This window comes from Myotis nattereri (genome assembly GCF_964212035.1).
Source record: "Myotis nattereri genome assembly, chromosome: 6".
Lineage (NCBI taxonomy): Eukaryota > Metazoa > Chordata > Mammalia > Chiroptera > Vespertilionidae > Myotis > Myotis nattereri.
Window position 1 is genome coordinate 42790494 of NC_138081.1, and position 144179 is coordinate 42934672.

At 37.9% G+C, this 144179-nt stretch overlaps 1 protein-coding gene and 1 pseudogene across 2 annotated transcripts; one reads left to right on the forward strand and one right to left on the reverse strand.

Annotated features, from left to right (window-relative positions):
• Positions 1-20989: 20989 nt before the first annotated feature.
• Positions 20990-106597, reverse strand: IBTK (inhibitor of Bruton tyrosine kinase). The gene is made up of 29 exons (XM_081095090.1): positions 106414-106597; positions 92358-93039; positions 88697-88793; positions 86971-87095; positions 85251-85361; positions 83267-83437; positions 80017-80134; positions 79748-79928; positions 77946-78069; positions 73857-74034; positions 70563-70740; positions 68201-68800; positions 67012-67098; positions 65307-65389; positions 65189-65226; positions 64652-64748; positions 58896-58997; positions 56359-56476; positions 53482-53542; positions 52543-52664; positions 50751-50863; positions 45813-45961; positions 44148-44311; positions 42049-42141; positions 41345-41488; positions 34644-34793; positions 23673-23744; positions 23129-23261; positions 20990-22243 (listed from the first exon to the last, which is right to left on the reverse strand). Exons 2-29 carry the CDS (start codon positions 92676-92678, stop codon positions 22112-22114), a joined length of 4062 nt encoding a protein of 1353 aa, XP_080951216.1. The 5' UTR covers positions 92679-93039; positions 106414-106597; the 3' UTR covers positions 20990-22111.
• A 19896-nt stretch (positions 106598-126493) lies between these two features.
• On the forward strand, positions 126494-126907 carry LOC308520832 (nuclear envelope phosphatase-regulatory subunit 1-like; annotated as a pseudogene). Its single transcript has one exon. The product of its transcript is annotated as a nuclear envelope phosphatase-regulatory subunit 1-like (transcript).
• Positions 126908-144179: the final 17272 nt, after the last annotated feature.

Consider the following 144179-nt stretch of genomic DNA (forward strand, 5'->3'; position numbering starts at 1 on the left):
AGAGACCACAGCTGGTGAACAAACTTGACTGGCAAACAGGTGCTCCGAGCCCCAAAGAAAATGATGTAAATGTCACTGGCTTATAATAAATATTTTAGATCAAAGTTTTAAATTTCCCTTTTACAAAACCCGTCTTCAGAATCCAGTTGCCTAATGGCATAGCATCTTAAACTGATTGCAAAAGGAATGCCACTCCCCAGCGCCCCCCTCCACCCGTTTATGCACAGTAAAACTTTCAAAAATGCATAAAGCACCCCTTTTAGAGTTTGTAGACAAATTTCCCGTAAAGAGTTCTGCAGCTTCGGGAACGTGAAGGTCATTTTCTAGGAGCCTAAGGAAGAAAGTGTCCGCCCTGCTGAGAAATGACGACACGCACTCTATCTTGCGCTTTCCCCGCTCCTGGCAGATGAGGCTCCTGCTACTCAACTGAGGACACAGAACAGAGGCTCCTTCTCCGACTTCTGATCGCAAAGCCACACTTTTGTCTGCACTGCTGCTCTCTCTGCTCTCCTGTGAGAAGGCAGAAGAGGTCCTGCCCCTGTGAGGCTCTCTTCTTGTTCTCTGGAACCTTCACAGGGACATCACTTCTGCCCTTGTCTTCTCCCTTCCACCCTCTATTTGTTCTTTTTCTCTGGAGGGTCCCATCATCATGTAGACGTGCTCAGGTTTCCATTCTCAAGAAACACGTGACAAGAGCAATTAAGCTCTTCTAAGAACCCTCTATTCCCGACTCACTGCTCCCTGCTTCACAGCAAAACTTCTTAAATGGGTATCTATTCACTGTCTCTACTCCTCAGCCCAGTGATGGCGAACCTTCTGAGCTCGGCGTGTCATCATTTTGAAAAACCCTCACTTAATTCTGGTGCCGTGTCACATATAGAAATTTTTTGATATTTGCAACCATAGTAAAACAAAGACTTATATTTTTGATATTTATTTTATATATTTAAATGCCATTTAACAAAGAAAAATCAACCAAAAAATGAGTTCGCGTGTCACCTCTGACACGCGTGTCATAGGTTCGCCATCACTGGCCTAGGTCCTTCTCCCCTTCAGTCTGCTCTATTAATCTCCCACCCTACCCTCCACTGACGGCTCTTGCCGGGGTCACTGACAAGCTGTGTGCTGCCGTTTCCAAGGGTCCTGTCTCTGCCCTCCTGTGACCCAGACTCCCAGGAACTCTCCGAGAGGTGACCAGGCCCTCATTCTTCAAGCATTTCCTCTTTGGGGTCAGCGGCTCCACACTTCCCTCCTCTGTCTGTGCCTGTCAGTTTCTTCTTTCTCTCTTCTGCTCCTCTTCCTTGATCCAGTGGCTAATGTTAGATGCCTCAGAATTCAATGTTCCTTCTCTATATTTTCTCCTGGGATTAAATATTATTTATGTGCTAATGACTCAGGAGTCGCCAGTGAGGATTCGTACTGCAAATAACGAAAAATCAAACTCAGTCTTAAGTAATAAAGATGGCTTTTTGGCTTACATGACTGCAGTCCAAAACAAGAAACATTGACTTAGAGTAGCTTTCTCAGTGCTCTTGGACAGGAAATATTCTTTCTTAGGAGACCAGAAAATGAGACTCTACATGGCCCACTGATCCACATTTCTCCCAGATCTCCTTCTGATTCAGTTCCTTTGAGTAGGGGAATACCATGGACAGGGTGGCTAAAATCTAAGTTACCTGAACCAGTAACAATGATGTGGGTGAGGAAGGGTTGCCCTGATTGAGATAAAGCAATCAAGGTCCATATCGGGTTTTAGGTGAGGAGTCAACTCCCTTCAGATAATGTGGGTGACACACAGTGGTTGTGGGAAAGAAAGAATGGTGGGAAATACCCAGATATAATGTCCAAAATTGCGCTTTATTTCTTCTCTAAGCCCCAGACTTAAATATTCAGCTACCTATATGACATCTTGTGACATGATCAAACTAGCATTCTTTTTTTTTAAAAGTAGAATTTCACTTTATTTTAGTCTTCTTAACCCCCTCCCTCTCATTGTATGAATTTGGAACATGAATGAGCTGGGGGATGGCCATACCAATCAAGGCTACCAAATCTCTTCACGCTCTGCCCAAAGGCACAAAATATGAGGAAAATTATACCCACTATGTTCAAATCTGTGACCTTTGCTAATTCTGCCACACAAAGGATATATCTTTTCTTAATTGATATTAAGTGATTAATATTAAGTAGATGTTGAGAGTTCTTTCACAAGGTTTATATATCAAATCACCATGATGTACACATTAAATATCTTACAATTTTATAGATCTATTATGTCTCAAAAAGCTAAAAAAATAAAAATTGAAAAACTAAAAATTAAAAAGAAAATCAACATTCCAATGCAATGTAAATTAGTGAAGGATTTCAAAACTTTACTATCATGAAGTCTCTGGTGATCTTCAAACTAGCATTCTTGACTATCTTTTATGCCAATCTGTCCTCCACCAAATTCAATTTCTTCTCCAGTATTCCCTTATCAGTAAATGGAACCACTATCACTTTGCTAAAGACCAAAATTGAGAGATTACCAATCACTTCTTACTTTTCCTTATCCCACAATCTAATCTGTCAGCAAGTCTTACTGATTCTACCTCCCAATTATATGTTGAAGCTATTCATCTCTCTGTGTCCTTCCATTGTCACTTCTCAGGTTCAAGCCATCATTATCTCTTATCTAAACTAAGGATCTCCCTGACTTATGATGGGAATATTTTATGATAAACCCATCATAAACTGAAAAAAATTGTAAATTGAAAATGCATTAAATACACCTAACCTACAAAACATCATAGCTTAGCCTAAACTACCTTAAAAGTGCTCGGAACACTTATGTTAACCTATAGTTGGGCAAAGTCCCCTCACTAATATTGCCCAGCATCACTAGATAGTATCATACCACTTATGACTAGCCTGAGAAATGACTAAAATTTTAAATTCTAAGTATGGTTTCCACTGAATGCATATTTTTCTTGTACCATGGCAAAGTTGAGAAATTATAACTTGAATCAGCATAAATCAGGGGCCATCCCTACTGTCATTCTGATTCCTTTCTTGCCCTTTCATAATCCATTCTACATAGCCTCCAGAGCGGTCTTTTTAAAACATCAGAGCATTGCCCTTTTTTAAAACCCTTCACTGACTTTTCAACGTATTTAGATGAAAACCTAAGCTCCTTATGTGGTGGCCCTACAATACCTGGCTCATGCCCACCTCTCCATCAGTATCTATCTCATACCATTTCCCTTATTCTCCACATTCCAGACACAGGCCTTTCTTCACACCCTAGTCAGCTTGGATCTCCTTTCACTGTTGAACTCTTAGATGCTAATGGCCTATTCTTTTACCATAACTTCTTGTCCTTCGAGTCCCCACTTTGTTACTTCAGTCACTCCATATTGTGTTTTCTCAGCCCCTGAATCTCTCCTGATCCACATGTACATCAGTCGCTCCACCCAAGTTCCTTCCTATCCAACCAAGACAATAGGACATCATCACATACAATGGTCAGCATATCAAAGCACACATTCTGAGATAAAACCAGATGTGCAAGAGACTTCTAGAAGCTAATTAATCCATTTCCTCTCCTCCAGCTATGCTGAACTTAGGGCAATTACATTAGGATTTGTGTCTCATATTCTTCATCCTTCATGTACTAGTACCTCTGTGACTTTCCTGTGCAAAATGTCCATATTCTACATCTTGAACCTCTATTCTGAAGGGACCGCTGAGTCTCTCCTGCTCTGCAATGCACTGATCGGAGAACAGGAAGAGATATGGTTAACTCTATTAGGTTATGTTTGTTTGAGCTACAAGGCTAAGGTTGGTTCTGATATAGGTGTGGAGCTTGAATGTGTCCGTTTTTGTTGCTTTCTGTGGTAATTGGTGTCCTTGAAAAAGTTGGCAAATAACTGGGTTTGGGTGTGTGCTTCTATCATGTAGACTCTTCTTTCTTTGTGTCTTAGGAAGAATTTAAGGCTGAGTAGCTTTTTTAACTAAAATCGGAATTTGTGGATGTATAAACATTAACAATGAATCAAAAAGATGATGGCCTATAAAGTGATGAATAGACTTTTATGTAATTTTTCTCAAAAAGTACACATCAAAAATCATGTAATTATTAAATTCAGCTTTAACTAAGTAGAGAACAAATATCTTCAAATTATTTTGACTCAAATAATAGAAACATGAATATGTGAATGGAATTAATAAAGAGCAAGAGCTGAACCCTGGGTAGTTTTGTGGAGCTAGGTTAATTTGTAAAGCTGATTGCAAGTGGTTAAATTTCTTCAGAAAACATTCTTGGGGTCAGAGCATTTCCGTTAGTATTGACAAGAGAAATGGAGCCACAGGGTATACGGCAGGAAGGGGGACAGACATTATTCTTAGGGAAAGTGAGGTCCAACCAGGCAGCTCAGAAAAAGCTCACGAGGAGGCGTGCACCCAGAGGTGGGGACACGTACACGAGACTGGTTGGCATTCAATGGAGGTGATTGGAGCGCACAGGCAGGAGTTTGAATGTCATGCTGGAGGTCGCTGAGACGTCCTCGAGCACATGCGACCCGTTACATATGACCCTACCGGACACTTCCATTCTCTTTTCCAGACCCCACCTCCATGAGCAGTTAATTTGTATTGCACAACCCAGTCTTGTGGCTTAGACAGAAACACTTCGTTTCTTAGAAATTACCAAAAATATTTATAGCTTGACTAAGCTAATTTAAACCACACAGCACCCGCATGCCATGCCTCATGCTCTCTGGGCTGCAGCTGTGGGCAGGCTGCCCGCCTCTGAGCCAGCGGCGGCTCGTGCTCCGCTCGTGAGGACCCCTGCATAGGTCACACACGACCTCCCTGCTCACTGGGTCGCTGTCCAGTGTGGATGCGACCGTTTCCTGCCGTGTTTCCTTCCGAACCTGAACTCTCCGGGCATCCGCGCCTTGAGCAAGATCCTGAGCCCATCTCAGAGTTGGGGTATTTCGTATCCAGATCCAATCAAATGTTTTACAAATCGCTTCCTAATCCAGGAAAAGCTGACTCTTCCCCTTAGGTAAACCTAAAATGTATCCTGAAAAACAACAAACAAAAGCAAATTAAATGAAACAGTTGGGAAAGGATTTCCTTTGTTCTGCCAAGAAGAGTCCATATTTGCCCCAGGGTCGCAGCCAGGCCCTGAGGAAGGCAGCCGCCCGCCCGGGGCAGCTGAGCCAGGCCCGGCCCTCTGAGTCGGCTCCTAGTGCTTCAGGGGAGCGGTCACTGTTACCAGCTTCTTTGATATCAGAGATGCACCAGGTCTCCAGAGAATATGACGTTGATCAACTCTAGGTAAACTGGACAGACACCTATTTTTCTGTTTAAAGTAGCAGTGCTTCCTCTGGAAACATCGTTCTGTCTTAAATTGGAAAGCACATGCAAAGAGAAATAATTTTTTTCTCCAAAATGTACGTGAAGAAAAGGAAAATGGAGGAGAGGACAGGAAAGGAGCTGCTAAGAAATGAAGAGAGACCACCAGCTGCATTTGTTCTAAAAACTTTTTCTTTTTCAATCTTCACCCAAGGATATTTTTCCATTGATTTTTAGGGAAAGTGGAAGACAGAGGGAAAGAGAGAGAAATATTGATGTGAGAGAAACACATCGATTGGTTGCCTCCTGCACATGCCCTGACCAGGGCCCGGGTCAGGGAGGAGCCTGCAACCAAGGTACCGTGCCCTCGACCAGACCCTTTGGTCCACAGGCTGACGCTCTACCCACTGAGCCAAACCTGCTAGGGTTCTGGAAACTTCTCTAGGCCGACACTGATTTCATTCTGCATTGGATACACATCTGCCTCCTGATAAAAGCTGGCAGCAAAGTCACAAACTCTGGTATTGTCATCACCACAAAGCCATGCCCGGGAGAGGCCTGGCAGCTTCACCCCCGGAGGGCCGCTGCTTTATTTTCCTCTTATTGTTTATACATTAAGCTCTGGGGAAGCCAGCATGGAGTTCCTACCAAGCAAGGGTTGTGATTCATGAAACCCATGAGGAAGGGCCCTCCCCACAAGTGAGCCCCACGGCTGAGACTGGGCGGCAAGCAGCCTGAAACCAGTCACACAACGTAGAATGGCACGAAAGATGATTCACCAGGTCCCAGGAGAGTACGTGAGCCTGACTGGCTGGCGCACCCAGGGAAACTGAGTCCCAAAGGGCAGAGCTGACGGGCCTGCCTCCCACCTGCGTCCCTGGCCCTGGGGCTGAGGAGCTGGAGGTGGAGATGCTGTGAGGGAGGAGCTGGCCGAGGGAGCGCTCCTTTTGGGCTGGTAGCACTGCAGTGGCTGCTTGTTTTCAGTTAGGATCTTTGTGGCCAACGGATACATCTGCTCAAAATGCTCTCCAGGGTGTGATGTGAAATGATTTATCCAGAAGGCTGCACAGCTGACATCCGATAAAACATTTGGAATCAGTTTAGACGTGCGTTACCTAGAAGCAGCATTCCCTCCCCACTGCTGGGTTTAAGCCGTTCCTGCCGTTTCAGGCGCGCTGCGGAAATCTGTTTCTCAAAGGCTGTTTCTGTCCTGGAAAGAGCATGTGCCCCTCTTTCCCCAGCCGTGGATTTGAGGTGTATGAATTACCCGTTCCTCCACCTCCCTCTGTGTGAGCACACACGCAGACGCACACACACTCCTATCTCTTTTAAGAAAAACATTTCAGAACAGAAGAAGGAGTTCATGGAGGTGATAACGATGAGCTTCCCAGGCCAGGGAAGCAGAGGGAGGGTGCCTGCCAGTAGCTCACAAGCAGCGGCTGCCTGACTCCTGCAAAAGCCGCAGAGGGATCATCGGGTCCCTCAGCCGCCCTTTAGAACAGAGACAGAAACAGTGAGATTGTAAATGTCCCCACAGAACCCCCGCGTTACTGGGTCCCAGAGAACCAGAGGCTTACCCTGCCGCTCACCATGCCGGGGTGTGAACAAGCTGACGTGCCCGACAGCTAAAACCTAACAGGAAACAGTCAACACACACACACGTAGTTCAATTCAGTCTATACTATTCTATGCTTGGACATTAAAGTAAGAAACTTATTTTAAAACTAGAGGCCCGGTGCACAAAATGCATGCATGGGAGGAGGGGATGCTCATCCTGGCCTGCACCCTCTCGCAATCCAGGACCGCCAGCTCCTAACCACTCATCTGCCTGCCTGCCTCATCGCCCCTAACCACTCTGCCTGCCTGCCTGATCGCCCCTAACCACTCTGCCTGCCTGCCTGATCGCCCCTAACCGCCTCTGCCTCTGCCCCCACCACTGCAGCTTTGTCCAGAAGGACGTCTGCAATGACGTCTGGAGGGTGGTTTGGATGTCCAATCTAATTAGCATATTACGCTTTTATTATTATAGATGTTTCTTAATGCAATTTAAAAGCAAAATCAGTATGTGGATGTTAATATCCTTATCTCAACTATAGATTTCAAAACAATTTCAAGAAAGAACCAAGTTTAAGCAGAACCCAGGAAGAGTTCCAGGGGCTCAGGGGCCCTGCTCACAGCGCTGGTGATTATAACCCACAGTCACAAGGACACCACATCTTTCACTTTGCCCACCTGGCTTGGTTTTGGATTGTGACGATGCTACTACTTACCTGAGTTTTCACCTCGCCTGGGATTACTGAGCCAGAGAATTGGAGGCTACAGCAAGGGGGCCAGGAAAGATGCCTAGGACGCTATCCAATTTGTAGCCGTGCTCATAAATGCCTCCGAGTGCAAGATAGGGTCGGCAAGCCTTGTTTTGTCCGAGTCACCTCCTCCCCAAAATGTGGCTCAGCGGGAGCATCTGACTCTGTACAGGCTTCTGTGGCCCTTTCTTAAGGTGAGCAGACAGGCAGGACCCCAGAGCCGGGAAAAGCCTCTGGCTGTCTATGCCCAAGGCAGCAGACCTTCTGAATACTTACCACCTTGGAGAGTCCAAACTACGTGGGTTGCTTGGTCCCTTGAGTTTCCAGGGTTTTCTATCAAGGCCTTTTGCCAAAACCATGCGTTGTGAGATTACTGGGCTCTACCAGTGAATGTAGCTAGAAGTCTCCCCTTGGCATTGTCGGGGATTGGCATTAAGCCACTGGGGAAGAAAGTGGTTCTTTGTGGGAAGTCCTAACATCCCACATCATACAGCATGTCAGTGGTCAGAGCATCTTCTTCTTAAGCCACATCATCGATGCTTTAGGCCTCAGTTAGCACCAGGAAAACCACCTGCAGTCCTCAGGACCCCGGGAGAGCTTTAGCCCGCCTGGGTTCTACCGTGTGGCTCACCCTTGGAAGTATTGCTGAAACACCTGTCCTCTCACTCAGTGTGGGACTTGCCACGGGGGTGGGGGTGGGGGTGGTGGGGGTTGTGTTCTGAAAAGCCAAGCTATCATTGGCAGCCTAGTGTATGTCAGTATATCCTGGTGAATGCAAATTGCTGTTGTGTAGCACTTACCGTATTACTTTGTGAACTCCCTGCATGACACATGGATTGCAAGGTCATCTATAGAATGTAACTGCCTCTAGTGACAGGGATGATGTCCTACACTGGCTCTGTCCTACAAATGGGACTGTTGATTGTCAACATATCCTGGGTGCGCCCTGCCCGGTTTGGCTCAGTGGATAGAGTGTTGGCTCGTGGACTGAAGGGTCACAAGTTCAATTTTGGTCAAGGGCATGTACCTCAGTTGCAGATACCATCCCCCTCCCCCCCAAATCAATGGAAAAAAATGTCCTCAGGTGAGGATCAGCAACAACAAACAAAAACACAAAAACATACTCCGGTTGCAATTGGTAGTCACTGGCTAAAGTAAAATTACCTGGTGGGAGGTATCGTAATGAAGGCCAGCCCACTCCCTGCTGGGTTACTGAAATTTTCACTCAGTGCTCAGGAAAAAGTTTGATTGATTCCCTGTTGATGTGCAGAATGCACACAGAATGCAAGTTTTCTCTTTGATTAGAGCATGCAGTGATTATGGAGCCTGGCACTATATACTCCGTTATGCAAGTCTTTTTTGAAAGCATCCCAAGATGCTTCATAGGCAAAAGTCATGAAGCCAAGATTCAGAGTCAGATATAAACCTAGACACGACACGGAGCCATATTCCTTTTCTAATAAGAAATATCTGCAGATCTCTCCTATGGTGATCGGAAGTAGTTTGGGTTCCGATGAGGGCAGTGAATAATACTGGCTGTCCCCTGGGGGGTCTAGGGCTCCTGGTCAAGGCTGGGCTGTGCCTTCTACAGAGGAATCGGGGGAACTTAATAGCTTTGATGGCAGCCTACTGAGATAGGAATAGGTGTACATCAGGCTCTTATTGGGAGGCTGTAGCACTAGTCATGGACGCGTGTGGTGTGCGGTGAGCTGACTGCAGTTCAACCCAACCACCGGGTTCAGCATCTTCGCACTCACTTCCACTCCGTGCGCCCCCTGCCGGGCTCCTGCTGCCATTGCTTCCTGCCATCAGGCAGCACTTGCTCAGTCTGCTAAACTAAACTGAGTCATCTTCCTGTTAAATTAGTGCTTAAACCTTCTGAGTTGAAACCCCGGCCTTTATAGCCATTACTGTCATTGCTCAACGATAACCATTGTGATGTTTGGTAGCACTTGGAATCATGTTCTAATGGGAAAATCTGTAGGAAATAAATGCCAGATTTAAAAGTTATAAGGGCAACTGAGCAAGTGCATGTGTCACTAAAACTATTATTCACAGTGGCTTCGGGTTTATTATTCCAAGTGTTCTGTCTAATGAAGAGCACACATTTAAATGCTCCTGCGCTAACCCAGGACTTGGAAGCACTGTTTGGATTTGGTAACCAATGGAAACAGGCCTCTCCTCACTGTGGAACTGACTACTGAATAGATTTTTAAACGTGCTCTGTGTAAAGCCAGGCATTCGGAGTATCTCCAGAACTCAAGCCCGGTCCTAAGGGAGCACTGGAGTGTGTGCCAGGGCCTGGCCTTTCTAACGTTCAGATGGGGGCTGAGCACAACCGTCTGTGGACACGGGAGCATGGAGTTGGGGCCCCTGCAGGGCCATGGAGTTAGTTCCACACAAAACATTCTCCTCCACGACGGGATGGGAAGGCAGGGACTCGGAATATGACAACCAGCATTTACTCACATGACCACTCACAATGAATGGGAACTCAGAACTCAGCCTGTGGCCTAGTCCAGTACCTGGGGGGCTGGGATGGAGTGGAAGAGAAGCTAACTTGCCTTTGACCATCTTGGAAAGGGAACAAGAGAGCTACTTGGTCAGGGGAATGTTTAAGCCCAAATCTGTCAATGTATTGACATAGCTTTGTTGGGGGATTGCATTGGGATTATTTTGAAAGTTCTTTTTTGTTCAAAGAAAAAAGCAAGGACAGTGTCCATAAAGCACATTGACTTTGGTCACCACAGGTGGCTTGATTCCTTCTAAGTACAACCTTAACAATTCTTGGTAAATCAGTATTTCAGTTCTATAGAAAGAAGTATAGTACTTTACAGTCACTTCCTAATGGAAATGCAACGGTAAGGGAAAGGAGGTAAACTTGGGGATTCCTCAGGAAGGTGCCTGTTTCTCCTTGTCCATCGACCTTGCTCAAATTCCACCACCTGATTCTCCAGCCCCTCACCCCAAAACCCTCTGTGAGCTTGTCTGTCCCGCTCCCAGGGCCCTTTGGCCAGGCTCTGCCTTTACCTGCCTCTGAATCCCACACGTAGGGTTGGTGATGTCCCACTGCCAGGAGGGACCCATGGACTTGAGTCCCGCTGCCACCAAACCCTCCCGTCTGCCTAACCCCCAGGTTGCTCATTTCTTCAAGTTGGCCTTGTCAGGATTGGGTCTTTGCCCAGCTTTCCCTTTAATTTTTGCCAGTTAATTGCCCTGTCCAGTAGACTCTTCCCCCTCAAAGACAGGCCGCTACATCCTGAGCGTGAGTTACTAGAGAGGGAGCCCTGAAGTTGGCACCCCGCCCCACGTCCTCTCATCCAAACGTGGGCAGATCACCTGGGACCGTGGCTCCCTTTGCTGGCTCAGGAGCTCGGGTTCTGCCTGTGCCCCTCTCCTCACTGAGCTGGAGGACTGTGGCCATCCCACGTGCACTTTTCTTTAAGTTTTGTATTTTAAAGTTATAGACTCATAGATGCACGAGTCCCAGGAGCCTTCAATCAATTTCCACAAATGGTGATGTCAAAAGCATAGCTGTCGTAGATCACAATTACAGGACACTCTATGCAGGGGTCCTCAAACTACGGCCCGCAGGCCACATGCAAATACAAATATTGTATTTGTTCCCTTTTTTTTTTTTTTTTACTTCAAAATAAGATGTGCAGTGTGCATAGGAATTTGTTCATAGTTTTTTTTTAAACTATAGTCTGGCCCTCCAACAGCCTGAGGGACAGTGAACTGGCCCCGTTTAAAAAGTTTGAGGACCCCTGCTCTATAGTGATATAGCACTGTCAACACCAGGAAATCGACTTTAGTATATTATGGTTAACTAGACCACAGACCTTACACAGTTTCACCACTTTTTAAACCTCCGTTCGTTTGTGTATGGTGTGCACAGAGTTCTTGGCATTCTCACACCGTGTGTAAATTTGTGTGTTAAGCTCCACAATCAAGATACAGGACTGTGCCATCACCACCGCTGAAGAGCTTCATGCTCCGTGTCCGAGCCGCCTCTCCCAACCACACCCTCCGCACCCAGCGCAGTCTGCTCGCCATCTCGATACTCGTGTCATTTTCAGAATGTTATACAAATTAAGTCATACAGTACGCAGTCTTTTCATTAAGCATAATACCCTTGAGGCCAACCCAGCTTGTTGCTTGCATCAGTGGTGCTTCCTTTTATTGACGAGCAGAATTCCACTGTCCCATGTGCCAGGTGTTCGGCCGAATGAGGATGGGAGGGACTATTGCGGCGCCTGGGAGACAGCCCCGCAGTCCTCCGGCGCAGTGAGTCAGCGGTGGCTCCGACAGAACCGTTCTCCCTGAGCGCAGGACAGTGGGGGTGAACTTGAGTTTTCATGTCTCTCAGATAAATGCCCGAGAGTGCCGTTGCTGGGTGATATGGTAAAAGCATGTTTAGTTTTACGTGAAACTTGCCAAACTATTTTGCAGAGTGGCTGTACATTTCACGTTCCCACATTCATTTTAGCTGCTCTAGTTGGTGTAAAATGATACCTCACTGTGGTTTTAATCAGTATTTTTCTAATGATTTATGATGTGCTTATTTGCCATCCATACCTCCTCTATGGTGAAATATCAGTTAATATATTTTGCCCATTATATATATAAAATGTTCTTTATAGTCTGTAGCTTGTCTTTCATTCTGTTAGCAGGGTTTTTCATAGTAAATCTATTGATTTCTTTTATGGATTTTGTTGTCATGTCTAAGAACTTTGCAGTATACAAACTAAGCACGTACTTATATGTGTTGGAATCTGCATAAAGAACTGAAAGGACACTGAGCTAATTAAAGCGTGGGGAACTGTGGGACCAGGAGGATGTGGGCAGGGTAGGAGGTATGCCTTTTCATCTTTTCATATTAAGTTGTTAACTATGTGAATAGTTAATTTAAAAAATAGAGCATGGGCTTTGAGTCAGATCAGAGTTTCAATACAGGCTCCATAGATTGGTTGTTAGAGTTTGAAAAAGTTATTTATTACTTCAGTTTCCTCATCCGTAAAATTAAATGTAAAAATAGACAAAATACCCCAGGACTTTTAATGAAGATTAAATGAGATGATGTATGTGAAAATACTCAATTTAAGAAATAATGAATCAATTATAGGATTGAATTAAAATCATGAACCAAAGCAAAATTTATTTTAATATAAAACAGCTTAAATATTTCCTATTGCTTCACAGTTTTTGGTGACATACTGTTCAGTTTTTCTCAGCTTGTGACATTCTGCTGGGGAGCTATAATGGCTGCATTTGTGATCTCTGCTCCAATAAATGCTGTTGTGATAAGCATTTCTACTGCTTATAATAAGCTATGTTCTTTACACCAACTAACAATCTCTAAAATTATCATTAGCTAGGAATTATTGGTCTTTTTATTTTGTTTTGTTAATTCTTGCCCAAGGGTATTTTTCCATTGATTTTTGGAGAGAGTGGAAAGGAGAGGGAGAGACAGAAACATTGATGTGAGAGAGAGACATCGACTGGTTTCTTCCAGCACGGCCCCAAACAGGACCAGAGATGGAGCCTGCCCTCGACAGGAATCAAAGTCAGGATCCTTCAGTTCCTGGGCCAATGCTCTATCCACTGAGCCAAACTGGCTAGGGCAGGAATTATTAGTCTTAATGTTTAGGTGAGAACCGAGGGCTAAGAGAGGTAAAATGACTTGATAGTTTGTCTAATTCTAGAGCTGTTATATCTAACTTTGTTGTCAGTGTGATCCAGAATATTCTCCATGGACCCCAGTCCCTAGGAATATTACTTAAAAAAAAAATTATTGGTCAAATAAATTTAACATACATTTTTAAAAAGCATATTGTAAAGCCCTTCTTCAGAGTTTGCAATGTATAGTAGCAAATCAAATGTTCTGAGAAGTCCTGTAGTCTTTAACCCAGCATTTTCCAAATTAACCATGGGCTTTTTACACATACTAGAACATCTATCAGCCCCGCTCAGAACTGGCATTCCTTAGAAAACATTTTGGGAACCTTGTACTCAGCATATGTTCTGCCCTGTTTGAAAATGCTTGATATTTCTGTACTATCTAATCCTAATACGAGTGATGCCAAAGTGCTTCAGTTTCACAAGAACTGTACAAATAATGTAATGGCATGATAGTAATAATCCTATGGCAAACTTGGTGAAATTATACATCCTGCATATGCCTTTGGTTTCTAAAGATAACCCTAAAGGAGTAGCAAGTTTATATCAACAACTCTGAGAGCAAATGATAAACATAAATCTTCTTCCCAATAAGCCTGGTGTCCCTCTTAAATGCTGCACTATTAGCATGTTTAAGATAAAAATGTAAGTTTATTGGAGAAACTCTATTTAATCAAAAAAATGTTAACATACAACCAAAGAATACATCTATTTTTTTTATCTGAGTCACTATCTTTAATTCAAGTACTTATTAAAGGCTCTCTTCTTATAGGCTCTTAGAAACTACTATTTTATATTATTTTCTGCCACTTAGCTCAAATGTCAGGAGGAACTACACTTTCTATTCCCTGTCCCGGAGTTCTACCCTCTTATATAGTAACTATTTAAACAAATTCTTGGTGAGGAGTGTGATGTTGATGGTAACGGTCTTAGATACATCATTATGGGCATACATCTAACATGAAATCATACTAAATGCCTCTTTTTCTAAAAGTTTTCCTTTTGTAATGTTGGCAAAATGACTCTAATACACTCTTTAATAGTAACAGCATCAGAGCAACGCGCCAGCCCAGGCTGGCCACTGTTATGTTGCTCTTAGAAGGTAAAGGAAAATTATCTTTTCATTCCAGATTGCTGTTTTTTCTTTTTTTCCATTCTGCTGGGACTAAAAATAAAAGGAATATTAGAGTTATAAAACTCGAATGTTTTGCTGTTTTTGTTGATAAGTGCAATCAGTAATTTGTTTCAAAATTATTTTAAAATCTTTAAATGACTTAAGTCAGTGACATACATAACAAAAAGCAGTTTAAAGATACAATAGTAATAAATTCATTGTCCCTAAAAACTAATTTAAATTAAAATGAAAATAAGTTTTATTTCCTCTACATGTTACGCAAGAAATGAAGAATTGAGAGTTACAATAACTAATACAATACCTTGATTATTTTTAATAGAACCATCTGTGATTTTCCCCTATAGAATACTTTACAAGGGTCTAAACTAAGACATCTAATAGTGTCAGGCATAAACTGTCATGAATTAAACTTAAGATACTTTGATTTTCTTCTTATTGTTTTCCATGAGGGTGGATATTGCTTCCTCTTTGTCCTAAGCTTCTAAAAGTATACAAAAGACACTTTTATAATATTCCAGAGCATATTGTTTCCCAGAACTTTAAGCCTGGGTCATTAGAGTAAACTAAACTCTGCAATGGAGCAAAATTTAGCTTGATTAGAAGTTCATGACTTAACAAAACAACCCAACTTTATTTTGCCTCTGACTTTTAAGCTTGACTCACAATAAGATGAAACAAAGAAAAATAAATTGATAAACGCATTTTGTGAAACTGTTTAAATGTTTATCCACCTAGCAACTTCAAATGTCTTCATATAGAACACAAAACTGTTACCTTTTCAGTTCTTAAGCTAACAATTGTGATACAATTCACAACTTAATATTCTAAACTAATGCCATCTGTTGCTATGAATCTGAAAGATAGTGCCTCATTTGGAGACTTTCATTACATTAAAACCAGGCAATTTGGACTTGTGAACTCCCAGTAACCCATAAAAAAGCTCTAATTTCTAATTTGGGAATTAGAAATTAGAATTCACATGCTCTTAAAATGCAAGCCTCAAAATAGTGATTCCTGAGGCTCAAAATTAAAACCAATTTAAAAAATGTTTAATAGAAATCAACCCCAAGCATTCATAAAATTTAACGTATTTTGTTAACTTCCTGCTTTGTTTTTATGTTCTTTACTGACTGATGGTCCATACAGGAGGACCCAGCAATTAATATGTTCATTAGAAAAGGGTTTATTCAAATGCTTATCTACTGCTATAACTGTATGGTATATATTGGTAATATCAGAACACACAATTTACTTGTCTCTTCATATCATAGATAATTATAGGAATCAAAAGTTTACTTTTATTTTAACAAGTCTAAAAAGTACTTATTTTCAGGGCTATGAAACAAAAGTTTATATAAATAATTTAAATGCTCATAACACTCCACCAGATTTTGCCTTAAAAAATCTGACAGTTGACTGGCTATCATCAACAAATCAACAAACGACAAGTGCTGGAGAGGATGTGGAGAAAAAGGAACACTTGTGCACTGCTGGTGGGAATGCAGACTGGTGCAGCCACTGTGGAAGACAGTATGGAGTTTCCTTAAAAAACTGAAAATGGAACTCCCATTTGACCTTGTGATCCCACTCCTAGGAATATATCCCAAGAAACCAGAAACACCAATCAGAAAGGATATATGCACCCCTATGTTCATAGCAGCACAATTCACCATAGCTAAGATCTGGAAACAGCCTAAGTGCCCATCAGTAGATGAATGGATTAGAAAACTGTGGTACATCTACACGATGGAATACTACGCTGCTCTAAAAAGGAAGGAACTCTTACCATTTGCAACGTCATGGATGGAACTGGAGAGCATTATGCTAAGTGAAATAAGCCAGTCAATGAAGGAAAAATACCACATGATCTCACTCATTCATGGATAATAGAGACCATTATAAACTTTTTAACAATAATAGAAACAGAGGCAGAGCTGCCTCAAACAGATTGTCAAACTGCAGCGGGAAGGCCGGGGAGGGTTGGGGGGCAGGAGGTAGGGGGGTAAGAGATCAACTAAAGGACTTGTATGCATGCATATAAGCATAACCAGTGGACATAAGACATTGGGGGATAGGGGAGGCTAGGGGTCTGTCTAGGGCGGGGGGGATAAAATGGACACATATGTAATACCCTTTGTAATACTTTAAGCAATAAAAAAAAAAATCTGACAGTTATAGTAGAGCGGTGATGGCGAACCTATGACACGCGTGTCAGAGATGACACGCGAACTCATTTTTTGGTTGATTTTTCTGTTAAATGACATTTAAATATATAAAATAAATATCAAAAATATAAGTATTTGTTTTACTATGGTTGCAAATATCAAAAAATTTCTATATGTGACACGGCACCAGAGTTAAGTTAGGGTTTTTCAAAATGCTGACAAGCCCAGCTCAAAAGGTTCGCCATCACTGGTCTAGAGTGAAGATAGAGACTTTATTCTTATACATTTTCTTAAACTGGGTCCGATTTTATGAAGGAAACCCGGCTTAATAATTGGAGTTTTCATGTGTTAACCAAGTTCAGGGTACTTATTTTATACTGTCTCAAATTTTATTATTAAACACAAGCTAAATCAATATACTAAGCAAAAATTATGTTTAGTTATCTCTTCTATAAAGCCATCTATCTACTTAATAAATTTTTGAGCTTATAGTTAATTTTAGTTTTTAAATTACTATAAAAGTAATACACTTGTAGAGCTTAGAAGTTAAAACTGCAAATGAAAGTGAAAACAGGCAGAAAAAAAGAAAACAGTAAAGATCAAGATCGAAACCAATGGAAAAGAAAGCAGGGAAACAAAATTGATAAGCTCAAGGGGAAGGGAGAGAAAACAGATTACCAAAATCAAAAGTGAAAGTGGGGACCTCAATACTTACCTCACAGAAATTAAAAGGATTAGATAAAAACACTATGAACAGCCCTAACTGGTTTGGCTCAGTGGATAGAGCGTCAGCCCGTGGACTCAAGGGTCCCAGGTTTGATTCCAGTCAAGGGCATGTACCTTGGTTGCGGGCACATCCCCAGTAGAGAGTGTGCAGGAGGCAGCTGATCGATGTTTCTCTCTCATTGATGTTTCTAACTCTCTATCCCTCTCCCTTCTTCTCTATAAAAATCAATAAAATATATTTAAAGAAAACACTATGAACAACTTTATGCCAACAAAATAGACAATTTAGATAAATTAAAAAAATTCCTAGAAATTACTGAAACTCGATAGACCTGTAATATGTAAAGAAATATGAATAAATTGAATAATTAAAAATTGTTCCATAAAGAAAAGCCCATATAGGTGTCAGATGGATACTAGACTTATAGAGTGATCACTTCATAAAGTTATATAACTTATTACTATGTTGTACACTGCAACATATAATATTGTATGTCTATTGTAATTGGGGGGAAAAATCCATACCCAGACTGCTTCACTGGTTAATTCTATCAAACATTTAAGTAAGAAATAATACCAATCATTTATAAACACTTCTAGAAAAGAGAGATTGTAATATTTCTCAACTCATTCTATGAGGTCATTATTAAGCTGATTCCAAAGCCAGGAAAAGACAGCAAAAGAAAACCACAGACCAATATCCCTCATGAATTATAGTAAAAACCCTTAATGAAATAGTAAGTAGTAAATCAAATCAAGCCCCTCTTTCTGCAGTGCTTGTTAAGGGTCCATTTCTTGACCTATTGGTAAAATACTGAGTGGATATTTTTGTCTTGGCCACTTATGGTTCAAGATTTTTAGATTTAAATACATACATGCAAGAAATAAAAGAATGACTAGTCCATGCCTTAAAAATATAACTAATTTAGTAAAAGATAAATAGAAAAAATAAAAATGGCAGAATATGACAAGTACCCTAAAAGGTATAAAGTGTTAAGAGGAAATAACCTAACTGACCTATATATATAACTGTTTTTATTTTATTTTTGAGGGCACATAAGAAGAAAAAGACAAGAAAAACTTTATATAAAGGGAATATAGTTTGGGTTGCCTTAATCATGAATAGGTAAAATAAAGAAAAATTTAGGTAGAGATTTGCATGAACAAAGCTTGAAGTGTATTTAAAGGGAGAAACATAAGGTCAGGTTTGACTCTACCACTACATGTATAGATTTAAAAAAAAAAAAAAAAAGCACTTGAAGGCCAAGCTGAAGATATGAACTTACTTAAAGTGTAGAGAAGTAATTTAAATTTTCAGAGCAGGTTGAGAATGCAATGGTTCTCAACCACTTTCTCAACCTTTCACGTGTTGGTGAGATCAAAACTATTTTCATAACATGTTATTTGCCGTTTCAGTTTTTCAAGTTTCCAGATGCTACAGGACATGTAATATCATAAGACAGTGAATGCAGAGGCAGATATGAGAATCTAAGAGTCCTCTATTAAACCAGGCAATAAAACCTAAACCTAAAGTAATGAGTTATATATTTTTACATATAAAAATATAATCTCATTCTTCTTATTGTTTTGTAAAATAGTTTCATTAAAATGTTATTTACATTAACATACGGTTTATGATTTTTATATGAATTAAATTTTTTTAAAGTTCTCATTTTGTTTTTATTTGAGAGGGAGGAGAAATATCAATGATGAGAGAATCATTGATCAGCTGCCTCCTACATGCCCCCTATGGGGATCGAGCCCACAACCCGGGCATGTGCCCTGACCTGGAATCGAACCATGACCTCCTGATTCATAGGGTGAAGCTCAAACACTGAGCCACGCCAGCTGGGTAAAGTTTGTTCTAATTTTGAATACATTAAATTTGGAAAGATGTTACCCATATATATAAAGGTTACTTGGGATCCTCAATAATTTTAATCCATATAAAAGGGTCCTGAAACCAAACAGTTTGAGAACTTCTGAAAATGATCAAGGACTTTAAGCATAGTAGTAATAAAAATGAAATGGTAAAGATTAAATAAAAGATAACTCAAAGAACTGATATAATATTAGGGGCAAAATGGGAAAGGACACAAAGAATAAAAGTTCAGCCTGAATGATTTAGGAGAATAACAGATTAAGAGATAAGGAAATTAAAAAGAATTATGTTTTGACATATAAAATGTCAGCCAAGCCAAGTAGAGACATAGATGAAAATGAAATATATAAAGGCTGAGATACAGCTGATGATCATATGTGTAGGAAAGACCAGGCTGTTTTGGTTTCTTGGATCACTTGTCTCCAATTCCTTGTTGGAGGATTCTTGTTGTTTCTTCTGAAAATAATCGCTTATACCACAAATTCTAGAAGCTTCTGGGTTACATTATTTTTAACAAGTGCTTTTAAAAATATTTTCTTAGTGGCAGTATGGTGTAGTTGTAGGAGAACCAGACAAAAGACAGAAAACCTCATTATCGTTACTCACTTTCTCTGGAGTTCACATTGTTCAATTTATAAAATAAAGGGGAATGTGCAAAGATAATCTGTAAGGCTTCTTCAGATCTAAAATTTTATGAAACAGCTATCAACCCCTTATCATGAACACAGACATATCCCCCAGCCTCCAAGAGCTGCGGAACCAAGCCAGATATGACCCAGCAATACCTTTCTCAATTAACTGCATCTGTTATTGCTCCTATGTAAACTAAGACTATTGTTAAATTTATTGTAAAAGCCACCACTTTAGAATTTGAAGAGAAGGCCTGGATCTTCTATTCTGTCAACAAATTTGACTTTATCTGACTGGTAGACTTCTTGATTTTGCAAATTTTAAGCATATCCTGCTCTGACACCTACTTCCTTCCCCTAACCCCCCTACCTACCCTACCCCATTCCAGGCTAAATAGTTTCATGATTGTTTTGCTTAATCTTAAGAAAACCAATCCTGTCCATTCCACTGATCCTTTAAGTTGCCATTTGCTAGAATTTCTTTAATTCTATTATGTCTTTCTTGAAGTCATGGGATTAAAGATGAACTAATAATTGCAGGCTGAATGTCATTGTTAGGGAAAGAACACATCAGTTTCCTGGGCCTTTTGGTGCTATCTTCATGGAACTGCTTATGAATTATAGTTTCTAGCAGTGCTTATCTTTCATTTTATCAGCAAAATAACTCTTCTTTCAATGAAATTTAATAGGATACCCTACAGTATAACACAAGCCATAAAATGCAACTGCTGACTGGGGTTTGTTGAGGCCTAAAGCCCCACAGATTGGATCAGCCCTTGTCCCTCCTTCAGATCTCATCCAACAAAGGCCCTTTAGGTGGTGCCCAGGCAGCATGAAGCACACATAGAAATCCATAGCATTGTTATGTATTAAAGATGTCAATGCACATGTGAGAATCAAAGTTGCAAATACATTACTCAGAAGGCCTCTTTACTGCAACGTCAATAAAACATCTCAATTTACTCAAACACATAAAACTTTTTCACAGGTGCATTTTAGGGAAACTGCCCTTTTTTAAGAAGTCATGTAATGGATACAGCATTCACTTAAAACAAATACTGACTATAATAACTAGTAATTCCTCCTATAATAGATGACAACATAGTACAAAATATCAAACACACATTAGCAGCGATCAAGATTAATTTTTATTGCACATTTGCTTACAAGTTTGCTTCTTTCAGATAGAGCTCAATTTTTTAATTAGTTTCAGCAATTCTTCCATCATCTGAATTACAGCAGTGAATTTCTTGCATGTTCCCCTAGGCTCATGTCCCAGAAAATAGAACATTAGCCTTCCCTATCTGTCTAGATACTGGAGCATAGACAACATTTCCTAAAATTGTAACCACTCAAAAACAAACAGCATACTGTAAAGAAAACAATGCGTATGTCTTCATATAATCCAGGCTCAGAGAATTTCTGATAACATAATATTATAAACCCATCTTCTTCTAAATTATTTAATTCTTTTAATGTATAATTAAGCACTGATTTCAGAAAATTTTAACACTTTGGAAAACTGATTCTCTCACAATTAAGCTTTTATAAGGTCTCCCCTCCCACTAAGAAACAACCCCAATGACTCCAAATCTCATTAAGGAACTATTATCTTAGATTAAGCTGTTAGTAGTGTTCCTATTTCCTTTCCACCGTACTCCATAGTTTAATGCAAATGGAGAATATGCTATCCAAGCTGAATAATATGGCATCTGAGCAGATCAAACTTTAAACAGACCAGAATGTTCATAGCTTAATGAACAAAAAAAACACAAGAATGGCAAATTACTATGGTAAACACAAAATTTTGGCCATTAATGGAGCAAAAAAGTAATGGCTAAATACTCCTACTTTAAGATAATCAACATTATAGAAAAAAAGAAGTGACAACAGCTATTTGGCAAAAATCTTCTAAATTATCCCAAGTTTTCAAATGGGAAGTTATTTTTAATCACTCAGATTTTACATTTCAATCACTCACGCTTTCCTTTTTAGACCTATTCAGAAGAAACTATTCTATTTAAACTTAATCTAGTTTTTCCTCTGACACACTTTTAAAGAAAATTACTAAAATCTCGAGTCTAAGGAATTTTTTAATCACTCAAATATAAGCTTAAACTGCAGTATAGACATGAGATCTTTCTTACTCTATCTAGAATGATCTTGTTACCAAATTTGTGAAAACTCTTTTCCACAGCTTTTTTGTATGACAATCGCAATTTATGAAAAATGCATCTCAATTCCACAGCAAACTAGCATCCATGCTTATTCCACATAGGTACTGCCAGTGGTCCCTGCGGTGTCCTTTCAACAATGACAAACTCATCAGGGTTGCCAAGTGCCTCATAGAAAACCAATAAATCTTGTATTGCATGCTCCTCAATCTGAAAGGAGGGAAGAAGAAAAAAGAGAGACTTGTTTTACTCCTTTAATTGCCAACTGAGGAGGAGGATGTTAGCGTTCCATTTTCCTTCTGTGGAACTACCACTGTCTATACATACAACATAGTGGAATTAAAATTAGGCATCCTACTATCCCCTTGGCAAGGAGAAGCCTCGAGGCCTCAGCTAGGATAATTAGATACACACCTTTTCTTGAATTTTAATGTTGAGTAGAAGAAAAAAGAAACTGAAAATAGTTGTTAAAATCCATTCATTGTGAGATAATTTACAGGTCTTTGAACTTTTGCTTCTCAGATCTCTAGGGCAACTGCGGGTCTTTGTTTCCAAGCCTGGCTCTTTGGTCTTTCAGCTTAAGTCTATGGAATCTTAATATCCCGCAAATAAATTTTCTTTTCCTTAAGTAAGCCAGAATTGGTGTGTGTTGCTTCAAGAATTCAATGATTCTCAGTGAACTTCCAAGGCAGGTGTAATATGCTAGATAATGCCAAATTCTCTACAGGTCACTCTTAAAACAGTCCAAAGAATCACCAGTGCTAAAAATGTTAGCATTATCAAAATTTATTAGTTCTAAATTAGTAATCCTGAATATGTCAATACTTAAATTGCTGAATCTCAGTTTACTTTTATATTGCACTAGAGGCCCAGTGCACGAATTCTTTCATGGTGGGGGCCGACTGGCCCTGTCCCTGGTCGAACTCCGGGTTGAGGGGACAATTTGCATATTAGCCTTTTATTATATAGGATTTGCATTTTAATCTATAAACATATGCACCTACACAAAGCAAAAAAAAATAATTTCTTGAGATCTAAGGATAAAATGTAATGTAGAACTTCCCTAAATTAAACACATTTAGGCATATTCTTTACCTGAATCAAAGCCAAGGGTTTTTCTCGACTTCTGGTAAGTGCTGCTTCCTGTTGTAGTTCCTCTTCTACAATAGATGCAAAAGTGACTGGGGCTACCACAGGAGGAGCAGTCAGTGAAGAAGATAACCAGGGACTGAAAGAATAATAATAATAATGAGTTTTCATTCATCTTCCCGAAGTTCTGCACACAGTACCTCCTTTGAAATACTCTAACAGTGTTACATTTTTTCCCCAGTGACCTACAACATAAGGGACCTGGGAACTTTTGCATTCAGTTAACAGAATGATGAGGTGAGAAACAGAAAGGAAAAGAACTAATATTTTATTTGGTTTAGTGCTGTAGAGAAAACTTTGGAAAACTTCAAAAAGTGGGATGGGGCAGAAGCAATTTAACAACAGAAAGGTAATTCAAACTGTGTAGCACAGCGTACTCAGAAAATACATTCTATTCAATATCATACTATCCCCAATATCCTAATATTCTCTTTCAGTGCTAAGCAATGGCCTATCCTTGGAGGTCCCAAAGCTAATCAATTAACCTCACTTGTGATTCTCTAGAAGGGGTGCATCTGAAACGTGGCTGCCTTCTGGTCCTGGGGTGCCATGAGTAGAGCATCTGCAAAATGAATGCCAAACAGAAGATTAAAACTTCTAGTAACATTAGTAACACTGCTTATTAACAGGATTCCAATGGGAGAATGTAATCCCAAACCAGGGACAGATTAATGTGTGCAGTTAGACTTACCTTTATTTTTTTTTATTTTTTTAAATATAGTTTATTGATTTTTTACAGAGAGGAAGGGAGAGGGATAGAGAGTTAGAAACATCGATGAGAAAGAAACACTGAGCAGTTGCCTCCTGCACACTCCCCACTGGGGATGTGCCCGAAACCAAGGTACATGCCCTTGACCGGATTCGAACCTGGGACCCTTGAGTCCGCAGGCCGACGCTCTATCCACTGAGCCAAACCAGTTAGGGCTAGACTTACCTTTAAATTATAAGCAAAAAAAAAAAATCTATATGTACTTATAAAATCTTATATATAATACACCATAAGGGAAGATATTCATGGAGCCATTTATTGTAATCAAACATACATTAAGAAATGAAAGACAACTTTGTGAAGAATGTTTTACATTAATATTTTGACTAAAAAGTGATAAATTTGCACTAAGTTCCAAACATCGTTTAGTAATAATGTTGATGAGATACAGTAGGCACTTAACTCATATTTTTATCAATTAGCCTAGGTTGAAATTAGTTTCATTATACCTCTTTTCTCTTAAAGTTGAAGAACCTATCAATGACATTAAAAGAGCACTTACTTGTATATAAAAACAAGATAATTAGCATCTAAATTTTGTGAGCAACTAAAATATAGTAAATACTTTGACAAGCTAGGGACTATAGATAGGAAAGAAATATAAGATATGATCTCTACTTTCATGAAGAAACAACATATAAAATGACATATAATACAACAGAAAAGAATTTAAGACAGTGTCTCACAAACTGAGGTGTAGAGACCATAAGGACCTATATCAAAAAGATTTGGTTATTTGAGAGGGTCCCGAGCAGAAAGGGGTGTGGGATGAGGAGAATAGGAAGCATTTCTGTACGGGGGAAAATTAACAAAGGTACCACAGAGATGGGCCTAACTGTGGAATTTTAGAGTGAGAAAGGTACCTAGAGATTATCTAGATTAATCAAGTGCTCTCTTTCAGCAATGACCAAACATAGACCTAGACGGGTTTAACAACAAAGTCTGAGAGTGAGCAAACAGGGCCTGAAATATTAACTTCCTGATTCATTTATGTACATCTACTAGGTGTGTGGCAGCACTGTAGTGCTGAAAATCAAGTTGATTAAAACTCAGAACTTTGGTAGGGAAATTTTAAAATGTATTAAGCAGTGATAAAACATGAGAATATTATAATTGATATCTATACCAATATGTGCAAAAAAAACTATGGATTCACAGCTGAAATTAATAGGGAAGAGGACATATGCTGTTGGCTTCACTGAGGAAATGGCATTAAAACTGAGGAGAGTGACAAAGGTTTTGGTCATACAAATACATGGACAGGTAAAAGATTGTGGTGGCTTTAAGTAAAAGTAAGCTGTTCTCTTCAATAGAAGAGTATGGAAGAGATTAAAAGGGAAATAAAGTTACAATGAAACAGAGGAGCCAGAATGCAAAATGCACTGAAAGCTAGACTGTTTAGACCTTATGTGTGGGCAAAGCTACTGAGAGTATTTCCGTATACTTATTTAATCTTTGCAATACTCTGGGAAGAAAGCATGTATTATTTCCCTTATACTAATGAGGAAACTAAGACTCAGAGCATTATGTATTTTGCCTGATTCACAAATTGGGTAAGTGGCAGAGACCAAACTCAAACCCAGGCCTTTTTCAGAGTACGGTATGTTCCGTTATCACAAAGCTATCGTTATTTCTAGTATTCCCCTTAGTCTAGAATACATTCCACGACAAATGTCTTCTCATTCTTTAAGGACTGCCTCAAATATCACCTCCTCTCTGCTCCTACAACAAAATTACTCTTATACAGCTTCACATGCTGTATTATTATTGTTTATAATTCTGTTTTACTATTAGACAAGTCTCTCAAGGTATAGGACTGTGTCTCACTCATCTTTGTATCTCAATGTCTAGAAGAACACCTGGAACATAGCTGTTTATGAAAAAGTAATTACAGAATAAATTACTGAGGCAGAAAGCCAAAAGATTTTAAGAACGTGATAAAAGCAGAGGGCCTAGCCTGTGATCTCAGTGATTGAGCGTTGACCTATGAACTAGAAGGTCATGGTTGGATTCTCAGTCAAGGCACATACCCAGGCTCAATCCCCGGTAGGGGGCGTGCAGAAGGCAGCCAATCGATGATTCTCTCTCATCATTGATATTTCTCTTCCTCTGAAATCAATAAATATATACACATATGTATATATACATACATGTACATATATGTATGTAAACATACATGTACACACATGTGTATATACATAAATATACAAATACTTAAATGTATATTTAAAACCAGAGGGTTTTGTGTGTGTGTGTGTGTGTGTGTGTGTGTATTAAAGTTCTTTATTCCTTTGGATTACTGTAACTTTTTTCTTTCAGATGTAGGTGATGAAGTACAAATAGGTATAGTCACAGGTTAGTTTTAATGAAGTTCTATGATTTGCTATCTACTGGATACCTAACCTATGATATCCAAAGTCTCCAGGATGAAATAAAAAAACAGGAGGGGAAAAAAGCCAAAAATATGATCTAGAAAGCTGCTGGGATAAACATATGAGATGATGAAAATCTAGATTAAAATGGCTGTAAAATAAATTTTAAAATTCGACATTCTGATGGAATAGATAACTACCTTAGAGACTAAATGCAAATTCCCTTAAGTTCTGTGAAAGGACCTACAAGTCAGTCTAAAGCTGGAGATAACAGGCCTAACATAGTGACATAATGGTGATCAAAAATCATCTTGGTGTCCAGAGATCAGCTAAAAGGTTTTGAAACTTTCAAAGAAATGGAAAAAATAATAATGTGGAACCAATTATTATTTAATTGTTAAAAAGCAGCAGCTACAAGCTCTCTTAGAAAATGGTATGTCACTGGCTAACAGAATTGAATATTTGGACTAAAGTATCTTATGTAGGCCTTGTTAAATCAAAGTTAAGCAATCAGAGCTTAAGTATAACAATTATCTATGAAACATTTTGTAATTTACAAAGTCCTGTCATATACATTAGTAAGTCTTATAATAAACCTACAGGATAGGCATTACTATTTTTATTTCATATATGATGAAGCTGAGGTTCAGGAAAGTTCACAAAGGCCTATTGTAAGCATTAGACTAAAACTCAAATCTGTTTCATTCCCAGAATTCTTTCTAATAATTTTTCAGTGGATAATCTCATTAATTATAAAATTATCCAAACAACTTGAAGTCTATCAACATTTCATCTTTTAAAAAATATACATATTTTTTATTGATTTCAGAGAAGGAGAGAGACAGAAACATCAATAATGAGAGAGAAGTATTGATCCATTGATTGGCTGCCTCCTGTATGCCCCCTCCTGGGGGTTGAGCCTGTAACCTGGGCATGTGCCCTGACCAGAAATCAAACCTTGACTTTCTGGTTCATAGGTCCACACTCAAACACTGAGCCATGGTGACCAGGAAACATTTCATCTTAGAATGAAGTGAAATTGTTAAAAATAAAAAAATAGAGATATGATTAAGCAAGTATAAAAAAATTCTAAAATTTCAGATAATATAGCATTATTAAGCTTAAGGTATTTGCAACACATTGTTCCAATAAACAATGTGTATAAACTTTAGTCTTCTGAAGAGAAAAACAACTTTCCAGAAAAATCTTTCAAATATTTGTTCAAACTTAAGACCATTAATCTTGCTGAATTTAGACTTTAAGAGAAAACCAAATTACTTCTTGCTCACACAGTTGACTTTTTAAAAAAGAATTTTGTACTAGCTTAACTACAAATAAGATTAGAGCTGATATAACAATTCTTGTCTCGTAAGTAGTTTTTCTTACTAATTAAAAACACAAGATCACATGTTCTGCTCAGAATTACACAAGGAGGTATTTAAGTGAAAGGAAAATGAAAGAAAACATTTTAAAATGAAAAAGAACACATAAGTAATAATAAACAAATAGAAATTGCATAAATCTCTCTTTACTACATTTTTACACCCCCAAATAACATTGCCATTCTTGGATTTCACTGGCCTTGAGGTGGGGAGGGGAGGAATCACATTTTTAACAATTAAAACAAGAACGTGTGATAGGTAGAATTTCTTGAGATAAATCCCCTAATCTCTGCCCCTAACCTCACCCCCCGGGGCCCAATTCCCTCAAGGACTATAAGGATTCCCATCTTCTTGCTTTAATTCCCACCATTTCCTCTATTTACACTGTCCCTTCTCTCTTCTTTTAAAAATTCCATTTTATGTTCAAAAACTTGGGCAATGAAATGTATTAACATTTTTTCTATTATTATATGGCCATAAAGATAATGATCAAATATTTGGGATTGAATACATGAAAGTATTTATGAAATAATACAACTGTGGCCCAGTCATTTTTTTCCTTCTCTGAACCACTCATCTGGCACTTAGTCAGATATTGCTCTATGACTTCTTTAATACTATTAAACTGTATGGTAATTCCATTCTCGTTCTGTCATTTAACTTCTGTGTGTGCATATTTAGACTTACTGAATACATTTCAAACACATTTAAGGCTAGGCCCATGTATTATAATTTTACATATATCCAAGAGGCCAGCAGAATTTTGTCCATATATCAGGTGCCCCATAATTCAGTGAATTAATAAGTATTTTACTTTGTTATGGTTTATCATTTCCTTTTAAAAAACTCACTTATGATTACATTATGACCTATGGTGAAATTAAAATTGAAAACTCAAGCTGTTTTCTTTCCCAGTGATCAGATGATAACACATTGCTATTTAAAACACCAACTTCCACTTCTACCCAACGTATGGATGGCATAATACTATCATATACTCCTGTCACTAAAATTTCCAAAATAGTACAATAGCACATAACACCATTCACAATTAAGAGCCCTGATGTTATAGCACACTCTAGTGATCAACTATGGAACCACATGTCCTTAAAATTGTAGAGTTCCATAAAAATAAAATTATGTATCCCTGCCCTGGCTGATGTGTCTCGGTTGAGCGTTGTCCCATACACCAAAAGGTTGCAGATTCAGTTCCAAGTCAGAGCACAAATCCAGGTTCAGTCCCCAATTGGGGTACATACAGGAGGCAACCAATGGATTTTTGACATTCCTCTCTCTCTAAAATCAATCGAAGCACATTTTTAAAACATTTATTTATCCAACGAAAATAATAAATTTTAATGTATAGTTATATTTAAAAAATGAATGTAATACTTCATACATCTAAGGAATACAATATCACTTGCTATATTACAAATGTTACTTGAAGCAGAGCTATAATTTTATTTCATTTATTTATCCTGTCATTCAAAAAATACTCACTGAGCACCTACTAATGCTAGGGAACATTCTGAATATTGGTGATGAGCAAAGAGATCAATCTTCCTTGCTGTCACTGAACTATGGAGTTGAATATACAGACATTAAATACTTATAGCAGAAAACATTAAAGAATCCTACTAATAAAAAGTGTAACTGAGAAGTGTGATGAGTGAGAAGTGCACTGAGGACATACATAACAGGAACCTAACCCAAAAAGGGAAGTCAGACTTTTCCAAACAATATGACTGAATAGAGACTGAAAGAAAGTCAGAGTCGACTAGTTAAGAAGTAGGTAGGTAGAGAGAAGGAAATGGCCCGGCCTACATGGCTCAGTGGTTGAGCGTCGACCTATGAAACAATAGGTGATGGTTCGATTCCCAGTCAGGGCACATGCTAGGGTTGTGGGCTTGATGATCCTGTGTGGGGTATGTAGGAGGCAGCCCATCAATGATTCTCTCTCATCATTGATGTTTCTCTCTCCTTCTCCCTTCCTCTCTGAAATAAATAAAAATATATTTAAAAAAAAAAAAAGAATTGGCATTTGAGAAACTAAGAAAAGGCCAAGATGGCTAGAATACAGAGATCACATTAAAAGATAAAGCTAAAGAGGTTGGCAGGAGCCAGACTAGGTAGGCCTTGAAGACCATGTAAGAATTCTAGCTTTTATTCTAAGAGAACTCAAATCTGCATTTTAAAGAGAACCTACTGGCTCAATATATTGAAGGAAAGGAAGAAAGGCTATGCAGGACCAGTTAGGAGGCCTACTCAGGTGACCAGGTGAAAGATCACAAGTCTGAATGGGGGTGATAACAGTAGAGATAAAGTTTAGTATATGGATTTGAGAAATATTTAAGAGATAAAAATGGCATGTCCCGGTGACACACTGGACATTGGTGAGGAAGATGGATATGTCAAATGCCATTTATCAAGGAAGAAAAATAGGCTGTTTAATGTCTTCGCTATATATTTGTTTGATTTTGGTTTTATGAGAGAGGTATGAGGAAAATATTAAGTTTGGATTTGAACATACAGTTTAAGGTGTTTCTGAACATCCAAATGGGACAGAGATATCAAGAAGGCAGTTGGATAACTAAGTCTGAAGCTCAGATGATGGATGTGGGCAAGCAATATAAACGTTGAGTAGCTGATAACTGAGCATAATCTCATGAAATAGATGGTATAGAAAGAATAGCCTATATAATAAAAGCCTAATATGCTAAGTGTCCAACAGTTCGACCAGTTGCTATGACACGCACTGACCACCAGAGGGGACAGACACTCCGATTGCAGGTTAGCTTGCTGCTGGGGTCTGGCCGATGGGGACTGGGCGAGATGAGCCGCACATGCCCTGGAGCCTTCCCATGGTCCCTCCCCGGCCCTGATTGTGCACCAGTGGGTTCCCTCAGCCCAGCCTGCGCCCTCTTGCAATCTGGACCCCTTGGGGGTCCATGCACCGGGCCTCTAGTAAAGTGATATGAGAAAATGACCTGTAATTGAACTTCAAGTACAATGAGTCACATAAAAGTCTATGTGGTTAGCAACATGGAGGTCACTGATAAACTTAGCCTGAACTGTTTGTTTAGTAATGGGACTGGAAGCCAGAATATACTATGAAGTGAGTGGGAGCTGACAGCTCTTTGGAGAAATCTGGCTGTGAAAGGAGTAGGGGATTGGTAATGATAGGATAAGTGCCAGAAGAAAGTGTGGGGGTTGAGCGAGGGACTGATTACTTTACCCAGACCACATGAGAGTCCTGAGCATATTCAAAACCAGATGGGAAGAACCTACTTAAAGGGAAAAGGCTGAATATCCACAAGAAAAGAGAGGCTTAATTCATAGTTTAAGGATTTTGAAGTGTAAAGGGGTTAAGATACAAGCAAAGGTATAAGTATTAGCCTTAGATGGAAAGGATAACTCTACCTCAAAACAAAAAAGGAGGGTAAGATGAATATAAATAGAAGCAGATTTGTGTGTCTCACAGTAGGAAAATAAAGACGTTGCATTTCTGTCTATTTGAAAACACAGTCTACAGGATATCAGTCATTATATATCTTACAAAACCAATGATATTCTTAAGTTTTTCTTATACAAAAAATACTATATATTATATTCAGAGGATAATAACCAAATTTAAAAAAAATTTTCTAATTAAAAAAAATTGTCTGGAATAGATGTACTTAATGAGATATTTTTAAATGACTATTTTTTAAATTTTCTATTACAGTTTACAGTCAATATTATTTTGTATTAGTTTCAGATATATAGTATAGTGGTTAGAAAATCATGTACTTTACAGAGTGGTCCCCCTGCTGGCCCAGTATATAGTTATTATAACACTAGTGGCCTGGTGCACAAAATTCATGCACATTAAAAGGGAATTAGGGGAAATATTTTAATATTGCTATTTGCCCTTTCTCTATAATAGAAGTGTCAGAGATGAAGGAAAATTAGTAAAATGTATATGAAAATCTTCCTCCTGTCAGAGTCTGGGGCATGCCACAGGACCCAGAGTCAAATCCCCGCCCACCGGCGTGCACCTCAAAATTGCATGAGACCCAGACCCGGCTGGCTCCACCCCCATCAAGCCCCGCTGGGTGAGGGGCACAGCCTCAGGACCCCGACACACCCTCAGGTGGCCCGGCACCAGGGCGGAGGGGGGCATGGCCTGAGGTCCCCCATCAAGTCCCACTGGGCAGGGTGCACAGCCTCAGGTCCCCGGCCCGGCGCCACACAGCCTCAGGTCCCTGCTGATTGCTCATTATGGCTCATTACAGGATCCCCACCTCCGCTGTGGGCGCAGCCATCTTGTGATGGTGTGATGGAGTGAGGATCAATTTGCCGATTACCTCTTTATTATATAGGATTAACTATATTGCCTATACTGTAATTTACATCTCTGATTATTCTGTAACTACCAATTTGTACTCCATAATCCCTTCACCTTTTTCATGCAGCACCTCAACCCTGCCCTCTGTCAACAGTCTGTTCTATGTATCTAAGTCTACTTGTTTTGTTCTTAGATTCATATATAAGTGAAATAATATGGTATTTTTCTGTCTGTCTGATTTCACTCTTTTTTATGGCCAAGTAGCATTTCATTGTTTACATGTACCATTGCTTTATTATCCACTTATCTATTGATGGTACTTGGGTTGCTTCTATAGTTTGGCTATTATAAATAACATTGAAATGAGCATAGGGTTGTATATATTCTTTCAAATTAGTGTTTCTTGGATATATTCCCAGAAGTGGAATTGATGGATCATAAGGCAATTCCATTTATTTTTTGAGGAACCTCCACACTGTTTTTCATAGTGGCTGCACCAATCTGCATTCCCATCAACAGTGCACTAGGGATCCCTTTTCTCCACATTCTTGCCAACACTTCTTTGTTGATTTACACATGACAGCTATTCTGACAGGTGTGAGGTGTTATCTCATTGTGGTTTTGATTTGCATTTTTCTGATGATTAGTTATATTGAGCATCATTTTATGTCTATTGGCCATCTGCATGTTTCCTTTGGAGAAATGTCTATTCAGGTCTTCTGCCCACTTTTTAATAGGGTTGTTTTTCTGGTGTTATCTGAGTTTTTTATACATTTTGGATAATAACACCTTATTAGATGTATTATTGGAAAATATCTTCTCCCACTCAATATGTTGCCTTTTCGTTTTGTTGATGGTTTCCCTTGCTGTGCAAAACCTTTTTAGTCTGATGTAGTCCCATTTGTTTTTCTTTTTTTTCCCTTGCCCAAGAAGATATGTCAGAAAAAATGTTGCTAAGAGAAATGTCAGAAATTTTACTGCCTATAATTTCTTCTAGTTTTATGGTTTCAGATTTTACATTTAAGTCTTTAATCCATTTTGACTTTATTCTTGTACTAAGGCCTGGTGCACGAAATTCGTGCACTCGGGGGGTGGGTGGAGTCCTTCAGCCCGGTGTGTGCCCTCTTACAGTCTGGAAGCCCAGGGGGAGCAGGCCTAAGCCATCAGCAGTTAGACATCCTTAGCGCTGCTGCGGAGGCAGGAGAGGCTCCCGCCACCGCCACTGCACTTGCCAGCCATGAGCCTGGTTTCTGGCTAAGTGGCGCTCCCACTGTGGGAGCGCACTGACCACCAGGGGGCAGCTCCTGCGTTGAGTGTTTGCCCCCTGGTGGTCAGTGCGCATCACAGCGACCGGTAGTTCCGCTGTTCGGTTGCATATTAGCCTTTTATTATATAGGATATAGGATAGAGTGTAAGAAGATGGTTTAGTTTCACTTTTGTGCATGTATGTTTCCAATATTCCCAACACCATTTACTGAATAAACTGTCTTTTACCCCATTGAATGTTCTTCCTTCATCGTAGATTAATTGACTGTATAGGCCTGGGTTCATTTCTGGGTTCTCTATTCAGTTCCATTGATCTATGTGTCTGTTTTAATACCAGCACCATACTTTTTTTATTACTATAGTATTATAGTACAGTTTGATATCAAATAGTGTAATATCTCCCACTTTGTTCTTTTAAGATTTCTTTTGGGGTCTTTTGTGTTTTCATACAAATTTTTGAATTATTTGTTCCTGTTCTGTAAAATACACCCTTGGTATTTTGATAGGAGTTGTGTTGATTCTATAGATTGCTTTGGGTAGTATGAACATTTTAATGATATTATCTTATTTGATTTCTTTCTTGAATGTCTTAAAATTTTCTGAGGACAGGTCTATTTTAAAACATTTATAATCATATATGTAACAGATACAAAATACCTGTGTATGTGTACAAGTGGCACTCAAATGTAGTTAGGCAAACATTTAAGAGATTACATGTATGCATTTAAAATTTGAAACATCTTTTAAAAGCATACAGGACTTAAAAAAAAACAGGATCAAAAATAGCTAGCTAGACAAAAAAACTGGAAACACCCAAATGTCCAGCAATAGATGCAGACTGTTTTCCATCAATAAAATGAAATACTACTCAGCAATAAAATGTAATGAACCATTAATACACATAGCAACTTGAATGAATCTCAAAATAGATGCTGAGTAAAAAATGATTTTTTAAAAACGTACATACTGAAAGAATCCATCGACACAAAACTCCAGAACATACAAGCTAGTCTATATTGACAGAAGAGGTTAGTAATTGCATGGGAGGGAGGAAGGGATTACCAAGGGAATGAAAAAATTTATGGGAATGAGTTATATTCACTGTCGTCAGTGTGGTTGGTGATAATGGTTTAATGGGTGTATTCGCATGCCAAAACTTCCAATTATATAGTACTTTAAATATATACAGTTTATTATTAACCAATTATACCAAAATAAAGCTTCAAAAAATAGACCTGTTAATTCCAAATGTATAAAAATCTGCGTCTTAAATATTTAAAGATTATTTCAGAACATAAAACTACCATAGAAGATTTTAAGGAAGAAAAATGTGTAAGTTTATTACCTTGCAACTTTTGGAGCCTGGGGATTTTCAATTCCTTTAAAACAAACTTTTTTGAAACGATCTCCTGCACTATGCCCAGTTATAGATTTTTTTTCTTCTACTAAAAAATCCTGGAATGATTTGGATGAAAATGAATGTAGAGAAGATCCCCTATAAAAGACAACAGAGGTTATATTAAAATATTCACTTTTTAAAAAGCTCATTGCTTAAAAGCACAGGTGAGAATATAGACCAAAAATTTTATAGTTGTATACATTAAAGTTTTTAATGCAATGTTGGAATTTTTTGCTATTAACTGTGGTGAACTAATCAAAATTATGTGATAAGAATGAATAAGTGATATTAATAACAGCTATTACAACTATATCTCAGGTAACAACAAAAACTCACTAAATTAAATAATTAAGCTCAGCAGAGGAAACATTACTTCTGCTAAATAATCCTGATAGTTTTATTTCTTGATCTGAATTGCTAATTGCACATGATTGTTCAGTTTGTGAAACCTCATCAACCCATACACTTCTAAGTGTATATATGTTTCAATAAAAAGTCATTTAAAATATAAACCTAAGTTTACATGGACAGAATAGAGGAAATAAAATGTAAGTTGATCTAAAACATAAAATAAATTACACCCAACATAGGTGTAATACTTTGAGTATTAGTTAATCAAAAAAACAGGCAAAACATTAAAAATTACCTACACAGATTATTTTAGCTTCTAAAGATTTCATATTTATGGTATCAGAATCTTTTATCAACCAATCAGTGTTTTACTTTACAGTCAAGAATGTAAAAAGGATTTACAGGGTGGCAGTCAAGATTAGGCACACAGGCTCTGTTGCTAGACTTGAGTTCAAATCTTGGCTCTGTCATACACCAGCTTTGACCTTAGGAGGTTACTTAACCTCTAGATCAGAGGTTCTCAACCTGTGGGTCGCGACCCCTTTGAGGGTAGAACGACCCTTTCACAGGCGTCGCCTAAGACCATCGGAAAACACATATATAATCACATATTGTTTACAGTAGCAAAATTACAGTCATGAAGTAGCAACGAAAATATTTTTATGGTTGGGGGTCACCACAACATGAGGAACTGTATTAAAGGGTCGTGGCATTAGGAAGGTTGAGAACCACTGCTCTAGATGCTTCAGTTTCCTCATCAATAACATAGTTATACTAATACCATCTCCATCATAACAGTTCTGAGGATCAACTATTAATTTATGTATTTTAAACAGTATCTGACTCAGAGGAATGCTATATAAATCCTCTACTATCCATAATTTTCACATTTAACAAAACTTATTTTTATTTAAGAGAAAAAGAAAATGAAAACACAGAAGTTCTGACATGAATAAATATAATCAGTTTATAGGCTACGTATCTCTTTCTTTCCTTAAGTCTGACTTGGAAAAAATTAATTCAAAAAGAAACTTTAGTTATTATTTTGTACACTAGAACTGCACTGTACCCTTAGCGTGATTTTCAGAACCTATAACATTAGAAAGTCAAAATTATGAACAATAATAATGTAAACAATTTCCTAGTCTAATTTTAATTTTTCCCCATTTTTATTTATTCAGAAAACAAAATGACCATGTTAAGCGAACAAAATGCTAACCAGATAATTCCCCAAAAAGTTAAATTCATACTTTTAAGATACCATAAAATCCACATCCAGATTAAGTTCATAAACTACAGGGTAGGGCAAAAAGTAGGTTTATGGTTGTTTATATGGAAAATACTACTACAAGAATAACTGTCATGTACTCACAACTATAAACCTACTATTGCCCTACTCTGTATCTGGGGTACCCCATAAAAAACAAGGCCTTCTAAATATCTGTATCTTGTTTGAATAACTCATTTGTACCTGCATCATCTCATTTAATCCTTACAATAACAATCGTGACAGAGAAGTATTTTTCATCACCACAATAAGTACAACCAAAGTTCAGTGATCTCAACAATCGTAAAATCACCAGAGATAAGGCAGAACTGGGAGCGAAATACAATTCTTAATGACAATAAAACTCATACTTTGTCATCTAGACTACCACTCCCTTCAATAAGAAATCAAGACAACATTCCTTATTAAGTGCCAAAGATGGCAGGAAAATAATGATGATTCACACTTTGCTTTATTAACATACGAGGTAAACATCCATAACAAAATTTACTCAATAAAGATTGAATGACCACAAACTGCTTCACATAAGATTTTTTTTAAAAAGTCATCAAAAATTCACTACGTTAAGGAAATCAGTTAATCATGTGACCATATTACAAATTAAGTTACTATTTGTTTATATAATATTGATGGTGCTATGTTAAATGTTCCATATATTACCTCCTGTGAAATCTTCACAGTACCCTTGTGAAATAGAAACTATTTTTAGCTCTATTTATGAACAAGAAAAGTAAGACAGAGGAAGGTTAAATAACTGATATAAGTTCACAATGCTACCAAGTAATAGATCTACCAATAAAGTCAGGCAAGGCTCACTCCAGAACCCCAGTCTAATCACTATACTCTACTGCTGTATCCACATTTAAGTCATTTATCCTAAATAAAATCTTAGCTCATTATGACAGAAATTTTCTCTATAGATGTGTATCAGCAACATGGCCTACTAAAAATACTTCAAAAGAAATTTACCTGACTTTGACTTTAAAATTTCCCCAAAATATGTATATACACAGAACATTAAAAAAAGTATATATACACAAAAGAACCACTCCCCATTTCTTTACCAATTCCTTTCTCCTCCCAAAAGCACACATACCTGAAGGTTTCTACTGGTAAACAGGGTAACTATGGTGTAAAGTACTGTATCATTAGTCATTTGGGAACATGCTGGCAAACACTCTTGCCAGAAAATCTGCTGAATATCTCCTATAAGCAATTCACGTCTCTAAACACAGAAACTTCACAATGATGTGTATAAAAAGCATAAGTTGTCAGATTCACCCTAGAGGTAATTCAGGGACTTCTAGATGTGGTGATCTGTACCCTAAAAGCTTTTTTTTTTTAAGTTAGTTATAACATCTCCTTAAGAGTAAATATAGGTAACAGTATTTACAAAAGAAGAAACTTACAAATTCATTAAACATGCACAGTAGTTACCTATAAAATGTCTTACGCAGGTTTTTTCAAATGAGTTCTATTATTCTTTCCACTGATCATGCCATACTTTAAAAGAGTGTCTGATTTCCTATGATTTTACTTTCCTAACTCATAGGCTAGGAACTTCACAGAGAAGCATTTGTAGATATTTGTATCCACTCAAAAATTTAATCAAGATTTGTTTCTCAGCTAAAGCAGCCCTAAAAATTTTGCTTTAATGAACAAAATTCCTAGCTCTAAAAAGTTAAATAACTGAAATTAGTCTATTATAACTTATAGGCTAGCTCTAAACGGGATTTGGAAGAATTTATAGTCAGAAATCAAGCCAGGCCACAAAGACTTCTTCCACTGAAGATTTATTTCTCCAAGTAAAACACTGGATAATGCAAACTGGCCAACTCCCATATATACTTGGTGTTTTCACATTAGATTTAAAATTCAATTGGCTAGAACTTCATTCTAGTGCAAGAACCAGTTACTTTTCATACTTACTGTCACATCTAACTGCAAACAGCAGGAGTACAACTATATGCTGGGAGTCATCGACTAGGTGAATGAATGTTTGAACAAACTAGTAAAACTCCTTATTACAACCAGAGGCAGATGCAGAAGGCTAACTTGTGATTTGCTAATGAATTGTACATTAACCTTAATATTAAAGTAACCAGAGTATAAAAAATCTTCTAAAAAAATAAAATCGCATTAGATAATCCATCAGGAGGATGTTCCTTAGAGAAGTATTGTTAAAAATGGATGATAAATCACTACAGTAATGAATATATTCTATAAATACAATCTATAAATCAGATAAAAGTGCTAATTTCAGATTAATTTTCTACTTTTTAAAAGCAGAGCAGTTTAAATTCTAACAACTTTATTTAGACCAACATTTACAAGGAATATTGTCAGGAAAACAGATCTACTCCATTTTTAATTTCTTCAAGCATATACTACATGTATTTACACTAAATGTATATCTGATTAAAAATCAAGTGATATACTAAAACTTGTAGCACTCTAAGAATTCGAGAAAATTAACCTAATGATAATTATTTCCATTTATAATAAATATAATTCAAACTGCAGGAATACCAATCAATCATTTTATATAAATGCGTTCTTAAAATTTCTAACAAATGTTTTCTCATCTGTGCCATTAACTTCGGATAAAATTTCCATAACCAACAATAAATTATATGTATGTATCCTTACTTTATATATATATTGTTTATACATATATATTGACATATATCTTACATATATATTTTTTATTAAGTTACCTCACTCAGCCCACTGTTATAGAGTATAAATAAAAGCAGTACATAACTTCAAAAGAATTTATGAGAAATGAACTTTTTAAGATCCTTCAGATACCAAAACTATGGTTGCAAGAAATCATAAAAAGGGCATAAATTTTATGGCAATTCAGATACTTCTCACTTTGAATTCAGAACTAAATTATCTATAATTGGTTAGATAAATTTTCTTGGTACCCTAAAACCCATTATTCATTTGTTTGTATTTAAATGTTCCAATCACATTTTCCTCAAATAAATGTATAAACATTGCTTACATATCATAGTCACCAAATTAATTTTTAAGGAAAAATAATCTCATTACATTTGGGCCAAATTATTTGGCATATTTCTTCCCATGTTTTTAGAATTTTCTTTAATATGCCATAATAAATTTCTTTTGAAACTTAGTCTCTTCAACATGGGAGTCTGACCTCATGTTGCTAATAATTACTGGGGAAATTTTTTCCTAAATTTAAAATCAAACTCTGAAGTTTCAGATAAATGACTACTTTAATCCTTTTCCCTGAAATCCCATATACAGTGAACAGGTATGTCAGAAAGGCAAAAAGAATAAAGCAGTAAGACAATAGTAAACTAAAACTAGTACTAGTTTTGGAGGATGGAAAAAAGCTAGAAGGATCACTGATGTAGTAAAAATAAAGGAAACCTAATTGCCATCAAGTGGTGATACAGTATAAAAACCCAAAACCTTGAAAAGGCTCACACATTGGACTCACTTATGTATCAAATCCTAAAGTAGGTAGGTATGAGGACGTAAACAAGAAAAATAGTTCAGTTTACTTGTGGAATGGTAGGGAATATCAGATATTTTCCCTATTCTCCCTGTTCAGAAGACTGCACCTGCTTTATCCTGGTAGCTAGAAATTAAGTTAAATGTGATTTTATGTTATCTTTAGACTTCCCTTAACTGTCATTCTGGGAATTTCCCTTGTTTGTATTTGCTGTGTACCTTCTACCTGCAAGGCACTGTTCTTGGTTTTGGTGGTTAGGCAATGTATAAGACTGATTTGGTCACTGCCTCTGTAGGGTTTATGGGGTAGCAGTTAAAACATGTGTTTTCCGTAATCAAGAGTATGAAGAAGACAAAAAAAAGAGTTCTCTAGATACTGAATATGTTATGATTTGAGAGAATTAAACCCATTCTCTAAAGTTTTACATGCTCTTTTCTTTTTTACTTGGGCTTTCTTTTTCTGGGATCATGCTTTAGATTTACTAGAGGCTATAAGACATTGATTTAGGCCCATTGGTGGCATTCCAAATAAAGAGTTGTCTCCCTCAAAATAATTTACACTTTAATTGGGAAAAATATTTCCTCTCACAAACAAAAAATATGGCTTTAAAGGCAGTGAAGGAATTTCCCCAAAACAAGGTAGCCTCCAAGATCCTTTTCAATGCTTGTGAGAAACAGGGTTCTGATTTCCTTCTTGCCCTTCACACTACCCATACTTTTCTTCATCGTGATTGACAATCAATTCTAATCAGTTACAAAGAAAAGAGAGGGGAGCAGAAAGTACAACCTCATTTTACACATCTCAAAATTGCTATCTAACCTTCTGGAAGATTATTCCTATTAATGCTGCCATTTGGGGTAAATTCTAATGGAGAAAACTTATTCAATGTTACATAGTTATGTAAATGGACCTGCTTAGAAATAATGACAAGTTTTGATTATATAATAAAGATATTCATTATGCACACAGAAGGACAAAGAAATTAAGGTGGTAAAAAAAGTTTGCTCTAATCAAATTTTTCTATAATATACAGGTGTTGGCAAAAGTAGATTTACAGCTGTTCATATGGAAAAAGACAGGCAGGTTCTGATTATTAAAATAGCTTTATTAATTCAAAAGAATGTCACAAAGCACTTAGGTATAATCTCATACGTGCTAAAATAAATAATTTAAAAATACAAGAATAAAATCTGTTTTGCATACTCACAACTGTAAACCTCCTTTTAACCACCCCTGTATATTATTTCTTATAAAAAATGAAAAAAATCAGAATGCTCCTTTAAAATGCTTTTGCAATAAACACTAGTTAAAATACAAAAAAACTTTTGAAAACTATGATGTACTGTCAAAACAAACCAAAAAAACACACACTTGTCTTTATTTCCCAAGGAACAGTTTTTAACTAAAAACAAAGAGGAAAGTGAAATATTTAAAAAGATGGGGAAATAAGACCTAGAAGCCAAGAACTACTTTAAAAGCTAATAATGCACAAATCTGTGATTATTAAAAATTAGACCATACCATGCATGTGCTGGTTTTGAGGTTTTTGAAGGAGCAGTTAAAGCTGTTTCTGTGCTATTCACTCCTGAATTATTTTCTTTGGTAGTCATTGCAATCATTTTTCGTTGTTTCTGAGAAAGTTTGACTCCAGGAGAAATCACTTTGCTAGAAATTAAGTTAAATTAATTAGTTTCACTACCTCTGAGAAAGTTTAATTCCGTAAGAAATAATTTTGCTACAAATTAAATTAAACCGATTAACATTAATTTCTGCTTAACAAAGGTAATAGGTAATTATATTGCTTTCTCTTTATCTGATGTGGTTTTACTACTACTGGATCAAAATGACCACAAGAATCAACAATGACAATATCAGTTTATATTATTAATGATCAAGTAATACCTACATATGAGCTTTCCACTTACTAATACACACACTTGCATTAGAACTAGTCCACAATGATCGTTTTAAGGGCAAGTTTCTGGCATTTAATACTGTATTTCACAAAAGTTGGACTATTAACCCAAATAAATCTTTAGCACATATTTAAGAAATATGTATTGGAGGCTAAGCTACCTAGGAAAGAGCTTATAATGAACTTTAATATAAAATAAAGAAAAATAATAGGGAAAGTCCTGTAGGTCTTTCCAATTCTTTAGTGCAGAACTACATACAACACAACACAGACTTTTTTTTAAAAAAAATGATTATTTTTTTAAACAAACCCCAAATTTGTCTTTGGCGTAGCTCCCCATTTTTGTCTATTTTCTTCAATTTGCATGATGGTTCTGAGATCCATGATAGGAGGGCTGACAGGACTAAAAGACATAAAAGTTACTTTACAATGCATTCATTTATCCATAAAGTCTTACCTCCAAACTTCACCAAAACTATAAATTATATGTAAGATTTATAATGAGAGGATAATTTAGGTTGGTTTTATCAGCTGTGGAAATTTCAAAAAAGGTATTTTGAATGAAAGCTAATTTTATACATACATAAATAACTACTTAAATGCATCCAAAGTCATAATGGTAAGTAATATAACAAACTCTGAAAGAAAAAAAAAATGCCAAGCAATAGAAAGATGCATAACTTATCTGACACCATAATGAGAAAAAAATTCTACAATCTTCAGAAATAGCCAATATATTTTTCTGACTTTACACCAAGCTATTCATAAAACATGTTTTAAAAATAGTCTAGCACAGCCAGTGTGGTTCAGTGGTTGAGCATCAACCCATGATCCAGGAGCGCCTAGTCAGGGCAACATGCCCATGTTGTAGGCTTGAACCCCAATAAGGAGCGTGCAAAAGGCAGCCCATTGATATTTCTCTCTCTCCTCTTCTCCCTTCCTCTCTCTGAAATCAATAAAAACATATTTTTAAAAAATTTTAATAAAAGGTAGTCTAACATTAGTGATTAGAAGATGCATCCATGTATTCTTACAAATATATTTACTTAGACAAAAACATTTGAGACTAATTTCTGAACTATCCTTAGACCATGAAGCAACGTACACTGGGACATAATAATCTGTTCCAACTGTGCAAAATACAGTATATTTCAAAGTAATTATAGATATCACCCAGATAATATAATTGGTAAGTTAATTAACAGTTTTAGAATATTATAAACAACAGTCGATATATAAAGATGAAGCACAGTTCAATGAACACTGAAAAAGAATACTGCATTTTAATATCTACTTCAGTTTTAAAAACTGACTTTTCTAAATTTAAAAAATATAGGTTAAAAGCACAGTATAACATTAAGTGAATACCCTCTAAAAATTAACTATAACAATACATTTTGTGAGATCTTAGATAACCCTTCATGTGCTAAAAAAAAAAGATAAAGTAAGCCTACAAATGACAAAATGGTCTTCCTGAGTGGGATTTTTAACTAATATATACTATCCTCCCCCTACACCCTCACCCCATAAAAAGGTGATATCAAGTCACTATTATGTGTATAATAGTATTTACTAATATTCACTGATGACAACACAAAGGTAATTAAATTGTCTGGAAAAAAGGAGCCTATTTTAGCTGGTTAGTAATTTGTATGCATAAAGGTAATTTTCTGTGTATTATATTAGAAATCTATACAGTGAAACCTCGGTTCGCAAATTAAATTTGTTCCAGAAGGGTGTTCAAGAAGCAATTTTTTTGAAAATATCATTTTTTCCCGTTAGAAACAATGTAAACTGAATTAATCCATTCCAGACCCACAAACGATCCCGTCTTAACCTTTCTTTATACAGTATATATCTCATGTACTTTTTAATCTATAAACACTTCTTTTCTTAAATTTATCAAATCACCCTCTACTAGCCTTAAACGAATCACTTTCAGCATTCTTTACAGGGCTGTCTTTCAGGAGGTCAGTTTGTGGCATCTTTGCTTTTTCACATACCACTGCCTCCAGTCACCCACTACCTGCTTTTAATTTATTTAAATCAACAACAGGTTTTCTACCTCTTCAATTGCATGTAATTGTTTAAGAACACTTTCACACCCTTAGCAACATTAGCATTCTTGATAGCCTGTTTATGTTTTAAAATTGTGCTAATCTTTGATTTTGACACCAACAAAAGCTAATCTTCAGATTGTTGCCAGAGAGGTTGTTTCTGTCATGCTGAGGCATCAGCATGAATAGATTGTCAGGTAGCAAACTGAAACATTTTTTCTGTGAACAACTTGGTCTAGAAACGAGGATTCACTGCATTCATATTTTTAAATATACTTCATTAAAAATATTCATTTGACTAAAAATGAATTATTGTATTTTTCAGACTATGGCAAAAAAATGAATATCCTACCTGAAAGAGCCAGCAGCCCAACTGGAAGAGCTTGAACTATCAATTCTGTTACTTGGAATGGGCTGTGGAGCAGATACTTTAAGTACTGGTGATTTTTCCCATGGTTTTAAATCTTCCCTGAAATATGTAGGAGGTGTACCATTAACATATGGTTTCTTTTTCCCCTGGGAGTAAAAAACATTTAAAAGGTGAATAAAAAAGCAAGCTCCTAGCAGAGCAGCTAATATTGTTGGCACTTAAATAAATTATATTAAAAAGTAAAATCATCTATATATAATAAAAGCCTAAGCAAACATTACGGTGGAACGACCAGTCTCTATGATGTGCACTGACCTCCAGTGGGCAGACACTCAACGTAGGAGCTACCCCCTGGTGGTCAGTGTGCTCCCACAGGGGGAGTGCCACTCAGCCAGAAGCCAGGCTCACCGCTAATGAGCACAGTGGTGGTGGCAGGCTGGACCTAAGCCAGCAGGCAGACATCCGCCAAGGGCTCCTGATCTGCGAGAGGGCGTAGGCCAGGCTGAGGGCACACCCCCCCACCCCCAGTGCACGAATTTCGTGTACCAGACCTCTAGTATGACAATCATCATCTAGCATTTTCAATTCAGTTCTTCCACAGTTTAGTGCCTTAACCAATTCTCAAAACAAATCAGTGACTATAACCCAATTACTGTGAACTTTGGGAATAATTTTTAGGAAAACAAGTTTACATATTAAATCCCTATTTACATGAGAATTAAGCAAAACTGTTAATAAATGAAGCAGTAACTTAAAAATTAAAGTCCATAGCCCTGGCCAGGTGGCTCAGTTAATTGGAGCATCTTCCCATATACTGAAAGGTTGAGATTCAATTCCTAATCAAGGCACATACCTAGGTTGCAATTTGATCCCTAGTAGGAGAGTGTATGGGAGGCAACTGATTGATGTTTCTCTCTCTCTAAAAATCAATAAAAGAACATATTCTCAGGTGAGGATTAAAATAGAAAATTAGCCCGGCTTGCGAGGCTCAGTGGTTGAACACTGACCTATGAACCAGAAGGTCATAGGTCAATTCCCAGTCAGGGCACATGCCCGGGTTGCAGGCTCGATCCCCAAAGTGGGCATGCAGGAGGAACCCAATCAATGATTCTTTTTCATCACTGAGGTTTCTCTCTCTCTCTCCCTTCCTCTCTTAAGTCAATAAAAATTAATAAAATAAAATGTTATTATAATTTTGTGTTCAGGTGAAAAAAATGAACTACTGCAGCTTACTGTGAATTGTGCTAGATTAGGAGAACTCCATTCGAGAGTATTGCTTCAGTTAACACCATGGAGAAGAGACTGCAGGATTTAAATGGAAGCTTACATTCAAATCATTTTCCTTTGACAATTTTTAGGTGGTGTTAACTGACATTACACAAAATAATTTCCAAATAACTTAGCTATATTTTCCAATATGTCTATACAGTGTTTCTATATTTTTACAATAACATGGATTTTAGTTGCAGAAAGATTAGAAATAAAACATCAAAAAGTGCTCAAAACTGCCATTAAAATCTTTAGGTTTTTGTTATTTTTACTTCAAAACACTGTCCTGGTTGATTTATATAATAAAATATAAACTGTCTATACGCCTAAATTTTGAAGTTAAGAAAAGAGTACATTAATAGACAAGTAAAAACAAACCTCAATTTTATCTGAATGGAATGCTGTTGTGAAATCAGGGGACTGTAAATCTCTAGGACTACCCACTCCTGCATAGCTTCCTTCAGAGTCTGATGTCAACAGTTCTGGAAGAGATTCCACAGAATTGGTCTTACCAGACTTTAATAATCCTAAAAGGTAAATTTAAAAAATATATATGTATTACATCAATAAACCAAACAAAGCCAAAAACTTCCACTTATCCAGACTTAACATTTAAATTATAGCCACTCTACCAAAATCTTAATAATTCAAGCTAAAAAAAAGAAAATCTACATTTTTAAACAACAGTTCTAATTATATACCAATTGTGCAATAATCCTAAGGAAGACAGTTCTTTGGGATCTGCTTTAAAAAGCAATTCAGGCCCTGGCTGGTATGGTTCAATGGACAGAGCATCGGCTTGCAGACTGAAGAGTCCTGGGTTTGGTTCCAATCAAGGGCATGTACCTCAGTTGTAGACTAGATCCCTGCCCCTGGTCGGGGCATTTACTGAAAGTAGCCAATCAATGTGTCTCTTTCACATGGATGTTTCTCTCCCTCCCTTCCTCCTTCTCTAAGAATCAATGAAAAATATCCTCGGGTGAGGATTAACAAAAAGAAAGAAATAAAGAAAGCAATTCAGAACTTTATTTTTCCAAATAAAAATAAAGAAGACAAAATTAATAAACTTCAGTCCCTTGCCCTTTCCCTTTCACATCTATCTCTCTGTATGGAGGTATCTGCACCCTCACAGAGGAGGACTGGCCGTATGGGGGGAGCTAGCCACCAGATTGGCCCAGTAGCAGAGGCTTTGCTGAAGCCAACTATGGTCTGTTTGAGGGGTTTCTTCCACATTAAAAAAAAAAAAAAAAGAAAGAAAGAAAAAGAAAGAAAAGAAAAAAATCTATGGATTAAGAGCTATTTTTAGTTAGCTTATTACCTAAAGGAAGAGCTGTTATGAAACGTATATGCCACTTCTTCTCTTAAGCAGGCTAAATACTTGTCTCCCTACCATACCTGGTATCCAGATTCATTAGCTGGTCAGAGTCATAGCAAACATGAACAGAGTAAAAAGTAAATTTTGCTTCAGTTTGTATTTCAAATTTAGTATAATCTAAATGAAGTAGCAAAATAACCAAAATAAACACATTATATGGGCTGTAACTAAAAGTTATACAATTGACTTAAAAGCAAATAAAAGATAGCAACTCATATATTCAAATAGGTGTTATTCTTTTGAAAGTGAGTCACTTTGAACATATATATATGCCTTTTCTTATGGTAATCACTGCTAAAATAGAGTTCAGAAATAACATTCAAGGTTTTGTTTTTTTTTACTACAATACTTTAAATACTTTTAACGGAGGCAAATTTTTACCTAAGAGAGCATTTTTTAATACTGAAATGTTCCTAAAAGTCAACCAGAAATAAATCTAATAAATAAAGAGAATGATTAAAGTAGCCAACAATTGTTTTCAGAAAAAAGTATTTTTCACAGAATGTTTTTTTGTCTAACTTTAAAGATCAAAGCAAATAAATGTTAAGCCTTTGCACAACTGTCCTTGATAAAATTTGTCTCATACTCAAATTTTTTCCAAAATAGGTGTTTTTGGCCCCCAATTAAATTTAACCTTTCAATCGTTTTTTTTCTTTTGGCCACAGAAAGAGTGGTACAGCAACAAGGATATAAAACTGGAATAAAAAACTAAATCTATTTGTCGATCACTATCTCAAGTTTAAAGGAAGGGATGTATATTAGTTCATTACTAATGTCTCTTCCAGCTCTGAAATGCTAAGACTAACACATCCTATCTAATAAAAGAGTAATATGCAAATTGACCATCACTCCAACACACAAGATGACCGCCCCCATGTGGACACAAGATGGCCTGCAGGGGAGGGCAGTCAGGGGTGACTGAGCCGGCAGAGGAGGGCAGTTGGGAGGAACCAGGGCAGCAGGGGAGGGCAATTGGGGGCAACCAGGCCTGCAGGGGAGGGCAGTTGGAGTCAACCACTGCGGCAAGGAAGGGCAGTTGGGGGCGACCAGGCCGACAGGGAGGGTAGTTGGGGGCAATTGGGCTGGCAGGGGAGTGGTTAGGGGGTGGTCAGGCCGGCAGGCTGAAGCAGTTAGGGGCAATCAGGCAGGCAGGCAGGAGAGCAGTTGGGAGCCAACAGTCCTGGATTGTGAGAGGGATTGTTTAGGGATTGGGCCTAAATGGGCAGTCGGACATCCCCCGAGGGGTCCCGGATTGGAGAGGGTGCAGGCTGGGCTGAGGGACACACACACCCCCCCCAACCATGCACTAATTTCATGCACCGGGCCTTTAGTGTTCTAATAACATTATTTAAAACAAACCAAGTACCTACTTTTCCTAAGTCTTTTAAGGTAACTGGAAAATCAATAGTTTTACAACTGTCTATCCACTTATTCATCCTTGCATCAATACACCCAAGCCTCCTTCTAAGGACCAGAAGCAATTCATACAACACAGCACAAAATCACAAACTTTGACACTTAAAAGTCCTAAAACAGGAATCAAGAGATGTGGTAAATGGGAAATCACTCTTCAGTACTTATCTTTTGTGTTATCTAAGATAACTGTTCCTTACATTATTTATTCCTTTGATCTTTACCAAGTATGTTAAGCACCTCATTTGTAGTATTTTATTAAAAATAAAAGATATGCTTTCTTTGCACCTGAATTACAGCTATTTTTTTCCACAGGAAAGCAAAACCATGTGCAGTTGTATTCTTCAGTTACTTATATAAGATTGACTATGAAAATATGCTGATAGAAGTTATATCAGGTTATATCTTACTGCCATAGACATATCTACTGTTTTTGAAAACCATACTGTAATCTTATTATAGACCCACTTCATATTTTTATCTAAAGAAACCATTAAGATTTAGATAAAATGCAATCTGAATCTAATCAAATTAATCTATAATGTGGGATAGTCTCTAATACCATTTTTCAAAACAAAGCAAAACAGAATGGTATGAGGGTGCTACTCTTAGTTAAAAGATACTTAAAGAGAGATTAATAAGAAAAGGTATGCCAGGCCATTGAGACTGAGTGGTTGAGATCGACCTATGAACCAGGAAGTCATCGTTCCATTCCTGGTCAGGGCACCTGCCCGGGCTATAGGCTCAATTCCCACTAGGGGGCATGCAGGAGGCAGCCAATCAATGTTTCTCTCTCTTTACCTCTCCCTTCCTCTCTAAAATTAATAAATATATATATATATACATATATACATATGTATATATATATATATATTTGAAAAGGCAAAGTCAATCTTGATAAGATACTAGGTTTTTTTAAAGGCTAAAACAAAACAAGGCTATAAAAACATTTTTGGACAATTGGATACTAGTACAGACTATTACTAGATAATATTAATGGATTAATGTAATTGTCTTAGATATAATAATAGTATTGTGGTTGTGTAGGAGAATATCCTTATTCTTAGGAGATTCATATAAAAGTTTGGGGAGAAATATCATGTCTATAACTTACTCCCAAGTGGATCAGTTAAAATAAAAGTGTGTTTGGAGGATGAGGGAAGACTACAAGAAAAAGCAAAAGTGGTTACAGGTAAACAACAAATGTAGATGAATGGTATAAGGTGTTCATCTTCCATCTTTTCAATAAGTTAAATATTTTCAAAATTAAAAACAGGAAAATAATTTTTAAAAAATTTCATAACCTTTACTTTCAAATAGGTTAACATAATGCCTACATAGAGAATGTGTTATATTCTACTATCAGATTATATACCTTCTTATGCACAGGAATGGCATCTCCCTTAGAGCACTGATATATACGAACTGAATCCATGTGATAACAGTATCTCTGTAACGTTCTGCCCACCTCTACTAACCTTCCATGCCACTGGACAGAGTGGTTTTTCTAAAAACATAAATCTTATCCACACTCTGCCTTAAAAATCCATTCATAGCTAACCACAGTCTTCAGAATAAAATCCAAATACCTTAATTTGGCATGAAATATGCAATACCCTCCAAAATATGACCCTCTCCAACCCATCTCCTATCTGCACACAACCTGTATGGCTGGGCCATGCTGAACTATATGCACAAGAAATGTGCAGTTCTTTCTATTGCCTCTAGGCTTGGAAACATATTACCCCCTTCTCTTAGTAGCTCCATCTGCCTCCTTTTCTTAACTAACTTCATTCTTCAAGATCCAGCTCAAGTATCGCTTTCCTCTAAGACAGTGGTTCTCAACCTGTATGTCGCGACCCCTTTGGGGGTCGAATGACCCTTTCACAGGGGTCGCCTAAGACTATCGGAAAAAACATATATAATTACATATTGTTTTTGTGATTAATCACTATGTTTTAGTTATGTTCAATCTGTAACAATGAAATTGGGGGTCACCACAACATGAGGAACTGTATTAAAGCAGTGGTTCTCAACCTTCTGGCCCTTTAAATACAGTTCCTCATGTGACCCAACCATAAAATTATTTTCGTTGCTACTTCATAACTGTAATGTTACTACTGTTAGGAATCGTAATGTAAATATCTGATATGCAGGATGGTCTTAGGCGACTCCTGTGAAAGGGTTGTTCGACCTCCAAAGGGGTCGCGACCCACAGGTTGAGAACTGCTGGTATTAAAGGGTCGCGGCATTAGAAAGGTTGAGAACCACTGCTCTAAGAGATCCTTCCTATCTTCTCAGACTAGTTTCTGTGTCCCACAGCAACTTCAGAGTACTTATCACAAGTACTATCACTTTCTGTAACCACCCTAATCCTAAGACAATTTCCTTTTTTTGACAATTTTTTATTTCAGTAGCCCCAGCAAATAGCACATAATAGTATTTAATACATGTCAAATGAATTAGGTAAAGAATAGAGACATGAAAGATTAAATCCAGAAATACATCCTAAAATACTTTCCACTAACCTGTAGATGGTAGGCTCTGAATAATATCTGAAAGGTTATAACCTCCAGAACTATCTGAACGTTTACGTGGCTTCTTTTTTGCTTTTGTTTTGGCCTTCTTGAACATACTTTCCCTAGGAAATAGCAAACATAAAAGTCACTTTTAAAAAATAAATTAAAATGAAACAAAAGAACTATGCATGTTGAAAAAAACACATAAGGCCTGCCCGGTGTCGCTCAGTGGTTGAGCATCGACCCATGAACCAGGAGGTCAAGATACATATCCTCAGTAAGGGGAGTGCAGGAGACAGCCGATCCATGACTCTCTTTCCCTCTCCCTATATTAAAAAAGAAAACATGTAAGGATATGCATGCTGCAGTCACATTTATGTGATCTAGAGCAAATTCCTCAATTTCACTGAACTTCCGTGTGTTACTATTACTTACTCTAACCCTAGCATTTCTGTGAAAGTTAGAAGATGGTATAGGAGAAAATTCTTTGAAAAGTAAAATACTGCACATGTTCATATAAAAGCTATTATAAACTATAATCTTGAATGAGAAATATTTGCTGATAATTTAAAGCTTAAAGAAATACTTAATTCCCTAAATTAAGTATTATTAATCAGGAAAGGAAAAATAAAATTATCTATGAGGGCTACAACTACCTTTCACTAAAAATTACAGATTTCATTCTATAATTTCAACAGTTATACAGGTCTGCTATAAATACTATTATTTTGTAAAGGATAAGATGTCAATGCTAATAATTTTATTATAATTTTTAATATAATAACATGTCATACATCTACATCAGATATCTAAAATCTAAAAACTGCCACGTATCCCAAATGCTAACAAACTCTAGAAAAGGGATTAAAAAAGAAAAAGAAAAATGAATATATCAGAATCCAAGAGCAGTTTTCAATGAGCTACATAGTGGGCTACTATACATACACACATAATACAATGCATATATGTAGTAAATGACTTAAACAACCAAAGATTTCAAATCATTTATCAAGGAGAACTAATTCTGTTAGCAGTTGATAAGGGAGCCTAAAACATGAATTGGAAATTATAACCAGTGCTAGTCAAATGGTAGGCCTAGTACTGCATATTATCTAGAATCTGGAATACTTTGCAGGAGGACTTCCTAATGTTAAGTCATTGCAGGCCGTATCTCTTGAACCAGTTAGGTTCTCTATAAATCTAATCTTCATACCAACACGGGGGAGGGGCAATCACTTAGTTGAATGGGGTTCAGAAAGAAATCAATGCTCTTTTCCAAATCCAACCACTTGTTCTGATCTTTTTTTTTTTTTTCACTCGTCTTCATAAACCTGGTACCTCTAATTCTTACGTCTTTCCAGAATTATGTTTTAGTTTTTTTCTGTTCTGTCATTACTGCTCAGCAACCTCTTTCCAACTTCCAAAGCTGTCATCATCTCTTAACTGCTGTCTTCCCCTATCCTGCTCTCTGGGCTTTAGTGCATTATGCCTTTTGTGTTTCTTTAACCTCAGCAGGGCTTAGGAAGGTAGTTAAAATAAATGCGCTAATTCAACCCAACATGTTTAATCTGAAGGCTACATTCCTTTCATATTTACAGGTAATTTTGTTATATCTGCAAATATAAAGTATTCATTTACTTTGTACTACACTAAGGCTAAGAATGAGCATAAATGCATGTCTTATTTCAGGTGTCTCAATTTTTTTCTTTCAATGTCAACATGAAAGTGTCCAAGATTTTGAATGGGGGGGGGGGGGGGCTGGGGGAGAGGGGGAGAAGAAAAAAAAGGAAACAGAACTTACGAATTATTTTGTTCCATTTTTATTTCTTCTTTAAAAAAAATATCTCCATCTTCTAGTTCCAAATAGCTAATATCTGGTCCATCCTGATATGGTGTAATGACTCTTTTATCCATTGCTGGAATCTACGAAAAAAAAAAATATGTCACCTTTTAAATACAAAATTTATAAAGATCTCTCTAAATCTTGATGTAATATCCCATTTGTTTTAATATATGGTGACATTAATTAGAAAAAGTCTAGAAGGCCTAATGGTTTTCTAAATTTAAATCAAGTGGTTGATTCAATTAAAAGATTATTCCATTAAGGCACTGGGGGACAAAAAAAAAAACCTTGACAGAAAAGCATCCCTTTATTAAAAATACAAACTAGTCCTGAAGGGTCCCAGGTTCGATTCCTGGTCAAGGGCACATGCCTGAGTCTCAGGCTCAATCCCCAGGAGGGTGTATGCGGGAGGCAGCCGATCAAAGATTCTCTCTCATCATTGATGTTTCTATCTCTCTCTCTCCCTTCCTCTCTGAAATCACTAAAAATATTTTTTAAAAATGAAAATTAATCTATTTGTTATAAGAATCATGTAAATCCATGTTTTTACACTGTCCTGACCTTTGGTAAATAATAATGAAAGACCCTAAGCTTTCAATAACTTTCATTTATGAAGAAATTAAAAAATACTAATCTTATTAAATATTTTCAATATCAATTATCCTATTTATCTATGGAATCTATAAAGAATAGAAGAGGTCAATTGGGGAAAAGAGGGGATATATATATAACACTCTCAATAATAAAGGTTTAAAAAGTATATGTATAGAAAGAAATACTAGGTCCTGTTTTCTACAAGATCCTAAAATATTAGAATTCATTAGGAAATTATTCCATTGAGATGTCTGACCTAATATAATGCTTTAGATGATAATATCAAAAGAACATAAACCTTACCATTTTTCGGTAAAATGCAGAAAGATCCTTCAAAACACCAACACTTAAAACATCAAAAGACCTAACAAGTAAGATACAAAATTTTATCTTAATACTTAAGTAACTTAATACCTGTCAAGGTTTTCAAATATGTGGAGATATTTTATATTGCTGAATAAATAATAGTTATTTTTAAAACATTAATATCTAGCTGCTACATATTCTTTAGGAAGCATGCAGTTATATATTTCAATAAACATCATGAACACACTAGAAAATATCTTATATAAAACTCAAATAACTCTTATAAATGATAGAAAAATATTTTATACTAGAGGCCCAGTGCACGTACGTGTGTGTGTGTGTGTCCCTTCAGCCCAACCTGCACCCTCTCCAAACCAGGACCCCTCAGGGAATATCCGACTGCCACCAGTCAAACATCCCTCTCACAATCTGGGACCGCTGGCTCCTAACTGCTAACCTGCCTGCCTGCCTGGTCTACCCCAACTGCCCCCCCGTCAGCCTGGTTGCCCCACACAGCCTGCTGTTCAGTCCTTTGGTCGTCCCTCACTTAACCCCCCTGCTGGCCTTGTCACCCCACACAGCTGTTCGGTCATTACTATTACTGTGACAGCGTCCCGGACAATCTGCATATTAGCCTTTTATTATGTAGGATTGTAATGAAATAGCAAGTACATATTCATTTTTCAACTTTCATTTTCCACAAATTATAATCTTTAACTATAGAAGGAGTGCTTATATTGATAGAACAATTGCCTAACTATTAGGATACTTAAATTTTATCTAGAATTATCATTGCTACCAACTAACTTCATGACCTTGAGCAACTCATATTACCTTTCTGTGCTTTAGTATCTTCCTGTGTAAAATGACATTCAGACTACATCAATAGTATGAAGGAACTCTCAGGTTCCAAAGATGTACTTTAAGACACCAGTGAAAATTTAAATCAATTTACATTTTGAAATATATTTTAAAGTATTTTTAAAACTAATCCAAAACAATGTGCATATTCAAATGTGTACCATACCAGTTTTAATATTTTGAAGATAAGTAACTTGTGCTACTATGTCCTCATTGGTGTGCCCTTTTTTTTTTCTGTGCATATTTATTTGCACTTTTTCTAGCAAACGCGTATTTGATTAGGATTGGTCAAATCTGTACAAATCTTTGTTTTAATGCAAGTTATATATGACTACTCATGTAAAATTACACCAGTAGACACTTGTGCCATCCTTAATATTAATAGTTCAGCTGATACTTGTCACAACATAATAACTGAGTAATAGTAGTATGACTCATTATTTTCCAATATATTTTAGATAGGTTTGGTGCTTATTCTATGTTTTGGTTAATTTCTATCTGACAAACTGAATGGGCTTAATGTGGTTAATAATTGCTGTGATTAGAATTACTAATGTAATGTCAGCAATTAACTTTATTCTTCTGCAATTCTAGTCTGTCTCTCATACTAACATTCAAGAGAAATTTTCAAATGACATTGTCTAATATTCCATAACATTAATTTGTACTAGAAAAGCATTGTTTACAAAATAACAAAGCATTAAATTGCCAAAATATTATTTCCTCTAAATTGAACCCTAAGAGGCAATTATTAAAAATCTGTTAATAAAACACTTTTATTTCGATCAGTTTTGGAATTAGTTTCATTAAAGATTATCCTGACTTTGAAAGGTCAGTTATCAAAAACTGTTATGATTTATAATAAATTATGTACATTAAGATTTGATTTTTTACCAAAAAAGTTTTCTGGGTTTTCTCAGCTTTAATATGAAGATATAGCCCTAACTGCTTTGGCTCAGCGGATAGGGCATCGGCCTGCAGACTCAAGGGTCCCAGGTTCTATTCCGGTCAAGGGCAAGTACCTTGGTTGCAGGCACATCCCCAGTGGGGAGTGTGCAGGAGGTAGCTGATCGATGTTTCTCTCTCATCGATGTTTCTAACTCTCTATCCTTCTCCCTTCCTCTCTGTAAAAAAAATCAAACTGACCAAGATCTCTAATCTCAAATTTGTGTTCACCAAACACTCATTTTTCTCACCAATGACTTTATAATGAATAAATGTAATAAAATTTTGACTTTATTAAAAAGAAATATGTAAATTTATTTCATTAAAAAAATTCCACTGCTAAAACAATTGAAAGTAGTATATTACCAAGATCCCTCTAATTCTAAAATGCCTATGACTCCTATATCATTAACATCAAATAATTTCCATCCAGGTAATCCTCATAATATGAAATATTAATTTATAAAACAGGGTATATATATTTAGCTGACTTTTTATGTAAAATGAGTCATTTTTCATAAGAAGCATTTCGTTACTCATTGATTTCTACATAAAGCCTTCCACACACCTATCGGCTTGCAACAAACTAGAGAAAATAAAATTTTCAGACCATCCCTTGCAGCCTAAGTTGGACAGGAAATGTCTTAAAGAGAATAAATACATACAAAAATAGAAATCAACCAAATTTTATGCATGCTTACATGTAAATTAAGTACTAGTATTACAGATAGTGTCCAAAAGCCAAGGTCACAATTACAGTTACAAACCAACCTAAACAAGCAGAGAGATGCATACATATAAAAAATATATGTGATAATATTGTTTCACAACTTTGCAACCAAAATGTAAGCTTTACTGAGGATTTTGTCTATTTTGTTCATTGTTGTATCTTATCAATGCTTAGTATATAAGTAGCCATTGTTCATGGAATAATTAAATCTGCTTACATTTCATTTTTTCTACAAAACCAGAATTTATCATTACTTACTTTTAAATTACTAATATAACTGCTGTTATTTCTAAATAATTGCTTTTGCAATGATCATATAATGTATACACCCAACCTACCTTGCTTCAAGTAAAGCTGCCATATTCAGTCCTATAAACTGTAAACAAGACAGTTTCAATTGCTCAGCATTATACATTGCTGCAAATTCTAGTAGCATAGCAGCATTCTTGAGGGTAACTACAAAGGAAGAAAATGCATGCAAAATGAGACAAAAGGCATGTTACTACAGAAAATAAAATACACTTCTACAGTTGTCAGGTTTGAACATTTAGAACAAGGAAAATTGTTAGTTTCTTGACAAAAATAACTTATACAGAGACAAATATAGAACTCACTTTTCTTAAAATATATGTTTATTGATTTCAGAGGGTAAAGAAGAAAGAGAGAGAGAAACATCAATGATGAGAGAGAATCATTGATGGGCTGCCTCCTGCACACCCAGTACTGGAGATTGAGCTCACAACTCAGACATGCGCCCTAACTGGAAATTGAGCTGTGACCTCCTGGTTCATAGGTCAATGCTCACCCACTGAGCCACACCAACTGGGAAGAATTCACTTTTCATCCTAATATGCCAAAGTAATTTTAAATGATTGGTTATGAGAAAAAATAAGCACACATAAAAAAATTTTAAGCAGAGAAAATACATAAGGTGCATTATAGTCACCTAAAAGCAAACACATAAGAATCAGTAATCTTCCATCTAATATTTTTAGAATATTTTTTACTTTAATTGATAACCAGCTTTCCTTTTCATTTATATAGCACAGAAGTCATTCTCTCTTTTATAAAACTAAAGCTATTCTTAAGACTAAGAGAAAATTATGAAAAATATTTAATGTTTATTAAATATATGTTGAGTAATCTATCAATTTATGTGGGTATACTGGCATATATAAACACATACACACACTATATATTTTGGAATATAAATATATCTATATCTTACCATATTGTTCAGGCCAATGCAGAACCTGGCATTCCGTACAAGAGATTCTGGATTTTGTTAAAATGCCAGTAACAAAATATACACTTTATATATGAAGTAGGATATTCTGGGACAGTCTTCTAGCAAAACATACTTCATATATACTAGCTTGTAGCTCTGCATTCTCAAACCTCTCCATTCTTTTTCTTATTTACTCTGAGTCCCAGAAAAACAGAACTATCTTCTATGCCAAGCTTCCACCATTTCTTTTTTCTTTCTCCCTTGTAACTCTGTCAAAAGTTGTAACTGCAAGCAAGCAATAATCATCTCTGTCTCACTTCTGACTAACCCACTTTCAACTAATGAATAATGAATCGAGAGTTTCCCATATCAAAGACATCAAAATGGATCATATAAAAATTTTGGAATTGTTCAGTTGGGAATAAGGACTGCCCAGTAAATGAAGACCAAACCATTCTCTTGCTAGGTTCTAGGAAGATCGAGAGATTCATTAATCAAAGCAAATGTGCAGCAAGGGGCAAGAAAAATATATCCAAGGGATACCAAGAAAGTGAATTGAACAACTAAAAATGTCTTCTATATGTATACTTTATACCTGTTGCATGTTGCATCCTTTATTTTATATATATTTCCCTTTCTTTCCTAAAAAATCAGAGCTATTGTTCTCTTTCTGATAACCCAGGAGAAGATATTCCATAGAGTTCAAAAAAAAAAAAAAATAAGACACTAAAGCTAAGACAAACTACTAGCATTTACAAATTAGAAAAACTTGACAGGAAATCACTTCACACTTCCTCAAGTGGCAATGAAGGAGAACAAAGATTAGATTAGAAAGTCATAAAACTTTTATATCAGGCTAAGGAAATTTAACCTTTATCCTAGGATACGCAATTAAAAATATCTAAACAGGGGAAGACATAATTATTTCCTACAGAAAGATTAAGGAGAAGTGAGAAGAGAGAAAGAGGACTTAAAAGACTACTGTGACATTAACAGAAGAGATGGTAACAGTGAGTTCAAATGAGCATGATCACAGAGAGAACAAAAAGGTGGGGGAAATGTGATCAACACAGTTAAGATGATTCAGTTTTGACAACTAAAAGAATCTAGTACACAGAACAAAATAACCAAAAAAAATTGCAGTTTCAAAGTTGAGTGTTCAGGAGAAAAGCCATGCAATTAACTGAAATAATGAACAGAGAAAGAAATAAAAGTTTAAGAGAAAAAAAGATGTGTTTTGATCAAATATATTAATGGAATGGTTACATAAACATTCCATCAAATGGTAGGAAATGGGTAGCTAAACATAGATCTATAGTCAACACCAGGAAAAGGGTAAAAGTTTCTGTTTCCAAACTCACCCTTGAAATTCCAAATTAAGTATCACACCATCTTTATTATTCAAATTTTTGTGACATTTAAAAAAATAATATATTTCAATTATAATGTGCATATTTTCACATACTAACATCTCTGAAATGGATATGCTTACAAATGATGACATGAAATAATGTAAATGTTTTCACATTTTTCATGAGACAAAAAACATTGGTACATTTTACCATAAATGGAATCAAAAATCAATAAAATACAGCAATCCTAGACCAACTTGAAAACATACTAATATCCTAATTCAAAAATACTCACGTTTTTCAGTTAATGCTACTTCACAAATTTCTTTCAATCGAGTTATGAGAAGCTGATCAGCCACCACAAGAACACTACAAATAAAATCCACATTTTGAGATTCTAAAAGGAAAAAAAAAAGAAAACAAGCATCACTCTTCATTGCTTTATAAACATAACACCTAGGAAAAACAAGTTCAAGTAATTAAGACAGTAAAAGAGAATTACACTAATTATTTTCTCAATGTTGGAATTATAACTATGATAAATAGTAATAATATAAAAATACTTCTACCTAGAAAGAAACACACCCAAATGCCCTGGTTCACGCTAAGAACATAAAATGGGCAACCTGAGTTGATCTTTTTAGTGGAGAGGGCTACTACAATGCCTGACTTATTTAAAATCTCCCATGCATATAAGCATAACCAATGGACATAAGACACTGGGGGGTAGGGGAGGCTAGGGGACTGTCAAGGGCGGGGGGGGGGGGGGGAAAGGACACATATGTAATACCCTTTGTAATACTTTAAGCAATAAAAATAAATAAATAAATAAATAAATAAATAAATAATAAAAATAAATAGGAGGAAAAGTAAAATCTCGATCTCAAGTTTAATATAGGTATGTGTTAACATATAAATATGCATCTATGTGTATATATGGGGAGGAAGGGGATTAAGGATAAATAATGCTCTTAGGTTTCCTTACTTAAAACAAATGTGGTGCCCTAGCTGATTTGGCTCAGTGGATAGAGCGTCAGCCTGCAGACTGCAGGGTCCCAAGTTCAATTCTCAGTCTCTCAGTCAAGGCCACATGCCCGGGTTGCGGGCTCGATCCCCAGTACGGGGCGTGCAGGAAGCAGCCGATCAATGATTCTCTCTCATTACTGATGTTTCTACATCTCTCTCCCTCTCCCTTCCTCTCTGAAATCAATAAAAATATATTTAAAAACAAACAACAAAAAACTGGTTATCTAAGAGTACAATTTTTTAAAACTATAGGAATTCCTTAATTTAAAGTAACCTTATTGGTCCAGCATATTAATGGCCGTAAGCAATGCCCCTGAGCCAACGCCAGAATAACAACATAAGTAGGAAAAAAAAAAAAAAAGAAAGGGGAAGGAATGGTTAAGAAGAAGAAAATGAAGGAGAAATGAAGTCATTGGGAATGGCAAACTAAGGACTATTTCCAAAATTTCTCTCCTCCAACAAAGGCAATGAGAATACTGCAAAAAATTTGTCAAAAATCAACTTTTTCAGAATTCTAAAAATTGGCCAAATACTTGTAATGATCTGGGGAGTACTGACTCAAAGAAATTTAGCTAAATCTTGGTAAGACAGTGAGCTTTGGGACATTGCAGCTTTTCCTTCTTATATCCTCCTCCCCCCTCTTTCACAGTAGTCTTAAAACCAACAATCATGCAATTACAGTGGAAATGAACAACTATAGCCACTGGAGGAGACAGAACTATTGTGGAGCAACATTATTTTTTTTAAGTCATTACTTGACATGTCTGGCTATTCCCTGGAAACCCCACTCACTAGCAGGACTTGTCTTTAATGGACCTACTCAAAGTTGCTCAATGTGACTAGCCTCTTCCTTGGGGCATTTATTAAAAACAATCAGTGATTGTCTCACACTGAATCTGACTGAGACAATGATAAAGGATGGAGCAAACAAGAAACATAAAGTTAAAAAAACACTTGAATAGCTAGGAAAAGGGGTCAATACAGCAATAGGATATGACAATTATAAAGATATATGCAAACAACATTGAACCTAAATATATAATGGAACTATTAACAGAACGAAAGGCAGAAATAGACATCAATAGCCCTAGCTGGTTTGGCTCAGTGGATAAGAGCGTCAGCCTGCAGACTGAAGGGTCCAGTGTTCGATTCCGGTCAAGGGCACATGTCTGGGTTGTGGGCTCAGTCCCCAGTGTGGGGCATGCAGGAGGCAGCCAATCAATGATTCTCCCTCATTGTTGATGTTTCTATCTCTCTCTCCCTCTCCCTTCCTCTCTGAAATCAATAAAAATATATTTTTTTAAAAAAGAAATAGACATCAATATATAATAATAAAGGATGGCTTCATATTCAAAGTATGGATAGATCATCCAGATGGGAAAATCAGTACAGAAACAGCAGACCTGACCAACACTATAGATCAAATGGACCCAACAGACACATGCAGAGCATTCCATCCAAACGAAGCAAATACACATTTCTCTCAAGTACACACAAAACATTCTACAGAAGAGATCATATGTTAGGCCACCATAAGTTTCAGCAATTTAAAAAGATAAAATCATACCAAGTATCTTCTCCTAATAAAAAGGTAAAAAACTAGAATAACAGGAGAAAAGTTAGAATATTCACATAGGTGGAAATTAATCAACACAGTCCTAAACAACCAGTAAGGTTGTTTCAAAAAAGAAATCAAAGAGAAAGCAAAAAATATCTTTTGAGACAAATGAAAATGGAAACACAACATACTAGAACTGATCGTATGAAGCAAAAAAAGTTCTAACAAGAAAGTTTATATTGATAAATGCCTTAACAAAAAAGAATTCAAAGGAATAACCTTAAATTTTTTGCACAAGAAAAATAACAACTGAAGCCCATAGTTAGAAGAAAGGAAAAATTACAGCAGAAATCAATGAACACGATACTGAAAAATGAACACCAAATTTAAGAGTTGGTTGTTTAAAAAGATAAACAAAATTAACAAACATTTAAGTAGACTAAGGAATAAAAAAGAGAGGACTCCAATAAAATCATAAATGAAAGAAGAGAAATTACAACTGATACGTGACTACTTTTTATGAACAATTATATGCCAATGAATTGACAATCTAGAATAAATGAGTGAATTACAACAAGTGTACAACATACCATGCCTGAAACATGATGATCTGAACAGACCAATTACAGAGTAAAAAGACTGGATCAGTAATCAAAACTCTCCCCAAAAAGATTAGATAGCTTCACGAGTGAATTTCACCAAACATTTAAAAGAAAAATTAACACCAACCCTTCCCAAACTTGTCCAAAAAATGAAAAGAAACACTTCCAAAGTCATTTTATGAGGTCAGCATTATCCTGATACCAAAGGCACACATGACACTACAAAAAAATTACAGAACAATATCCCTGATTAACATACAAGCAAATACTTAATAAAAATATTAGTAATTCAAATTTACAGCATATAAAAGTATTACACACCATGATTAAGTGGGATTTGTCTGAGATGCAAAGAAGGTTAAATACATGCAAATCAATACGATACACTACATTAACTGAATAAAGGATAAAAATTATGTGATCATCTCAGTAGATGCAGAAAGTGCATATGAAAAAATTCAATATCCATTCATGATCAAAATTCTCAACAAAATTAGGTATAAAAGGAATGTACCACAACACAATAAAGGCCATATATGAATATAACATAATACTCAACAGTAAAAATATGAAAGATAATCACCCTAAAATCAGGAATATCTATTCACCACAATATTAGAACTCCTGACCAGAGGAATCAGGCAAGAAAAATAAATAAATGGCATCCAAATTGGAAAGGAAAAAACTGAACTGTCTCTATTTGCAGATGACAAGATCCTATATACAGAAACCCTAAAAAGCTATGAAAATAAACAAATTCAGTCAAGTTGAAGGATACAAAATAAACATAAAAATAAATCAGTTGCTTTTCTATGCCTAATGATCTATCCTTAAAAATCCCATTTACAATTACATCAATATAAAATATAGGAATAAATTTAACCAGGAAGATGAATGATCTGTATGCTAGAAAATACACAACACTGAGGACTAAGATATAGAAGAAGACACAAATAAATGGAAAGAAATACTATGTTCATGGACTGGAAGAATTGATATTGTTAAAATGTCCATTCTACCCAAAGCAATCTACAGATTCAATAAAACCCCATCAAAATTCCAATGGCATTTTCACGGAAATAAAAAGATAAAATAAAAAGCAGCATGGAGGGACCTGGAGAGTATCATGCTAAGTGAAATAAGTCAGTCAGAGAACGACAAGTATCACATGATCATACTCATGTAGAAGTAACAAAATAAACTGTCGACAGAGTGGATTCAGAGACATGGAAGCATGGAACAGAGTGAGGAATCTCAGAGGGGAGGCAGGGAGGGTGGGTGGGTGGAAGTTAATCAACCAAAGACCTTGTATGCATATATGCATAACCCATGGACACAGACAATAGGGTGCTGGGGGGGGGGGCGGAGGGGGCTGCAGGTGTGGGCTGGAGGGGGTTAATGGGGGTATAAACGGGGACATGTGTAATACTTTCAACAATAAAGAATTATTTAAATAATAATATTAATTAATTTAAAAGCAATCCTAAAATTCATATGGAATCACAAAAAATCCCTGAATATACAAAGCAATCTTGAAGAAAACAAAACAAAACTGGAGGCATGGCACTTCTGATTTGAAACTCTATTACAAAGCTATAGTAATCAAAATGGTAATGTATTAGTATAAACACAAACACATAGACCAGTGAAACAGAATTAGAGAGCCCAAAAATAAACCTTCACAGTCAACAAAGGTGTCAAGAATACAAAATGGGGAAAGGACTGTCTCTTCAATAGAGTGTTAGGAAAATTAAATGTTTGCATGCAAGAGAATGAAAGTGAACCCATACACAAAAAGCATCTCAAAATGGATTAAAGACTTCAAGGTGAGACCTGAAACCATAAATATCCTAGAAGAAAACATGAAAAAAAACCCAACCCTAAACATTGATCTTGGCGAAAATTTTCAGACATGACACCAAAACCACATACTACAAAAGCAAAAAGAAACAAGTGGGATTACATGAAACTAAAAAGCTTCTGCACAGCAAAAAAAAAAAAAAAAAAAGTGTGTGTGTGGGAGGGGGGTGGCTTCTGCACAGCAAAAGAAAACAATCAACAAGATGAAAAGACAACCTTTGGAATGGGAGAAAATAATCTGCAAATCTTATCTGAAAAGGGGTTAATATGCAAAATACATAAGAACTCCTAAAACTTAAGAGCAAAAAATAAGTTACTCACTTAAAAAATGGGCAAAAGACCTGAACAGATAATATACAAAGAAGACATACAAATGGCCAACGAGGTGTATGAAAAGGTACTCAATGTCACTAGTATATAATCATCAGGGAAATGCAAATCAAAACCACAACGAGATGTCACCTTACACCTACTATCAAAAAAACAGAAAGTACTGATGAGGGTATAGAAGGATCACTTGTGCACTGTTGGGCATTACATTGGTGCAGCCACTATGGAAAACAATATGGAGGTTCCTCAAAATATTAAAATTAGAAATGATACAGCAATACTACTTTTGGATATTTAGCCTAAGGAATTGAAATCAGGATCTTGAAGACATATCTGTACTTTAAACAAGGGGAAAAGCTGGCAAGACAGAATTTTTTAGTCTTGGTCAAAACTATTCCCTGTTGTCAATTCATCTCAGTCACAGAAGTAGTTGTGTCTAAAGTTTTAAATCCAACCTCAACCATTAAATACAATTCTTACAGAGTTCATTTTCACATAGGTAAGGAAAACTTGCTTTTTCTATGTCTTTACTGTTAGTAATCATCCCTATTGCTAATTCTAAATTAAGCCTGTGTTGAAGACTTATTTCAATTAAGAGTAGAAATTAAGATTCATGTTTTTAACATTATTCAATTATATCTTAAAGATTTAAAATACCCTAACTCTTATTAATACCTTTTATCAACACAGCTTCATCAGTATAGAGGTAGTCCAAAATAACTTTCAGTATGTCAGACTGTATTGGCATTTCCAGAGCTGCACAACTGGAAGCCTAAATAAAAATAAAACAATTAATTTAAACTACAAAATACAACTATATACTGACTGAGATTGGTACAAAAATTGTGAAGAGGAATTGCATCAAATGCAAAAGAATATAACATTTATAAAACACAAAGCTAAAATAAGATAGTTTTAATTTTAAATTGCCTTGAAATAGGCATGAAAAAGGATCAATAAAAACTTAGATAAAAACACACTGCATTCTAAATTTCCAAATAATGGGGAATTTTCGATTTAAGTAGCTTTTCTGCACTAATTTTCATTTCTAAGTATTGCTATTTTCCAGCAGGCTTATGCATAAAGTTTAGTACAAAAGAAAAACTGAGTTAAAATATCAGGTTTCCATTTTTACTCTCTTTAGTATATAACCTTCCCAAAAATCTAAAGAAGTTTTGTTAACCAGCCTCATTGGTTTCTACTTAATCTTACCTCGATCCAGGAGCTACTCAGCATACTATGAAAATAATCTGAAAGAAAAAAAAATCAATAAGAATAGTGAAACAATACTGAAACAAATAAATCAGCAACTAAGAAAAAGTGTACCTACCAAGTCTAGCACAAAGAACACATTTATGACAAGGAAATTCCTTTCCATCCACTGATTTCATGGTCACATCATACACAAATGAACTGCAAGAAAAACGTTTAATTAAACCAAGAGCAATTTCTTTACTTGTTTAGCAAATAAGAAAATTCTTTATAGAATTTGGCTTGGCTTTTGACTTTCTTTTCATTAAAGGCAGCAGAGAATAAACAACATGAGGGTATACAATGAAGTACTTCATCTCCTTCCATTTTAAGGAAGACAATAAGGGCCTTACAATAAAAATATTTAAAAAAGAAACTGAATTCAGATAAATATTCAAAAATCTTTCCTCTCACTTTTCTTTTTTAATTACTGGCCAATCTACACTAATAAAAGAGAAAAATGCCCCCCAGCCATGATCGGAGAATCAGGCACCTTTGCCGCCCTGGCCAGTGACAGCAGGAAGTAGGGGTGGAGCCAGCGATGGGAGCTGGGCACAGTCGAAGCTGGCAGTCCCAGGAGCTAGGGGTCCCTTGCCTGGGCCTAAAGCGAAGCTCACGATCACGGCGCCCCCCCGCTGCCACTGGGGGTCCCCGCTGCCCGGGCCGGACGCCTAGGCCAGAGGCGTTAGGCCTGGGCAGGGGTGGAGCCTGCAACCACGGGGAGCTAGGGGTCCCCTGCCCAGGCCTGACACCTCTGCCGGAGGCCTCAGGCCTGGTCAAGGGGCCGATCCGGTGATTGGTGATCGGAGGGTGATGAGGGTCAACTTCTCTGGCCGAGGCATCAGGCCTGGGTGGGGGGCAGAGCCGGGGATTGGGGGGATATGATGGTCCCCTTGCCCAGGCCTGAAGCCTGGGTCAGAGGCGTCAGGCTTGGGCTGGGGGTGGAGCAAGCGATCAGAGGGAGATGGGGGTCCCCTGCCCAGGCATGATTCGTGGGCCAGAGGCCTCAGGCCTGGGCGGGGGCCAGAGCCAGTGATTGGGGGGAGATGGGGGTCCCCTGTCCAAGCCTGACACCTCTGGCGGAGGCGTCAGGCCTGGGCAAGGGGCCGATCAGGCGATCGTAGGGTGATGGGGGTCAACGCCTGAGGGCTCCCAGTATGTGAGAGGGGGCAGGCTGGGCTGAGGGACACTCTACCCCCCCGCCCCCACACCCAGTGCACGAATTTCGTGCACCGGGCCCCTAGTAATATAATAGGAAGTAACAGCACAAAGGTCTTTAATTCACTTATTTGTACAACCCATTCTATTCTAAGCATAATCCAGATTATCTCCAGTTTCTCTTTCTCTAAAAACTTCACCTATAAAGAGTAAATAAATTTCTAAAAACAAAATATTTAATAATATACTAACAGTATAGTATATTCATCACTGAAAAGATTTACAAAGGAATCATCATAATGATGAAGAGGCATAATCAGTTTGGTTTTGGAGTTAACATTTCCTATTGATCTAAAAAACACAAAATGTAGGCAAGAAAAAATAATTAAGAATTCCTTTCTTAATTAGAAAGTAATCAGAAAAATGAAATTGTACCAATGTCTATTAAACAGTTAATATTTTATCCATTTACTTCAACAATTCTCCATTTCCAAAAATGAAGAATATTAGTAAAGGTAAAAGTGGATCTTCCTATACATTTTGCTTCATATGTTAGAAGAGTTCTATTTCCACAGTTAGGTCCCAAAATCTAGAGATAAAAAGTTTACTTTCATTTCCTAACTTACCATTTTTTCTGATTTAGCTTTGGTTTGTTACCAGTTTTCTTGGCAATAACGTTAATTTTTTCATTTTCAAATCTGACTCCATCTAATCTATCAACAAGAATAGATAAAAATTAACAGTGTTTATATTCCCTTACCAAAACAAACAAGCAACAAAAATCCAACATATCAAATTTGAACATGATTATATAATTTGTATCACCTACAAAAATATCTCAAAGAACTCCCACTCTGTGGTAAAGAAATAATCATACATTCTCTTTCAATTTGACTTAGAATTCAAAATGTATTAAAATATCACTACTGACCAAAAAATAATTTTTTTAAAAATCGAAGGTATGGTATAAAGCCCTTCATTGTTTTTAAATAGAAACTATGCACTCCTCCCAGCTCCCATCCCATAACTAAGGTTACATTGCCACAGGCAATATAAGTACCTTAAAAAATAGAGAATTCCAAAAAATCTGGTTTGTAGTATGATAAATACTGTTAGCCTCTTTACATGTTATATGACAAAACTACACGAACAATATGAAGTCAGTATTATCCCTCCCATTTTGTATACTGAGAAACTAAAATTCAAAGAAAATAAGAACTCTGACCCAGCTACTTATAGTAAAACTAAGAGACATACAGAGGTCTTTGTAACTCCAAAGAGAGTACTCTTTCCAGCAACCACACTGCCTGCCACTCTAGATCTCTATTACACAAACACCATAGATTAGCAGTGATGGCAAACCTTTTGAGCTCAGCATGCCAGCATTTTGAAACACCCTAGCTTAACTCTGGTGCCGTGTCACATATAGAAATTTTTTTGATATTTGCAACCATAGTAAAACAAAGACTTATATTTTTGATATTTATTTATATATTTAAATCCCATTTAACAAAGAAAAATCAACCAAAAAAATGAGTTTGCATGTCACCTCTGACACGCGTGTCATAGGTTCGCCATCACTGCCATAGCGAGTTCAAACCCAATAACAGTCTTCCCATATGTGAATGTTTTAATCCAGGGAATCCCATAAAGGTAGCTTTAGCAGAAAATGGAGAAAACAAACAAAGAAACACGTACCTGCCCACAAAACAGGAAGTGGGGAGGGAGGAATAGAAGAGAAGAACAGCAAAGGAAAAGATAATTTTTAAAAGGAGGTCATAAAATACAAGAATAGATATTAAGGAGGAGCCATACCTACTACACAAATTACTGAAACCAAATTTCTTTGCAACATTTTGCAACATTCTTACAGGATCATCTTCCCCAACACTTTTTACTTTTTTGGAAGATTTGAATTTGCTTCTCTGTTTTTCACTAATTGTATGTGCTTGATTACTTTTATAAACTTCAAATGCTGACTTCTGATTGTCTTCATGGGAATTCATTTTATTCAAATGAGGATTCAGAGTATCCTGATATTCTTCTGGTTTTTTGTTTAAGATAATTCTTGGTTTGAAGCCATGAGTTAAAAAGTCACAAGTATCTGTGTATATAAATTGTAAAAGGTATTCAAACAAGTCAGGATGGACCTTCTCTACCACAAAGAGAGGGCATCCTACAGAATCTTCGTCTTTCCGGTAAACATCTGTAAAGTCTAAAGAAGTACCATCTGAAAGGAACAATTTCTGAAAAAAGTCAGAACGCACTGCCAAAATATATTTATGAGCAGGGAAGATTCTGTTGCCAACTTGAAATGTCACATCATGGATGCTGTCCATTTCATCTGCTTCCCTCAAGAGTTTGCCCAACTCTTCAAGAAAGGATGATGAAGACACAGCTGGAATTTCATAAAGGCTAGAAATGAAACAAAAAATCATTTTTACTTTCAAGAAAACACTTTTAAAAAGCATCCCTAACCTGGCTGGTGTGGCTCCGTGCTTGAGCATCGACCCATGAACCAGGAGGTCAGTTTGATTCCTGGTCAGGACACATACCCAGGTTGCCAGCTCAATCCCCAGTAGGGGGCGTCTAGGAGGCAGTGGATCAATATTCTCTCTCATCATTGATGCTTCTATCTCTCTCTCCCTCTCCCTTCCTCTCTCTGGAATCAATAAAAAAAATTAAAAAAAAATTTGAAACATCCCTAGCCAATTCTCCATTTAAAGTGCAATTTCTTTTTTATTTGCTAACCTTAGAAAAATTTACATTTGGCATTTCCTAAAATATAAGAATATTGCTCAGTCTTAGATACTGTATCAACCTTTAAATTTTTTCTATTCTTTTTTCTCCTAAACTAATAAGAATTAAGTTTTCCTTTGAAAGCAGTGTTTTCTCTTTCTACAAAGAAACACTAAAATATAAATTTCAAATGACTAATTCATAAAAAATTTTTAAATGATAAAAATAACTAGAAATATTCAAAAAAGGATACAGTTCTCAACCTCTTCCTCCTTTATGTCCATTTATTTTACAAGTAAAGAAAAATATATAAAGAATTGAGTAAATACTTTGGGTCCCAGATCCAAGAATAGGTCAGAAACTCAAGAAAGTAAAAATAAACATACACTATTGGTCTGTAACCCTGAGTCTTTTAGTACTTTAAGAATGCTATCACACCTACCCAATCTACATTTTATTCTTCCAGGTCTGGGGGACCAACCCTCTTGGTTTGCCTGAAACAGAGGGGTCCCCCAGAAGATGAAACTTTCAGTGCTAAATACAGAACAGGCATGAGCAAAACAGGATGGTCACCCTCCTTCTAGGACTTCTTTCCTTTTCAATACTTGATATTTACCTTAATCTGTCACCTCTCTACTAATGTGACTTAGAAGATTTGTACAGAGATTCACACTACCCTATAGGTGACTCTACACTACTTCTATTATCAATTCTCATCACATTCAAGGGTCAGAAATTGTTGCAAACTACATAACAAATAGTTATATTTTTCAGGATCTGGGACCTTAGAGTACATCACAAAGTACTAAAGATATAAATAAATTTGTGTGCCTATCTATATAATAAAAGCCTAATATGCTAAGTGTCCGACTGTTCGTTCGACCATTCGACCAGTCACTATGACACACACTGACCACCAGGGGCAGACACTGCGACTAGTAGGTTAGCTCACTGCTGGGGTCCAGCCGACTGGGACTGGGCAAGACAGGCCGGACACACCCTAGAGCCCTCCTGCGGTCCTTCTCCAGCCCTGATCGTGTACCACTGGGGTCCCTCAGCCTGGCCTGCACCCTCTCACAATCCAGGACCCCTCGGGGAATGTTAGAGAGCCAGTTTCGGCCAGATCCCCGCAAGCCAGGCTGAGGAACCCCACCAGTGCACGAGTCCGTGCACTGGTTCTCTAGTATATACATAAACATATATGTATACATCTTCAATATTTTCAATAAATATCAGTTTTCAAACTAAAAGGAACATTTCATCATTACCAGTATAACAAATTCTACCTGTGAGTTATCCTGGTAGCATGATTCTATGTCTAAAGTCTCTACAAGACATGGCAACATTAAATTTGGTCTAGGAGCTATGGAAAACAAACAAACAAAAAACTCCAGTGACTGTTCTTTCTAAAAATAAAATGTAATATATACAAGTATACCTTGTTTTAGGATCTGACTGCAGGATTGCAAAGTTGCATCCACTTGGATCTGTGCTGACGCTAACAGCTCTGTGGGCAAATGTAAGTTTCTCAAGTCGAATTCTTTCATATACACTATTTGTATCAGAGACACAAGACACATCTGATGAGGAATTATGAAGGTTTGATAAAATCTCTGCTAAGAAGAAAAGAATTCCAATTAATTAAGGTTTTATTAAAATGATTTAGGAATAAACAAAACAGAAAAACAATTAGAATACAGAAATATCTTTCACATGTATTAAGTCCATTTGAAAAATTACATCCTCTTTCTCTTTAACACAATTTGCACCCTATATATTGGTTGTGTTATACATGAAATTTTGGTGGGTCAATTCTCAATTATCCATGAATTTCTCCCTTTCGACAAAAATCCTCTACTTGCAACCAAAGCTATCTTTCTACAAAGCAAATCTAGTGTTAAACAGGATTTTAAAATTCCTGTTTGTATTACAAATATATAAACCTGGCATCTTCATAATTGATTGCTCATTTGTTCCTTTCTTCCACTTATTCAGCAAATATCAGAGTGATTACACTATGCTACTGTACTAGTAATGCAGTGATCATCAGTCTATCCATAGTGATACAGTAGTGAACAAGGCATGTCCCTACCATCTTGGATATACTTCTAGCAGAAAAGACAAACATTAAACAATGATAACATCATTACAAGTCATATCAAGGCTATAAAAGTATGAAATTTGCATTAAAAAAATGATTCTGCCTACAGTATGAAATATATTCAAAGTATATGGAACCAAAGACAAAGAGAGTAGTCCTGAAAAAATAAATGTTATAGAGGTTGTAGAGATGAAACTGTAGAAAAGTATTAAGATTTCAGAAATATTGAGACAAAAGTGACGAAACTTGGTGACAACTGGATGCAGAGGGTAAGGGAATATGGGGTGTCAAAATAACCATTTACTTAAATTGAAACACTGAAAGGTAGATGTGGGTGTTTGAGTTCAGTTTTAGACCACTAAATATGATATAAGCAAGACACAATTTTAAGGACTTCAACATTTATAAGTCAAACCTGAATTCTGGTTACTCTCTCAAATTCACTCTATTTCAGTCTCAGGGGTTTACTAATATTCCCCCAACACACAGTTATTCCAATTTCTATATTCTCAAATAAGTATCAGTATTTGTCTCCATGACTGCAAATATTTATATACATGATTATGCCCCTACATATTTATGAGTGTCTCAAAACAAGGGCCCATCTTATATATTTTAGTATTATTAAAACCTGGCCCTATATCTGGCATATAGTAAATGTACCTTAAATGTCAACAGAATTGACTAATTTATAAGGAAATGAAAACAAATAATTATCCAAAAATCGTTCTTTTGTGGCTTTGTAATTTTGAAAAATATATTTATATAATTACAAATGTAATTTATACATTTTTAGCATACAGTAACTGATCTGTTCATTCAACAGACAATTTCTATGTGCCAGGAAATATGCTGAATGCTACGGATATAGAACAGACATGGTCCTTGCCATTTTATAGTCTAATAGGAGACAAGTATTTAAAAAGTAATCGCAAAGATAAATACATAAAAACAAGTAAAAATAAGCTGCATGATGAAAATACAAAGGGAATATTATAAGTGAAACTGGGTAACTCAGTTTAGATTGAGAAATCAGTAAAAAATACTTTTGATGAAGTATAAATGAAGCTGAGATGTAAAAAATTAGGAAAGGCCCTGGGACTAATCACAACTGGACAAGACTGAAACCCTGAAGGTCAGCGTGACCGGAGAGGTAAAAGGAAGAAATTCCAAGAGTCAGGGCAGGTGCCTAACAGGCCATGTGTTGGTAATGAGCAAACCATTAAAGAGTTTTTAAACACAGGCATATTAGGATCTGATCTTAAAAGCTCACTCTAGTAATCACTTGAGAATAGATAAAAGGAAACAAGATTGGAAATAAGAAAATTATTTTTTCAGTAGTCCATGTGACTTGGGCTAGGGTGGGAGCAATGAGATATGAAGAGGTAAATAAATTCTAGTTTTTCTGGGAGAAAAAAAAAATCAACTGATTATTAATTATGGATGAAAGAAAAAGTCACTAACCTAAGTTAAAAAAATGCAATTAATCGACAAGATTATAAATTTATAGTAATCAGGTAATTAAGAATGAACTATACAGCCCTGCTGGAATGGCTCAGTGAATTCAGCATCATCCCATGGACCAAGAGGTCCCAGGTTTGATATCCGGTCAGGGCACAGCTTGGGTTGCGAGCTCAATCCCCAGTGGTGAGCGTGCAGGAGGCAGCCAATCAATGTGTCTCTCTCATTGATGTTTCTATCTCGTTCTCCCTCTCCCTTCCTCTCTGAAATAAATAAAAATATATTTTAAAAAAATGAACTGTATACTGAAAAATTTCTACTTCCACTGGTGGCATCTTAAAACTATCCTTTATATTAATCAAAAAATGAAAAAAAAAACACCTTTTTTTCAATTATTCAGCAATTGTTTAAAAAAGATGTACTTTTTAAAATTCTCAATGAACATAAAAACTTTATTTTTCCTATGATTTTTCTCTAAGTCATGTAACACACCTTTTAAAACTTTAATTTTATCCTATATAATAGAAGTCCAGCAACTGAACAGCAGAACAACCAGAACAACCAGTCAACCAGCCACTATGATGTGCACTGACCACCAGGGGTCAGACACTCAATGCAGGAGCTGCCCTCTGGTGGTCAGTGCGCTCCCACAATGGGAGCGCTGCTCGGCTGACAGGGATGAATGGTGCTACCACAGTGGGCTGATCCCAGCAGGCCATGCCCCCCACCAGTGCACAAATCCGGTGCACTGGGCCTCTAGTATATATACATATACACTAATAAGTATGTAAAAAAAATAAAAAGCATAAGTTACTAAATTCTCATTTTAGGGAGAAAGACAGAAAAGGGAGCTTGGAAGATGGTTCACAACCATCTGGGGAGTTGTTTTTTGTTTGCTTGTTTATTTTTTAACTTTACACTTCCCTAGCCCTAAAAGTAAAGTCTAGCAATTAGTAATAGTGAGCTGCTGTTACTGATGAGAATGTACCATGACCTCAGGGTATGCTGAGATAGATAAAAAGTTGAAAACTCCAATTTAAGTAAATCAAATTCCTTCTGCTTACCTGCATATACACAAACCAAAATCAAAAGAGAGATAAGGGTAAATCTTATGAAATTAAAGGTTACCTGAAAGGAACCTTTATGTTCCATTCACATATATGAACTGACCTTTCTTTTCAGAACTCTTTCTTTTTTCATCAAACCATTTCCCTCTAAATCCTTCTCCATCCTGGGTGACAAATAAAATTTCATTCCTATTTAAAGCAATATCAGAAATGAAGACTTGGCGTGGATAAGCCCACCGACACTGCTTCAGAGAACTGCTGACTGATCTCCAGCAAAACACCTAAAATAAACCAAATTACATCCTATATAATAAAAGGCTAATATGCAAATTGTCCCCTCGACCGTGAGTTCAACCAGGGGGCAGGGCTGGCTGGCCAACCACCCAAGGCTCCTCCCCACAGCTGGCCCCGCCGATTGCCCCCCCACCCCAATCGGGGTTGGGGCCGGCCGGCCAACCTCCCATGTCCCCTCCATCAGGGCAGGCCAGCTGGACCCCACCCATGTACAAATTCGTGCACCGGGCCTCTAGTTGGAATATAAAGGACTATAGCATGTGATCAACCAAAAACTGAAATCAAGAGGTAATGTTTCTAAAATAAAGTGCCGAGTAATATGTTTCAATGTTCATTCTGCAGAATTTTTAATAAGTGGCAATATGTTTCTTTGCATGAATTCAGTAATACCTGTTTCCAATTGTGGCTATACTAACCAAGACTTTGACTGGAATGTCATGTCTGAGAGAGACATGCCCAGACTCTGGATGTCACCAGAAAGCTTTAAGGAATGAAGCCAATAAGAGCACCTTGGAGAAAGCCTGGTACCTTGCTTGGTCACATGGTTCATGGCAGTCTTTTCAGGTTACAAGCCCTACTCAGACTCTGGGAATACCACCTCTAGGCACCACTGCCACCTCCTTCTGTGCTCAGGCCTCATTGTCCCTCTGACAGAGAGTAAGGATCTCTTGGCTCTGAAGGAAAAACTTCATCCCTACTCAGCACGAAGCAGTTCCACAAGAGACCCTGAGTCCCTTTTCTCTGAAAGTATTCAGAGCCAAGGTCCCTGGGAATGTGGTAGGCAGTTAGACCTGAGCAGAGCAAGGACAATGGCCAACTAGGGGAAAAATGGACTAGATCCTGAGGTGTGCTTCTCACCACTCCAATTGCTCTGAAGCTGGTAGTGGAGGAACCTGTGTAGATCTGACCTTTACATTTTGCTGAGTAGTTGGGAGATGTACTGATAATATACAGAACTATTCCACTCATTTTGGAAGTCATACACAGGGACCTTTATATGTTGGGCCCCACTATCTGAGAAAAGGATGCAAGGTTACTACAGTAGTTCCCTGTAGCAAATATCTGACTGTTACTAAGTGTCCTAGTTATTGTCTTTCAGTATCTAATAACTACAATATAAATTGTTCTGATAATTTCACCTTCCCTTATAGTAATAGACATACTAAGCTGCTGGCTGGTTGGTTTCTGATATCTGGGGTAACTCCCTACCAACAGCGCCAGAGGGCCCTGTTCCTTAGTACGAATGACTGTTTTTATGTCTCAGAAACATCACAGGGTCTGAACCAAAAGAGACTTTCTCAAGATGGTGGCACCGGACTGCAATGACGATCTCCACCTATGGAGCCCTGCTGCATATAGTGCTCTGATCATTTTTGTTATGCTGGTAATGGTAGGCTCCCTTAATGTAGGAAGTGACCCGGCTGGCTTATAGCATAGTAAAAACCATGAATGTTACCTCCAGGGCTATACATGGGATAAATCAAGAGCTGAGCCAGGTTAGGGAGGCAGTTCTAGAAAATCAGGCATCAATAGATTATTTGCTGTTATAGCATAATCATGGTTGTGAGAAATTTAAAGGAATGTACTGTTTTAATCTTTCTGACAATTCTCAGTAAATAGAAAATATATCCAAGATCCTGCATTTGATGTATTCCATCTCTGGGACCTGCTTTCAAGGCAGAAGCAAATGCAGTCCAGCAGGATGAGACTTTTTCATCTAATACTAATCTCATAGATATGAGATGATAGAAATAGCAGTAGGGAAATGTTAGGAGCAAAAATAGAATATTGGGGACTAGCTATGATTAGGGGAAATATTAATCATGCTGTTAACCATGACTGCCTTGAGTTGGTTAAAGTAAAGACATTCTGACCTGGCTGGGAGTTGTATGCCTCCCAGGACCTGGGAGTCAACCTAGGACCTGGGAGTCAACCTTGGACCTGGGAATCAACCTTGGAACCATTCTCATTCAAGAACTGCCTATTATTATGGAAAGATTAACAATCTTGTTGCCCAACAATGGATTCCCACTCCAGCCTCCTACTTTCCCATGTGATCTTTGTCCTATTCTATATAAGCAGCTGGCTTATGGGGGTCTGCAGAGCAGATTTTTGTGGATGACTTGCTGCTCTCGCATACTGCCGGCAATACTGGAATAAACGCTCATATATGATTTTAAAAAAAAAGGTCAAGATGGTTTTTAAGAAATGTCTTTCAAAAAAAGTACATCAAGCAAACAGTAAGTATTAAATATGCTTCAAAGACATTCCTCTTAACTAATTTTCAGTATTGCTTGTTTTGGGCATACAGAACTGCTATAATACTAAAGAAACACAAAAATCTTATAGGTAAAACTTAGGTATCAAACTTGCTGTAGTACTATCTGTTTACAAGAAGAATGAAAAGCATCCTGTGAAAATCCAAACTTGATTCTAAAGAAAACAAAAGTATAACTAAGTTATATTACTAACACAAAACTTTAGAGACAGAAATAATCATCATAGAGTTTGACATGCTTGGTTTAATGGCTTCCTAGTGGTTCTGCAAACCATAGTATCCATGAGAAATGGCTTTAAGGGCTGCTGCTCAAGGATATTGAAAATAAAGAGATAGGATGCTGGGCTTCCCAACACAGCTTTATCCAGAACAGCTACCCTTTTATCTGCTTCATAGATTAGCATTTTGAATAAGATTTCATTTGAAATATTTTAACAGTGCTGATTTTAAAAGTTCAATCCTCTCACAACTAAGAAAAGTAAAACACAAAATGGTATCTACCAAAATTACTCAAAAGTTATGCACACACAAAATGACTACATTGATTCCTTCAGTTTGGTTTTTAATGTAAGACTAGTTTTAAGCGAGTAAATATCCAGAGGTGTAAGTCATATTAGTATAAATGAAACACACCCCAAAGTCAAAGTAAGTTTTTTATACTCAAGATTTTACGCAATCCCATGCCTCTGCTCCCTTCCATCTACAAATTAGAGTAGTTTCCTCTATTAAAATGATCAACTACAATAGGTTTATGCCTGTAGTGTACCCGTAGGTGAAGTCTTATGATTTTAATTCTTCAAATTCTAAAATGTCAAAATTCACAGCACTTAGTAAACATCAGAAAAACATTCTAATTGTATGATTTATTTTATAGCAAAAACAAATCTGTGTTTTTCTAGTCAGTGTGTAAAATTTTTTCAGTGTATTAATGTATAATATATATTTTTTAATTAACAGTTTTATTAAAGAAATATACTGGTATGTTTACAAAGGGAACTAAAATTAAAACTCTAGTATTTACTTCAATGAAAAGAAATAAGATTCTTTATATAGTGATCTAGAAATACATTATCTTTTATATACGATAGTTATATCTGCATATATATATTATGTATACATTTGTTGAAAACTGAATCTGTGGAAAAAAATTTCAATTATGCATCAAATTTTTAATATCGCCTGCTTTACTTATTTTTAAAGAGTAGTTACATAACATAGCTCATATCTATATAATTCATTTACACAGTATTGATAAATGGAATATTAGGGTTAAACCCTATCAATACTGTGATAAATGGAATATTAGGGTTTAACCCTAATATTCCATTTATCAATACTGTGTACATATAAAACAACCCCTTACTTATTTCCATTTTAAGCACAGTAAACGATATTTTAAACTACAGTTTAACAAAGCAGTACTATGCAACATTAAACGTCATCTTACTTTCTTTAAAATACCAGCTCCATACTAATTAGTACTGAATGTCAAAACAAATTGAGAAACAAAGTCAATAGAAGTCATCACTATCATGGAAATACGTTTACATATTATCAGGTCCTCCACAGGTTATCAACTGACATTAAGATTACTACACTTTTGCATAAATATATACTCACCCTTCCAGCTCCATCCATTGCAAGAATACAAATTTTTTCACCCTCATTTTCTTTCAAATGTTCAGGATCAACCTTGTATTCTAGACGCCCCCCAGATACAAGAACCTTTTTCAAGTTTAGCTGTCTAGGGGGTGGAAAAAAAAAATCTACATTATGTTCTCTAAAATACACATTCTCAATTTTAAAGAAATTACTATTCAAATAATAACTTAGGGCGATATTGTGAAAGGGAGGGAAGATGATTTAGCCTTTGGTATTCTTAGTCCCTCTCTTTCTATAAGTTTCCCCTATACAACAGCTGTTTTTTTCTATGGCAATCCTTTTCTCCCAAAAGCCTCTCCCCATACAGATACACACATTGAACACCTAAAGCCCAGCTTGCTAATGCACACATTCATTCTAGTTTAAATAACTGATAAAGCTAAAAGTTCCTAAGTGTATTTGCATTTTAACGGAAAAGAAAAATATTAAACCTCAAAACAAAACAGAAACCCTTAGTTTCAAATATGGACAACCCTAAATAGGTACAGCTACCATGAAAATTATCAATATTATTAATTTAATAACTCACCCACTAACCACACATTTCATTATGTCTGCACATGGGATATGCCTATAGTATTGTGTAAAACCTGCTATTACTCCTATGATTATCCTCCCTCTAAGATATTCTATCTGCATTTAAGATTTTTTTCATTTCAAAATTACTATGTTGTAACTATCTGCAACAAAAGAATTTGCTTAGTGAAAACTTGGCTATAACATACTTATGTAATTTAATGTCATCAGGGCAAGTTTTATAAATGTTAACTAAACCCTAATATTCCACAAATCACCTCATACTGACAAAAAACCTAGTCAGTTCTAAGGAACATGTATGCTCACATTTTCATGTTTCTGTAACAAATATAACCTACAATAGATAACCTTGCAATTGTTATACACAGAAATTGTAACAAATTGATGATTGACATTTTCAGCTCATGAGTTAATTTCAGGAATGATATCTATTTATGAAGTTACCATCTTATTTATATTAGCAAAAGCACATTTCATTGTATTTCAATTTCAATGCCTGATACTTTTTAAGTTAGATGGCTACTCTCTAGAATTCCTGCACACTACTGCTTCCACTAATTGAGCTATACTCTTCCAGGGTCAAAGATCTATTTCTCTACTTGTATTTATTATTATTATTATTATTATAGCATATAAAGAAATATTATGTAAACCAATAAGATATTAGTCTGAAAGAATGTTCTCTATAAAAGTTAAATACTTAGGAGTGACATGATAAATATGAGTAGCAAAAAAAAGCTGTTATATCAGATATGGATTAATCAACTGTGAAAGATTGAAAATGTATGAAAATTATAGGATTCTGCACTTAACTTACTTCACAATTGTTTTTAAGCACTTGTTCCTTAAATCATTCAAAATGAAATCATAGATGACACATTAAACTAGTAAGTATGACTTATGCAGGAAACACAGGGAACTCTAATTGGACCCATCCATACTTAAAACCTTCATGTTACAATTCTCCACTTTAACTGGCATTTTGATTGGCCAACTGCTAGTTTACTGAATGCTACTATAACATGCTTTCAGATAATAATAGGCTGGCTATACAAAGATTAAAAATATACCAGTCAGGTGAAAACACTTGGACTGGGTCCATGATATATGATTAACATCTTTTTAAAATAAATAAGTGCACAATATAAACAAGACTACACATGAACGAATGATGATTGTATCACAAACCAAGAATTATGTTTCTTTCAGAGAAATACACATACTTGGAAGCCATCTTCTTGCACTGATAGTCTGTAAGTAAATAAATATCTCCCCTTGTAGTAACACAGACTGTGGCCCCATCACTTGCAGCAACCAAAGACAGAGTGATGTCCTTATGATGAAGGGCAGAGACTTGACGAGGAGCAGTTACACACTTCTCTCCATTGGGATCTAGCAAATAACCTAAAAAGTTACACAAATATACAAGTCACAAAATATCCATTTTAAGAATCCAATTTACTTTTCAGATGTGTCATCAAAGATTTCTTACCCAGTTGTCCACCATTTAGTCCCATAGTGTAAACAGCTTCTTTAGTCCATAGCACTGTATGAAACCTGCCTGCTGCTACTCCAATGATTGTCCTTCCTTTCAGATATTTTGCCTGCATCTATTACAAAAGACAAGTAAGACTGCAGTTTACTATACATCTATTAACTAGTAAAATTTTGCAAAGATCCAGTAAAACAGAGCAAATATATGGCATATGTGCTACCAGTGCTCCCTCAAGTGCTCGTGGCAGTTGTCCCTAATAAATGTTAACACTAACACCCCAACTCTTCTCAGAATGTAAGACATTCTGATGCAGCCACTTTATGTCAGCACTTCTAATACATAAAAAGCAATATGCAGAACAGGCATATTCATTCTTGCTAGAAAATATGGTGCTTTTAAATTTGACATATCCAGGGTCTCTCATCCATGGCACTAATAACATTTTGGGCCAGATGATTCTTTGCTGTCAGAGACTGTTGTAGACATTGTAGAAGATTTGGCAGCATCCCTAGACTCTAAGGCATTCCTAGATGCCAGTAGCACCACTCCCACTCCTGCCCCCAGTTGTAACTGAAAATGTTCTAGACATGGCCAAATAGCTCCTGGGGAACAAAACTGCCCCCCACGTGAGAATACTCAGATATGGTCCTATCAACCTAGAGCTCCGACAATGAGAATACAAATGAAAGTGTCTACCATTCCTAAAGAAGTCTTACAAAATGATTAAATATCCACAGATTCCAGTGGGAAGAATTTGATCTTTTAAAAAGTACCACACATTGGATGTGCCTGCCGGGTGGCTCAGTTGGTTGGCAGGCTGTCCAGTGCACCAAATGCATGTTCAATTCCTGGTCAAAGCACTGGGTTGTGGGTTTGATCCCTGGTCAGGGTGTGTACAGGAGGCAACCGATCCATGATTCTCTTGCTTCAATGCCTGCCTCTCTTCCTCTCTCTCTCTTACTCTAATATATCCTCGGGTGAGGATTGGAAAAAAAAAAAAAAAGAAGTACCACAGATTGAAAACTACCTCCAATTATTTTGGGGTAATTCTTACTGATTCATTAATCATCCCAAATGGGAAATCATTGGATTTAAAGCTTATTACAAATGCGTATCTAATAATAACTTTAAATCCAGAGGATTAAATCCAGTGAAGAGATTTAACATTTGAAATACATAATATTGTGATTTGAAAACACATTTATTATGGGTGATGATTCCAGTAACATTAATTTAGAACATCAGTCCCACTTCTGTGTACTAGGTCCCTGAGTTGAGGAAAGAGTACTTTCTGGTGGTAGCTGTACAAATTGGAGGGGGAAAGTAGAACGAAGAGCAGTGGCGTTTTTATCTATATTCCATCACATCAGCTTGCCAGGTGTGATTTCTGTGCAGAGGCAGATTTATCATGAAGCCAATATGCTTAGGCTTCTAGGTGCCTCATTTGCATAGCCCATTTTGTATTTATAAACTTGGTGTTTTTATTATTTAAAGTATTTTTTGTTATTGTTGTTAATCCTCACCTAAAGATTATTTTTTCCATTGATTTTTAGAAAGAGTAGGAGAGGGGGAGGGGGAGGACGAAGGAGAGGGGGAGGAAGAGGGGGAGAGAGAGGGGGAGGGAGGGGGGAAGGAACATCGATGTAGGAGACACATCAATTGGTTGCCTCCCACACAAACCCCAACCGGGACCAGGTACTCTCGACTGGGAATGGAACCAGGGACACTTTCAGTGTGTGGGCCGATGCTCTAACACAGGCCAGGAGTGTTTGTTTGTTTGTTTGTTTGTTTTTATAAGGAAGGCCTTAAACCCCAAAAATCTGGTTCCCCCTTGGTTTATGAATACTTAGAAGTTTAAGGCAATTTAGTGCCTAATTTACCAAGTGCTTTCTTTCTTACTACAAAAAAAAATGTTAATTTGTATCATGTTTAATTTCTCCTGTGAAAAATATATATCACTGAATATACACTGAGTAACCAGATTATTATGACCACCTGACGTTTGTAGGCAAATTAGCTATAATTTCGCACTGAAGTTGCTAGAGGGCCAGACCATTATAAATAGGGAAGCAGGTTGTTTACCACGACAGTAGAAGTGATTTTTTTCTGAAGATATGGGTAAACAATGTGATTTAACAGCCTTTGAACATGGGATATATTTGAACGTGAGTGGCCAGATTATTATGACCATCCCATCAGTACTTTGTTGGGCCACCTTTTGCCTTCAATACTGCGGCGATTCTTCTTGGCATTGACTACACGAGATGTTGAAAGGTGATGCGAGGAATCTGACACCATGCCTGATGAATAGCACTGTCCAGTTCTGTGAGATTTGATGGTTGTGGAACCAGCTGCCTGATGGCTCTTTTAATTTCGTCCCACAAATGCTCAATTGGATTGAGATCTGGTGATTGTGGGGGCCACCTAAGCAAGGTAAAGTCTCCCTCATGTTCTTGAAACCACTCCTGCACAATCCGAGCACCGTCTTGTTGGAAGAAGCCACCTCCATTGGGATATGCCATCAACATGATAGGATGAACCTGATCAGCAATGATACTTAGGTATGTTGTGCTATTCAGACGTTGTTCCACACGAATTAAAGGGTCCAAATCATGCCAGGAAAACATGCCCCAAACCATAACACTGCCCCACTGGCTTGAAGGGTTGTACTCATGCATGTGGGGTGCATGCTTTCATGCTGTTTCCGCCAAATTCTCACTCTGCCATCTGTATGATGCAACTGGAAAATTGATTCATCGGACCACATGACTTTTTTCCAATGCTCGACTGTCCAATCCTTGTGTTCCTGTGCGAACTGAAGACGTCTTATCTTGGTAACTGCAGGCAGCAAAGGTGTTCGAACAGGCCTTCGGCTTCCATATCCCATACGATGCAGTGTATGGATAATTTGCCTACAAACATGAGGTGGTCATAATAACCTGGCCACTCACGTTCAAATATCTCCCCTGTTCAAAGGTTTTTAAATCGCATTGTTTACCCATATCTTCAGAAAAAAATCACTTCTACTGTCGTGGTAAACAACCTGCTTCCCTATTTATAATGGTCTGGCCCTCTAGCAACTTCAGCGCGAAAATTATAGCTAATTTGCCTACAAATGTCAGGTGATCATAATAATCTGGCCACTCTGTAAGTAAAGTAAGTTGCTCTGTTAATACCTTCCATCCTTTTGTCCATACAGGTTTTATAGCAAATAGCCACCTTATTGTTTAAAAAAAGAGTTGTTTACCTGTCTGGGTACATTACAACTGGAAAGTGGAGGAATAATTCCTAATTGACGAAAAGTATTGCGACCAAATGTATAAATACATCCATCTTCAGTTAATACAATAGTATGATCCTCAGCAGCTGCCACTTGGGAACAATTATGACCACTCAGCCCTTCCACAAGCCTAGGGACCTACAAAATAAAATTAACTTTAGTGTAATAAGCATTTATATAGATATACAAATAGAATCTGATAATACTATGTCTAGTAAAATGACATGACTGGTACATTGCTCTATCATGATAAATTCTACAATTCAGCAATGAATTATTAGTAAAACACAAAACCCCTAGTAAGACACTTTAATAAGATAATTTAACGCAACAAATAATTTTTGAGCCCTTACTATACACCAAATACAAATTTGTTTGGTATAAAGGGAGCTCTTCAGCCAAAGAACTCATTGGTATATTGAAAAAATAAATAAAAAATACAGGAAACAATGCATCCCTTCAATGAGACATTTGCTAGCTATTTGAAAATCAAATCTCTTAACTTCTCAGTAGTTCATTTTCTTCACCTGAACACAAAATTGTAAAAGCATTTTATTTTATTAATTTTTATCGACTTAAGAGAGGAAGGGAGAGAGAGATAGAAACATCAATGATGAGAGAGAATCATTGATCGGCTGCCTCCTGCACTTCCCCCACTGGGGATTACTCCGAAACCTGGGCATGTGTCCTGACTGGGAATTGAACTATGACCTTCTGGTTCACAGGTCACGTTCAACCATCCCAACTGGGCCATAATAGTATTTTAGATGATAACTGGATTGGTGTTAGAAGTAGATAAGTTGTTAAGTATATAACACTACAGTCTCTGCACAGAATAAGCAACCAATAAATGATTGCTATTATTACTATTGTCATTGTATATAAAATGAGAATAATGCCTATAACTCACAGGGCTGTTAAGGCTTTATGACAATTCCTTAACAGAATAAACTATATAATAAACTCCCCCCCAAAAAGGAAGCTACACCCTAGCCATTTTGGCTCAGTAGTTGGAATGTCAGCCTGCGGACTGAAGGTTTCAATTCCAGTGAAGGGCACATACTGAGGTTGCAGGCTCGATCCCCAGCCCCAGTTATGGTGCATGGGGGAGGCAACCTATTGATGAATATCTCTCACACTGATGTTTCTCTCTGTCTCTCCCCCTTCCACTCTCTCTAAAAATATAAGGGGGGGGGGGGGCAAGCTATGATAATAGCTCTCTCTCCTTTTTAAAAAAATATATTTTTATTAATTTCAGAGAGGAAGGGAGATGGAAAGATAGAAACATTAATGATAAGAATCATTGATCAGCTGCCTCTTGCATGCCCCCCCACCCCCACTGGGGATCGAACCCGAAACCCAGGCATGTGCCCTTGACCAGAATCGAACCTGAGGCCTTTCAGGCCTTAGGCCATCGCTCTATTCACTGAGCCAAAATGGCTAGGGCTCTCTCTCCTTTTTAAAGTACCCTTTAATCGATGGTAAATATACCAGTAGTCCCTTCCCAATATTTGCTATAAAAAGAAAATTTTTCCTTGATGCTTCACAATTTTGCATTATATATAATTTGAACATGATATACTAGAAAAATCATTGATTGTTAAAAATCTATTACCAATTGGGGCTTGGCCAGTGTGGCTCAGTGGTTGAATGTCAACCTATGAAACAGGTTCAATTCCTGTTCAGGGCACATGCCTGGGTTGCAGGCGCAATTCCCAATTGGGAACGTGCAGGAGACAGCTAATCAATATTCTCTCTCATCCTTGATATTTCTATCTCTCTCCCTCTACCTTCCTCTCTGAAATCAATAAAAATATATTTTTTAAAAATCTATTACTAATTGGTACATTATTTTCTCCTTATTCTGGTATTTGGCTAAAAAATTTTTTTGGTTAATGTGAGCTTTCAGTTTATCAAAATTTTACTAAAGTTACCTAAATATATCAATTACCAAGCATGTCTGTTCATCTCCATGGCCTAAACGTCCTCCAGGACCATGACCACAGGTATAGACCTGCCCCTTCTGAGACAGAAACACTGAGTGAAATTTACAAAGCACCACCTGTGGGACAACAAGAGGATATTATTAAAATTCTCCAAATAAAACATCCTTAACTTTATTTAAAATTAATAATAGATTATTGCTAACTGTTTAAGCTGGATGATGGGTACATTGGTATTCAGAGTATTCTCTCTACTTTGTAAATGTTTCAAGTTTTCTGTAATAAAAATTACAAATATACACATTTTATTTTAAAACTATGTCTAAAAACAGACATATAAAAAAAAGAACAAAGCACATTTGTAATACCTTAATAAAAAAAAAAAAAAGAACAAAGAAGAAATTAGCAGGGGTTACCCATAGAAGAGACTAAACAAAGGAAAATGCAAATCTTAAGTCTTCAACTACAAAAAGTAGTAGCCAGTTGTTTCCCAAACAGCAAGAACTGAGCAGAGTGCAATATGAAGCATAAAGATCATCAAATAGTGATATGTTATTAAATTATGGAAATGTTTTAAGGTAAAAGTATTTTTTAAAACATCAGCTATACATGGGAAATGTGGGATAGACAGTATGTCCTTTTTATTTCTCTAATTTTGTCTAATATATCTTTAATAGCACACTTACATATCAACACATTCTTACCAGAAGACAAGAGTACTGAAATGGTTGAACTGCATCAACAGAAGGCAATAACTAGAAACCAATAGAAGTTTCAAATATGCATGTACTTACATACCTAACCCTCAGGCCACACTGATATTTTCAATGCATCTCATGTGCAGCATACTTATTTTATGTTACTACCACTTAATAATCCTTTTTTCTTATTTTTGAAAATTATTTACATTTATATATATATATATTTTAATATATTTTATTGATTTTTTACAGAGAGGAAGAGAGAGAGAGAGATAGTCAGAAACATCGATGAGAGAGAAACATCGATTAGCTGCCTCCTGCACATCTCCTACTGGGGATGTGCCCGCAACCCAGGTACATGCCCTTGACTGGAATCGAACCTGGGACCTTTCAGTCCGCAGGCCGACGCTCTATCCACTGAGCCAAACCGGTTTCGGCACATTTATATTTTTTAATTGACTTTAGAGAGAGAAAGGGAGAGTGAGAGATATAAACACACAAAGTGGTAAGAGAAAGATGAATATGTTAACAGTAGTAAAATCCATAGAAGTGGAAGATAACATCCAGCATAATGATAAAAGACTCAAGATAAAATCTTTACAATTCTATCAATTAATTTTATAATTACTTATATTTAAGAACTCAGGTTCACTTATCTAAAACTAGTAATACTGAGCTTCAACAATGAATTCACTTGAGAAACAACTTAAAAAATTCTAATTCTATGTTACACAGAAACAAAAGCTACAAAATCAACAGAAGCTCTACCTTTTTAAAATTAAATTAATATCTGTATAGTGCCTTCGAATCTCTAACAGTGCTCAAAACAGATCTCAGTTTTACACAGTATAGATATGATTAAGGCTAACAAAATCTAAAATAAGTTAGTAAATTTGTTGATTGATTCCTTCATTCAAATAGATTATCATACCTTCAACAAAGTTAACATAAGTTAAATGAAAAGATGAGCTATCAAATACAAAGTACTTTTTAATTCTAAAAGTACTTAGATTGTACTTCAAAATACCTGTTTAATATAAACCCCGCTCCTGGAGAACAGATCCACCAACTCTGGATGATGTTTGCTATTCTGGCTTCCATGACCCAGGGTGAAATTTGTATTATCTCCCCAAGTGTAGACATCTGTAGGATCTAAAATAAAAATTAATTTTATACTTTTATATTTTAAAACAAATATTAATGTAGTTAAATTATAGATATATTTCACTAATCATTTTACCTCTCACATGACTCTACAGAAATTTAACCACATTTAGAAAGATGTTGCCAACATTCTCTTTTAAATTATGAATCTACTAATATATTATATAATTCTAAGAACACAAATCAGAAAATCCAAATCAGCATAGGCCTGCCTCAATGTAAGCAATCTAATATTTGTTTTTTGTTCCTAAAGTTTAACTAAAGTTTAAAGTTTAACTGCCAAATGAGTAAAACAGCACCTGCCATAACCACTTAGTCTCCATGAAAATAATACTTAAAACATAAAATGTTATTAGCATACATATATATAAAGGTACTAAATAAAGCAAATGTGATATTAATTACTGTTCCTACAGAAACATTAACTTTTTTTAATATATTTTTATTAATTTCAGAGGGGAAGGGTGAAAGAGGGAGAGAAACATCAATGAGAGAGAATCATTGATTGGCTGCCTCCTACATGCCCCCCACAAGGGATCTAGCTTGCAACCAGGACTTGTGCCCTGATCAAATCATGACCTCCTGGTTCCTAAGTTAATGCTCAGCCACTGAGCCATGCCCAGCCAGGCTAGAAATATTAACTTTCAATAGCTTGCTCCTTATTGATGTAAATAAAACTACAGTAGGTCCTCGGGTTACATCGGAGATCCATTCCTACGGCACGACCAACGCGATTTTTTCGCCGTAAGTGGGAACCCATCACATGGAGCACATACACAGCAGTAATGAAGTGAAACAGTAAAAAAAAATTAAAAGAAAGGTAACAATTCCCGACCTTTACTTGTGGTAAATAAATAATAAAAAACATAAAACACATATGTACATACGTCAAAATGACGGAACTTTATTTTTTAATAAATAAATGGGAGATGGCGACATAACCACGAAACGACGTACGTCGAGTCCGACGTAACCTGAGGACTGTCTGTATTGATTAAGGTACCCACTAAACTAGGATAAAACTTAATCACAGCTAAGTCTATGATATGAATCTTCATTTTTATTTTGAAAGGCTCACATAATTCCTTTGTAATATAGTATCCAAGGTAGAAAATGAAGAATGAGTCCTTTCTTAGCTTGATCACTAGTTAAATGAAAATTATAGATGCCCCATTTAAATCTCTTCTCTTTTTCAGCCAATTTCTACTTCCAGAGCTCAAAGGGCAAATTGGAGGGATAAGTAGAATTAGAAGAATGTGTAGGTGGAGGAATCATTTCCTTTTTCCCTCTACCTTAAATGTTGATGCTATTTTCTAGATGTACACTAATGACTTTACAGTAGCTAAAATTCTAAATGCCTTCCCTCTTGTAGGCTGTTTTTACTTGTATAGACATAAAATAGATTAAAATTGAAAAACGCAAAATAGAAGTGTTCTGGAGAACCAAAATTATCAATCCACATTTACCAAAGTAGAAGTTCTTTGCAGAGATATAGCACAAATTTCCTCAGATATTTAACAAGAATAAAATGTCATTAAAATTTTCTAAGCTGCACCTTAATGGAATATATATGTGTGGAATTTTCTTACCAGTATTTTTGAATACTACATGATTTGGTCTATCCTTCATTACAAGATCCAAAGCTGATAAGCCTTCTTTATCTTGGGTATACAGACTAACACCATGCTAAAAAAAAAAAAAAAAACAAGAAAGAGAGAAAAGAAAAAAATATGTGTGTGTGTGTGTGTGTATATATATACACATATATATATATAAATATTTATATGCATGTATTTTTAACCATTTACCTATAATCATTAACTTTATTCTTATTTATCAAAAATACAGATTAAGCTCATAAAAACATTTAAAAAATAAACATTGAATAACAAAGATCTCCTACGACCAAACACATTATTTTTCTCACACAAAGAACTAAGAGAAATCAAATATCCAATTCTTGGTGGACTAAGGAACGACAGAAAATATGAAGAAATAAGTAACATTTCAAATCAAAATGAGCCCTGGCCAATGTGGCTTGCTGGTTAGAGTGTTAGCCATAGACTGAAGGGTCCCAGGTTCAATGCAGGTCAAAGGCACATACCTCAGTTGCCGGCTCAACTCTGGCCCAGTTGGGGCGTAAGTGGGAGGCAACCAATCAGTATGTCTTTCTCACATCGATGTTTCTCTCTGTCTCTCCCCCTCCCTTCTACTCTCTCTAAAAGTCAATGGGAAAAATATCCTCGGGTGAGAATTTAAAAAAAAAAAAAAAGATATCAAGGCAATGGCAGAAAAATATTTATAGGATTTTCTGTACATAAACATAACGTGGTCAACTATGTTCCATATCTTTTTGCCTTGAATTCTATTGTATCTATTATTGACATTGAGACAATTATATCCTTGTATTTCTATTTTTGTGATGTGTTTTCATGTTTTTCCTTAATTTTTTTGTAGCATTGTTTAATTTTGGTTTCGTGTGTGTGTGTTTAAGGGTGAATTTAAAGTAATCTATATAGTTTTATATCTCTACAATTAAAATTCAAACATGAAATAGAACACCCTTTTCCTATCACCACACTTTCTGTCTTTTAAATCATAATGAGGGTAAGAGGTGATAGAGAGCTATGTTCAAATCATATTACTGTTACTTCATTACAGTTTCTTAAATGTAAAATGTATGCCCAGCCGGTGTGGCTCAGTGGTTGATCATTGACCTATGAGCCAGGATGTCAGGGTTTGATTCCTTGTTAGGTCATAAGCACGGTTTTCAGGCTCAATCCCCAGTAGGGGCTGTGCAGGAGGCAGCCAATCAATTTATCTCATTGATATTTATTTCTATCTCCCTCTCCCTTCTTCTCTGACATCAATAAAAATATGTTTTAAACAAATAAATAAATAAAATATAAAATGTACTCCTTTTCAAAAATAACTTCTGCCCGGCCTGTGTGACTTAGTGGTTGAGTGTCAACCTATTAACTAGGAGGTCACAGTTCGATTCCCAGTCAGGGCACATACACAGGTTGTGGGCTTGATTCCCGGTAGGGGGCGTGCAGGAGACAACAAATCAATGATTTTTCCTCATCATTGTTTCCATCTCCCTCTCCCTTTCTCTCTGATCACTAAAAATATATTTTTTTAAAAAAATTAAATAACTTCTAATATTTTCTGGTATTTTTATAAGACATTAAACCAGTGGTTTTCAACCTTCTGGCCCTTTAAATACAGTTCCTCATGTTGTGACCCAACCATCAAATTATTTTCGTTGCTACTTCATAACTGTAATGTTGCTACTGTTATGAATCGTAATGTAAATATCTGATATGCAGGATGGTCTTAGGCGACCCCTGTGAAAAGGTCGTTCGACCACCAAAGGGGTCGCCAACCCACAGGTTGAGAACCGCTGCATTAAGCAATTACTAATACTCACCTCTATTTTAACTGGTGTGAGTCATCACTGCCTGTCGACACACACAGTTTGTCTGGATAGTTATAGGCTGAGGTGAATCATGAAGTTTTTAAACTCTGTGACATGTTAGCATGCTTGGTTTTGGGTTACTCAGGAAAGAGAAATCCCCTATTACCTCGTAACAATGGATTCTATAAACTAAAATCAATTATAACCATCTGGAACTTTATTATGTTCCAGATGGTTATTATACCTGATTTCACAAGGACTGTCAATGAACAAAAAACATTCAAGTTAGTGAGAAAATAAGTAAAACAAAAATCAGAAGTGATCCAAAATCATAACAAATTTAAAACTGTATGTTGTTTACTGCTTTCAAAAAAATTAGACACAATAAATCCATATGGTAAGACCTAAGCTTGGCCTTTTTCAGAGTATGGAAGATAGATTCTAGGGCAGAGTGTTGCAAGCTATGAATGACAAATGGGATTCCAGAAACTTAGATGCCTGGAGAGTTTATTTTGAAAGTTTTGTCAATTTGTTCTCAACTTTACTTATACCAACTGAACACTAGTAAGACTACATATACTGTGTTACCCTAAGTAGCCCAACCTACATAAAGGACTAGGGACTTTTTTTTTGGCTTTAGAAATGGTGGGCTCTGAAACTTTAACATGCTTATCTTAAATTCTAAAAGTAGCAGACGACCAGTGTGTACCCTATCCCATTTCTTCAAAAATCAACTCTTGCCCTGGCCAGCAGGGCTCAATTGGTTGGAGCTTCATCTCCTGCACCAAAAAGGTGGCAGGTTCAATTCCTGGTCAGGACGCATATAGGAGGCCACCAATCAATGTTTCTTTCTCACATCGATGTTTTCTCTCTTTATCACCAGCCCCCCCACTGCCTTTCTAAAATCAATAAAAACACACCTTCTGGTATTAAAAAACAACTCTTTAAAGAGCCCCGAAACAGTAAATAAATCCATTAGCATAATAAAAAGCATCTAAGTATATACCAGGTTTATAAGTCTGAGCATTTCATGCCAATCCCCTACAAGGAGCAAATGTACTTTAGGTACATCTATTCCACTAGTAACACTACTGGAAATGTCTATCTGTTTGTTTTTACTGTCTTCCCCAAAATAAAGCATAAGCTAGACTGGCACACGGGTAATTTCCTTGGGAAGACATCCTAGAAAGCAGTACCGAGACCAGGAGAGTAAATCAAGGAAAGAAGATCAAAAAACAATACAAGGATGTGTTACCGAATAGGCCACTGTTAAGGAGGCTAGTGCATGATCCTACCAGGACCTTATAAAATATACCACAGAATAATTGTCCTATCAAGGGACAAAAGGAGGAAGGAAGTATTTACCACTGGTTCCCAGGTTCCCATTCTTCATTAATGGAGAGCTGCTCTTACAGGGATTTTAACTCACCCAAACTTTTACCTGGTCATGCATTTGCAAAGCCCTGGGGCATAAAATCAGAGGCATGCAATACATGCCAGAAACGAAATGCAGATTATACCTACACAAAGCTGCTAGAAGCCTGTGCATAATTGGTCACCATGGCTGTGGCTGGAATAAGAGAGTCCAAGATGACATGAATTATTTCAGCAGAAGTGCCTGATTTATTAATATTTCCAAACTGCTTATGAGCTAAGTTGAATTACTTTAACATGGCTATCTGGCTACTGCTGCCCATATATTACCAAAAAAGTTAGGATTAAAAAGAATATCTTGAAACTAAATAATTTCTAATGGGACAGAATAGGGATGTATTCTACTCTCCTTCTTTCAAGAAAAACATAATAGTTTTAAATAAACAAATTACACTTACCTTCAACAGAGACCAAACACAGTCAATATGTCCATAAAAGATGCTTCTGTGCAACGCTGTCCATCCTGACTCCTTGTCTTTCACCAATGGATCCACTCCTTTCTCAATAAGCCATTCTAATACTCCTTTCTTCCCACAGGAGGAAACAAGGTGGAGGGCATTTCTGCCAAAGTCATCCTTGATAGTCGCAGCATTATAACAATGACTGGAGAGAAAGGCCTTAATCTGGTTTTCACTCCCTTTGGTTACCACAGAAAGGACATCCAAAGCATGCTTCAGGGATCGACACTTTAATGTGCAGTCAGGGATGGAAGAATTCATCCTAATTGTTTTTATACTGCTATTTCTTTAGATAAAACTAATTTTTTAAAATGAAAAACAGGGCACAAAGGTGCTACTCAGAAAAATTTATAGAGAATAAATGGCCTGCTTAGGATTATAATTTAAATCCTAATGGTAACAATATAAAACTATAGATCTTTGTACAATTGGTTTTGGCACTTAATCAAAAAATTATAAATAGCGCTATAAAATTTATATTAAATAAAAGTTTGTTTTTTTAAAAGTAAGTTTCCACAGTTTATATATTATTCCTGGAGTCAAGCACCAAGGGGGAGTGAGGAGGGGGACTCCCCCTCCACACTGTCTGATTCTTTTAAATATCCATAATTGCAAGGGTGACCTGTAAGAGAAGGGAGAAGGAAGAGAAAGTGAACATACAAAATCTCTCACTCTCCTCAAGTATTTTACAATACATCTACCTTCATATTTAAGTGCCTTTAATTACTTTTTTCTTAAAGTCTAACAATTTTCACCTTCACATCTATAGTATTCTATACCTACTTCAGTCATCCTCACCTTCTTTTTTTCCAGTCTAGTCCTTCTTTTTTCCAGTGAAGGCTAACCTCTAGTCCACACTCTGTAGTTCACCTTTTTCCTTACAAAACTTTCATTCCTTCTCTCCTATGTTTTTACACTATTCTGGCTATGTCTCCACAAGCTATAAACGCACTTACACTTACCGCCTTTATAGGAATCTCATCCCAAACCTTTTCCCCTTAAAACTGAAAAACTACCACCACCACAATAACCAACACTCAACATTTAGTTTTTAAGTCCCAGGCACTATGCGAATTAACATTTTCTCTACTTAGTTCTTCAACACAGGAAATAATAATTACAGAATAGGTATCAAAACAACTAGAGAGCTATATGGAAAAAAATAATTTTAAATATTTACTTTGTACCTTAAACTAATATAAATTCTAGATGGCCCAAAAACAAACATAATAATGACATAAAAGAACTAGATGGAAATATAGAAGACTCTTTTTTATAATCTCAAAGTAAAAAATGACTTTCTAAGTATGATCCAAAGTAAAATCTCACACATTTCTCAGCAATATTTTTTCTGATATATCTCCTCCAGCAAGAGAAACAAAAGAAAAAAATAAACAAATGGGACTTCATCAAACTAAATGAAACCATCAAAATATGAAAAGACAGCCCACTAAATGGGAGAATGTATTCGCCAATGATACATCTGATAAGGGGTTAATATCCAAAATTTATAAAGAACTTATACAACTCAACATTAAAAAAAATAAACAATCCAATTAAAAAATGGGCAAAGAATCTGAATAGTTACTTCTTCATACGGGCCAAGAGACATATGAAATGATGCTCAACCTCACTAATCATCAGAGAAATGCAAATTAAAACCATAATGAGATTATCACTTCAAACCTGCTGGAATTGCTATCATCAATAAATCAACAAAAAACAAGTACTGGTGAGGATGTGGAGAAAAGGGAACCCTGGTATACAGTTGGTGGGAATGCAGACTGGTACAGCCACTGTGGAAAGCAGTATGGAGTTACCTCAAACAATTCAAAATGGAACTGCCTTATGACCCAACAATTCCATGTCTAGGAATTTATCTGAGGAAACCCCAAACACTAATTCAAAAGAATATATGTACCCCTATGTTCATTGCAGCGTTATTTATAATAGCCAAGATTTGGAAGCAGCCCAAGTGTTCATTAGTAGATGAGTGGCTAAAACAGCTATTGGACATTTACACAATGGGACTACTACTCCGCTGTAAAAGGGAAGAAAATTTTACCCTTTATGACAGCATGGATGGACCTAGAGAACACTATACCAAGTGAAATAAGCCTGTCAGAAAAAAACAAGTACCATATGATTTCACTCATATTTGGAATTTAATGAACTGAACTAACAAGTAAAATAGAGACAGACTCATAGAGAAAGAGCAGGCAGACAGCTCTGATGTAGGGGGGCAGTGATTGAGCAAAAAAAGGGAAAAAAGGAGAACTCATGGATAACAGTGCAGTGATTTGGGGTGGGGGAGGATGGGTGGAGGTGAAAGAGGGTTTAAGGGGGATAAATAGTGATGGGGGGAAATAAAAGTTACAAACAAAAAATTAATAAATGCAATCAGTTCAAAACCTACAGGAAAAACATTTTAAAGACAAAAAAAGGAGGAAAATCTTCCTTTATACTCTCTACAAATCATTAGGAAACCAACAGAATAAAAGTAAAGAAACATGACCACGTTTCTCTAAAAAGAGAAAACTTAAATGGATTTTTTAAAAAGAAAAGAGGATCCTAAACTATTTTTAGGAGGAAACCAAGATGGCGGCATAGGTTAACACCAGAGATTGCTGCCTCAAACAACCACTTCAAAAAACAACTAAAAGACATCATCCAGAACAGACATCATCCAGAACCACAGGAAGGCTGGCTGAGTGGAAATTCTACAACTAGGAGGAAAGAGAATATCATACCCAGAGGAGGCACAGTGCTGAAGTGAAATACTAAGGTGCGGAGTGCGCGCGGAGCGGGCTGGCGGCGGAGGGCGTGGTTGTTGTTTTCAATCGGGAGGGAGTTTCAGACTCTGAGCTCCAGATCCGGGCAAGTCTCTAGGGACCCAGACTCAAACGGGAGAAGCGGGACTGTCTGGCTTCGGTCGGAACTTGAAGGCAGCTTTCTCTCCGAGGTTTGCAGTGGTTGCTGGGACTCTGTGAGGCAGAGCCCCTAGGGACGGAACTGAGAGCAGCCATAACTGCTCGCTCCAGCCCACCCTGTAGATCCCCGGGGACCCGCCCTGCCCAAGCCCTGCGCAGAGCCATTTGCCGGATAGCCTCAGGCAAACGCTAGATTAGCACCGCCCTAGAGATCCAGCACAGAAGCTCTCCCACTGCAGACACAGCGGACTCTCATAGCCAGTTAGCGTGGAGGTCAAATCACCCCCGGTATTGCCGACAACAATCAAGGCTTAACTACAACAAGACTGTGTACAAAGACCACTAGGGGGTGCACCAAGAAAGCATAAAAAATGCGGAGACAAAGCAACAGGACAAAACTGTCAATGGAGGATATTGAGTTCAGAACCACACTTTAAAGGTCTCTTAAGAACTGTCTAGAAGCCGCCGATAAATGTAGTGAGATCCTCAAGAAATCTAATGAGACCCTCGATGTTATGATAAAGAACCAACTAGAAATTAAGCATACACGGACTGAAATAACGAACACTATACAGACTCCCGACAGCAGACCAGAGGAGCGCAAGAATCAAGGCAATGATTTGAAATGCGAAGAAGCAAAAAACACCCAACCAGAAAAGCAAAATGAAAAAAGAATCCGAAAATACGAAGATAGTGTAAGGAGCCTCTGGGACAGCTTCAAGCGTACCAACATCAGAATTATAGGGGTGCCAGAAGATGAGAGAGAGCAAGATATTGAAAAACTATTTGAAGAAATAATGACAGAAAACTTCCCCCACCTGGTGAAAGAAATAGACTTACAGGTCCAGGAAGCGCAGAGAACCCCAAACAAAAGGAATCCAAAGAGGACCACACCAAGACACATCATCATTAAAATGCCAAGAGCAAAAGACAAAGAGAGAATCTTAAAAGCAGCAAGAGAAAGAAACTCAGTTACCTACAAGGGAATACCCATACGACTGTCAGCTGATTTCTCAACAGAAACTTTGCAGGCCAGAAGGGAATGGCAAGAAATATTCAAAGTAATGAATACCAAGAACCTACAACCAAGATTACTTTATCCAGCAAAGCTATCATTCAGAACTGAAGGTCAGATAAAGAGCTTCACAGATAAGGAAAAGCTAAAGGAGTTCATCACCACCAAACCAGTATTATATGAAATGCTGAAAGGTATCCTTTAAGAAGAGGAAGAAGAAGAAAAAGGTAAAGATACAAATTATGAACAACAAACATGCATCTATCAACAAGTGAATCTAAGAATCAAGTGAATAAATAATCTGGTGATCATAATAGAATCAGGGACATAGAAAGGGAATGGACTGACTATTCTTGTGGGGGAAAGGGGTGTGGGAGATGCGCGAAGAGACTGGACAAAAATTGTGCACCTATGGATGAGGACAGTGGGTGGGGAGTGAGGGCGGAGGGTGGGGCAGGAACTGGGAGGAGGGGAGTTATGGGGGGAAAAAAGAGGAACAAATGTAATAATCTGAACAATAAAGATTTAATTAAAAAAAGAAAAAAGAAAGAAAAGAGGAGAGGTTGGGAGCTTCAGCCACCCACCAGCCTGAAAACAGCCCTCAGCCCCTCACTCAGACTGGCCAGGCACCCCAGTGGGGACCCCCACCCTGAAGGGTGTGTGACCAGCTGCAAACAGCCATCATCCCCTCATCCAGGTTGGCCAGGCACCCAAGCAGGACCCCCACCCTGATCCAGGACACCCTTCAGGGCAAACCAGCCGGCCCCCACCCGTGCACCAGGCTTCTATCCTATATAGTAAAAGGGTAATATGCCTCCCAGCATCGGGATCAGTGGAGCAGCAAGGCCTCCCAGCACCAGGATCAGTGGAGCAGCGAGGCCTCACTGCCCCTGTGTCAAGCGGAGCCGCGAGGCCTCCCAGCACTGGGAGTAGCAAAGCAGTGAGGCCTCCTAGCACCGGGATCAGCTGAGCAGCGAGGCCTCACTGCCCGTGTCAAGCGGAGCCCCGAGGCCCCCCAGCACTGGGATCAGTGGAGCCGCAAGGCCTCCTGGCCCCTGGAGCAGCGTGACAGGGGCAGCGCCCCAAACCCCTGATCCATCCTGCTCTGTGTGTGATGGGGGGAGCTCCCCAACCCCCTGATCGGCCCTGCTCTTTGCGTGACAGAGGGTGGCACCACAACCTCCCCATCGACCCTGCCTTGAGTGTGACAGGGGGCGGCGCCCCAACTCCCCAATTGGCCCTGGTCTGAGCCCGACCAGGGGCTGCACCTAGGTTTTGGGCCTGCCCTCTGCCACCCGGGAGTGGGCCTAAGCCAGCAGGTCGTTATCTCCCGAGGGGTCCCAGATTGTGAGAGGGCACAAGTGGGGCTGAGGGACACCCCTCCTGCCGCGCCAGTGCACAAATTTTTGTGCACTGGGCCTCTAGTCTACACTAATAAAAGAGAAACATGGTAATTGGCGTACGACCACTACCCTTTTCATTGGCTAATCAGCGAGATATGCAAATTAACTGTCAGCCAAGATGGCGGCCGGCAGCCAGGCAGCTTGAAACTAACATGAGGCTTGCTTGCCTCAGTGACGGAGGAAACCAACATTCCCCACCTGCGGCTACAGGCCTCTGAGCCTGCAGTTTCAAACATTGTAACAACCGGACTTCAGCCAGCAGATTCACAACATTGTATGCGAAGGCCAGAAACCTACTTTCAGGAGCGGAGGCCTAAGACCTGGAGCCAAGCCTCAAGATAAAGCTGGCCCAGAATAAAAAAAAAAAAAAAAAAAAAAGGAAAAAAGGAGCGTTTGCGAGTTCAGTCACCCCCAGCCTGAAAACAGCCCTCAGCCCCTCACCCAGACTGGCCAGGCACCCCAGTGGGGACCCCCACCCTGATCCAGGACACCCTTCAGGGCAAACCAGCCGGCCCCACCCATGCACCAGGCCTCTACCCTATATAGTAAAAGGGTAATATGCCTCCCGGCACCGGGATCAGCGTGACAGGGAGCAGCGCCCAAACCCCGATTGCCCTGCGGCTCTGTGTGTGACAGGGGGCGGGGCCCCAACCCCCTGAGCAGCCCTGCTCTGTGCCTGATAGGGGGTAGCTCCCCAACCCCTCCCCCCCCCACGGGCCCTGCTCTGTGTGTGATGGGGTAGAGCCATAACCTCCCCATCGGCCCTGCCCTGAGTGTGAGAGTGGCGGCGCCCAAACCCCCTGATGGGCCCTGCTCTGTGGGTGATAGAGGGCGGCGCCCCAACCCCCTGATTGGCCCTGCTCTGTGCGTGACAGGTGGTGGCGCCGCAACCTTCCCATCAACCCTGCCTTGAGTGTGACAGGGGACGGTGCCCCAACCCCCCAATTGGCCCTACCCTGAGTGTGACTGAGGGTGGCATCACAACCTCCCAATCTGCCCTGCTCTGTGCATGACGGGGCGGCGCCCCAACTCCCCATTCGGCCCTGCTTGAGCCCGACCAGGCACTGCACCTAGGGATTGGGCCTGCCCTCTGCTACCCGGGAGCAGGCCTAAGCCACCAGGTCGTTATCTCCCGAGGGGTCCCAGACTGCGAGAGGGCACAGGCCGGGCTGAGGGACCCCCTCTCCCCCCGAGTGCACAAATTTTTGTGCACCAGGCCTCTACCTCTAGTATATATATAAAAGCCTAAGCGACCGTTATGACAGAACGACCAGAACGACTGGTCGCTATGACATGCACTGACCACCAGGGGGCAGACACTCAATGCAAGAGCTGCCCCCTGGTGGTCAGTGCGCTCCCACAGCCAACCTCCCGCGGCTGGCCAAACTTCCACAGTCCCTCCCCCTGGCCGGCTGGCCCCAATCACCCAATAGGGGCCTACTGGCCAACCTCCCGCGGTCCCCCCCCCCCACGATCCCTCCCTCCCTCACCTCCCCCATGCATGAATTTGTGCACCAGGCTTCTAGCACAGCAGTCTCCAACCTTTCAGACCTCATGGACCACCAGTGGTCTGCGAACCACTGGTTGACTACCGCTGCTCTGTGTGTGTGTGTGTGTGTGTGTGTATACATATATATTCACTCATGTGTGAAATGGCCTAAGAACAAGAACATTCACTGCATCATTATTTAGAATAGTAAAGGATGGAAAAAACCTAAATAATTAGAGGAAATATGGTATGTCCAAGCAACAGAATATTATTCATGTATCAAAAATAAAACAGCTATATAATTTCTGATATGAAATAGTCTACAAAACATATTGTAAAATGTATTTTAAAACAAGATGCATTTGCCCAGCAGGTGTGGCTCCGTGGTGGAGCATCAACCTATGAACCAGGAAGTCACAGTTCAATTCCCAGTCAGGGTATACGCCCAGGCTGTGGGCTGGATCTTCAGTAGGGGGCATGCAAGAGGCAGCCAATTGATGATTCTCTCTCATCACTGATATTTCTGTCTCTCCTTCTCCCTTCCTCCCTAAAATCAATAAAAACATATTTTAAAAAGATTTTTTAAAAATGAGATGCAATTATAATACTATTTATGAGAAAAAGTGTATATGTATGTACAGGTTAATTAATGATGTCCAGAATACACAAGAAAATGGTTAATAGTGGCTCTAAATAAGGGCACCAATGGTTGGAGATAGGAATGGAAGACTGACTTACTCTTTACTATAAACCCCATTTTAATGCTTTACCATATGCATGTATACCTATTCAAAAATAAATGTCTAATGCTAATATATTGATTGGAGAGACCATAAAACGCAGAGAAAACTCAACCATCATATACGAGCCTCTAAGCTTCCTTTTTTCCAGTATGTTACTCTATCTGCTTTGTTCTATTCAGATCTGGAGAAATGAAATACCACTTGTCAACTATTTGATAACCTACTTTCTTCAGTTTCTTAACTTCCTATTAGAAAACAAAGACATATTTTTGATATTTATTTTATATATTTAAATGCCATTTAACAAAGAAAAATCAACCCAAAAAATGAGTTTGCGTGTCACCTCTGACACGCGTGTCATAGGTTCGTCATCACTGCTTTATAGTAAAAATTTATGCTAAGTCCCTTGTCCAAGATATCAACTATTATACTTATATTCCCCAAAATACTTTTTTCATTTTGTTTTTATAATACTTCAAATGATAGAGAAAAAGTTACTGAATGACTATTTGAAGGGACATCAATGAGTTTACTATATGTACAGGGGAAACTTCCATGTGTCAGACAGATATGAAACATCCCAAATCAGCATTGTCTACTCCTTTTTCAAAGTACACTAAAAGTCAGAAGCCCTAAATCTAACTAGTTTTTAACTATTCGATTCCCTATTCGGAAATGATAGCATAGAACTAGATGATTCCTTATCTTTCTAGCTCCATTTCCATTTTAAGTCTGTAAGTTTTATAATTTGACAGTCCTTATAAAAATTATTCACCCTTAAATTACTGATTTGAACCAGAAATAAAGTGTTTGGGAGTTAGCTGACAAAAAGGAAAAGGTGCCAAAGCCTCAAGCCATTTAAAAATGTTAAAAATGGCCCAGCCAGTGTGGCTTATTGGTAGAGCATCAACCTATGAACCAGGAGGTCACAGTTCAATTCCCGAGGTCAGGAGGGCACATGCCTAGGTTGTAAGCTAGATCCCCAGTGTGGGGTGTGCAGAAGGCAGCAGATCAATAACTCTCTCAACATTGATGTTTCTATCTCTCCCTCTCCCTTCCTCTCTGAAATCAATAAAAATATTTTTTAAAAAAAATAAAAATGTTAAAACTTGAACACATAGTATATGGCAAAATTCAAATGTTAATCTCAATTTGTTGAGGCTCTAAAATTTTGCCATCATTTTGTTTTCAGTGTCTTCATAATACCTGAAATGAACTACTTATTGGTGAATCACTCAAATCTACATGAAAGAATTTAAGATACAGCAGAAAATAATTCCCATTTATTACTATATGTAATTTAAACATTTAAAGGGAAAATTTAAAAAAATATTAAATATAAAAGTAGTACCATTCTAAAGTATCCTATATAATAAAAGGCCAATATGCAAATTGACCAATCAGCAGTACGACTGGTCGCTATGACACACACTGATCACCAGGGGGCAGATGCTCAATGCAGGAGCTGCCCCCTGGTGGTCAGTGCGCTCCCACAGGGGAGCGCTGCTCAGCCAGAAGCCAGGCTCACAGCTGGCAAGTGCAGCGGCAGTAGCGGGAGCCTCTCCTGCCTCCGCAGCAGCACTAAAGATGTCCAACTGATGGCTAGTGTATATATATACACACACACACACACACACACACAGAGAGAGAGAGAGAGAGAGAGAGAGAGAGAGAGAGAGAGAGAGAGAGAGAGGAGCACACAGAGAATACTATAAACATTAACATAGAAGTGACTAATAGCGTTTATTAGAGTCCTACATATTTGGATTCAAATATAGCAATGCCAGCTGTTACCAATTATGTAACTAAAAATTACATAATCTCTACAAGCCCTCATTTCTTCATCTGGAAATGGAGACAATACCACCAACCTCAGAGTTACTGTAATGATAAGTAAAACTGCTTAGCATGGTGCCTGGCACCAAATACGCATTCAAGAAACAGTAGTTTTTATTACTATCATTTCTTCAGCAACAAAAAGATAACACATTTTAATACCAAAATCCATGTTTGAGCTTCAGTGCTTCCACAACCTGGTTTCCACACATACTTCCCCAATGAAATCATGAAACCGATGACCTCCAAATTTCCAAATACTTCTGGGTACTTTCAGTTCTTATCTTACTTGACTTCCCTATTTTTGAGTCATCAACACCACATTCTCCTAAGGAATCTAGAAAGGGATGCTGAAAGCATAGGATCTCTCTTCTATCACTTCTTCCAAAGGCATTATCATCTCTTCCCCTAACCCAGTGGTCGGCAAACTCATTAGTCAACAGAGCCAAATATCAACAGTACAACAACTGAAATTTCTTTTGAGAGCCAAATTTTTTAAACTTAAACTATATAGGTAGGTACATTGTTATTAACTTAATTAGGGTACTCCTTTGCTATAAACGTCCTCAATCTGACTGAGATACCTTCGCCGAGGTCAACCCCTTCCAACTCTCCCATCCACGCTCCGTCTTGTACACTTGTTTCATCTATCTTCTTTCTGAAAACCGACTTCTGCACATGGGCCACGAAGTTTCAATCGCACTGTACGTGCACGCCCGCACATGGTATATTGTGGAAGAGCCACACTCAAGGGGCCCAAAAGCCGCATGTGGCTCGCGAGCCGCGGTTTGCCAACCACTGCCCTAACCTTTAAATGTTGGGCTTCTCTCAGTATTTCATCTTCAGTCTTCTTTCCTCTCTACTTGGCATTCTCCCTGAATAAGTTCAATCTCTCATATTAGACTTTAACCTACATGCTCATAACCCCCAAATCTGTTTCCTGCCCTCATGTCTCTTCTAAACTACAGGTCCATATTTCCAACTAGAGGCCCGGTTGCACAAAATTTGTGCACTCAGGGGAGGGGGGGGTCCCTCAGCCCGGCTTGCGCCCTCTCGTAGTACAGGAGCCCTCGGGGTATGTCCAACTGATGGCTTAGGCCTAAGGGAGCAGGCCTAAGCCGGCAGCCAGACATACTTAGCATTTCCGTGAGCCCAGCTCAGAGCTTCTGGCTGAGCAGCGCTGGTCAGTGCACATCATAGCGACCAGTCATTCTGCCGTTCGGTCGATTTGCATATTAGCTTTTTATTATATAGGATGCCTAGTATATCTTATTTATGCATTCACACAAATGCTTATTAAAGACAAAGAAAAGGAAATAAATATTAAGCATCTAATACATACTGAGTATTTTACATTGCAAAGACGATAAGTAAGCGACCCAAATCATACCACCAGTAGAAGAAGAGTTAGAATTCAAACACAGATCTGTTTAACAGTCAAGTCCAAGCTATTTCTACAATACTACACTGCTTCTCAAGTGCATCCACAATAGGGCATAAGGTAATCGGAATACAAAAATGAACAGGACTTAAATATTTTAGATAAAATGATAAACATAGGTTCAAAGATAATACTTAAATGAAAGTATAGCTCATTTAACAATTGCATTGATTGAACAAGATTTATTATCTATTAACCAGTCTCAACTACTAACAGATAACAGTTTGGTAGAGGAGTAATAAGTAGGTAATAAAAATGTATCATGATTATAAACCTATAATGGTGAAGATAAAGCAAATGACTCATAGGAATGGGAGTGCACAAGAGGGATCTAGGGAAGATTTCCTACAGGAGATGTTTAAACTGAGACTTAAAATGAGCACATGTGCCTGGCAGGCATGGCTCAGTGATTGAGCATGGACCTATGAATGAGGGTGTCACAGTTTGATTCCCAGTCAGGGCAGAAGCCCGGGTTGCAGGCTGGGTCCACAGTGTGGAGCTCGCAGGAGGCAGCCGCTCAATGATTCTCTCTCATCACTGATGTTTCTACCTCTCTCTCCCTCTCTCTTCCTCTCTGAAATCAATACAAAAATATTTTTTTAAAAAGATGAGCATGTATACCTGATAAATTTAGGGTGGGTAGGCATTTGAGGCAGAGGGACCAGTAAATATAAAAGCACTAGGATTATCCTGGTCCATTCTGAAAATTCCAAGTAATTCAGAAGACAGAAATGAGTGAGGCCTAATATTTACACAAGAAAGAACTAGAGTATAGACAGCCTTATCTGCCTTTTTTAGAAATAAAGAAAATGAGCAATGCAGAGACAAATTTAGGATCTTGAATTGACAAGATGTGGTGATAACTCCCAGGTTTCTGGGTTAATTACAGAAATTCTTGATTATGTAAATTCTTTGGTAATCCAAAAAACAAAAAAATTTAAACAAAAGAATAAATAAAAATTAAAATTGAAAATTTGTTTTATATGTGATGCATATGAAGTGCTAAGAGCTACAGGGAATTGTTCAACCTTGAAGACTGGTCCACTATAGCCAGTGGTGGCTGAGCCCTCACAATGGCTCACAATTCTACTTATGCTTGGTTAAGAGTTCAGTTATCTTTCTAAAACACAAATCTGCTCATGCTCTTCTCTGACATATCCAACCAAAATAAACCAGTATCTGCACAGGCATGCCTCAGAGACACTGCGGGTTCACTTCCAGACCACCGCAATAAAGCGAGTTGTAATCTTTTTGTTAGTGGAGGGTCTTGCATTCAATGTGCAAAAAACACATCAGTGAAGTGCAATACTGTGAAGGGCAGTAAAACAAGGTATGCCTGTATTTCATGTCCTAAGAATAGCTTTGTGACTTCAGGAAGAGGATTCCAACTAGGCCTGGTGACCATGGAGCATATAAAGTTCAGACTCTGAATTCAGAACACCTGAGCTGGTGACCCAGGTACACCACTAACTAGCTAAATGACCTTGGGAAGAACACCATTTCCTAAGTATCAAGTCTCTCACTTGTAAAGAGGGATAAAAACTATCTCCTTCTGAAAAATGAATGAGACAATTCATTCATATGTAAGCATCTAACGAATGTTTAAAAAGAGGGGGGAAAGGGGACATATTGACTTACAGGCCATTGAAAATGGCCTAACTATATTAGAGTTCTTTCTACTTGGAATGCTTTTCTTTTTTTAAAAATATACTTTATTGATTTTTTTACAGAGAGGAAGGGAGAAGGATAGAGAGTTAGAAACATCGATGAGAGAGAAACATCGATCAGCTGCCTCCTGCACACCCCCTACTGGGGATGTGCCCACAACCAAGGTACATGCCCTTGACCGGAACCAAACCCAGGGCCTTTCAGTCCACAGGCCGACGCTCTATCCACTGAGCCAAACCGGTTACAGCTTGGAATGCTTTTCAACCAAACCTTTACAGGGCTGCCAACTTGCCCATGGCTTACAAACATAATACCTACCATCTCTTAAACGTTCATGTGTACAAGCACAGCGCTTTACATATATTAACTAATGCAATCCTCTTTTCAGCCCCAGTACTGCCCTTGTCTATATGATTAGCTCCATTTCACAGTGAGGAAATTGGTGTGGAAGTAGCTCATATAAAAATCACACAGAAAAAAAAATAAATCACACAGAGGACTCTAGGTTCTACCTAGTCTACTCTTCCCAAAATACTCTCTTCACATGCAGTTAGGAAACCTTTGATTTAGAAGCAGAATATTGCTGTTGAAAAAAATTATCCTTACTTATAGTCACCGAGTTGGGTGCCCACCGCCTAAAGCCGTGGTTCTCAACCTTCCTAATGCCGCGACCCTTTAATACAGTTCCTCATGTTGTGGTGACCCCCAACCATAAAATTATTTTCGCTGCTACTTCATAACTGTAATTTTGCTACTGTTATGAATCGTCACGTAAATATCTGATATGCAAGATGTATTTTCATTGTTACAAATTGAACATAATTAAAGCATAGTGATGAATCACAAAAACAGTATGTAATTATATAGTGTTTTCCGATGGTCTTAGGCAACCCCTGTGAAAGGGTCTGTCGACCCCCAAAGGGGTCTCGACCCACAGGTTGAGAACCGCTGGCCCAAAGCTACTTGAGGGCCTGACAACAGGATACAAGAGCAAACGTCCTCTGGCTCCATCTCCGCAAAAGGAACCCTCCCTTTCGCGCAGTCAGCTCACACTGAATTCCCGAATTAGCATCCGCCGGGTGGGCTCAAACTGTGCAGCCCCGAGAAGGGGAAAACGCCGGGAGGAATGGCCTCCAACTCTAGGCTCAGGGCTCCCGGGGAAGGGACCCGGCACAACTATCTGAAACTCGCAGAGCCACAGCGTGAGAGGGCGTGGCGGGCAGGTCTCCAAGAGCGCGCCGCCCAGATGGACCATTCATAGCGGAGGGCAGCGGCGGGAAGGCGGCTCCGGGAACCCGGGCTCCCGCCCTCCCGCACCGTCCCGCACGAAGCCCGGCAGCCTGGGCGCCGCCGGGCCCCCTCCCCGCGTCCCGCCCGCACCCTCCGGAGAGTGAGCGCCGTCCCTTCGCCCCCGGCTGGAGGGACGCAGCCGCCTCGGCCTGCTGCGCGCGGCCCGGCCGAGCCCCCTCACCAGTCGCTAGATGAAAGTGCGCCGGCGGTCTCCGCGGGGTGCGCACGCGGCCGCGCAGGGACACATCCTCAGTGAAGGCGACGAGAGGAACCCAAGGGCGCCAGGGGGCCGCCGGACCCGGACCAAGGGAGATGCAGAGGCGGCTGCACCTACAGCCGCGACTACCGGCACCGGGGTGAGGGCCAGGAGAAAAGGCCGGGGCGGGTTGGACCCAGGAATAAGACGGGCGCTGATTGGCTGGTGCTCGTGGATGCCTCGCGGGGATTGGCTGCCGTCTGCCCAGCAGGCCTCGCGTGGCAGCCCCTGAGCCGTGGCCTTTCCCTGGAGCCCGAAGGGAGCGTGACCCTGCGGGCCTTGGGGCAGCGGGCGCGAGCCGGGGGCGGGGAAAGGCGGCGGCCGGGGCTCAGGGCCAACCGCGGGGGGTGGAAATGCCCCTTCGGGGTCTGCTGTCGCCCGAGTGGGAACGTTGCTCTCCCGACAGCTGGAGACTCGGAATTCAGGATAAACCCGGGGCGGGGGTGGGGGGGGGGGGGGGCGTGGAGACAGCTCTGGAGACCTGGCTGAATGCCTGGGCAGCCGGCCACCACCGCAGAAGCCAAAGTCCAGGATCTTGCACAGAAGCGGTTCCTCCCGTGGCCCTGTTAGTGGGGTCACGGAAAGCCGTAGGCGTGGTCCCGGGGAGCCGCGGCCGCGCCCTCCGTGGGTTGCTCGTGCACGTGTAGATTACCGGGGAGTCGCTCCCTTGTCACTGCCTTCTCGGCCGGCTGCCAACCCGGGTCACGCCCCTCAGTGCCTGACGGTAGGCTTGCACTCCCCCTTAACTGCGCCCAATGGAGCGTTTTTAAAGTGAAGAAAGAAAATTAGGGAGCAAAGAAAATAGCCAATAATCGATACTGAGAGACCGAATGGGAACGCTGCGGAATGCCTCACACAATAGGCACTCAGTAAATGTTTGTTCAAGGCGGGCGGGGGGGAGGGGGTGTGACTCAGAACAAACAACACTAGGAGCTGGTTGGCCGTCCAGCTCTGCCACGCTGTCAATTATGCAAACCCTGTCGGCTCTGGCTCTCATCTATAAAACGCAGGAGTTGAACTAGATGTCTTAAGGGCAACCTGTTCAGCTTGACTTTTTTTTTTTTTTTTTTTTTTTTGGTAGCCTTTCTTGTGGAAGCCCAAAGCCATATGGCTGATTGGGGAGAATAACTAGCTCTCCTACTGCCCTTTCCAATACAATATTCTCGCTCTTCACCCCTTATTCTAGGTGCCCTACTTCCCACTTTAACATGTAACAAAATCCAGTGTGTAATGTACAAGTTGAGTGACTTTGAAAATAAACTATAAATACAGGGTGTGGCAAAAGTAGGTTTACAGTTGTTTGTATAGAAAATAATAAATAATTAATACAATGATAAGCCAAACCAATGGACATGGACAACAGGGGGATGGGAGCATGAGTGTGCGGGTGGGGGGTGGAGGTTGGGGGTTAATGGGGGTGATGAGGACACATTTGTAATACCGCAACTAATAAAAAAAATTTAAAAAATAATACAATGATTAATAATAATAGAATAAACTGTTTCGAGTACTAACAACTGTAAACCTACTTTTGCCACACCCTGTATAATGACATATTCATGAACAAAGAAGCCAATAATGTCAAGTAAAGCTAATGTAAATAAATGCATTGATGTAATTTCCAACCTTTTATCTGCCTCTTATTTGGATCCTGGCGAATTAATTAGCTTTTCTTTTTTAAAATTTATTTTATTTTGTCCCCTCTATGCCTTCTTCCACCTCGCCCCATAATCTCCATACTGTTGTCCATGTACATAAGTTCTCTCTCTTTTCTTTTTTGCTTAATACCTCCACCCACCTAACTAGCTTTTCAGAAGCCTTAGTTTCCTCATTTGTAGAATAGGGGCAAAAATGAATTTTGGAGTTGTGAAAATGTGATTATATGGATAGAGATACACAGCACTTGGTAGAGTGCCTACCACATTATAACACATCATAAATAGTAAATGTTACTTTTTTATAACTAAAGAAGTAGCAGTGGAATTATTCCAGTCATTCATTCATTTTAACAATTGTTAGGTGTCAGGCTCCTGTGGTAAGCACAGGGGACCCAATAGTGAACAAAAATGCATATAGACCCAGATAATCCCAAACAAGAATAGATTGTGGGTGGAAGGGGTCAGTTGGGGGAAAGTGGTGGGGAGCATCTGTAATACTTTCAAAAATCAAGATAAATTTTTAAAAAGAATAGATTGCAATTTTTACAAGGACTTCAGAGAATATTATGCTAAATTTAATCTGATTTCCCAAAGAAGTTCCCAAAGAACTAAGATCTGAAGAATGAGTAGGAGATAACTGGATGAAGCAGGAAAGAAAAGAACATTCCAGACCAAAGGATGTCTAATTATTCCCCATTTCCTTGGAAAATTAGGTGCCTTCAAAGATATTGGATATTTTCAGGACAATATCATATGAAATGATTAGGAAATAGTACAAACAAAATACAATTAAATGAAAAATGCACTGTAGATGTGGGTAGGAAAGGAAGACATTAAAATTAGTCATTTTGTTTGGCTTTTTAAAAATTTTTGTTTGTGTTTACACATAGAAGAAAGATAAATATACCAATAACAATGATTATGTCTGTGTGGAGGTATCAATTATTCTTAGTTCCTATCATTTTGAATTTTATAATTTATTATTGTTAGCAATAATTAAATGTTACTTGGTTGATTTAAAAAATCAAAATTTGGAAAAATAATTGACTGGAATTTCTAAAAAAGACTTAAAGGAAGAAATAAATCTAGAGATGGCTTTCAATGACTCCAGCAATTTAGAAAGGGAGAAATAGAAAAAGAATAGCCCAGGCAGCAGGCATGGAATTGGAGAAGAGGCCAGAGTAGAGCACTGCAAGAACTGGTTTTAAGCCACATAGCACTTTTATATTCATGAACAAAGAAGCCAATAATGTCAAGTAAAGCTAATAATGTAAATAAATGCATTGATGTAACTTCCAACCTTTTAGGGAGCAATAAACTCCCTAAATGCCTTTTTTCCAAAATAAATAAATAGGGCTATCTATAATCAAAATGTATTTTGCTGTTGTTCAAGTTGTATAGAGGTTGCCAGGGTTAGCCCTACTTCAGCTGGTGACAGAAGAAGAAATATTAGAACTTGTATGGTTTCAGTAAACCAAAACCAAAACCTGATTAGGTTCTGCAAGGATGGTTATTACTACAGGAAGGTTAGTAGTACAGTTGGCTGAGAGAGGACTAAAACCTTATTGTATGGCTTTATTCTCTTCTGCTCCAAACTGTCTCCCATATGAAAAACTGTGGCTGGAAATAGCTTTTTGATACAGAACTTTGCCATTAGGGAAGATATCACTGAGCCCTCTGCCTCAAGCACAAAAATTCCAGCAGCCCTGAATGGGTTCATATTGGTGATGAGTCAAGGATATCATGATTGGCAATCTCTATTAGAGTCATATGGTTGAAGCAGAGTAAAGAGTAGTTCACCCACAGAAGACAAGAATAGGGCAGACAAAACAATAAACAAGTATTGGGTGTTTCTATACTATTAGATCCAGGAGATATGGCCCCAGGTGTGTTCTTCATCTGTAATGATTATCTCTCAAATCCTCACTTAGAGGAGACCACCTTCTCACCAAACTATGAATCTTCCCCTGATGCTCTTTTCTAACAGTTGTCCCCTCCCCTCTACTACTTCTATAACTTATTCATATTATTGTTACACACTATATCGTTTTTAGATTTATGAGTTTCACATGTGTACACAGTAAAAGCAAGGGCTGTGGAAGCAGACTGCCTAGATAGAAAATATACTTCTATCCTTACTAGCTGTGAAACCTCAGGCAAGTTGCATAACCCCTGAGGCCTCGGTTTCTTCACCTCTAACATAGGAATAATAGTACTTCTGAGACAGATCAATAAGCCAGGACTAGCGGAATAGGGAAACTGAGACAGATAGTTAAACAGCAGTTTGCAGCCATCTAGTAAATCCTGTCTTCCCTAAACCAGGAACACTTCAGAGTAAATGGTTTATACTTCTCCTCGCCAACCAGAGGGTAAATAGTTTAAATCACCCTACTCAGGGAGACAGCAGAATTCCAATTAGTGCCATTTGCCGACCACGCCAAAGAACAGATGAAATTAAGAGAATAAATATCATTCTGGTACATTAGCATAAAGTCCCCTAAAATCTCTCCTAAATGCCCATATTTTAAAACCCCTCAAAACAAAGGACTCAGGGCAAGCTTTCCCTGTTTGTTCCCCCACAGGCATGGACCCCACAGGATGCAATCAGTAGCAATGGGCAGCATCAGCTCATCCCGGACAAACCCTCTGAACCTGTCCCCAAGGCCGCCTTTCCTCTGACTTCTTAGTGAGCCAAAGCAGACCATCCTAAGCTAATTTCCCCAGCCCTTTCTTGTTTCATTTCCCCAGCTTTAATAAACGTCCTCTAAAATTCACCTGGACTTCTATTGTGACATTTTTCCTGAACTAAGTCAAGAACCCACACACTCCCAGCTGGCCCTAGGCAGCCCAGCTCAGGGCCAGGTCTCCCTTTCAGTAACACTTCTTTCATAAAGTTCTTATGAGGTTTAAAAGAGATGGCTATCTGTAATGCTCTTAGCAGAACACTTCGCACTTAATAGAAGTTGACATACCTCTACTCTTCTGGATGGAGATATTTGCATGAGATTCTGTGAGGGGTGGGATGGGAGACACCAGGAATGACCCACAAGATGGCAGTGTTTGAATATAACTTGAGAACTGTATGAGCTTGAAAGCAAGAGTCCACCAACACATCTAAAAATTCAAGGCAAACAGAGGAGAAATTCAAGGCAAATTCAAAGCCTACACGAAACAAGTAAAACTTGTAAGAAATCAAACCTATGAATTTGGTAAGTGTAGCATTCTTTTAGAGTCAGAACAATCTGAACTCACCAAACTCTCTCTCTCCTTGACTGTGACTGAGAATCTTACTTAGAATTTGCTTGTGTTCCTTCCTTACCTATGTGGAGTGAGGAGAAAACTTGCCTTTCCCCTCATGGTTCTTTTGGCTGTAATAATCAAATAGACATGAGACAGATTAGCAAGAGAAAACAACGAAGTTTATTACATACATATATATAAAACCCAAATACTAGTACATGAGAGCCAGAGACCCCACATGCAGGAGAAGTTAAGAAACAGAAAGGGAAAATGGGTACATACGACATTCCGAGCTAGGAATGAGGTAAGGTGCTTTGAGGTTTCAAAGGGTCACTGCAGGGCCATATAAAGAGCAGATATTCAGAAAATAGAAGTTTGCCCTGCCCTACAGAAAGGTCAAAAGAAGTTATCTCTGATAATCTCTTATTATGAGCAAGGCCCCTAGTTCAAGGTCTTCTAGGACCTTAGTGGTCGGCAAACTCATTAGTCAACAGAGCCAAATGTCAACAGCACTTCTTCAAAATAGACTCGTCCAGGCTGAAAACGACTCCTGCGCATGAGCCATGAAGTTTCAATCGCACTGTACGTGCACGCCCGCACATGGTATCTTGTGGAAGAGCCACACTCAAGGGGCCAAAGAGCCGCGTGTGGCTCGAGGGCCGCAGTTTGCCGACCACAGTTCTAGGTAGTTAAGGGAGAGGTAGAAGTTTCTCTTAAGCCTGCAGCTACTAGTAAAGTTGCCTTTAGCACAAAACAATCCATATACCAGAGAGGCACATCTTGGAGTGACTAGTTCTGAGCCCCCACACCAAACTGCATAGTTAAACAGACTGTTATCACCACTGCTTGCTTAAAAATAAAGAAAGAAAAACAAGTTTGATTTAAATTGGCAGACTGGCCCAACTGGCGTGGCTCAGTGTTGGAGCGGCCACCTATGAAGCAGGAGGTTATGGTTCAATTCCTGGTCAGGGCACGTGCCCTGGTTGTAGTTGCAGGCTGGATCCCCAGTCGGGGGCATGCAAGAGGCAGCCAATTGATGATTCTCTCTCATCATTGATGTTTCTGTCTCTCCTTCTCTGAAGTCAATAAAAAATATATTTTAAAAATAAATCATAAATTGGCAGACTGGACACATACTACAGTTTTCTCTTTATGCCTCAAATCCCTAGACCTGGTAGAAGATATATATTTAAAATAATTAAATTCACAAGTGCATTGGAAAATAAGAAGGTTAGCTATTGATGGTCCAGAACAGAATGTATGAGGATTTCCTGAAAGATGGATAGAAGGCTGGATGGGTCAGAAGGAAGGATTGACAGTTCCAAACAAAAAGAAGACAAGGCTGCTATGAAAGATAGTAGCAGCACCAACCGGTTTCACATCTAGAGGTGGCTATTAGGAGCAGGAAGGAATCCAGACTGAACCACAAAGAAATTAATTGGAGTATCACAGCAGGAGCAGTGAGCCCAACTGAAGCTTCTTCATCCCCCATTCCACAGTAGCAACAGAGGCATCTGCATCTGTCTCTAGGTAGAATAAAGGACAGTGCTCTGTGACTGCTGACATCTGGAATAATCAGGAAACTCTTATACTCAGAATCCTAGCTACTAGTTCTTCCCTTTCAGCACCAGGCCGCACCCTTCGCGGAACCCTTCCCCACACCCTTTCCCATACCTCCATTGATGACAGGAATTCAGTGGTGTCAACAGATCTTATTCCTCCCCTCAGGGAGAGTGCAAACCAGACATAGCCTCCTCCATAAGCAATTTTTAACAAATGAATCTCAAATACACAGTGGATCACAAAACCAAGAATCACCAAATATTTGAGGAAAGCCAACATCCTGCAAGACATAAAATAACAGATCCAAGAAGCTCAGCAAAACTTAGGCATGATAAATACAAAGATAAGTATGCCTAGAAACATCATAGTCAAATTGCTGAAAAGCAAAGATGAAGAAAAACCTGGAAGCATTCAGAGAGAAATGGAATGTCATACAAAGATTAATGATTTGAAACCCTATGGATTTCACATCAGAAACTAAGAAGATGACAGTATATTAATACCTTTAAAGGTTTTGTTTTTTAAAAATATATATTTTTATTGATTTTTAGAGAGAGAGGAAGGAAGAGAGAGAAACATCAATGTGAGAGAGATTGGTCAACTGTCTTCTGCAGGCCCCTGAATTGGGGATTGAGCCCACAACCCCAGCATGTGCCCTGACAGGAATTGAACCAGCAGCCTTTTGTGCACAAGGCAATTGCCCAACCAATGGAGCCACACCAATTCAAGTAATCCAAAGGAAGCAAGAAACCAGAAATAGGGTAACAAAAATCTGGTGAAGCAGGATATCAGTATCTTTAAAGAGCTGAAGAATGAAACTGTCAATCCAGAATATGCTCTTCAATGATGAAGGCAAAATGAAGATATTTTCAGAAGAAAAACAAAGCAAAACAAAAAACCAAAGAGAATTAGTCCCATCAGAACTGCCTCATAAAAATGCTAAAGAAAGTTCTTTGGCCTGAAGGGAATGTTGCCAAAGGGGAACTCAAAATTTCAGGAAGGAAGGAAGAACATGAGAAATGGAAAATATTCAAGGTAATACAGTCAATGCTCATTTTTCACGGATTTTGTATTCATGAATTTGTCTACACGCTAAAATTTATTTGTAACCCTCCAAATCAATGCTCAGGGCTTTCGCAGTCATTCAGGGACATGTGCAGAACAGTGAATAATTACAGTTGCTCAGTGCACAGATTGCCAGTCCAGTCCCAGCTGAGTGCAAACAAGGCCATGCTCTGCCTTCTTGTTTCAGCTCCCGTAATGTAAACGGGTGTCTTTCTGTGTCAATCTAGTGCCATATTTTGTGCATATTTATACTCTTTCTTTTTTTTCTTAAATATATTTTTATTGATTTTCACAGAGAGGAAGGGAGAGGGATAGAGAGTTAGAAACATCGATGAGAGAGAAACATCAATCAGCTGCCTCCTGCACACTCCCCACTGGGCATGTGCCCGCAACCAAGGTACATGCCCTTGACCGGAATCAAACCCGGGACCCTTGAGTCCACAGGCTGATGCTCTATCCAATGAGCCAAACAGGTTAGGGCTATGCTCTTTCTTGATGATTTTTCTCTTTAAAATGGCCCTCAAATGTAATGCTGAAGTGATATCTAGTTTCTAAGCCCAAGAAGGCTGTAAAGTGCTTTATGGGAAAATGCGTGTTAGATAAGCTTTGTTCAAGCATGAATTGTAGTGCTGTCAGCCATCAGTTCAATGTTAATGATTCAATAATTTAAATTAAATAATGTGTCTTAAAACAGAAACATGCATAAAACAAGGTTGATCAGTTGGCAATATTGTGACCAGAGGCTCACAGGAACCTAACCTTGTATTTCCCCCAAGGAGTGATGGCTCAGTTTTACTAATTGGCTGTTCGTAGTGACTTTATAGAACATAACTACTGTAGAGAATCCCTGCATAGAAAAGTTTATTTTCCTACCAATACTTTTAAACACATGACTCCAAAGCGAAAACTAAGACATTGCCTTTCAGTTTATAATGAATTTAGACATAACACGAATGACAACTATAGCCCAAAGGACAAAGTGGGGTAGGTAAATGGACCTATACAAAGGCAAGGTTTCTGTATTTTATGTGAATTGGTGCAATACTAACTCAAGTAGACTTTGGAAAGCTAATAATACATATTGTGATTCCTAAAGCAGTTAGTAAAAAATACTAATGGAAAGAGGCATAGCTAAAAAGCCACACATAAATTAAAACAGAATTATAGAAAAGATTCAAATAATCCAAAAGAAGCAAGAAACCAGAAACAATGTAACAAAAATCTGATGAAACAAATAGAAAACAAATAATAACAGGATAGAAATAAATATAGCCTTATCAATAATCACATTAAGTGATTAAGTGCTAAACACTCCAGTGGAAAGGCAGAGATTGTCCCAATGAACTTTTTAAAAAACACCCAAGGAGCCCTAACCAGTTTGGCTCAGTGGACAGAGTGTCAGCCTGCGGACTAAAGGGTCCCAGGTTTGATTCCAGTCAAGGGCATGTACCTTGGTTGCAGGCACATCCCCAGTAGGGGGTGTGCAGGAGGCAGCTGATCGATGTTTCTAACTCCCTATCCCTTCCTCTCTGCAAAAAAAACCCAATAAAATATATTTTCTTAAAAAAACACCCAAGGATATGTTGTCTAAAAGAGACTCACTTTAAATACAAAGAGGCAGATAGATTAAAAGTAAATGAATGGAAAATGATATATCATGGACATAATAAAGCAGACTATTATTATGGCAGAAAAACAGACTTTGAAATAAAAAGTATCACTAAAGATAAAGAAGTGTTGTTATGTACCCTGTGAATCACACAAGGACGCCTCAAGAAGTCGAATTAAATAGTCACATTTATTGCAAATCCGGGCCTAAGAGGGGTCATTTCGCTCTCCCAGATCTCACAGTGCCTGCCCCAGCCCCAACACCAGATTTATATAGGCAAAGATCACAAAGGTATTGATTACATCCCAAGGTTTGGAATGAGGAACCTGATTTGCAAAGAAGCAGTTTACAGAAGCAGAAGCAGTTTACTCAAGCATGTTATCTAAATTATAGATTTGGGTCTCCGGATCACTGGGTCAACAGGAACAGTTAACTGGAGCCCTCTGACCTAGGGATACTTGTGGTGTCCTTCCCAGGTAAAGGAAAATGTGCTTTGTAAGACCAGTATGACCACAACTAATGGGATATTCACGTCACAATCAATAGGGTATTTAATCGAATGGGGTGATTTATATAATTCAGAAAATTAAAATAACTTTTCTATTATTTTAGCAAGAAAATAAGTACAGAAACCAAACAGCAGGGTTAAAGTTAAACTATAATTTCTACCTGAGATGATTGCTACCATACTTCAGAATAATATATTTAATAATGATATAAGGTTAAATTTGTCAGGAACAAATAATGTATGTGTCTAATCATAAATATGTATGATACAGATAATAGAGCTTCAAAACATAGGAAGCAAAAATTGACAGAACTAAAAAGAGAAATAGTCAATTCCATAATCATAGCAAGAGGTTTTCAAAACCCATCTCTCAACACTAGATAGAACAATTAAACAAAAAATTAGAAAGTCTGTAGGTGATTTGAACCACTTAGACCTCTGAGATGGTTAGTTTTTATGTGTCGACTTGCCTGGGCCATCAGTTTTCCAAACTTTTGGTCAAACGTTATTCTGGGTGCTTTGTGCAGTGTTTCTGTGAGGATGAGACTAACATCTCCATCAATAGGCTGAAGATAGCAGATTGCCCTGCCTAATGTGGTGGACCTCAGCGAATCCTCTGAGGCTTGATTAGAACAAAAAAGCTAAGAGGGAGCTCCTACCTCACTGCCTCAGAGCTGAGGTAGCAATTTTTCCTACCTTTGAGTTTGAACTGGAACATCAGCTCTTCCTGGGTCTCAAGCCGGCAACATTCAGTCTGGAACTCACACCATCTGCTCTCCGGGGTTTTAGGCCTTCAGACTGGAACTGGAATGACACCATTGGCTCTCCTGAGTCTGCAGCTTGCCCACTGCAGATATTGGAATTTACCAGCCTCCATAATTATATAAGAGCCAATGCCTTATGTTTTATGTTTTCTCTGTCTCTCTGTCCCTCTTTCTCTCTCTCCATTTATATTTATAAATCCCCACATCCAATGACTGCAGAATGCATACTCTTTTCAAATGTACATGGTCCATTCAGCAAGACAGACCATATACTGCATCTTAAAACAACTCAATAAATTTAAAAGAGTATGTTCTCTGGTCACAAGGAACTAAATTAGAAATCGGTAAAAATAAGATCTAGGAAAACTCCAGTTCTTTGTAAAATAAACAAGATATTTAAAATAATCCATGGGTCAAAGAAGAAATCACAAAGGAACTTAGATAGTACTTCATACTAAATAAAAATAAAAACACAACATATCAAAATGTGCATGATTTATATACAGAAATTTATAGCTTTAAATACTTGTTAGTAAAGAGACATCTAAAGTTAATGACCTAATGTTTCCCCATTAAGAAGCTAGAAAAAAGAAAGGAAAGTAAATCCAAAGTAGGTAGATGAAAGAAAATAATAATCGAGGTAAGAGCAGGAATCAATTAAAGTGAATATAGAAAAACAATAGAGAGATATAGCAAAGCTAAAAATTGTTCTTCGAAAATATCAACAAAATTGATGAACCCCTTGCTATAGTTAGTTATCAAGAAAAAAAAAATTGAAAACTGTGAACAGTTTCCAAGGTTTGAGATTGTACCATACTTGCGAAGCTAACAAATTAGCCTCTATTGTTTCATGGGTGCTGGCATACTACAAAATGCATCACGAAATATAATTTGAGCCCGACCAGTGTGGCTCAGTAGTTGAGCATCAACCCATGAACCAGGAGGTCATGGTTCGATTCGCAGTCAGGGCACATGGCTGGGTTGCGGGCTGGATCCCCAGTAGGAGGCAGGCAGGGGGCAGCCAATCAATGATTCTCTCTCATCATTGATATTTCCATCTCTCTCCGTCTCCCTTCCTCTCTGAAATCAGTAAAAATGTATTTAAAAAAAGAAATATAATGTGAATAAAGAGATCAATAAATGATAGATATGTGATAAAGCAAGTAATAATAAAAATGTTAATGGTGTAATCTTGGTGGACACAGTTCACAGTAAAATTCTTCCATGTTTGTTGTATGTTTAAAAATTTAAAAATAAAAAGTTGGAGGAAATGAGACTTAAAAACATCAATGACAGCACATGAACTTTATTTGGGTCATAATTAGATATATAAACTGTAAAATAGAAATTATGATATATTAGGAGAAATTTGAATACTGACTAGTGCTTGTTAATTGTTTTCAGGCCTGTGTAAGCGATGCTGTCAGTCCCCAGGGCCCACAGTCCCTGCCCTTCCCACTTCAGTGCACGTTACCCAGAATTCAGTTGCCAGCACCTGCATATCTCTGCCTGAGGGCTTTCTCTGCCTGCTGAAATCCTCTTTGCCTACTCATGTGGCTGCCTGCAAGTGCTGAGGAGTTCATGCTTGCTGCAGGAGCCTTCTGCCAATGTCTAACTTACAACCTTTCCGTTTCTGTCTCAATTCCCCCACCCTCACCCCCTCTCAAATAGACTATTTGCACTCAAGTCTTAGTTTCAGTATCAGATTCAGGAGGAACCCAAAGTGTGACATTGGGATACTGACTTTTTAGTTATGTTTTTAAAAAAGAGTTCTTAATTTTTAGAAATACACATTGAAATATTCACAGATAAAGTTATACTGTCTAGGATTTGCTTTAAAATAATCAAGGGAGAATAGATGGATTAAAAAAGTGACAGAATGATAATTATTAAAGTTCAGTGATGGACATGGGTGTTCATTCACATATCTGTCCATGTTGTGGATGTTAAAAATTGTACTGAAGAGGAACTGTAAGGGCTGATGAAGAGGAAAGATCTGTTAGGCCTGGACAGAAACTCTGGCCTGAGCTCTGTTCCTCAGGCCAAGCAGACTTGCCTGAGGAAGGCATTGGTTCAAAAGTTGACCAGTGAACCTGCACATGAATAGCCACAGTAACCTTATTTGTAATAGCCCCAGACTAGAAACAACCAGAATGTCCTTCAATAGGTGAACAGTTAAGCAAGCCATGGAATATCCTTACTTTGGAATACTATCCAACAATGAAAAAGAGCTAATTATTGGTATACACAATAGCCTGGAAGGACCTGAAGGGCAATATGCTGTGTGTGTGTGTGTGTGTGTGTGTGGTGGGGAGAGGGGCAGTTTTATAATATCATACATTATTTTATTTACATAACATCTTGAAAAGACAGAAATATAGAGACGGAGCTAGATTAATGGTTGCGAGGGGTTAGGGACAGAAGGAAGTAGGTGTAACCATAAGAGGGCAGCATGACAAAAATCTTTGTGGGAATGGACCATTTTTGTATCTGGATTATAGTGGTGGTTACATGAAGCTACACATTTGCACAGACCTGTACACAAAAATACACACTCATACACAAATGAGTACATATAAAAGTGGTGGAATCTGAATCTGAAATAAGGTCTATGGATGTTACCAATATCAATTTGTTTTGAATTTGAGCTATTGTTACGTAACATGTATCTAGGAGGGGAAACTAGGTGAAAGGTGTTTGCAACTTCCTGGGTATCTATAATTACTGCAAAAAAAAAAAAAAGGTTTTCTAAAAAGTAAACAAGTGGAAATAATTTTTTTAAAGGCATCCCGATTCCAATGGTAGCGAGGGTAGAAGCCCTAGTAGTTGACAATGTTGACAATGCAACATTGCAAGCTCCATTCCTCTAGAAGAGGAAAGGGTAGAGTCTTCACTGGAAAGCCCAGTAGCCTAATATTTACAGGCCACGCAGGCTGTAAACCTGATTATAAACCCTCTTGGAGATTGGATAAGATGCCCAATGTTTAACACATTCCTTTTTTTATTAAACTAGACAATGTGGGCTCTGTTGTTTGCAGCTTTGAAAGCTGGCTGATTTTTATTCTGATAGTTTCAATTGGATATCTTCAATTTCTGAGGGATTTTGAGGAGTGATAAACAACTCTAAAACATATCTCTGCACACTGAAGCCACTAAGAAATCGATATCAGGCTAGACAGTAATAAATAGATACTGTCTATTTATTATAATAAATAAATATTCCTCAAGAATGTCTTGCTATGAGCCTGATCATAGCTGCCTTGTCACCTTTAGAAGCCGAGAGAACTGAAGCCTGTGCTAGCTTGCAATTATTGATGGCTCTCATGTTCTGACTTTTTTGTTCTCCTGAAATCCCTGAAAAAAAAAAACACACCAAAAACAAAAACACACACAAAAAAACGAACTCTGGTGTGGACTTCTGTGTCCAGGACATAGATTTTTCTTCTATACCTCACCAATGGTATAGAGTACTGCTCTCCCTCAAACCTTCTAGGAGAGGGCGGGAGAGGACCATACGGGTTCTTAGATGGTAGGAAGACTGCCTGGAATACCCTCCGCTATTATGTACAGCTTCAGCAAGGGCTCTGAAAAGGAGGGTGTTGAAAAGGGCTTTACAATTACCCTATATTATAAGATCAGGAATGGATAAGAGGACAAGCAAATGGCCAGAGAAGAAAGCATGAGAAAAAAATGAAACATCTAGTTCAGAGGGGGGGGGGGGGGAAGAAGATATATAGAAATTATCTTAACCTAAGTGAAAGAAGAATGAGGAAGAGAACCAGGGCAGGATCTCTAAGGACCCCATAGTTAATATTTCCCCTATTACCCTTGTGACTGCTTGGTACTAAATGTATATGGGGGTTGGGATCCTTGTTGGTATTGGGACTTGTACCCAGTTCACTCATGTTATAACATGAAGAAATTAATTTACAAGGTTTACAAAAGCAGAACCACACAAACAACTTGATATGAATGGAATTTTTCTTTGCTCCCAAACAGAAACGGCCAGTTTTATTCTACATCCATCTTGACACTAGTTGTACATCTGTGAGTAAAATGTAACTGAATAAGCACTTTCTAAAATTTTACACAATTGCACAATGTGCCTTCCCAAAATGAATATGATAGAGAGGATCATCAGAGGTATGCACGCTATGACTTGTATAACAATTATTTCTTCTTTGTTATTGTTCCTTCTGTATCTTCTAAAATTCCAACCTTACATTTTAGATTTTTGATGAAAAAAATGCAAAGCAAAGCAAAACAAAACAAAAACAGGGAAGTTGGGATAGCTCTGGGTGTGCCAACGGCCACCATTAATTATTATTATTATTATTATTATTATTATTATTATTATTATCATTGCCTACTTTTCTTTGGTGCTTTCCAGTTTAGAAGGTACTTTAATATCCTTTGTTTCCCATTAGTACTTTGGTTTGCCTTAACAACATTGAGAAAGAAGTAGGGACTCAAATTATTACCAAAAGTTTAAAATGAAAAAGATGATACCCAAAGGGGTTAATTGTCTTGCTCAAGGTCACAGAGCAAGTAACAAGATCCCTCACCTCTCACATCAGGAAACAGATTATTAAAGCTTCTGCCCTCCCTAATGCTAACAGGTTAAATGAGAGAAAAGAGAGCCCTGGGGAACTTCCCCTAATCACCCCACATTAGCTGAATGTCACAGATTGCATTCCAGTTCCTCTCAAATCCCACTGCACTTGCCATCTGTAAAATTCACCCGAGCTCTTCCTCCTGTTTTGGCTTGTCTGCCTTTTAAGAGTTTCATAAATGAATGGGAGAATGGTGTGTGTGTGTGTGTGTGTGTGTGTGTGTGTATGTGTGTGCGGTCCCTAATTATATAGCTCAGGTATTAGAAACAGAAACCTAGACTTCAGTATCACAAAACTTAACACAGTACAATGCTTAAAAATAATCTAGTTGAATGTATTAGATTAGGTAATAGTCAGCATGGAAAATACACATGTGGCCCTAAGAAGATAAGTCAAAGAAAAAAAGAATTTTAGTGGAGGTAGACCAGGTACTTTGTACCTATTGAGTCCAACACCATCATTTTAATCATTCTTTTTTAAAAAATATATCTTATTGATTTTTTACAGAGAGGAAGGGAGAGGGATAGAGAGTTAGAAACATGGAGAGAAACATCGACCAGCTGCCTCCTGCACGCCCCCACTGGGAATGTGCCCACAACCAAGGTACATACCCTTGACTAGAATCGAACCTGGGACCCTTCAGTCCGCAAGCCGATGCTCTATCCACTGAGCCAAACCGGTTAGGGCCATTTTAATCATTCTTTTGCCAAGATATTTAATTCCCTTGACCTTCTTGTTGCACATGCTGAACTCAATCACATCCCCAGATCAACCTACAGTCAACTTGGCCTTCTTCACTCCTTACCTTGGTTAGACTAGAGACTAGATTATAAACAACAGAAAGATGAACATACATTTGCTTAAATAATAAAGGGTATTTGGGCTAATATTCAAAGGTAAAACTGGCTTCGGATGGGGCTTGATTTTGCAGCTAAAATGATATGAGCAAGACCAAGCTTCTTTTTAATTCTGCCTCCCTCAGGGTCAGTTTCTTTCTCAGTCCAGGCATTGCTCCATTGCCTTCTGGTTTTCAGTAGTGCTATTGAGAATTCTGATGCCATTCTTGTTCCCAGTCCTTGGTATGTGACCCATTTTTCCTCATTAGAAGCTTTAGCATTCTAAAATTTCAAAATAATTTTTCTTAATTCATATCCAGCAGGAAAATGCAAATATGTGTCCCTGAATTCAGAGTGAAAGTACTAGGTGACAGGCCCACCATTGAACCAATCACTCTGGCCAGATAAATTGGAAAAACTGATGGGCTTAAAATCAGTTCTCTGCTCCCATCTTGAAGCTGGAATGGAATCAATTTCTCTAGAATCACATGAATCCCAAGTGGAGATTAGCAGCTATTGAAAAGAGGAAAATAGATACTATAGAAATAATTAACACATGTTCTCTACTTTCTTTCATCTTGGCTGGTAGATGTGAGTAGAATAAAGCAAACAATCATTTGTAATGCACAAATGAAAAATTGTGGTCTCCAAAGTCTGCAGAATTCTAATTCCATTAATTATTCTCCCCCCTCCTATTTCACTCTCTATTAAATGCTTTTCCTCATTTTATTCACTTGATTGAGTATCTCTCTTCACATATAAACAAATAAAACTCACTCAAACCAATGCCACTTAACTATTAATACCCAACTAAAACTCAAATCTGATGAACAGGTTCTTCCTAACACCCTCTTATTAAAACACCCCTCTGTTCCTCACGGTGATCTTGCAGAAAGTAACAAAACCAACTTGTTCAACTAAAGGTGTATTACTGGTGGTTTTTGGCTAAAGAGTGTTAGCATTCCTTGCTGTATCCATTTCAGTATTCACTGAAATTCATTGAAGTATCCTTCATTTCTCTTCTGAATTACTGTGACTCAGATCTGATCCTGTCACTTCCATGCCCCCATATTCCTAGGAATAAAGTTTAAATATTTTACCCTGGCCTATAACACTGACCTTACAATCACACTTTCTATCTTCTTAATCACCACCTCCCCAACTCCAGCTCTATGCACCAGCCTGCATGCATTTCCTTGCAGCTCTTCTAAAGCATTTTTCTAAACTCTGGCATGCCCTTTGGACCTCTTCTGATGGCTAGAAATCTTCTTCATCTAGCTAATTTTTATTTGTGCTTGAAGACTTGGCTTAAGCATTTCTGCCTCTGAGAAGACTTCTTGTATATCTCCAAGAGTCATCAGTTTGTGTTTATTTCTTTCATAGCATGTATTACGGTACTGTACTTACTTGTCTATTTTCTCTATAAGGCTACTAACTTCTTAAGGTCCACAACCTTGTCTTATTTATCCTGATATCTTTTTGGCAGTGGATCATACCCAGGGTTCTTCTCCTGCAATGTTTGAAAATAAAAATAAGGAGTGGGCTAGGTTGCTCAGGGACTGAGAACTGCTTTGTGGATTTGTTAAAGATAATAACTGTTTGACAATATACTAGACAGTCCTGTATTATCCCCCTCAAAATGCCAATAGTATCTCCATTAGAAATACCAGAGGTTCTCAGTCAGTGTTCATTTGTTCAAGAAGTGAACAAATGAACATAAATAAATAAATAAATAAATAAATAAATAAATAAATAAATGTAAACAAGTGAGAATAAATTGGTGAATAAATGACGAGGGAGAAAAGCAGCGTGTATTTGGAAAAGAAAGTTTTCTCGAAGGGAAAGCCTCAATTGGGAAATTCATGCTCTGACAAATTAAAATTTTTTCCTGGTCATATTCACTGTCCCTTTCCACTGGGTATTGTAAGTGCAAGGTATAACCTGAGTTAAAAAAAATTAAAGTGAAAAGATTCAAATAAAGATATCTAGGGTGGGATATAAAACCAAGCTATGGAGATGTGAAAAGGGAGACATTTCTATAAGGCTTCTCAGACTTGTGCCTATGACATTTACCTCGCCTTTTTCAAGACAAATCCTCTTACTTCTGATTTGAACTTCATATTCAACCATTTAACCTAAAGCCTATTACTTGCAGTTTATTGTTGCTGCAAATTAAAATCCATAGGAAACAGATATGCACTGTGGTTTTATTTGTCAATGCAAGTAATGTGTGAGTCACTTCCTCCCTTTAGGGGAAACTTAGCTGGGTAAAATTTCTCTGAGGCTCAGCTCTTCCTGAAATAACTTTGTCATTAAAGACAGAGGCACTGAATCAAAAGCTAATTGAATCAAAATGGTGGTAATTTAATCTGAAATTCTACACCCATTTAGTGCCTAAATAATTGGTACCAAGTGTCTTTTATGCAAGGATGCCAAGTCTTCTGGGTCCCAGTACAGTCATTTCTAGTTTTGAAGGCAGTGTTTTAAACTTCCTCAACGTGTTCATATATCCAATGACATAAAGAAGATTTCAGTGTAATACCAACCCATAAATATCAGCTGGTGATCATGATCTAACCCAGGGGTGGGCAAACTTTTTGACTTGAGGGCCACAATGGGTTATTAAACTGGACCGGAGGGCCGGAACAAAAGCATGGATGGGGTGTTTGTGTGAACTAATATAAATTCAAAGTAAACATCATTACATAAAAGGGTACGGTCTTTTTTTTCAATAGTTTTATTCATTTCAAACGGGCGGTATCCGGCCCGCGGGCCGTAGTTTGCCCATGGCTGATCTAACCTGTACTTCAACAATTAAGAGGCACCCTTAAAAATTTAGAACATTTTTTATTCACACTTTTCATGGAAATATTTTTCTAAACTTCTAATTTCACTGGAGCAAATAGCAGTAAAGTCTTTTCACAAGGATGACCATGAAAGACATCTGTTCATCTTTAATAATTATAGACCCAGCATATTCCTAACTCTCAATGTTCTATTTCTTCATTTGCTGTGTAAAAGGAGGGGAGAAACCCTTCCTTTTCTTATGATTCTTTTGCGACCTATCAAATTGGTAAACTACTCCATGGGGACCTATCAATGGGAGCTAATGGCTAGCAGAGCACTAAAATAGCCTTTAGAGGAGCGGTTCTCAACCTGTGGGTCGCCAACCTGTGGTTTGCGACCCCTTTGGGGGTCAAACGACCCTTTCACAGGGGTCGCCTAAGACCACCAGAAAACACATATATAATTACATATTGTTTTTGTGATTAATCACTATGCTTTAATTATGTTCAATTTGCAACAATGAAAATACATCCTGCATATCAGATGACGGATGACGATTCATAACAGTAGCAAAATTACAGTTATGAAGTAGCAACAAAAATAATTTTATGGTTGGGGGGTCACCACAACATGAGGAACTGTATTAAAGGGTCGCAGCATTAGGAAGGTTGAGAACCACTGCTTTAGAGATTCACTAAATTCACTAGTAAATTCAATGGTGGGAATTATTTTAGGCACTCACAGTAGTTCAAGAGGGAGAAATTTGGGAATAGACTGGATCTGAAGCAAGCAAAGCCTAGAGTTATTCAATTTATATTAATGAAGTAAAAGATGATTCCATACAGAGATCATCAGCTCCTCAGATCTTACTTTGCAGGAAGCTGCCATCTTTACTTTTAAACAAAGCTAATTAGGTGTAGCTGAATGGATGTAAGAATTACACTAAACTTCACGTGGCATATCTATTGGGCACATTATATATGAAGGCCCTCTGATAGCTATTGCACAGAATTTTATAAACTCAATTTATCATCCATTATGGGGAATAAGATAGAGCAGCAATTTTCAGCATTTTTCATCTCATGGCACATATAAACTAATGACTAAAATTCTGTGGCACACCCACATCAAGTATTTTTGCCAATCTGACAAAAAAAAAATAGGTATAATTTTGATTCATTCATACCGGACAACTATTGTTGTGTTGGCTGTTGTCATTTTTTATTTTGCAATCTAAGGGAAAGTAGGTCAGTGGCCCTGACTAAACAGTCAGATACTGCATGTTTTAAAAATTCTTGCAGCAGGAGAAGTGGGAGTCAGTGTTGGGGGAGGGGGGGGGCGGGGGGCTCCCACGAAGCTGCGATGCAGCGGGACCCCCTCAGTGACGTGAACTCGCTGGAGTAGGCGGGAGATCTCAAGGCTTTCCAGAGGAGACTTACTGAATATATCCTTTGTTTGCAACCTGCCACTGACTGGACTCTGGAGAATGCCTCTTACAGTGGTATCTGTCTGTACAGCTACTGGTGCCTGGAACTGGTTAACAGACCCCGAGACACAAAGGTGTCCTTCCTCACGTCCTTATGGAATCACCCATTTCCCACCATTAGTTGCATCACTCTAATAGGCTTGTTCTTTGCTAGAATACACAAGAAAGAAGTTGCTCCATCCATTATAGCCGCGAGATGTTGAACTATGTTAGCCGAGTACAGCATGCCCTGTGATGACACAGGAAAACTGATGCTGAAACCGAGGCCTCATGTTCTGCCGTCACTGTAGCGAGACCTAACGCAGCCTTTCTTCAGGGAAGCGGCGCAGCAGAAGCCAGCAGGAGTCCCTGTGCAGTTGGATGTGGACGGTCAGAGCAACAGCCGCCAAGACCTGAGCAATATTTACGCAGATAGCTTGGCGGTGGCGACTCACATGATCAGCGCTGGTACCGCGGGCTATTTGCGTATCAGTATTAGTGTCACTTTAGGACTTCAGATCCTGCAGAGATTGTTGCAGATGAAGTATGTGTGTGTGTTACTAAGTTAAACATAGGAACAGAAACTCATCCAGCTTTTATCATGTATTCTTGCAAACTACTGTAAATAGCAAATCCATGCCAGTGTCAAAGAGGAAAGCCTTATGTGGACTTGGTTCTCCTGCACAAGTACTTCAGGAACATGAGCTTGCCATCTCCAGGGCTCTTTGAAACCTGCTGTTAAGGGTAGCGGTGCCTTTCGTTCCTACACTCCTCTCTTTTAATCATAATGCAGGAAACCATCGGGTTGGGCTCGGACTGAGGAAAACTCATCTTCATTATGTTGTAAGAAATCATAGATGTTTTGAGAAACAATTTTTGTTAAACCCGAGAGTGAACTTCAGCCACTACTGGGGAGATATTTTCCTATTCATTGTTTTCATTTAATGCTAAATTTACTTTCTATTTTTAAATTAATTTTAAGAACATTCCAGAGGCTTCTAAAAACTCCAGTTTAGTTATACATTTTGTATTGTCTGGGGATTTGAAAGCTATTGTTTTAGATAATTGGATTTTATGCTGTGATCAATGTGCCCTTGCACTAGCATTGTACAGTGCACTTGGTCATCCACTCCATCACAAGGAGAACTGGGGGGGGGGGGGGGGGGAGTCACAAATGAGAGTCTGCAATTCTCACTGTTCAGAGAGTGTTACTGACATACTGTGTATGCATACTGGCCACAGGTACTATAATATCTTAAAATTAAACTATTGGGATTGCTGTAAATATTTTAAAGAACTGGAGGTGACTTTTACCAGTTTATTAGAAGATTTTGAGATGTTTTAAATAATTTCAAGAGCAATCTTTTAAATTTCATTTGACATAAAGCTGAAAATTCAGTAACAGGACAAAAACTTTTTAACCAGGCTACCATTTCATGGAAACATGTTCATCCTGGCTTTCACATGCATCAGATTTTAGTCTTTGAACTGTAGCAATAAAACCCTCTGCTCCTAAGAATTCTTAAGAAGGTATTCTCTGTATTCTGCATTGTTTTATTTTCTGTAAATTTTGTAGGTAAATATGTGTATAAAAATAAATACTTTATATATATATATAAAAATTCTTGCAGCACACTAGTGTGCCACGGCATAACGGTTAAAAATCGCTGAGATATAACATAACTATTACTGATGGTAAAATGAAATACAGTACTGCCATAAAAGAGACACAGTGGAATTGTAGAGCTATGAGAGAGATCACAATCAGTTGAAGGGATCAGAAAAAACTTCTAAGTGGAATTATTTGTGAAGGAATTTAGTAATGAATAGGACTTTGTGGAGCATCTAAAAGTGACTGCTTATTTTCATGATTGCCAATGTAGGGAAAAATTGTGAAAGACTTTGAAATGGACCAAAAAGGTTACTGGATGACTTGAGTAGAAAACTACGTGAATTAGATCATTTGCTAGGGCCACTGGGCCTTTCATTGTCTTTGAGCTATTTTACAACTCGAAAATTTGTAGAAGAACTGATAGTAATGCAGACAACTCCTGCTCACAGATATACAGATCTGACAGTCTATGCCTCCTCACCACCTATGTTCAGTCCAGACACCTCAGGTAGACTCTCAGTGCCACAGTCCCGGCACTGAGGTTGTCAGCTTCTCCTCCACTGACTTTCTCACTAAGGCCTCTCCTTGTAGAGCATGGTGTCTAAGGAAGTCCTGATTTCTTTCCCAAAGGAGCCCTTAATATCAGTCCTTCCCAGTACCTGCCCATGCATCATCCTCTCACTTGTATTCCTAACACACAGGGATCACCCTATCACCTTGAAAACAACAACAACAACAATAACAACAACAACAACAACAACACACAGTTAAATGGCCTCTTTAAACAATATAACTATAGACTATGGATTCCAGATCATGAAGAACAAATATCTTTTTATGTTCATCCTTATCAGTCAACTTCTCTTTAGTACCTGAAGCATAAAAACCCCTCTGAGAATACGAACTATAACAAAAGGAATTATTAGTACTTTAGAGTTATCTGAGTTTGAGGTAATCTCATAAGGTGAAATGTCCTTTTGCCTCTTATTATATCCATAAAACCCATGAAGTTTTTTCTTTTTTAATTTGAGAGACAGAGAGGGAGGGAGGGAGGGAGGGAGGGAAGGAGGGAGGGAGGGAGGGAGAGAGAGAGGAGAGAGAGAGAGAGATATCAATTTGTTGTTCCACTTATTTTATGCATTCATTGGTTGATTCCTGACCAGGGATCGAACCCAAAACCTTTGCGTATTAGGATGATGCTCTAACCAACTGAACTACCTGGCCAGGGCAAAACCCATGAAGTTTTAATTTAGAAATCTATATATTCTAGAAATATTTTTTGACATAGACATGTTTTTCTTATTACTTAGAAATGGTGTGAGGCCATGCAGCTTACTGCCCAGCATCTAAGCCTATTCTATTTGCATTTCATTGATAAGAATGGAGCAGACAGGTACTGAGGGGATCCTCTCATGTATGGATGCTATTCTGTCTCACTGTTGGGTATCATTATTACACTTTAAGAAAAAGCACACAATAAATAGTGTCTTAGAGGTTTTTAGAAAGCTCAAGAACTAAGAGAAACCAGAATTACTATATTCCCAGGAAAACTCCGAGTGAATGCCCACCTGGAAAGGAGAGAAAGAGATGCCAACACAGATTATGTATTACTTTAATTGAATCTCTGTATATGATTTGCTGACAACTTTTTCCATGTTTCAGGTTGCAAGATAGTGTGTTCATTATGACCTTGCATTATATCATGTTCAGGTTATGTAATTATAAAATAATTAAACTGCCCTCATAACATTATATGGAAATTAAATGATTACATTTTAGAAATGGGCTACTTGATCATGTTCAGTTTCTTACCCATAATAAACTTGGCACCATTAGCGAGAGTTGGAAACAAGATACCAAGTGAGCACTGCTTGGCATTCTTCCACTAAAATCCCTGCTGTGGAAGATTGGCCCTTTCAAATAGCACCAGATACCAAACTGGCATTTAACTTAAAAATCTGTAATCAACAAAGGCCTCAACAACCACTTACATTTCACTGCATGGCAATTCTAACTACCAATTATGAAATAGCTGCTAATACCATCAATAAAATGAGAGCCTGTGAATTGAGGAGGTGAGGGGTACACAGAGAGATCAAGAGATCACTATCCTATTGCTGAAAGGAAAACTTTATGAAAGCATACCTTGGAGAGAGTGGGCACAGTTCCAGACCACTGCAATAAAGTAAGTATCCCAATAAAGTGAGGTGTAATCCTTTTGCTGGTGCCGGGTCTTGCCTTCAATTTGCAAAACAAACCCCAAAAACGCAACATCCATGACAGGCAACAAAGCATAGAACAATAAAGTGAGGTATGCCTATAGTGGATTAGCTGAAATGAAGAACAGACATTTTGAGTCTTTTTTAATTGAAATTCCTTAGACAGGTATCTCTCATTCAGTTACTCTCATTCTAATTAACACAGTAAAAGTATAGCATCCTAAAATCCATCATCCTGGAAAGTTATGTTTATTTTCATAGTTATGATTATATTTTTAAAAATATATATTTTTTATTAATTTCAGAGAGGAAGGGAGAATAACCTCACAGGGTGATAAATTCCTAACTGGGCAGGTCATGATGGGTAGTCATGCCCCATGCCTATTGCTTTTTTCTTTTAAAAATATATATATTTTTACTAATTTCAGAGAGGAAGGGAGAGGGAAAGAGAGATAGAAACATCAATGATGAGAGAGAACCACTGATCACGCCCCCTACTGGGGATCAAGCCAGAAACCTGGGCATGTGCCCTTGACCAGAATCAAACCCAGGATTCTTCAGTCTGAGTTGTGTTTATAACCACAATAAAATATTAGGCTACTCCACCAGAGCATTCAGTCTGCAGGCCGATGCTCTATCCATTGGGCACATTACATAGCTAGGGTGCTATTGCTTCTTTAGTGAAGGGTTTTAAGCCAGCTCTGTCCATAGTTCTTGTGCATCTTGGTTAACACACCTCTGAAATACCAGAAGTAATACTCATAGAAAGGGGTATTAACCCTCAAAGGAGCACTTAATCTTATTGTTTTGTAATCTAATTTCCATCTTGCTTTTTCCAATCTTCCTTGTGTTCCCCTCCTTAATTTCAAATGCATAAAAGAAGCTACAAAACTGTTATTCTCTGGAGCAGTTACAATCTTGTTCACCAGTATATGTTGTCAGTTTGGCTCAAATAAATGTTTATAAAGATTCTCTACAGGTTTGGAAGTTTCTTACGTCGACAGTTGGAAGCACTTTGGAAACAGCAGCTGGTGAGTATGGATCAGGATAGAGACTTGGTCCTGGAAGTTTCTCACAGCCAAAGCAAAGCCAGCAAGTTATAGATCAGTTTTTGGAAGGGTAAGTTGATCCTGGAAAATACAAATAACTTAGACAGTAATTTCTGATTCAGCTATTATTTTTCTAATGATTGCTTTCCTTCTATATGGGTAAGGAGAGGATTATTTATTGATTCTGAACTTTGGTAATGGTGAGTCAACTTCTAAAATTTTGTTATTGTCATCATAGATATACACTGAGTGGCCAGATTATTATGACCATCTGACCAGCCATTTGTAGGCAAATTAGCTATAATTTCGTGCTAAAGTTGCTAGAGGGACTGACCATTATAAATAGGGAAGCAGGTTGTTTACCATGACGGTAGAAGTGATTTTTTTCTGAAGATTTAATAGCCTTTGAACATGGGATATGTATATGTATATGTATATGTATATGTATATGTATATGTATATACATATCTCACATTCAAAGGCTGTTAAATCGCATTGTTTACCAATATCTTCAGGGGAAAAAATCACTTCTACAGTTGTGGTAAACAACCTGCTTCCCTATTTATAATGGTCTGGCCCTCTAGCAACTTCAGTGCGAAATTACAACTAATTTGCCTACAAACGCCAGGTGTTCATAATAATCTGGCCACTTAGTGTATATGTTTAATAAATGTAATGAAAGAAACCTGTATTTCTTCATATTCATATGTTTAAAATATAAGAGCAATAGATTTAAGTGAGAATATTTGGAAGAGGGGAGCATTGTTACTTTTTTGTTGTTGTTAAACTCACTCGAGGATATTTTTCTATTGAATTTTACAGAGTGGATGAGAGGAGGAGAGGGACACACTGATTGGTTGCCTCTCTCATAAACCTCAACTAGGGTTGGGGATTGAGCTTGCAACCAAGGTAGGTGCCCTTGATCAGAACGGAACCGGGGACCCTTCAGTCCATGGGCCAGTGCTCTAGGCATGATCATTGCAATTTTCTTAGATTATTAACATTTCCCTAGCCTGACCAGTTTGGCTCAGTGGATAAGCATCGGCCTGCGGACTGAAGGGTCCCAGGTTCAATTCTGGTCAAGGGCACATGCCCAGGTTGTAGGCTCGATCCCCAGTAGGGGGTGTGCAGGAGGCAGCTGATTGATGTTTCTCTCTCATCAATGTTTCTAACTCTCTATCCCTCTCCCTCCTCTCTGTAAAAAATCAATAAAATATATTTTTTTAAAAAACAACAAAAAAACATTTCCCTATTCTCAGCAGTGTTTTGTTTTAGTGAGATGGACAGAAGTGGAGTGGCAAGGAAAAGTCTACAAGTTAAAATACCAAGCTAATAATTCCTCTAGATTTTCAGTTTTCATTGGCTCTCTGAAAAGCAGATTAAAGCTTGAAACTATCATTGACACTAAAAAGAACCCCCAGGATTGGATTATCTCAATAGGAAGTAAACAAACAAACACCACCAACAACAAACTGGAAAAACTGGAATTAAACCTGGAGATTGCAAACCAGTCCCTAATAGTAGCAAATGTCTCTTCACCCAGCCCTGTTTTTTAAATTTTCTTTTTTGTTTTGTTTTGTTTTATTTTTTTAAACTACATTTTATTGATTTTTTACAGAGAGGAAGGGAGAGGGATAGAGAGTTAGAAACATTGATGAGAGAGAAACACCGATCAGCTGCCTCCTGCACACCCCCTACTGGGGATGTGCCCACAACCAAGGTACATACCCTTGACCAGAATCGAACCTGGGACCCTTCAGACCACAGGCCAATGCTCTATCCAATGAGCCAAACTGGTTAGGGCTATTTTTTATTTTTTTATTTTACCCACCCCAATTTAAAAGATCCCTAGATGAAACAGAACTTTTAAATATATCTGCCACTAGATGGCACTATATAAATACTTTTACTTGCACTTTTCTTCCCAAAGACTAGTCAGGGAGGGAGGCAAAATATTAGGTAAGGTCATCAATCCATTTTAATCTTTTTTTGAAATTGCTATAGTTTATTAATTTAACTACATTTTAAATTATAATCCTAAATACCTTGTAACGACTTGCCAAAACCTTAATTTTCTATCAGCAAGTACAGTTCTGAGAGATTGGCTCAAAGGCAACTTTAGGTTGGTTCTTTGGCAGATAAGAAACTGAATAATAAAAAGGTGAGAAAATTGATAATATGTGAGAAAGCAGACAGAAAAAAGAAATACATTTACAAGAAAATCTTGAATTTCTTTGGTTTTCATTAAAATTGCTGATGCCTCAGAAGTCTGTTGGTTTAATGTTCTATCAGTAGTACTATAATTTATTCTTTTGTTACCCCATGAGGATGGAAGACGAAAAGGTCTATGCTCGCAGGAGGCCTGGGAAGAGATTATATATGCAAATAGTTCTGTAGCTCTTGTACCAGGAGAGGGGTTGTCTTATACTATTTCTTTTAAATCACACAGAGAAGTCTTTGGTTGGTTGCCAGAAAAGTAGGATTGTGAAGTTAAAGAGAGAGGAAGAGAATGTTTGAAAGGAGTATGCAAAGCTATGATGAAAAGTCAGAAGATGTGTGATAACTGCAGCGTCTGTGATTTTTTTTTTAAGAGCGAAGAATGGAGGGGCTGAGCGGGTGGGTAAGGAATATAAAGCAGTTTGGAGAAGCAAGGTTAGGTGTATTCAGGCCTCGGGATTTGAGGACACCTGGTCATATCCAGACAAAATGCAATTCTTGTGACTGGTGGTAGGTAGGAGTAACCCCTGTCATCTGCCTTCCTAAGGCAGGTTGGCTGTTTCTTTCTTTTTTTTTAACTCTTGAAACCTTTTTTTTTTTTTAGTTGATTAAGGTATTACATATGTGTCCTTATCTCCCCATTGCCCCCCACCCCACTCTCATTCATGCCCTCCCCCCCCCCCCCCCCGGTATCTATGTCCATTGGTTATGCTTACCAGTATATGCATGCATACAAGTCCTTTGGTTGACCTCAACCCCTTCCCCCAACCCTCCCCTACCTTCCTTCTGAGGTTTGAGCATCTGATCGATGCTTCTCTGTCTCTGGATCTGTTTTTGTTCATCAGTTTATATTGTTCATTATAATCCGCAAATGAGTGAGATCATGTGATATTTATCTTTCTCTGACTGACGAAAGATAAATATCACTTAGCATAATGCTCTCCAGCTCCATCCATGCTATTGCAAATGGTAGGAGTTCCTTCCTTTCTACAGCAGCATAGTATTTCATTGTGTAGATGTACCATAGTTTTCTAATCTACTCATCTGCTGATGGGCACTTTGGCTGTTTCCAAATCTTCGCTATTGTAAATTGTGCTGCTATGAACTGTTTCTTGACTCCCCTTCCCAGGAGCAGGCACCACAGAGCTGAGATGCCAGGTGCTGCTTCCACCCTACAAAAGACAAAAGGACACGGAGGGGAAATTGTAAAGTCATCCAAGAGCTTGAGTGGACAACCACATCCCTGTAGCTGGCAGTTCTACTAGTCCAGGAAGGTCTGGGAGGAATGGAGAGACAAAGGAGCTGGAACATTCGGACTGGGGTGGGTGAGGAGGGGAGGAGGGCTGATTTGAATGAGCCTTCTTCTTCCAGCACACTGTCATTCAGTAAACACTTTTTTCCTTCCTTTGTGTTTTAGCTTACAAACATTGGCTCCTCTGAAAAGGTCACCGTGCTATTCAGACAGAATTTGTGACTCTCAGCAGCTGGGAATACCTTGGAACCAAAGAAAACAATTAGGAGAAAAAAAAAAAATCACAGTCATTGCTAAGCCAAAAAATGGGGGAAAGATTAACTTCTAAATTGTTTTTTAATGACAACAAACACATTTCTCTTTAATTCATAAATTCTACTTATAAATTATACTTATCCTTTACAATAACCCTAAGGTGTTCTAAAGACACTTTTATATTAGAAAAGAATTTCATATTAAGAAAGAAATGCCCTATTCCATCACTAATGAAAAAGCATTTTTTATTCTCACTAATGAAGAAACTAATAAGGATTGCTGAATTTTGGAGATCACAGAGTTGTGTTTATAATCACAATAAAATATTAGGCTACTCCACCAGAAAAGCCTTGGTTCATTTATTTTGACACAAGTATTTGAAATAATTTAGTCTCCTTGGTAAATGGTCTGTAGACTCTTCAAAGTGTTGTGAGCTAAAATATTATTAATGTGAATTCATTCAATGCATCTCATAATTTTGCCAAGAAATGAGATGTAAGCCCTGCATTTTGTGGTAGCAAACATTGGAGGAGAGCAGCAGAGAGACAAACAAGGATGAACAGTGAGGATGGATTTATGGGAGTTCAGATCGAGAAGGTGGGAGGCACCAGCAACTGGGCAAAAGAAGTCATGAAACATGGATTTTGCTATCAATTATCATTCGATCAGCTTGAAAAATAAACTATGTGGTTAATAAACATAGGGAACAGTTCCTAAGGAGTCCACAGCTTGCTCAGTTAAACTATTAGCACTGTGAAGAAGGCTTTTCAGTATAAAATATTGGTATATTGACTCTAATTACAAAAAAAGGTATAGCCATCATCCAACGAACACCATATGAGCACACTCTCACAGAGTCCCTGGGAAATCTTTTTTGGGAGTGAAATGTTGAGGAAGAGAAAGTCAGGCATGGAGGGGACTATGGAATGAGTATCCGTCCACAACTTTAGTTTCAACCAGGTCCCAAGGTTGCAGGTGACTTTCTCGCTTTGCTTTCATGGAGGAGCCCTTGCTTCTCCACCAGAGAACCTTCTCTCTCAGCCTCCCTGCTCTTGTCTTTTGTTCTCCCCACCAGGTCCTTCCAGGAAGTCACCTTTGGGCCCCCTAAGACACTCCTCATCTGAATTTCAGATAAAGTTTCCATCTCTCTCTCTCCTCAATTTTTTTTTGTGGGGGGACAACCAAAATTTTTGGTGGCCTTATTAGAAAAAAAAAAGTTTTCAGTTGTTTAGCTTATTTTATCATGATTCTTACCCACAGCTTTATCCTTTATTGAACTCTAAGCTTCTTACTTTGTCAGAATTATCTTTTCAGATAACAAATGCTCAAAAATATTTAAATCACCTAATCTCCATTCAGCTCTAGAAATAACATTCCACATGAACTGTGGGCATATTCCTGGGTTTTCCTAATACTTTAGTATAATCGAGTTCCCATGTGTGAAATTCACTCAGTGTAATCTAGTTCCCATTCTCATCCATCTAGTATTCCATTAAGTTTATGCTGGACATCAATTCTACCATGTCTTTACTCCTACCCCTCCCCCCATCCCAGACTGTGTTAGGGAAGCCTACTCTGGGACCCAGAGCTTCAGTGACCAATATTCCCAGTTTGTGTAGAATTGAAAGGTTCCTTGGGATGTGGGATTTTCTGTGCTAATATGAGACAATAGCAGGTAAACTGGGATAACTGGTCACCCTCACACTACTCCTCCAGTCCCCTAAAAATACTTGCATTTTAAAAAAATATATGTTTTTACTGATTTTTAGAGAGAAAGAAAGGAGAGGGAGAAGGGAGAGATAGAACATCAATGACAAAGAAACATCCATCAGCTGCCTTCTGCACCATCCCTCCCCACTGGGGATGGAGCCCACAACCCTGGCATGTGCCCTGGCCAGGAATCGAACCAGTGACCTCCTGGTCACCAGCTGGGCTAAAAATACTTCTCACAAACATACTGTAATCTTTAATTTTCCTGTCTCTTTCACTAGACTTTGTGTTTTTGTATTCCCTAGCACCTAGCACAGTGCCTGATACTTAATTAATACTTTACACATTTTTTGAGTGTATAAAAGAATAGAGGAATACATGTGTGAAGGAGAAGGAACAAAATTTTTCTTTATTTCCCCACAAGGAGGAGAAACAAATCCTTTCTGTCTCTCATTCCTAACACAGAAGATTTCCAGAGAAACCAGGGTTTCTACAGCAGACCAGAGATTCCAGGATAACTTTGGCACCCTATTCCTACAGGAGAGGCCCAAGGAGCACACCACGAACTGCCTGCTCTCTCTTCTTTTGTGAAAAAGTCTTCTCTCCCCCTTCCCCTTCTGGGCTTCTAGAGCATTTGTGTATCTTCTCTGCTGCTCTGAGGGCATCTTGAACTATCTGTATCTTATTCATTTTTGGATCCCCAGAAGCTAGCATTTTATCTAGTCCATAGTACATGCCCCAAAAAAGAGTAAAAGAAAATGTTGAAAGTACAGGGGAATTTATTCATGAGTATTTCATATGATAGAAGTAGGAATGAGAGGAACTAAACTTAAGGAGATACTCATAACAGCAGCATAGATTAACTAAGTACTCTTCTGGATTAATTTTATTTTAATCCTCAAACAAATATCATGAAGTTTGAATTATCCCCATTTCATAAAGGAGAAAATGAAAAGTCAGAGAGATGATGCCATTGCCCAGAATCACACAGTTCATGAGGGGTACAGTCCAACCTGCTTTATGTTTCCTTTCATTTTACTTGTTTTCACATAGGGAGAGAGGTTTTTTATGTGGACGGACAGTTATAGTACCACATATGAAGGAAGCAGAAGTTTGGAAAACTGGCTCCCAGTATGTATTAGAGAGGGAGAAACAAAGTGGACAAGAAATACCGAGGGGGGTTTATATTATTATTAAAACAGTTTGTGGAACCAACCACCCCCAAAGTTCCCTTTGGAATGTGAATTGTAGACATGACTTCCTCAAAGCTCTCGCTCAAATACTCTAGAGCAGTAGTTCTCAACCTTCTGGCCCTTTAAATACAGTTCCTCATGTTATGACCCAACCATAAAATTATTTTCGTTGCTACTTCATAACTGTAATGTTGCTACTGTTATGAATCATAAATATCTGATATGCAGGATGGTCTTAGGCAACCCCTGTGAAAGGGTCGTTCGACCGCCAAAGGGGTCGCGACCCACAGGTTGAGAACCGCTGCTCTAGAGTTTGAGATTTGTAGGGAGGACAAGCTATAGTATACAGGCCTGGGCCTAATTTTGTTTTTTACATTTATTAGTGAGGTATAAGTGAATGTGATTATGTGATCTTCAGGGACTCAGGAGGGAAAAATCCAGTCCCAGATCACACCTGAAACCCCCAAAACTGGAGGAAGTCCACTTATGAAAAGGAGAGCCCTTAAAATAAAGGAAAGTTTGAAAAGTGTCCTAGGACTGAAAACCCATGAATTTGAATAGAAAGTATGCATGTATGTGTGCGAGTGTGGGAGGTGTTCAGGGTTACCTTTTAGTTGTACTATAATCAGACACGCAAAGAGATATAGCTTCTTTACTTTCTATAACTGGGGTGGAAAGTAGGTGAAGAAACAAGAGATCCTTTTTAAAATTTAATTTCTAATGTTTTAAAGATTGTAACATATACATAATGATTAACCATTTTAAGTGTCATTGGCAGAACTAGAGACACTTTAACTTGCCAATTAAAGTATCTTCTGGGTTAACCAGTGTGTTCAGGCAAATATTTTGTCAATTCAAAGATCAGTTCCCTATTGGGGATAATCCTCTTTCTGTTTTTCTACTCAAGGTAGCGTCTGTAGGGGGAAATACTCTTGGCAATGCGGCCATTTAGCATTTATTAAGTATTTCCCATTGGTCTTTGCCATCTGGTGGATAGTCTGAAGTAGTCTTTGGACTAGTGTCAACTAAAGTACGACTGGAAAGTCCACTTTGCCCCCCTAGCTATTCCCACCTGCATCTTCCCTTAAACCTCCACCCCAAGTTGCACATCCAACTTCTGACCATCTTCCTCTGGAAGGGGAGATATTTTTCCTCCCTGGAAGGGACTTCCTCTGTATTGTATCCTTCGTTTTCCTTATAGGACTAAGCATAGTGACTCAGCCTTAATCGTGGATGAGCTGACCTCTTCACACCTTGAAAGAAATGCTGATTTGAATCTTTCAAGTATAGCCTTAAATATGGGAGCCTTGTCATAACTTGGAAACAAGAATTACTGAGGACCAAACAGCACCAAAATCTTATCCTTATTACATATATACATGAAACTTTAAAATTGACAACCCTTGTATCAAGGACTAGATGACATCTTTACTAACCCTAACCCATCTAAATATAATCTTAAAAGAAAAGAATAGAAAACCAAATATTTTTTCAGAAAACAAATAGAAATAAAACAATTCACTACTTGACTTGGGGTGCTGAACACACAATACAGTGTACAGATGATGTGTTGTAGAACTGTGTACTGGAAACCTGCATAATTTTGTTAGCTAGGGCCAATGAATTCAATAAGAAGGAAAAAAAAAAAGAAAACACTTCATTTATTTAAATATTTATGAGTCTCTTCTATGTGCTTGCCATGCATCTTGCTAGCTATATGTCCAATAATTGGATTTAGCAAATGGGGGGACACTCCCAAAGTGAGTTTCACACACATACACATGCTTACACATACATATACACACACAAGAACTGATTTAAATTTCATGTGATTCTCCTACTTTTTACTTTATTTAGTTTAAAAATATGTTCTTATTGATTTTTTAGAGAGGGAGAAAGAGAGAGGGAGAGAGTGAAACATCGATGAGAAAGAGAAACATTGATCAGCTGCCTCCTGTAAGTCCCCTACTAGGGATGGAGCGGGATCCTGATCAGGAATTGAACTGGTGACTGCTAGGTGCAGGGAATGACCCTCAACAAACTAAGCCACACCAGCCAGGACTCACTTTATTTTAATCAGAGAATTAATAGAAGCCTATAAGTAAGTCTATAGGCCCGGATTCAATGCCACAGAATACAGGTTCTTCATTTCCATAAGAAAAGCTTTTAAAAGGTGAAGGAAACATCGTACTTTGCTAGTAACTAGAATAATTTTAGAAGTTTTGCCACTTCAAAATAATATCCAAATGTATTTAGAGTCTTTGCCTTTAAAAATTTCCATGAAAGTTTTCTCTCACAATGCAATCATTATGTTCCAATGTCTTTAAGAAGTATTAACCCTCCATATTTGATAATTGCATACTGATATATACTATACTAAGAATATTAAGAATAAAAGCTTTCCTAATGTTTAATATCCACTTCTGACATTTTGTCTTTTCTGGAATGAAATCATGTGAACTAAAGATAGCTATCAATTTAATTAAAAACAGCAATATGGCTAAGTTTTTTAATATTAAAGTTAGTTAGGCACTGATATCTCAGGCACAGCTGAATAATTTACATTAATATTAGGAGAAGAAAAATTTTTATAAACAACATTTATATTTTGGGTTTTTCAGAGGTCTTTTAATGTGGAAAGGGAAGGAGATCAAAAGATAATGGAGAGAACATGGGTTCTCACAGAAAGAATTCATCTGAAAAAGACTGAAAATACAGAGATGTGGTGAACCTCAGCTGCCCCAGATCACACTGGATGGGTCAAATGTTAACACTGACCTTTGCTGAGATTTATGCAATTGTCCTGGTTGTTCTGATTTATTCTGTTGCTAGTAAGGTAAATACATTCATCTTAATTGAACGTAAGTTTGTTCTACCCTTATGCAAGCAGCATTATCAGTCTGATCAGGAATTGGGCAGTGCCATTCTCTAAGAACCAGGTATGTTTTTGTGATAGCTGCCTTTCCATTGCAAACTAAGCTGTCCCAAAAAGCTTTAGTTTTCCTGGACCCCCTCCATTCTCTACCTCAGTCCTTCACAATAGACCATCGGAAAGTGTCATTGGCAGAACTAGAGACTTGCAAGGGTTCGATTCCCGGCCCAAGACTGAAGGGTCCCAGGCAGTCTCTGATGCTTTTCAAATCTATTTTAGCCAAATGGGTCAATACATACTGAACACCAAGTTTGAGAAACTCCAGAGACTTTTACCTTCTCTTACGTTTCCCCCAATATTGATCATTCTTCGTTTCCCACTTTCAGGGAAAGTGTGATGAGTAGAAGACCACTTGGCTTTTGGGGCGAAAGTAAAATGAAAAATAAACCTCCATGTTGGAACATCAGTGAAAAGTGCACAATAGGCATGAATAGTGTTGGTGGCATCTAGAATTGATGTTGCTGTGATCTGAAAATTCTTAGGGAGCTATAATTGTGTTGGATTTGCCCTACTAAAAGTGTGAAAGAGGCATTTTTAGGCAATAAGAATAGCTAAGATTTATTGGATACTTCTTATGTATCAGGAATTTTCTAACAAAGTTTATTTTATGTAATCTTCACAATTCCATTGTGAGGGATATACCAGCATTATTTTTGTTTTACAGATAAGGAAAATGAGGCACAGAAAGGTATGTTGTCTAATATCACACAGTTAATAAATGGTGAAATACTTAGTGTCATCCATGCACCAAAATGGTTGCCTATTTGATTTCTGGTCAGGGCACATGGGCTCCATCCCCCATGGGGAGCAGGCAGGAAGCAGCTCATGTATGTTTCTGTCTCACATACACTGTTTCTTTCTCTCTATCTCCCTCTCTCTCTCTTCCTTTTTCTCTCAAATCAATAAAAATATAGTTTAAAAAGCACATTGGAACACAGAAAGTAACCTTCACATATATAGTCAAATGATCTTCAACAAAAGTATCAAGAACACTCAATGGGGAAAAGATAGTCTCTTCAACAAATGGTACTGAGAAAACTGGATACCTACATGCAAAAGAATGAAGCTGGACTCTTATCTTATACCATGCACAAAAATTAACTCAAAACAAATTACAGACCTAAATATAGGACCTCAAATTATGGAACTCCTAGAAGATAATATAGGGAAAAGCTTCATGACAATGAATTTGGCAGTAACTTATTGGATGTGATAACAAAAGCACATGCAGCAATAACAAATATAGACAAATGAGACTATGTTAAACTTTAAAACTTCTGTGCACCAAACAGAATGAAAAGCAACCTATATAGCAGGAGAAAATATATCCAAATCATATTATCTGATAGCGGTTAATATCCAGAATATACAAAGAACTCCTGCAACTCAATAACAACAAAAGATAACAAATAATCGTAATTAAAAGTAGGCAAAGGACTTGAATAAACATTTCTACAAGGATGATAGACATATGATCAATAACCATATCAAAAGATATTCAGTATCACAAATCATTAGAAAAATGCAAACCAAAATCACAATGAGATATCACCTCAGACCTATTAGAATGCCTATAATTAAAAAAAGACAAGAAATAACAAGTGTAGGTGAGAATGTGGGGGAAAGGATTGTAAAATGTTGCAGCTGCTATGGAAAACAAAATGGCAATTCCTCCAAAGAGTAAAAATAGAACTGCCATTTGATCCAGCAATCCCACTTCTGGGTAGATATCCAAAAGAATTGAAAGTAGGGTCTCGAAAAGATGTTTGCACCATTCACAATAGCCAAGAGGTGAAAACAACCCAAATGTCCATCAACAGGTGAGTGGGTAAACAAAATGTAATCTATACATACAATAGATTATTATTCATCCTTAAAAAGGAAAGAACTCTTACACATGTTACAGCATGGATAAATCTTACAGACATTATGCTAAGTAAAATAAGCCAATCACAAAAGGACAAATACTCTATGATTCCACTTATATCAGCGGTTCTCAACCTGTGGGTCGCGACCCCTTTGGGGGTCGAACGACCCTTTCACAGAGGTCACCTAAGACCATCGGAAAACACATATATAATTTCATATTGTTTTGTGATTAATCACTATGCTTTAATTATGTTCAATTTGTAACAATGAAAATTCATCCTGCATATCAGATATTTACATTATGATTCATAACAGTAGCAAAATTACAGTTATGAAGTAGCAACAAAAATTATTTTATGGTTGGGGGTCACCATAACATGAGGAACTGTATTAAAGGGTCGCGGCATTAGGAAGGTTGAGAACCAATGACTTATATGAAGAATGTACAGTAATGAAAATCATAGAAACACCAAGTAGAATGGTGATTCCAGGGACTCAGGCAGAGGGGGCAATCAGAGTTGTTGTTTAATGAATACAGAGTTTCGGTTTTGCAGGATGAGAAACTTCTGGAGCTCTGTTGCACAACAATGTGAACATAGTTAGCACTACTAAACTTTAGAGTTGAAAATGGGTAAGATGATTAATCGTGTGTTATATGCTTTTTATCACAATTAAAAGTAATAAACAACTAAGTAAATAAAATGGAGATATTAGCTAGCTGAAAGGCACATATCAATGCTTTCCTCTATGATTTCTAAGATCTATTCCTGCTCTGATATTCTTTTGCAGTATTCTAAATTGGGTACAAGACTTTCTAAAGTCACTAGTGTTCATGATCTCCAGAACACTATTGACCTACCAACCCCATCCTGTAGTGCTATTCACTGTCTCAGTTCTTCTGATCCCATTATCTAACAACTTCCCCAATAGTAGGTATTTTTGGTTTTATCAGAGAAACCAATGATTAACATACTTTCTTACTAAAATAATCCCAAATTATTTAATCCATATATATATCTATAGTAATAAAAGTGTAATATGCTAATTAGATCAGGCGTTCTTCCAGATGACCTTCCGGAAGAAGCAGGGGCTGCAAGGGAAGCCTGGGTCCCAGGTGCCAGAGGGAAGCCGGTGCTGGCAACTGGGGGAAGGTAGGCCTACTCTTGCATGAATTTCATGCATCAATGGATATACATATATATAGCGGGTATATATATATATATATACATATATATATATGTGTATATATATATATATGTGTATATATATATATAT

Excerpts from the sequence above, each read along its gene's own strand:
- IBTK (XM_081095090.1), bottom strand. The coding sequence starts at position 92,678 with ATGAATTCTTCCATCCCTGACTGCACATTAAAGTGTCGATCCCTGAAG. Across the intron at positions 68,801-70,562 it reads CAGTCAGATCCTAAAACAAG|CCTTTATGAAATTCCAGCTG; the intron begins GTATACTTGTAT and ends TTTCATTTCTAG. Across the intron at positions 41,489-42,048 it reads ACGCCAAAGACAAATTTGGG|CAAAGTGATTTCTCCTGGAG; the intron begins GTTTGTTTAAAA and ends CTTAATTTCTAG.